This window comes from Muscardinus avellanarius (assembly GCF_963383645.1).
Source record: "Muscardinus avellanarius genome assembly, chromosome: 1".
In the NCBI taxonomy this organism is placed as follows: Eukaryota; Metazoa; Chordata; class Mammalia; order Rodentia; family Gliridae; genus Muscardinus; species Muscardinus avellanarius.
In genome coordinates, this window is record NC_137786.1 from 5,024,445 (window position 1) to 5,155,685 (window position 131,241).

The following is a 131,241-nucleotide window of genomic DNA, read 5'->3' on the forward strand; positions in this document are numbered from 1 at the left end:
GCACACAAGTAATCCCCGCGCTTGGGAGAAAGAGACAGGAGGATCGCGCAGGTTCGAAGTCAACCTCTCTGGCTTAAGAGACCCTGTTTCCAAATTTAAAAAGTATAAAATAGGTCTGGGAGTGTAGCCCGGAGGTGGAAGGGCTTCTAGGAACCCCAGTACCACCAAAAAAATAAAAAATAAAAAAAATTGCATGTTCTCACAAGAGTGAGCACATTTTCACATGTAAATTGGCTGACTATATATATATATGCATTGTTTATTTCTCTGTTTATTTGGTGACCTATTTTCTGTTTAATTTGGAGGTGCTCTTTATTTATTAAAGAAATTCACCCTTTGATTTAGAATGTTTTCAACTTATCTTTTGCCTTGATAATGTTATGGTCCTTTCCCAATCAGGAAAGTTTGATGGAGTTACAGAATTGTGTGTGTGTGTGAGTTTGGGGGGTATATACATATATAATTTGGTGGTACTGAGGTTCCTGGAAACCCTTCTACCTCCGGGCTAGACTCCCAGACCTTTTTTTAAAAATATTTTTATTTGGAAACAGGGTCTCTTAAGCCAGCACTGCTGACTTCGAACCTGCGCGATCCTCCTGTCTCCACCTCCCAAGCACAGGGAATTACAAGCGTGCACCACCACGCCTGGCTGGGGGTCATATTTTTATTAACCTTTCCGGCTCCAAGATTACAGACATTGATAGACTTAAAATCACAGCCCCTCCCTCCCACATGCAGTTTGCAGTTCAGTTGCATAGGCCCCGCCCACAGGATTCCTGATCCTCTAGGCTGGGAGGGAAATGAAAGATCAGTGGGTGCCACCCCCTGATTAGCAGAGAATGAGACCCCTGGAGGTAGCCATTATTTTCGGAGGTCACCCAGCCACCTGATCCAGGCAGCACAGGCTCCAGGGGGACGACCCTTTGTTTCCCCTCAATTCTACCCGGCCCCCCATCCCTTCCATGCCTCTCTGGGGAGTTCAGGATAACTGAGCAGCTGCTTTGATTATATAATATCCACACCCCCATTTCCGTTGAAATTTAACTGATTTTAAAATGAAACACTGAGAGCTCGAACTTCCGGGAAGATGGCGACCGAGAAAAGCGGGGCTTAAGAGCCCCGCTAACAACCAATCTCCATTACCACAAAATCAGCGCCTTTCATAGCCAGAAAACACCATCACCAGAGAAACAAAAAAATCACCAGGCTCCAGAGAGAAAGTGGACTGAGAACAGAGCTCAGAGCCACAGAGGAGATCCAAGGACGTGGCAGCAGCGCCATACTGCCGGCGGCAGCGGCAAATTCACTGGACGGCTACAGCAAGCCGAGGTGAGCCGCTGCGGAACAGCCAGGCGGGATTTCTCGCCGTTGGTAAAATCTAAAGCTCCCAGTGGCTGAGCTCAGGACACGCTGCAGGTATTCAGAGTGGAAATCAAAACCAAGAAGTAATACGCCAGCCTCACGGCCGAGGGCGTAGCAGCGGCGCCATATTGCCACCGGCGGCAGCAGCATTCACCGAATCCAGTACAGCTACATCTGTGTACTCAAGAACAGTGAGTCAAATTGCGGGGACAAGAGGAGAAATCCCAGTACTGTACTCCCTGGGACTCGACCCAGTGGGGGAGGGGCGGTGGCAGAGATATCACACCATAGGAGAACGTGCAACCTGGCACCCCCCCTCAGTCTAAAGCAGCCTCTATCGACTCTCTGGGTCGGAGACTCTGTGATACAACCCAGTAAAGGAGTAGTGGGGTCTGAGATACTACTGACTCGAGATCCAGGACACCTTAAGTGAAGTCATAGTGACCCAAGGGAAGAACCCAGAGAAGGCACAAACTTCTGAAATCATGGGAAAGAGGAATAATACTGGAGCAATGAATGCCCACAACCCCACAACATCAGAACCCGATAAAACAGAAAATCAGAGATTTCTAGAAGATCAAATCAGGAAAATAACTGTAGAAATAATAGAGGTGCTTCGAAAAGAACTCAGAGAGAGCCAAAAAGAGATAAAGGATGCAATTAATGAAGTAAAGGCCTCAATTCAAAGCACAAACAACCGATTAGACCACATGGAGAACAGAATCTCGCTCTTAGAAGATCATCATTCCAAAAATGAACGCATAGTTTCTAATCTAGGAAAAAATATCCGACAACAGGAATCTGATATTGAAGAAATATGGGCCCATTTTAAGAGAGCTAACCTAAGAATAATTGGAATAGAGGAGGGAAAAGAAAGTGAAACTAAAGGGATCAACAATCTCTTCAAGGAAGTAATAGCAGAAAATTTTCCAAACATAGAGCAAGAGGTTGATACACAGGTCCAGGAAACTTATAGAACTCCCTTCAGACAGGATCGGAGAAGAGGATCCCCACGCCACATAATTGTCAAAATGACCAATGTGGAAGCCAAGGAGACAATCTTAAAGGCAACAAAAACAAAGGGCCAAGTGACATTCAGAGGCAAACCAATTAAAATCACTCCAGACTTCCCAAATCAAGTCATGAGAGCCAGAAGGGCTTGGAGTAACATATTCCAAACTCTGAAAGAAAACAACTTCCAGCCAAAAATTTCCTACCCAGCAAAACTTTCTATCAAATTAGATGGAGAAAGAAGAAGCTTCCATGACAAACAGAAACTGAAGGAATTTATGTCTTCAAAACCAGCACTAGAGAAAATACTCAAAGAGATTAACTACAAAGAAGAAATAGGTAACACACACCAGAACCAGAGAAACAAGAGTTTCCATCCAACAGTCAACTAAGATTGGTTATCTGTGGAGATTCATTACTTATGTTAGTCTTTTACCTATCTCTAAATGGTATTGTTTGCCTTTATTGTTGTTAATTTTTAGGATTTCTAGTTGGAATATTAATATACCCTCAGATATAGCATTTGGAAATATTTTATCCCATTCTATTAGTAACTGTTAACTCTGTTTACATTGTCTTTGGATATACAATATTTTTGTATTTTTTAGGGAGTTTGTATACTCTTCTGTTGCCTGTGCCATTGAAATCATATCCAAGAAATCACTGCCAATTTCAATGTTGTGAGGTTTTATGACCCAGATTTTCTCCTAAAAGTTTATAGTCTTAAGATTTATATTTAGGTCTTTTATCTATTTTGAGTTAATATTTGTATATGGGATTAGGTAAGGGTCCAACTTTATTCTTTTCCATGTAATTATTATGTTTCAACAATATTTAGTTAAAAGATTATTATTCCACCACCAAATGTTCATGGAAACCTTGTCAAAAATAACTTGACAATATAGGGAAGAATTTAGCTCTAGGCTTTTATTTAACTCCAATGGTTTATATATCTGCCTTTAGAATAGTACTACACTGTTTCAATTATTGTAGCTTTATATGGTTTGAAATCAGAAAATATATATATTCTAGCTTTGTTCTTTTTCAATATCATTTTGGGTATCTAGAGTCCATATTCCATATTAGATTTTTTTTCCTGAAAAATAAATATATAAATATATGATAGTTTCACCTAAAAAAAATAGAAAAAAAATATTCTCTGGTAAGAAAGAAATTAAAAAGAAATATTGAAATGTTATCTTTAAGTCATCAAAAGCTTGGTATCAGACAAATGAGACTGTTATGTGAGATTAACATTTTTAATTTTGGATAAATTGCTAAAATACTAAATGTCAACCACTAAGCCAAGCATGGAAGGGAGGGATGGGGAGAGAATGGGGTGGGGATCGGGTGGGGGCTGACTGGGCGATGTGTGCATGTATGTCTACAAAAGTTTGTATCCCACTATGATGTATGAATACAGTACACCAATAAAATAAAATAAAATAAAATAAAATAAAATAAAATAAAATGAAACACTGCTGGAGCCGGTGAACTTTGGAAGGAATGTACAGATGCGGACAAAGTCCCTGCCAACCCCTTTGCAGAGGCTGAGGGTCAGAGTTCTGGACAAGGCCCCGGCTTGGCTTTCCTGGCACCACATCAGGTTGAGCATTCAGACGGAGCTGCCACAGGATGCAAGGCCAAGGCTCCTGAGGCCTGAGCACCCATGAGAGGCAGCAGGCAGGGTGGCCGTGGGCATGTACCAGTATTGGGAATGAACCTAAAAAGATTCAAAAAAGAAGTTTTGGTTATTAAAATATATCACTCTGTAGAAAATGGAGTGCAGAACTGTAAAAGGGAAGTGCTGGTAGGGCATGAGTACTGCCGGGGAGTCAGGTAGCTGTTATAATGCCAAAGTAACATGGCTAAAAGTAATCAGCAAGTAGATAGTGGAGTGGGACTTCGGACTTTCACATTCTAAAGACAGGTTTGCATAATAAAGGACATCTAGCTAAGGATTCCCCAGGAGGAGGGGAAGAGGGGATTGACCTTCCTGAAAGGGGGGCAGATACCACATGGCCCTTGACCTTGTGAATCATTCTGGTTTAAACAAAGAACCCTGGCCATAGACCGACAGTTAGGTGGGGAAATTAAGGGGCGGACTTAGACCTATGTCATAGAATTATGTAGGAGAGCAAGAGGAGGACTTCATGTCCATAAAAGCTGTTGTGTGTCTTGTATTCTGGTGACTTCGTTTCAGGTCACTCCCTATATTATCCTGTAATAATACAGGGCTGTACCTGTATTCTGTATTTCTATCTTTGTACTAATAAACTCATTTAAGTCTTCAACAGGAGTCTGGACTATTGCATATTTATCATTAGTCTGGACAAGGACCTGTGGTTATGGGAAAATCTCCGGGAGTCTAACTAACCAAGGTCCCCGGGGACAGTTCCCCCAAACCATAACAGGCCTGTGGCTCTTTTGGGATGCTGAGGGTAATCGCGTTTGCCGCTCAGAGGCGTCTAGCGTACTGGTCAACCTACCTGGTCTAAGAGAAGCCCCCGGGAGTTGGAAGCTTCCTGATTTTGCTGGCATGGTTTTCTTTCCTCCTCTGTAAGCATTCATGATCCAACCCCTTGGGGGGCATTTGTGTCTTGAGGCCTTAAAGGGCCAGTGGATGGCTCACAGCATCCTGACTCCACTGAGAGGGGGCAGGCCACCATACTGGGGAAGCCGTGCTGAGTACCCAGGTGAGGGGCAGTACTGGGCAGCGGCCATGCGTTCAGATGGCACTGCAGACTTTGTGTTGGTCTGATCTTTAATACTTTATGGTAGGTTACGGTGCCTGCAGCCTGCAGCTCGGCAGGGAGAAAGTCAGCACACCTGTGTGGCCTCCCAGACTAGAGCTGAGCATCTCAGGGCCGAGCTGGGTGCTCATGGCTCCTGCCGAGGCCACAGCGCCAGGCTTCCCCACCGGGCACCTGTAAGAAGCACCCTGCCTTCCCAGGGGCCAGCCTCTCCTCCCAGTCGCTCTGTGCATGCCCAGCCTGAGGCAGCAGCCGGGCTTCAGAGAGGCTGCCTGGACATACTCATCTCTGCCCAGGGGATGGAGACCCGGGCCCTCGAGTGCTGCCTGGAGCGCGCCGGGAGACACTGTGGGGGCGCAGGGCAGCAGGTCCACACGCAGCACCGCGGCCACCGACCTCACATGAGCCTTGGGATCCCTGAGCCTTGGGATCCAGCATCCTTCCAGGATGCTCCCAGACGCCACGGCGGCAGCAGTGACCAAGGCGCCACGGTGGCGGTGGCCAAGGCGGAGTGGTGAAGAACTGTCTCTTAACAACAGCCAATTCTTGCTGATTTGAAAGACAAAGCCATGGGAGACATCGTGGGGCCACTGTTGGCAGAAACCCCAGCAGCTTGCAGAGACCCTCCACATGGGGGGACCCACCCTTCCAGGTGGCCAAGGAGGACGGCTCAGGCACCAGGTGCATGGGAGGGAGCGCAGACAGCCCTGGCCTTTGCCCCGCAGCCCGGGGGCTTTTGAAAACCCCTTGATTGAAACAGCACCCCTACCAGGAGGAAGTGGGGAAAATCTAATGAGTTAACTTTCCTACTTTTTTTCTGGGGGGTGGGTGGTACTGGGGTTCCTGGAAGCCCTTCTACCTCTGGGCTACACTCCCAGACCTATTTTTACATTTTTATTTGGAAACAGGGTCTCCTAAGCCAGCACGCACGGCTGGCTTCGAACCTGCGTGATCCTCCTGTCTCTGCCTCCCAAGCGCGGGGATTACAAGCGTGCATCACCACGCCCGGCTAATGAGTTAACTTTCTGAATTATACGTGTGTGTGTGTGTGTGTGTGTGTGTGTGTGTGTATTTCATTTATTTATATTTGTGTTTAGTTTCATGTTCCAAATGTAGAATTTACATTACTAGTGGTGAACATACATGCTTTAAAACCCCATCTCGCCGGGCGTGGGGGTGCACGCTTATAATCTCAGTACTTGGAAGGCCGAGACAGGTTCCAAAGTCAGAGTCTGCAATTTAGCGAGGCCATCGGCAACTTAGTGAGACCCTGTTTCCAAATAAGAAATAAAATTGGGCTGGGGGTATAACTTGGAGACAGAATAAAAAAATCAAACAAACAAACAACTCTCCCTGAGGCAGAAGACCCTCCCCACCGCACGCCCCACCACTCCTGAGGCCGAGCAACCAGACTTTAGTGGGGAACTTAGGGAATTGCCTGTCTCATTACTTGTCTATACATACATGATATATCATAATGATTTATTAATTTTGGAATTGATGTGATTGTCCAGGGAGCCACTCCAGGGAAGGGCTGTGCTGAGTGAGGCTGTGGCCGACAGGAGATAGAAGGAAACAGGACGGAAGTTAGCGCAGGGCCCCCAGTTGCCCTTGATCCACGGCCAGGAGCTACCTGGCAAAGCCTTTCCAGTCCGGACGGCAATGGAGTTCTCCCTGGAAGATGAGAAAAGAGAGGATTCTCTCCTCGTGGGGCGTGGGGCATGGGGTGCAGGCCGTGGTGACTGAAGGCCAAAGGTGTGGAGGGACAGGGCCTCCTCCAGGCTGCAGGAAGGACTCACTGAGGCCTGTGCTCCAAAAGGTGGTGGGAGATGCCCTTATGTTTGTTACCAAGATCAGGGACTTCTGCCTTAGGCTTATACTTAAAGGAAAGAAAGGGAATTAGGGAATGATCAGGAATCCAGCAAAGGGATTTGGAGGTGTAAGGTGGGAGGGGAAGGCGCCCTCCAGGCACCCAAGACCATATGAGCTAAGTCTTTGGCTCAGAGGCAGAAGGCCCCCAGGGTGGCTGGGTCTGGACAGGAGATGCCAGGGGAGTGGGTGGAGCCACCCAGACAAGTGGGCGGGGCCAGAAGGCCAGGGGCCACTTGGGAGCTGCAGGAAGGTTGGGGTGGGGTGGGAGTCTTTGTGGCCATAGCAAGTTCTTGATTGCTTGGAGTGTCACTACCTCTTTCTCAGCTTTCCTCTAATGGGTTGTTCATTTTGGTAGAAATATTGGGTTCAAGAATGAGTGACTTTGATTTCTCTGAGCCACCCTGTAAATCAGTCCTGCGAAGGCCGATTCCTCCTGATGGGGATGAAATCGCCTTGCTAGGGGTCTCACAAAACTGACAAAGTCAGCCGCTGCATCTGAACCCCCCTGGAAAGTCACACCGTGTCCCAGGAGCAAGCCCAGCCCCTGCGCGCGCGGTCCTTGTGAAGCAGGAGAGGCCCTGTCCCCAGCGCTCAGCAAAGCCCTGGGCTTCTCTTCATCCTTTCCAGGGCTGGGTAACGCTGCTGCTAAGGCCTGAATGTCTGCGTCCAGCCCTCACGAACAGGATTAGTCACCAATGGCGGACGCCCAGAGTTGCCGTGGTCTTCCCACCCACATGCAGGACCAGCAAGAGGTCACCACCTGTGAACCGAAAGCAGCCCTCAGCAGATACAGGACCTGCAGGCACCTTGACCCGACTCCCAGCCTCCCAGAACTGAGAAATGAGTGTGTGTTGACTATAAGCCAGTGTTGATAGTGTCTCAAGTGGACTGAGAGTCCCACCTCGAAGCAAATCTCCACGCTGAAATGAGATGCTAAGACAGGGGGGCCACCTACACGGGTGAGATATTTGAAATGAAAGGCCCAACATTATTCGCTACAGGCTTTTGGAGCAGTTAACACTGGATTGGGAACAACCCAAATGTCTCCTCTGAGGGCTCTGGTTGAGTGAGAGACGGGCTGCTGCTCTAAAGAAGAATGAAGTCCTCCCATGCTGACAGGAAGCAATCCTAACTTAAGTAAAAACAAGGACTGGGACAGACTATCTGCAAGATTGTCAATAGCTGTAGAAAAGCTGAGATTCTTCTCTACCCTTTTCTGTATCTGCACAGATCTGTAAGGACAGGCAGGAAACTGCTGAGGCTGGTGCCTCCTTAGAGGTGCGGGGGGCTGGGGCCTAGGGACACCAGCAAAGCGTTTATTGATTTGAACTTCAAATACTGAACTGTGAATATTTAGCTATTGAGAACACAACTGAAACACAGTGCTACATCTACACTTTACACGAGCGTTTGCTTGTCAGGCTGGTTTTAGTTTTCTGGGCTGTTTTGCACTGTTTGTGGTTTTCTTGCTGTTTTTCTTTTACTCCTTCCTTAGAACAAGGCATTTTTGTGGTTTTTTTCTTCGTGGCTGGAAATCATGCTTCCAATTTCTGCTTCTAGTCATCATTCTGCCCCGTGAAGGGACACGTGAATGGTGTAGGGATGCAGGGGTGGGGTCCAAGGCTGCCCCCCCTAGAGTTCTAGAACCCAAGCTCGCAGCGGGGTCATTCAGGGAGTCACCCCAAGCAGAAGCCACCCTGCCCCAGGGCAGCTCACGCCTCAGGCCTAGTTGCTGGCGAGGTAGGAAGGCCAACCCTCACCCTCTGCAAAGCCATCCAGCTCCAGAAGCCCCTGAGCACCCACTGAGGCTTTGCCTACGGGGACACAGCCCTCCATCCCTGTGTCCGGTCGTCCGCTCTGCTTCTTTCTGTCCTGACGTGGATCTCCCAGAGTCTGTTTCCCAAGGAGCCCAACTTCTCCAAAGCCTGGCAGGTCCAACAAGTCCTAATACAGGCCAGCACAAGGCTGAGCACGGCAGGTCTAGCTGTGACGGGGCTTCTGCATCTCGGTGCTGGTTCTGCTGTGTCCACTGACGGACGCTGTACATTACAGTTGTCATTGTTTACATCTGGTGAGAATACTCGAGAGGGAATTCGAGTATTCCCTCTCTAATGGGAAAGGCTATTTGCTGTAACTAAAATCCACCCTGAAAAACAAACCAGACATTTGGTGTATTCTTATTTTAAAAACTGGTCATTCTCCCGGCATCAACAACAGCCTCATAAAGGACCTTAGAAAACAAAGTCCCTGGAGACTTCCAATGCAGGGTCAATGGCTTCTAGTTTTGTTGTGTTTGGTGATACTGGGGTTTGAACCCAGGGGCATTCGACTGGAGCTATACCTCCAGCCCTTTTTTATTATTTTGAGACAGAGACTAAGTCACTGAGGCTGGTCGCAAAGCTGCCATCCTCCTGTCTCAGCCTTCCAAGGACTGGGATTACAAACACGCACCACCACGCCTAACTTAGCTTCTAGTTTTTATTAGGTGTTCACTTACTAGTGTAAAATACCCTTCACTGTGAAAGTTTTTCTTTAAGGATGGGTGAGTAAGTGGTGGAAATTAGTGTTTGATACTTAAATGGGGCTGTAACGTGACCCCTACAACCTGCTGTTACAGCCTGCTGCATCCAGCTCTTGACCTGCTCTGCCACGAACAGCTCAGAAACGTGAGGGAATGTCTCCTCCCAGGAAGATAAAAAGAAATTAGACTGCCGGGCGTGGTGGTGCATACTTGTAATCCCAGCATTTGAGAGGCTGAGACAGGAGGATCTTAGTTCCTGGTCAGCCTCAGCTACTTAGTGAGGCCTTCTGCAACTTAGTGAGACCTTGTTTCAAAATAAAGAATAAAAAAATAGGGATGGGGGTGTAACTCAGAAGTAGAATGCCCCTGGATTTCATCCACAAAATTAACCTTCACTGTGAAAATTTTGTGAAATAGAAAAAAAAAAAAATTAGACCAAATATATGTGAACCTGGGACACTATTTCCCTTGCAGGACTCTGACTCAGTGACTGACACTAGTCACTTTGAGAACTAAAGACTGGTGGCAGGATGTGAGCCAAGACGACAGTTAAAGCCCCATACACTTCACCCACTTCATCTTTGGTGCCCCAATCAAAAGGTTTTGTTCATTCGGGAAGAGAAAACCCAATGATCACCAGCAATGGAAGGTCTCAGCAAATCCTCTCCCTGCCGATCAGCCCTATCTTGAAACGCTTTATGTCAAGCACTGTCTCAGGGTACCACAAATCCAGGCCTCATCACGTGGGACTGGTACTACACCCATCCTACAGATGAGGATGTGGAGGCCCAGAGTGAACCAGGAAGTAAGCAGCCATGTCAGCAATGGCTTCGTAACAATCACCCCGGAACGTAGTGGCTTGAAACAGTCCTCTCAGTTTCTGTGATCAGGACAGCCCATGTGGCTTAGCTGGTCTTCCAAGTCCTCAAGAGGGTGCTTCTTGAAGGTCACCTCCCTGCTCAGCAAGGGACAAGCCCCGCTGCCAGCCATTTCCTTCACAGGGTTGTTGGTTGGGTTCGATTCCAAGGGAGCCGCAGGACTGGGGGCCTTAGTCCCTAGCCTCACCGCAGGAAGGCAGGCACGCAGGGTGCGCAGAGGCCCAAGATGGCTCTCCTGGGAAAGGCCCGAGGCTGCCATCTGGGAACCTGGACTCCAGGTGAGCCTCCCTCTTCCTGTCAAGTGCTCTGCAGCTTTGCAGCGCCTCCACCGTCTGCACACAAGGCGCTCAGCACCTTCCCTCTCGTGGAGCCTGGAAGTTTAGATGTGCCTGAGAAGGTGCCTACGTGTTGTTTAAACCCTGGAATTCAACTGAGCCTCCCCAGGAGAACTCACTGCATGGAGCCCTCTGTGACTGCCCTGGGAGGATGCTGGGTCGCTCACACCTGGCTGCTTCTGGGCACTAGCAAGCACCTTTTCCCTCTGCTACGCTGGCGAGTCTCACTGTAGTAAGTCACTGTTGTGAGGGTGAATAGATGCTGTGTCCTGGAGAATTACTAATGCTAAGGGTGGTTTTAGGGACCCCTGCCACAGCAAGGAAGAGTCTATCAGCAAGATGGAAACCAGTTTCCCTCAACTGGGAAGTCACACCCATCAGTTGTCACCCATGCATTAGAACAAAGGCACTGGGTATAACCCACTGACAGAACACAGAGGCCACGGCAGGGAGCACCAGGAGTCAGCGCCTGCACCTCCACGGCAGGCGACTCAGCATCCCGGTAGCAAGAGCAGACACAGCCCAGGGCTCCAGGAGGGGACCCCCTCACCAAGGGCGGACAGCCATACCCCAGAGGTCACGAAGCCACGTGGACTCATGCACACAGCTATCCCTTGCACATCAGTTATTCACCATCCACTTACTGATTTACTGAATAGGCCCAAGATCCCCAGCTCAATATTTAAAACCTTTATCCTCACCTTGGCCTCAAACCCACATGTATTCCATCCCAGAGGCAGACCCGTATTGTCATTCTATATCCTAGTTATTTTATGCAAACTCCAAGGGCGTGTGATTTCTTCTTTACACAACAGCAGTGGAGTGAACACACTTCTCTGCATCTGCCCTTTCTTGGGGCCCTGATTTTAGAAGAGCAAGCTGCTTCTCCACCCCATGGCCGCAGTGCTGCACTTGGTCACCCTGTACTGCCCCATCGTTAGTGCCCGGTGGCAGGCACTACAGGTCTTTCTGGTCTTCTGCTGTTATACACATCCAGTGACTTTGCAGACATCTGCTTATCTGCAAAATGGTTAAAGTTAGGCAAATCTGTCATTCTTCAGCTAGGGAATACCTTTATCTCCCCAATACAGATTCAAAGGGGAGAGATGGTAGGTGAAGTCTGCCCCCCTCCTACTGCACCCTCAACACAGGGACCGCCATTCCCAACCCAGGAGGCTACTTTAATGATGCCCTCAGCAAATCCAAGCTTGGCTATGTAGGGACTTCATACTTGTCTATGTAGAAAGCCTACATCAGCCAATGTTTTTCCTCTGCGATTTACTCTTTGGGATTAAGATCCTCACCAAAATGTTGACTGAAACATAAGAGCTGGATGTGGTGGCGCACATCCTGGTACTTGGGAGGCTGAGGGCACACCTGTGATCCCAGTACTTGGGAGGCCGAGACAAGAAGACTGGAGGTTTGCAGACAGCCTCAGCAATTCAGTGAGGCCCTGTCAACTTAGTGAGACCCTGTTTCTAAATAAAAGAATAGGACTGGCCTGTAGCTTGGAGGTAGAATGCCCTGGGTTCAATCTGAAGAACTACACCAGAAAGTAAAAAAAGACATCAGGAGAAAAAGCTCACTGCAAGCATTCATGGTAAAAATACCCCTTTCTTGCTTTTTAAACTGCCCCAATGTCCTGGAAGCCAAGAGAAGTACAACTTGAGGATGGTCACCAAATTGCTGCAGCCCCTGACACCCCTTCCGAGGACCAGGCCAGCAAGGGCAACTAGGCAAGATGTCTGCCAACAGGACCTCTAAAAAATGACGGCTGCCACTGAACACACCGATGGCCAGAACTCGGTTTCTAGCTGCCAAGACCCACTGAAAGAGGCCAGAGTCCTCAGGGCTACCTGGGGTCTTTGTAAGAAAGCAGAAAGATGGGCGAGACAGGACACTGGAACCAACGGGAAGCAGCTCCCACTGGCCAATGCTGGGGCAACGCAAGCATCAAAATAAACAACAGCCACAGCTGACATCAGCTCCTTAAACCTGTAGAGCTATAAAGAAATAAATAGGGGAGAGGGGAGAGTCTTAATTCATGCACAATACAAAAACTAGTTAAGGCCAAATGTACTGAGATACTAGAGCTGGTGAGTTTGATGAGGTTGAAATACCTCCCTGCAAAATACTAGTATCTCAGAGGACCATCCTGATCAGTGAAACTTCCATCACTAAGGAGACAAAACAACAGGGCAAGCCTCCTGCCGCAGCGAACAGAGCACCTCCGGGTGCCCCTGCCATAAAGGCACTGAGAGAAACCCAAAGAGTGCTCTCCGGCACCTGACCTGCCGCCCTCGGCCCTCACAGACACCCGGGGCACCTGCGTGACCTCATCGGAGCGTGCCGCAGGCAGGGCCAGCGGGAGGGAGGATGTGCTGGCTGATGTAAGGACTCCGGGACGCCTGCGACTTCCTCTCAAGGGTTCAGAAAAGGTGGGTTACACTGTACCAGGAAGCCTGTCTGCCTCGCAGCCATGTGGCAGGCAGGGAGCCGCAACCCTTGCGAGAAGCCTGGCCCGGAGGCTCAGGAGACACGGCCTCTGCAGCAGCCGCCGCACACTGACATTCCCCGTACCGGCTAACAGAGCTTTGATTCCAACACATTTAGCCAAGACTGAGTAAGTTTGACTCTCCTGCCTCCTGAGAGCAAAAGCAAGAGCCAAACACACATACACATTATTATTAATATTTTTATTTCAACATTCCAAGGGTCCCCCAACCCCACTTAAAAATAAAACACGGAGCACCCCAATGAATAAAAGCACAGAAAAGCCCCCCATTAGTATCAAATTCATGGCAGAGCACTTCCTCTGAGAGTTTATTCACCCTTTATTACAGAAGGCACAGAGGTCATCTGAGGCCTGAGAGAGGACTCCACTGCAGGCCAGTGTGTGCCGGACATGCGCCCTCACCACACCCAAGCTTAGAGGAGTCGCCCAAGATCTTCCAAGGAGCTGTAGACTCTCCCTATGAATAGTAATTTTAAAAGACCAGACCTAAGACTGACGTAGGCATAATGACAGAAACTAAGGGCAGCCTACTTTCCTGACAGAGGAAGACTTTAAGGTTCAACACACTCAACCCGGCTCCGCCAGAGAACACAGAAGACCCAGCGACCCTTGATGCTAAGACCGGCTCTCAGAAGCTCCTGTAAAAGCAGTGCTGACTCCCCAGACCGCTCCCACCGCCACAACTGTTTCCAGATTCCACGAATACACACTTTCTAGCTCCAGAGTTCTACATTTGGTTCCTGATACCGCGGGCGGGGCTGGCAGAATCCAGTTGCATTCACTGCACCAGCCTGGGCCCTCACCGGGGCGGCTCAGGCGCGGCCGGGTTGCAGTCTGGGCTGGCGTCCAGGCTGCCGGCCTCCTCTTCTCTCAGCTCCTCACTGGCCTCCTCGTCTGGCTGCCCAGAGCTGTCTGCAGTTTCATTGGTTAGAATGACCCCCTCTTTCTTCTTTTCTCCCAACACCTCCAGTCCCATCATCCTGAGATAATGAAGCCGTTCATTTTTGGGCACAAAAGTTCGAATTGAGGCCTTTCCCCGCCATCCGCACAGCACAATAGGACACTGCAGAGTATCTGGATTCCTGCAAACAAAGACGGCTTCGGGTAAATAATGGTTCTTGTAATTGCATCCTCTCCCCTAAAACAAAGAACACGCTCAAACAAGGCAGCAGGGGTGGGTCTTGGGGACGTTTGGCTTGTGGTGCTTTGGCACATCTCCAAGAAGACCTGCCTCCTCGGATTTCACCCGAGTGGTCCATGCAGTGATTGTAGGTCTGTAGACATCACAGGCACCAGTGGGGCTGGAACTGCACATCCTCCTCCCTGCTCCCCTCTCCCCCTGCTCTCTGCTCCTCGCTGTGGTGTTGGGAAACCAAGTGCAGCCTCGTGGAGGCGTGTGGCAGGGCCAGGCCAGGGACCAGGACAACTGCTCCTTCCCACCAGTCCCTCAGATGTGGTGCCTCGTGAACACGCGTCACGCCCCCAGACCTGCTCATCCCTCTGAACCCGGAGGCAGCCTCTGATCCAGAACCGCGAGCACGGCTACTAACTTCTTTTTCACGTGACAGGCCGGGTTAATTAACACAAGCCAGGCATCAGCACAGGCTGAGGATGTCCTTAGAGGGTATCGATTAGATTGGGGGATGGAGGGGGTCAGAAAAGAAGAAGAATGGCCTGAATAACCACCACTGAGAAAGAAACAGCATCAATACTTTTCCATTTTCCTGGTGTAAAGCATGGGTAATAAGCTGAAGAAAAAAACATGAGGAAATTACAAAAACACCTCCCTAACTCCCTGAGCTGTGGCCTGTCTCTCTGGCCTTGCTGTTAGCCTGCGTGTGCCCAGCAGCTCTCCTTTTTACTTTCTCCTGCCCTACCCCTCTCCTACACAGCCCTCTCTCCAGAGGCCGCCCTTATGCCCTTTGAAGCACCTCAGACTGTTACTTATCCCAAGTTCCCATTCTTGAAGATGACACTCTAAGGCCCTGAAAGCTGTGATCGCCAAGTGCTCCTGACCCTTCACGGAGGTGAAGGGACCCAAACCCCATCCACCTCAAGGGGGACCACCAGCTTCCACCCTGTCACCTGGTCCACTTTCCCGCAATCTGGGGCCACCCCTCCTCACACTCAACTCTACACACACATATCTGAGCCCCCATCCGTGCCCCGCACAGCAGCCAGACAGTCTAACGCCCAGGACACATGGGGCCTTGGGCTGCAGAGAAAGAATCCGCCCTCCTTCCTGGCAGCCTGGTCTGCTCCAGTGGCTTCTCCTATGTTCCCCAAGCCCACTAGGTGCCCCTCCTGGAATGGAGTTTTATCATATTAAGAGGTAGCTGCCATGGGCGAGGTGGATTCTGCCACTCTTCAGCTGAGTCTCCAGGCAAGCCACCTCACTCCCCAGGCCCCTGACCTGGCACATGCTGCTGACACTTGCTGGAGGCAGGAGCACGAACACAGTCACAACAGTGGCCCAGGAGCCTCAGGGGCTCCGTCTCTGTCCCCATAGGTGCTGAAATAAGCCTGCAGCAGAACAAGGGTCTCTCACCCCTGCTGAACCATGTAACCAGGCAGTGCTAGTGTGCTAGAAATCAGAATGCAGAGTAAGCACTCGGCATTTTGTTCTCCATAAATACAAACACACCTGGGCCGTGCTAACTATTCCATAAAGAAGCACCATCAGAACAACCTATGAGAAGAACGCTTCAGTTCTGAGGTTTCCACAAACTTCCCTTCAGAGGAACATTCTCAAAGGTGCTACCGTCACAAGAGCTCCCGCCCCCCTGCCCCCGCCACACACACCCCCACAGCACGCAACACATCCAGTGGCACGGCGTGTGCTAACTTACGCAGGGTCTGGTTCATACTTCAGCACGACACTCCCCTTCACTGGAAGAGAAAGAGGCACACATGTGTCATGCTCCCCAGTTAGTAGACAATTGTGGAACACGTCTATGCACTGTGTTGTTTTGCTTAGAAGGACTCAGATGGAACAAAGGCCCCTGAACACATGCAGCTGAGCTGAGCTGAGCCCAGGGCCTCTCAGCAAGCCCCTCTCAGGAGCAGGACCAGCACTGGCTCATCCTCAGAACTCAAGATGAGACGAACTATAGCTTCAATTCCCACAAGCAGCATGAAATACCATACAAACAGTAGAAACGATAACTGCAGCCATGTCTCTGTAGGATTAAAAAGAAAAAGGACCAGTACGAACAGCTCCCTCCTTTCAGGCGGGCTCTCGGCCAAGGCGAGTAGGCGGCAGACCAGGAGGCGGCGCAGTCCGCAGCCGTGGTCAGCAAGGGTGGATCATCAACACAAGGTCTGAGCGTCTCAATAAATAGAGCCAGGCACACTGAACGGCCAGTTACAAAGGGAAACACAACCCAAGCGCTTGGCAAAGTTACTTGGACTTCAGGAAATGCCACCAGGGTGCTCTGAAGTGGAAATTTATGAAACACAAAGGCAACAATGCAACCAATAATCATCTCTATTCAAGGCTAGCTGGTCTTGTGCCTCAGAACACAGGTGAGCCCAAGGACCGGGGCCTGGCCCCAGCCCCCCGCTGACCACAGAAGGGCAGGGACATGGCTGCTGACCCGGCCAGGGACTCTCCAGCTCGCCAAGCTGCCTCCCAGGGTGGCTCAAGACCAACCCTGAATACCTCAGACTCAGCGTGGGTTGTGGGCGCTCCACCAGGCCAGGGGAGCAGAGCAACCTCCAGAAGGCGCCTTTGACACCCGACACGGTGAGAGTCTACAAGGCTTTCTGGAAGTCAACAAAGTCCGTGTGAGGCCCCTTGTGCACATGGTGATGGATTTCAGGGTCCCAGCAGACCCCCGGGCTGCTCAAGTCCTTTACATACAGTGGCACAGCCTCCCCCAGAAACCATCCACATCCTCTCGTACCCTTTGTCATCTCTATAGAAACACAATTTTTTTTGTTGAATATTTTCAATCCACGATTGGGTAAATTGAGGACGTGGAACCCAGATAGAGACTGTGTTAATATGTAACTGAGAAATTTGTCAAAAAATCAGAAACTCCTATATTTTTGCTGTGCTTACAAAGATGAGTCAGCACCTTTACTAAAATCAATCTGCTTACCCAAGTCCTTGGCTTGACTGTAGGTCTCACTGCTTAGTTTTCTAAAAAATGGATTTTCCTGGGTCAACAATATCTTAACGTCTTCCAATGATACTGTAATAATTCTTGAATTGATAAATGGATACAATGTATATATTCCCTGTGGGAATAAAAAGAGCAGTCACCACTATGCCACCCTGAATAGCAGCATCGCCCTCACCACAGCCCCAGCCCCTGGGGAGGGGCCACAGGAGGAAACCCACACCCACCCAGGAGGAGCGCAGCACCCGCCACGGCTAGGTCCCCAGCCATGCAGACCCCGCGCGGCCCAGCAGGCAGCCCCGCATGCCCAACTGTGTGGCATGAATTGTGGCAAGGGCTTTCAGAATTACCTCCTGTGCCAACCGGAAAGCACAATCAAACTCTTCGCCACTATTATTTCGACACCAGACTTTTATCCCCGTGTTAATAACCTGTAAATTAAAAAAAATAAAACAGACAAAAATCAGGAGAATAAAAAAAGTAAATCCCCTGTACTACAAAACGGCAAGGCTGTGTGTGAGCAGCTGCTGAAGTAGAGGGTTCAAGAACTGACCAACAGCTGTGAGTGACTTCTGCATACTCAACTCAATTACCAGAGCAGAAACTAAAAGTGGTGGGCACGGTGCCGCAGGACTACCCCCAGTACTCAGGAGGCTGAGCCTGGAGGACTGCAGGGTCTCAGCCAGCCCCGGCAACACAGTGAGGCCCTGTTTCAAACTAAAAAGTTAAGTAAGGCTGGGGGTGTAGCTCAGAGGTAGAATGCCTCTGGGTCCAATCCCTAGTATGGAGGGAAGGGAGGGAGGGAGGAGGAGACCCAAGGAGGGCACACACACTGCACGGGCCATCAAGGCAAGGCGCGGTCAGGGGTCGCACGGCCTGACAACCCGGCAGACCCGAGAGGAGCGAGCATGGCAGACCCCATGGAGCGTGCTCCCAGAACACTCCTGGCCACCTGCTGCACTAGGCCGGGAGGCAGAGGGGAAACAAATGAAGAAAGCACCTTGGTGTCTGAAACACCAAGGAAGGTGTGACGGGCAAAGTCCAGGCCACAGCGGCGTGGGCAGCACAGGCCCGCCCGGGACGACCAGCGGAGGCTGCGGGCCTGAGGCGCCCGCGGCTCTACCTTCATCCTCTCGCTGTTGTGAAGCAGCACGTTCCTCAGCTCCTTGGAAACCATGTAGAGCTGCCGCTTCTTTCCTTCCGTAGTTCGAGTCAGCAAATTCATCCGTGGGAACGAAGGATCCAAAGCATAAAATTTCCTGTGAACAAAATAATTGTTTACAGGAGCTGAGTTCAAACTTCAGCACTGTCTCAACACCATCGCGTGCCCTGCAGAACTCAGCGTCTACAACTGCAACGCGGGTCCTGCTCTGGGCTCCCATCTGCTGAGCTCCACCCACCCGCACGTGGGGCCTCCGGCCAGCCCCAGCCAGGTCACGGCTTAGAGACACGGGCGGCCTTGTCTCCACCGTGAATCCCGTGACAAGGGCGTGAGATACCGACACTGAGTGCTCACGAGACTCTACAGATGCACAAGGGCCGCTCGCCCAACACGGCGCCAGCGGCCACGCTCGTGGGCACTCACCACAGCAATGGCCAAGCACGCCCCGCTGCACATTTGTCATTCTGCACTAAGTGTCTCCAAAGGAAAAGAAGAATTAAACAGGCCGAATGGATCCTTACTCAATCGGTGGGAACAACGGGTCATCTTCAGGGATGAATACAAACGGATCTTCTTTAAATCCAAACAACTTCATTTTCTTTGATGGAGGAGGGCTAAGAAAGGAATTAGGATGGGCTAAGTGAATGTGTTCAATACCCCAAAGCATGCTGTTCCTTCCTACCCGAGGGCTGCTCTACTCAACAGGCTTCTGCACCGGCACCCCACGCTGCAGGCAGATGTGGAGGCCTCGTACTCACCCCCACCCCGAGCAAAACCCTGCGGCCAGGCTCCGGCCCCAGCTTATCTAAAGACCTATGCAGACCCCAGATGGTCAGGACCCAGCAACAGCTCTCTTCCGTACCCACACACGCCGTCCTTCTTGTTTTCGTTATTTTCTAAATTCTCAGTTGTCTGAGTTATTTCTGCGTCACCAGTCCCAGTGACCAACTGACTTTCCTGCTCTGCACTGTCTGCGGGTTTCCCCTCGGTGGGAGCCACAGGGCTGGACTGCATGGTTTCTCTGGTCTCCACAGATCTACCCTGTACCTGTTGTAGGAAACAATTTACACAAAAAAGAATGGCATACTTTTTACTGATATAATATTAAAACTTAGTTCACAAAATCAGTTATTGTTTTCTACAGCACTAAGAGAAAGACAACCACATTTCTTTAAACACATATCACTTTTAGCTGGGCATGTGTATTTGGGTAGTATGGGGGAATGAGCCCAGGGCTGTTCTACCTCTGAGCTACAACACTAGCCCTGCTTTATATTTTGTTCTGAAACATGTGCCTCGCTCAGTCCCTGTGTGCCGGCCTTAAAGCTGACTCCTCCTGTCGGCCTCCTCAGTGCTGGGACAACATGCATGCTCCCTCACTCACGGCAGTACTTCCTCAGGGAAGGACACCAGCCTGCTCTCATCTAAGACACTCAGCGCGTGCCTGCTGTCTGGCACGATAAATGCAAGACACAGGAGGAGTGAAACACAATCCCTAAAACACCAGGCAGGGGCAAGAGGACAAGCACATGAACGGTGCAGCAAAAAGGAAGGTGAGGATTGTTTTGGGGCGTCTTCTAGTTCCAAGCAGATACCCAAGGAGAGGCACACTGCTAAATTAAGGAATCGTATAATTTAAATTTGGTTTGCGCATCAAGAAAATGTTTTACTTATTTTTTAGGGCTAGGAGGGGTGTAGCCCAGTGGGAATGCACTTGTTTAGTAGGTATGAGGCAACAGATTCTTTTTTTTTTTTTTTGGTGGTACTGGGGTTCCTGGAAGCCCTTCTTCCTCCGGGCTACACTCCCAGACCTATTTTATACTTTTTAAATTTAGAAACAGGGTCTCTTAAGCCAGCACAGCTGGCTTCGAACCTGCGTGATGCTCCTGTCTCCACCTCCCAAGTGCGGGGATTACAAGCGTGCGCCACTACGCCCAGCTGGATTCAATTCTTAACATTGAAAAAAGCTATTTAAAAAGTATATGTCCTTTCTAATAGATCACAGGATTGGTAGAAATAGCAACTCTCAATCCCCATTAAATAAGTTCACAAGTTATGGTACTTCCAAGTAGGTGATTTCTACTGTCTCTAAAATTGCAAAGCTATTAAGTAAGTGGCCAAGATTCAACACCCTAAGCCCAAACTCTCAACACCCCAATACACTGTTTCCCAGAAAGCACATTCCACTTGTGTTAAAAGCAAACATAAGCCAGGTGTGGTGGCACATGCTTGTACTCCCAGCATTTGGGAGGCTGAGACAGAAAGAAGGATCATAGTTCGCAGCCAGTCTCTGCTACGACTAAGTGATGCCCTTTGCAACTCAGTGACTCTGTCTCAAAATAAAGAATAAGAATTAGGAGGTCTAATGGCCCTGGGTTCTGAAAACAAAAACAAACAAACAAAAAAACACAAGAACAACAACAACAAAAAACCCACAACGCAAACCAACTCCAGGCTCTGGACAAGGCAAGTGGTATGTGTCCCTTCTACTCCAATCTCTTAAGTTGTGAAAAGAACTTCCCCTGGAAGCAGCCACCACAATGACTTCCCGAAAAGCTGACTCCTGTGTGGTATCCCCAGCTGGGGGCCTTTGAGCGTGCCACATAAGCAACAGGAAAGACAACCAAGTTACTGCTGAGCGTAGAGACAGGAGAGAAGTGTTAACCTTTAGCTTTTTAATTACACATCATCGCGAGGTTCTGAATAGAAACACATCCGCACACGGCATCTGGGGCGTTTCCTGGGGGCCCCACCCTGGCCCCCATTCCCATCCATATTACTGAGATGGGTACTGATAATTCCATATGCATATACACATAACATTACTGGAACTGTTTCCATCACCAAGTCTCCCTTCCCAGCACTTTTTCCTCACTATTCTACTGGTCTTTCTCCATACAGCCACGATGGAAATGTTCCTTTACCTTTGGTTGACGTTTATTCCACGGCATTGAAGATTTTTTCACTAACACCGCCACAAAGAACCCTCCAGTATTCTGATGATGAGGTAATATTCTAAGACTTAAAAAGACACATGTAAAATTCACACTTTATGAAGGATTCAAAGTGCAGTTTTTAAAGTATTAAGCAAAGACCAAAAAACAAAGTCAATCTGCAGCAAGGTCACGTCTTGTCACATACATAGCCTGCAACCTTAGCATGACTAAACTGTCGTCTTCCAAAGAACCAATTCCACTATTCAGAACGGCTCCATGCTATGGCCACGCGGTGCCAATACTCTCATTGTATGCAGGCACCAAGAACGTCCCTTGCTGGGAGGCTCCAAGACGTGGGGTTGGGCACAGTGCTACCCAGGCACTACAGCAACGCCAACGCCACCGGATAGAGCCCGTCGGCTCTCCAGAGGGCAGCGCCACCCAGGGCGCCCAGACTCCCAGAGGGCAGCGCCACCCAGCGCGCCCAGACTCCCAGAGGGCAGCGCCACCCAGCGCGCCCAGACTCCCAGAGGGCAGAGCCACCCAGGGCGCCCAGACTCCCAGAGGGCAGAGCCACCCAGGGCGCCCAGACTCCCAGAGGGCAGCGCCACCCAGGGCGCCCAGACTCCCAGAGGGCAGCGCCACCCAGCGCGCCCAGACTCCCAGAGGGCAGAGCCACCCAGGGCGCCCAGACTCCCAGAGGGCAGAGCCACCCAGGGCGCCCAGACTCCCAGAGGGCAGCGCCACCCAGCGCGCCCAGACTCCCAGAGGGCAGAGCCACCCAGGGCGCCCAGACTCCCAGAGGGCAGAGCCACCCAGGGCGCCCAGACTCCCAGAGGGCAGAGCCACCCAGCGCGCCCAGACTCCCAGAGGGCAGAGCCACCCAGCGCGCCCAGACTCCCAGAGGGCAGAGCCACCCAGGGTGCCCAGACTCCCAGAGGGCAGAGCCACCCAGCGCGCCCAGACTCACCACCGCTCCAGGTGCATGGCCTGCAGCTTCTCCGGGTCCTTTGGTGGGAACATGGTGGGTCGAACTTGGGTGTGTCTGCTGTGGGGAACGTCGGCCCAATCCGCAAACCACTGCCCGTCCTTGGTCATGACCTGATGCAAGAGGGCACTTTCTAGACTACAGATTCATCCAGACCATCAGTGCTAAGAAAAGCGAAGGGCTGGTGAACAAGCTCCCAAACACGACCAAGGGCAACTCTCTGTCCAAAGACAGACCATTTGCAAAGATAAAGATGGAACATTTACAAAACATCCTCAAATTACATACTCTCTGGTAGTAACAAGGAGAAAATATTTTCATTCCAAAACCAAGACAATCATTACAAAAGAACATTTTCCATGTAGGTCTCTGCTTTGTAAAACAAGTTTGTTTCTGGACCAAAAATGTGAAGTGAATTGTTTCATATAGGAAACAAAGTTTGAAGGCCAGATCATAAAAAATAAATAAAAACAAAGCTTTAAGTTGGGTATGGCTGTGCATGTCTATAATCCTAGTACTTGAGAGGCTGACACAGGAGAATTGCAGGTTCAAGGTCAGCCTTGGCAACTGAGTGAGCACCTGTTTCAAAATAAAAAATAAAAATAGGGCTGGGATGTAGCTCAGAGGTAAAACGCCCTTGGGGTTCAATCCTCAGTACCACAAAGACAAAAGAACAACAAAAACGTTACAAAGCTCTATTTATCTGGATGAGAACAAAACTGGTTTCCATACTGGGAATAAAGGCAAAGAAACTTCCACTGGCAGAAAGAAGCCCATGTGTAATGGTGCCCACGGTCATTCCACGTGAGCTGGAACAAATTCTGAACCGTGACCCACACGCAGCAGCACGTGGCTCCCGCTGACCAAGCGTGGACACTACTGCAACTGCCCAGTCTAGGCCTGCCAAGCGCCCTGGTGGAGGGCTACCTTCCACTGCGCGAGCCCAGGCATCCACTTCAGTCCTGGCAATTCAGCAGACACATCGGCGAGCTCCAGGGCACCTACAGGATAGATTAAAAAAAGAGCTTTTCAAAAAGGCCCAGCCCACTGCACCAGGGAAAGCAGGCACAAAGATGGCACAGCTATGATTCCACTCAGAGGAATGCCCTGAGAGCAACACACCGTCAGAGATCCGCGGCCACAGGGCCGTGGGGGCGGCAGTGAGTGCCAACAGGCACGGGGAGTCTTGGTGCTGAAATGGTCTAACACCAGACAGTGGTGAGAGTGCTCAACTAGGCAAAGTTACTAATAATCTCCAATATAACCCAGCACAGGTGAACGTTATGACATGTAAATTACAGCTCCATAAAGCTGCTAAAATAGAAAGGCGCCCCCATGCTGCCCGCTGAACAGGCTGGCTTGTCACAGACACACACTGGCCATAGGACCTGGCCTTTCGCGCCTGTGTCTCACACACGAGAAGCAAAGAGCAACATTTAAGGGCCATGGGAATGGTCCTAGGTTTTCTACAATCGCCCAGCAGCCCAATTCTAAAGACAAAGGAACAGCAGCTGTGAACCATGGCTGTGAACACACTCTGCCACTGCAGGAAGCTGTAAAATGGAGCCATTTCAGGAAGCCCCTTAAACCAGCTGCTATCCACATGATCAATACAGATGCGACAGCTTCAGAGAGGAAAACCGAAAAGCTCTGTGGAGAAGCAATGAAAAGCCTGAACAATTATAAAAGCAAAGCAGGAATCCCCAAGGTGGACACTGGTCAATGAGAAACTTCTCCGGCAAGCACCTTGCTGACTTCTGTTATTTATTTCTGAATATCTTCACTTAAACCTAACAGCAGTAATTGCACAAGTACTCAGCAACTGGTTTTCTCAAACACTGTCCAGGGGCCTCATGACTGAGCAAGGCTGGCCTCACGGTGACCTCCCACCAGCATCTGACCCAGAGCTGCCAACTCCAACCCCACGCTGGTAATCTGCACAGGTATCAGCTGTCCTTCCTCCAGCTTCGGGCAAGTGCTTTCAAGTGGGATCACACACTCTCCAATAAAAAAAAAACCAGTGACTCGAAGAACAAGGCTCTGCTCATTCTTGGGGGGAGCCCCAACTGTGCACAACGTCCCCGACAGATCTAGCCGCGGTCTAAAAACAACCACATGCAAAGATGGCTGTGGTATCATGCCACACACAAGTACACACGGGAAACCCACTTGTCCAGCAAGAAAACAATCGCAGAATAAGAGAACCACTCAAAGGCTGGAAGGCAGAAACCCATGAGGGCAGAAAGCACCTGGAGCCAAGGTGGACACTGGCCCCACAGAGCAGGCAGGTGGGTGTTTCCCATGAGGGCAACCTCGTCAGGACTGAGCACCAAGCACCTCTAATGTTGGCAAGGTGGAAGTGGGGACAGGAGGGAGCGGAAGCACCACGCAGAGCCTCCAGCCAGGACAGGGCTGACTCTGCGATGGGAGTGTTTCCTCCTGTAATTAGGGGGCCTGGCTCTGGACTTAGCCAGGAGCTTTAGACAGAAAAAGGAGCCACAGTTACATGGAGTGCCAAGTTAGGCAACCTGAGACTCAGTAGAGAATATTAAACACGTAAGAGAATCTATAATAATTTTAGGCTAAGCACAGGATGTGGTGGCAGCTCTACCCACTCCAAGTCAAAGGAACACTCAAGAAACCAGGGAGTCATTTATTTAGATCCCAGGAACATTAACCTCCAAGTCACAACCCCCAGCCTTCTTTATTTTGAAACAGAGTGTCTCTAAATTGCTGAGGCTCCCCTTGAAACTGCGGTCCTCCTGTCTCAGCCTCCCAAGTACTGGGATTACAGGCACGTGCCACCACACCCCACAAGGAAAGTAATGTTTTAAACAAAGGCACTAGCAAAGAAAGCAGCCTGAGACCCTCATATACTGTTACTAGCCCTGAGGCTAGTACTGAATAGCTGCTAGGCATGCAACGGTAAAGGCTCAGTCCATTTTCTTTCACAGAGATTTGGCATCAACCCAGCAAAGGATATACGAGGAGACTGTGTTGCTCAAGCAACGTAGAATATTGCTCTAAGTCCTAGCTAATGCAGACATATCCAGACGGGTTCGGGAGTTCTAATGCCTGGCCCAAAATGCCTGCATGCGATGATGTGCCACGATAAACGATTCAATTGTATCCCCACAGTCATCCTCATTTCTACCAAGGGCTACCAAAAATACGGGGTAGTGACCGTGCAAGAACCACCGTTCAGAAATCGTGTCTTTTCCTAGGTGTATGTATAGGCAAACAAAATTAGCACAGCATTGTGAATCCCAGCCGAAGGACGCAGTGCACAGCCCAGATCAGGCAGCTAAGAGAAACCTAACCAAGAGGATGCAGGTTCGTACCCTTGAGGAACTGACACCAGGATCTCCGAGAGACTTGTGCACCACACTCACAGCACTCTTCACAATAGGCAAGCGCAAGAAACCCAGGTGTCCACCTACACGAAGGGGCGGGCGAAATGCGGTCTGTACACGCAGCTGAGTATTACTCGGCTCTAAAAAGGAATGATTCTGATACCAGCACACGGATAACCCTTGAGGCCGTCGTGCTGAGCGAGGTCAACAAGCCAGTCGCGAGCAGACATGATGCCTCCATTGACGAGCAGCCTAGAAGAGATCCTGGAGGAAACCCACACAGCAGAGACCGGAATGAGGTCACTGGGTGAAGGAAGAAGGGGCCTGGGGACCTCTTGTTTAACACCTCCAGTTTCAGTTGTCCAAGATGAAGAGTTCTGGAGGTAAACGATGGTGACAGTTGCAAAAAAAGGTTAATCTACCTGACACTACTGCACAACGACCCAGCGGTGAAGGTGAGTGGGCCTGGTGGCACATGCCTGCAACCCAGGACCTGGGGGCTGGGACAGGGACAAGTCTGAGGCCAGCCTCAGTAATTTCACAAGACCTTGTCTCAAAATAAAAAACAAAGCCCAGGCACGGTAGTACACACCCGTAATCCCAGTACTTAATGAGACTGAGACAGGTTTTTGAGGCAAACGTCAGCAACTTATTAAGACCCTCAGCAACTGAGAGAGACCTCATTTCAAAGTAAAAAACAGAAAGAGCTGTAGCTTGGAGGTAGGGTACCTCTGGGTTCACCCCCCAAAAAAAGGGGGGGAGGGATAGAGCCCAGTGGTAAAGAGCTCCTGGATTCATTCCCCATTAACTCCACCACCAAAAGTAAGTGGTTAAGATGATAAACTTTATATAAAATTTGCCACAATTAAAAATTTAAAAAGTAATAACGTGATAAAAATCTAACAATCTTTCAAGCTTATGGCATATTGCAGTAATTCACAAAACTGGATAAATCTACTAGGAAAGTGTTTTTAATTATGATATCTTATTGTAGGAGATATGGCCTTAGGTTACACATATAAACAAACGTCCAGAAAAAGGTCTCTACAGAAATACATACATTAGAAAAATCTTTTTTAAAAGCATATACTTTTACTAAGATTCATCAAGCAAGCTCACCTTCACTTTTCTCCAGCAGAGATGCTATGACTGCTTCGTCCTCAATGGGATTCAGAGAACATGTAGAATACACCATCCTCCCCCCTTCTGCCAGCTGCTCGGCACCTCGAGTCGCAATCCGCAGCTGCAAGCTAAAGATGGACACCAGGTTACCCTAGGACTAAGTGCACCCACAAGGCAGACGTTACAAGCACATATCTATTATGTGCTTGGTCTTTATGACACCATTATAATTTCAAAAAGGGCAGGGGGTACAGAACCTAACGAGTCAGCCCTCAGTTCCATCCCACACCACATAAAACAAAACACAAAACCAAAGTCTTCTAAGGGAGTAAGTGAAGTCATTTCTCAGACAAGGTGTTTTTTGTGTTAGTAAAAGCAGCACCTATTTACATAAATGTTTTTCTGTTCTATGTACATTTCCTGACATGTCAATAAGCAAAACATAAAGCTGAGTGACAACTGCATTCAGCACATTAGATGAATTTCAATATCAGAACTTCTGTACTAAGCTGGGCGTGATGACACACACTTGTCATCCCAGCACTGAGGAGGCTGAGACAGGAGGATCACGGTTCGCAGACAGCCTCAGCTGCTTAGTGAGGCCCTTTGCAACTCAGTGAGACCCTGTTTCAAAATAAATAATAAAAAACAGGGCTGGGGGTGTGGCCCAGAGGTAGAATGCCCCTGGGTTCCATCCCCTGTCCTGCAAAGAGAAAAAAAGAAAAAGAAAAAAGAAGAAAAACACCCTCCGTACTTGAGCCAATCTGTGGTTTTCCATGGAGGATCTGTATCCCTCACACATCTAACCCTAACCCTTGTCTCTGCTTCCCACACTTAACACAGGAACACTTCCTGCTAACGCTATTTGTGCTGAATTTGCAGGAGGATCCTTTAGATCAGCCACAGCTCTACTTCTAAGAACATGTAGTTCTAGAGACAATACAATTTAAGCTACTCTGGACAGGTATACTAAAAACTCCAGTGCAGGGATAAACACTGTATCAATATTGAAAGAAATTAATTCCCTATGGGATTTTCTTTTGACTACTTTTAAGTATTTTTCAAAATTATTTTTTCTGGTACTGCAGATGGAACCCAGGGACATTCTATGTCTGGGCTACACCACCAGCCCTCTTTTTTATTCTTTATTTTGAAACAGGGTCTCACTGAGTTGCAAAGGGCCTCAATAAGTAACCGAGGTTGGCTGCAAATTGGGATCCTGTCTCAGCCTCCCGAATGCTGGGATTAAAAGTGTGTACCACCACACCCAGCTTTTTTCAAACTTTTTTAATGAGCATTTTTCTTGTCATAAAAGTTTTATCCAAAAAATTCCTAAAAATCCAAAATAAAAGCAAATTAACATTTCAACATGAAAGGACAAAAAGTGAAGAGAAAAAGATTGGTAACACTTGAAGAGGTAAATGGTCATTTCGTGGAATAATGCATGTTTGAAATGTTCTAGAAATGCACATGACTTGCAGTTACTCCTAAAGTTTTATAAACAACTCCTAATATGTAAGCAAACTCTCCTGAAGTGGCCATGAACTCTCACAGGCTTAACTCTTGACTAAAGACCTGGATTCATCCTCACTATCTGTCACAGAGCATCTCCGGTGAGTGTCACTGACCCATGTAGCTGTAAGCTGTTTAAGGTGGTCCACTTCTTCCAAACATCAATGTTTTTTCTCATAGTGCCATCTCCGCTGGAAAGAAAAAATTTAAAACTTGGAACTCTGTATAGGTAAATGATTAAAAGTTTAACAGGCATGGTATGCTCAAGCTCAATTACAAAACAGGTTATAAATACCAACTAGAAAGCAATCTGTGTTCTTACAGATGACAAACAACTTTCTATTTGTTTTAGCGACACTCTAAAACATATTTTAGTTAAACATCAACTTATTTGAATATGATGGCTCACTCCTTTAATCCCAGTACTTTGGAGATTGAGACATTACCTCAGGTTTGAAGCCAGCCTCAGCAACTTAGCCCCTGTTTCCAAATAAAAAACAAAGGGGGTACAGCTCAGAGATAGAATGTCTGTGGGTTCAATCCCTAGCACCAAAAACAGCCCCCAAAAACAACAAAAAAGGGAACTTATTTAAATAGGAAGCCCCAGTTCATCTCCTGGACATATTGTCTTCATTTGGAAAAAATTCAAAGTTTTCCATATGAAAACTTTGAATTTTTCCATATGAAAAGTACTTGGGCCCAGAAGTAATTGGGATTTCCTAGCTGTTTAAAATATGTACAGATGCCTAACGAGGTATCCTGGGGAGGAGATATAAGTCTAAGTGTGAAATTCACTTCTCCATACACACCTTACACACAGCCTAGAGTAATCTGTCTTTCTGGTATGAAGTGGCCTGTCCCTGAGTTCGGGTGTAGGACTTTCTACTTTCAGCATCGAAACAGCACTGAACATTTCAGATTTTTAAGTTTGAATGATCAGACTGGGGACACCCAACCTACCCAACAAGACTGATCTGGAGAACCAGGGTGCGAAACTTGAACACTGCCACTTAAACTCCCGATTAATCAAGAGGGATATTTTAACCAGTTACATGAATGTTGGTAAATTTATACTTACAAAGATTTTCCACGACAGATTCAACTTAGCCAATTTAATCTCATTATCAATTTTTTCTATAATTAGCTAAACATTTCTGACTTTGTACACTTATTAAGTAGAAACTTTTAACATATTCATTAGTAGAAATTCTTTCTATGCATTTTGCAATATGGAACTCGTCAGCCTGCATTTGTCCAGTTCCATCCATCAGTTTCTCCAGGACTTATCCCTGCCGTGGATGACTCTGTGACATTTAACTTCCCCTGGCCACAGGATGGAAATGTCCCATGGGCTGTCATTTCCAATGATGTCACTGCCTGGATGCTGGTGCCTTGCATGGTGGAAAGTTTGCCATAATTTTTGAAATTTGTTCACCTTAAAACCAACTGCTTAGAGCTCAGTGTGGTGGTACGTGCTTGTAATCTCATTACTTGAGAGGCTGAAACAGAAGGGTCACAGGTTTGTAGCCACCCTCAGCTACTTAGTGAGAACCTTTGCAACTTAGTAAGACTCTGTTTCAAAATAAAGAATATAATATAAGGCTGAGAGTATAGCATGGAAGTAGAATGCCCTGGGTTCCGTCCCCAGAACTGGAAAAACAAACAAAAACACAAACAAACAAACAAAAAAAAAACCCCCAAAACCCAAGTATATATAAAATAATTTTTTCAAAAAATACAAGAAATGAGTTATATTACTGCTCAAAAGAATAGAGATGATAACTTGGGACCCCAGGGTCAATTAGAAAAACGAGAACCTAGGAAAAAAAAAGAAAGTTCATGACTAATCTGCTTAGTTTACTAATCTAGTAACCTACCTGACACAGTAAGAGTACAGAGTTTTGCTGGGCGTGGTGGCGCACGCTTGTAATCCCAGCATTTGGGAAGGTGAGACCAGAGGATTGCGGTTCGCAGACAGCCTCGGCTACTCAGTGAGGCCCTTCATAACTTAGTGAGACCCTGTTTTAAAATAAAGAATAAAAATAGGGCAGGGGGTGTAGCTTGGAAGTCAAATGTCCCTGGGTTCCATCCCCAGAGCTATGGGGGGAGGGGAGAGTACAGAGTTTGTTTTACTTACCAAGTTGCAACTATTTAAGGTGGTCCATAAAAAAAAAAAAATCCTATTCTATTTATTTTTTTCTTGCAACACTAAGGACTTAACCTAGGGACGCTCACCACTTAGCTACATTCCCGCCTCTTTTTACTCTTTGAGGCAGGGTCTTGGCTAAGTTGCCTAGGCTGGCCTTGAACTTGTTATTCTCCTCCCTCAACCGTCCCCAGTAGCTGGGATGACAGGCATGCCCCACCCCGCCTAGCTCTAAATTTTAACTAGTTTCAGTATTTTAATTGAGCCAAATTCAATGATACCAGCTGAATTTTCAAACCAATTCTGCCAGGAACAATAAATTTGCCACAGATTTAAAACATTATGTAATTCTTTTATAGCCAAGTACCTTACACTTAACCCCTTTAAGTTCCAGCGTCCTATACATAGGACACCTATAAAAATTTATATCAAGCAACAAAGTTTCCATAAGCAGTATATCAGTCTATCTGTGGCTCAATTTCAGTTTCTACAGGTGTCCTACATATAAGACACCAGCACATAACAGGTTTAAATACTGTGCTTAGTGCTAAAAGGTTCAGGCTCGCCACAAATCCACGCTGCTCAGAAAGCCCTGGGCCCAGCCAGTCTCTGAACAGACATCTTCCATGGTACATATTCTTTCCTTTTTTAGAAACACTCAGTTTTTCAATTTTGCCATGGGTTGTTTTTTTTAAAGAAACTCTAAATATCTAACATTAGGTAAAATGTGAAGAGGAGTAGAAACATTCAGGTAAAACCAGGTTCTCAAGCTTCAAATCCTAATTTTTTTCCATTGTACTAAATAACAAAGTTTAGCAGAAAAACCAATGTGATTATGCGTGATCCTATGACAAACTTTTTTACATACGTACTAGAAGGACAGAAATACATGTGATGCGAAACCATTCCAAGTAATATCCCGACCACGCCAAGAGCATGTGATTCTGTACTGCTCTCAGGCACCGTCTCTAAGGCTACTCACCAAGGCATCTGCTCTGCATCCCCCGTCAGGCTAACACCATTCCCCTGAAACCCTGAGTGGCCATCTTTCAGCTCAGGCCCATACCCTCCCATAGCTATAAGAGAATGTACAATCATGTGTGTTTGTGTACAGCTGCATTTTAGTCCATATTTGATTTGATTTCTTTGTGGATTTTGGGCTTCCTGGCCTCTTTGGTATAAATACCTGCAAGGCACATCACATAAAATTCGATCGTAGAAGAGAACCTCCTTCCTTCCTTCCACATCGATCGTGAGCCTGGGGATGCTGGATGCATCGTGGTTGACCACCATGATGCAGGGGCTGCTTAACCGTTTGGCTTGATGAACGAGCAGATAGCAGCGCTTGTTGTCCACATCGTTGGCGATAACAAACCCCTCTGGAAACACAGAATTGTACTGTCAGGTAACATGTAGCAGAAGTGAAATCATTTCCTAAAACAAATCCCCCTATGTCAACAAGCGAGAAACAACGGCCCACCAAACCTAAGCCCTGAGGCTGCAGTTCTAGCAGCAACATACACAGCGTGTATACGGCCCCCAGAGAGCAGCCGGGCGGCTCTGCAGGGATTTTAAGGATACCTGAAATTCTGAAGCCGTGAGAGTCATCTGTTCAACAATTCCTTCTGTACCAATTGTTGTGCCAACAATGTCTTTTCTGTGACTAATAACTAACTGCAAAGGAGGGCAAGGAGAGGAGGGTGTAGAAAACAAGAACTGCCTGACAAGTGTTGTATTTCCAAGTGCCAGGGCTTCACTTGAATCTGAGCACAAGCATCCACACTCATGCTATTCCTGGGACACGCTGCTTGGTCAGCCAGAATAAGGCAGGGTGCTGCCTCTGCTCCAGCCTGAGCAGAAGGCAAACAAGTCTACTAACATTTAAATCAGGATCATTCCTCAACATAAAATGCAAAACATCTATAAATACACAGAAATGCTCCTCCTGGCATAGTCAAGGCTCTTCATAACCACTTGGAAAAAAAAACAATTAAAACTGGGGAAGTAAAGGAGACCTTTTACCAAAAACATTATCATCAAACAATATAAGAGGACAATATAAAAAAGAGGGCTAGGGAAAAAGACCACACAGACACAGCTACAAGTATGCCCTTTACACAGAACCGGGGCGGCTGGCTTCAAGACAGAAAGCAGGAGACAAACGCTGCCTATCACGTGCACGGGGACAGTGTCTCTCCGTTCCTAAAAGAACCCTGCTCAGGGCCCTGGTGGCACTACAACCTTGGCTGCTGTTTCTGGAGTGCTCTGCAGCCTACATCCCTGCAGGGAAGCGCAACATACCACTTCCAATGTGGCGGCCAACTGTCACACACGCGACAGTTAGTGGCTGACGGATCGCAACCCAAAAAAGCCTGCAGCAGCTCCTAACAGCTACATACTGACTTCACTCAAGGCAGTGTGGGTAACTAAATGAGGGAGGGGTCACTACTGAAAACCCAAACTATAAAACTTACCTACTATCATTAGGCCTGACTAAAAAGACACCATGTGCTTTTACAGAAAGTACACAGAGCTGGGTGTGGTGGCTCATGCTTGTAATCCCAATACTTGGGAGGCGGAGATAGAAGATCGCAGGTTCAAAGCCAGCCTCAACAACTTAGTGAGACCCAGTTTCCAAACAGGTTTGGAGTGTTCTTCAGAGGTAGAATGCCCCTGGGTTCCACCCTCAGTACCCTCCACAAAAACCACAAATCTAAAACAGAAGACCCTCCAAGTACAAAATGGGATGTCTTCACCATATTGAGAAAAAACGTTTGGCTCTACTTGGGGTAAAAAGACCCCAGGGCCCAATGAGTAGGCAGCATTAGGATCGTCTCATCTACAGTCCACCGGAGTAGCTTCCCACCTCCCTTTCAAGAACAAGCCCAACGAACCAGTACCTGGGAACGGAGCACTCATGTCAGCATGCAGCATTTCAATTAACTGTGTGGTCTTTGATCCAGGTGCGGCACACATATCTAAGATCTAATGACAAGCAAGAAAAGGTTTCATGGCCATGAAAAACTTAATATTCTATATTTAAGATTTAAGTTTTGAGTAATTCTAGTATTTTGATTCCAATTTCAAAAACTAAATATGCTTCTTCATGAAATGAGTCTGTAACATGTCATACGTTACTTACAAGGATCCCCTAATATCTAACACCACCCCCAAAACACCACAGAATGATAAAGGTGTGGTCTCTGCGGGGGACGCACAGAAAGGCTCTACAAATCAGCGAAAGCAGCAACCGCAGAGATGGAGAGCAGACCTGCGAGAGCAGCACAGAGCGACGGGCTCACTGCTGAGCTCAGCCTCGGCTGCCCGAGTCTGTCCACCCACTCCCCTCCGCTCCCCTTACGTCCTTCCCTCATCTGGAAGAGTACAGATGAGGCATCCACCCTCAGAGGACTGTGGATGAGAAAAGGACTTTACTAACTTATGTACGGAGCACTAAACAGAAGTCAGCATATAATGAGCTCTCCCTAGGATTTTCAAAATGATTTAGCCAATCAAGATCACTGAAGAAAATAGGTTTAGTAAATTAATATGCTTTAAAAAGGAAAAACATAGCTATATAAGCCGTATAAAAGAGTACGAAAAAGAAGTGAAGAAAATACTAAGTTTTCCATAAAACAAGACACAACAGCCCCCCACCCCATGCTTCCATTCCTGTGCGCTACCTTGTGATGTGGCTGGACATTTAGCAGCAGTGGTGGGATCATGCTAACAGCCTCTTGACGACTGATATTTCCCTGGGGAAGAAAAATCGGCAAGGAAAATAAAAATGGCAGAGAATTTCAACATTGAGCATTATATCAAATGCAATAGAAAAAGATCAAGTAACTTTATATAGTTACAAAAGAATTCATACTATCACCTAGAAGATCAGAAAAAAAAAGTTTTAGAGTAGTAGAGAAATGGTTGTTATATAAATGGACAATTGAGGATGTCCACTAATATCAAAACTCACCAGCAGAATATTTAAAATTTAGGCATTACTACTGATCTCTAGTATTACAGTCCCAACTCCACCTAAGACAAGACAGCTCAGGAGTCAGGTCAGCACCTCTCAAAGGTAGGCCTGCTCTCTAAGTACCTTTGGCAGAGGGAGCACCAGCTTAGCCCAGGATGGAGTTACCAGCAAGCAGTTCATCCTCTCTCTCTCTCTCTCTCTCTCTCTCTCTCTCGCTCGCTCGCTCGCTCGCTCTCGGACGGGTCTGGGGATGGAACCCTGGGGCATTTAACCTCCGAGCTACAACCCCTTCCCTATTTTTTATTCTTTATTTTGAGACTTTTGAGACAAGGTCTCACTAAGTTACAAAGGGCCTCACTAAGTAGCTGAGGCTGTCCGTGAACCACAATCCTCCGGTCTCAGCCTCCCAAATGCTGGGATTACAAGCGTGTGCCACCACGCCCGGCTAAGTTTTCTCTCTTGACTAAAGTCTCACTTCTATTTCTTGGTCTTGCTCTGGGTTCAGAATCACCTATGTCCACTTTCTATTCCTCACACCCGCCTTTTCAAAGAGGCCCTCACAACTTCTCAGAGGGCCTGGGCGTGTGCCACAGTGGACAGGGTTCAGATGAGGACACAATCCTGCTGCTGCAGCTGAAACTGCCGCCACCACTGCCCGACCAACAGCCTGGCAGCCTTCCCACGCCTCAGCTCCTGTTCCACACAGCCCGGCCTTCTCTGCTTCTGCCGCAGCCAGCCACCTCTCACCCTAAACGTAGGCATCTGATGGCCAAAACCCACATCCGGTGGTTCCCGTTTCTATGCGCTAATTTTGCCTCACGGGATTCTGGGCAGTGATGAATCTGCGGGGACCAGCGGCATCTTGGTTCACGTGACAGGAATGCTGATGTCAGGTCTGGGGGCCACAGCCGAGACTCATAAGCTTGTTTTCTGCTTTCATCCAAGTTCCAATGAAAGGATTAAACAATGGGGACGTCAGGCCTTGACCACAGACATCCAGCAACTAGATGCTTAGCTCAAACTCTGACCAGGTTCTGCAGCAGCTCCGAGTAACTCAGAGGGTGTCACTGTTCACCTCAAGAGCTCAGCACCTGGCTCCTGGTCAGAAGCCTAGACTAAGTCCCTACACAGCCACCACACCCAGCTCGCCTCTCCTGCACCTTCCCAGGCTGCCAGCACTTGGCTCTTCAAAATCTGCCAACCCACGTGTCACACTGTCCCCAGCACTTTGCTGTGTTCAGAATCTCTGTTCAGAATGCGAACCTCGGCGGTTCCCTAACAACTGACTTACTCTTACTTGACCTTCCCCCTCGACTAAAAGGCTGAGCAAGAGAACATGCAGATGGGCAACACGGCAGCACCTAGTGCTTACTATTCAGGAAGGAAAACCCAGGCAAACACGGCCTAGCAAAGGTCACCGAGAGGAGCAAAACACGTTAACGCCCAACAGCTGTGAGCTGAGTGACATTAGAAATGAATGGGGTGAGTGGCCTCCAAATGGCCGAAGCCTCCGGGCATGCAGGTTTATTTGGCTCAGAGGTAGATGGAAACCAGGAAGTAGAAACCTGACTTTAAATGCAAGATTACGAATCTGAAAAGAACGAAAATAGTAAAGCGCACAATACCAAACTGCGTGGGCATTCACTTAACTATTTACTGCCTGAGTGAACAGCTACTTGGCTGTCGGTGGCTCGATGGCAAAGGGGTGTGGGGCAGCAAGAAAACTGAGGGTGGCCCGTCAGGAGAGACAAGGCTCTTCGTAGGAGTTTATACGCTTTGGCACAGGGAGAACACAGCAGTAATGGAGGAAGAAAAACAGGCGATAAAAGGGGAAACAGAAAGTCTCATTTTAAAGCCCCCATAGGCCACTAGTGTGCCCTCAAACCTTTCACTATTACGTCAACACACATGTGGAATGTGCACCTTGGAAATAATGGGAGGGGCCAGGCCATGGTCTGCACGGCACCTGCCCACGTTCTACAAGTAAGAGGGGAGGAAATCAAACGAACACCATGAGTGACAGCCTTACTACATCTCACGACCAAACAATACACACAAAGAAACAGTAATAAACAACCAGAAAAAGAGCCAGTGCATCAACTTACAGTTGTCTACCGTGTGCCTCTCTGCCTGTCATGCCAGTGACTAACACAGGGCCAATATGACTCAGATTCATCTCTGCATTTAATACTGTAAGGAAACTAACAAAACCAAAGTTATCTACTTACAGATTCTGTTTCGCTAACCAGAAACTGATGGAACTTTTCCAGCTGTGGAGATTTCCTCAGGATTTTTCGACTCAAATTTGTATGCCAGGCAAGTTCTTCAGGATACCTTACATGAAAAAAAGCAAAACATTTGGATTTTATGTACCGAGTGTTCTCTTGACCATGAAGTGTATCTAGCATCTACAGATCACATGCCAAAAGACACAACTACGTTCTCCTTGCTCATGTCCACAGCGCTCTCAAGTGCAGTTGACAATACTCAGGCATGTCCTGGGGAATGAGAAACAGCAGCACCATGGTGGTCAAGAAATATGTGCACGTGACACTACCATAAAATGATGATGGTGGAGACAGAAAAAGCAGAGACTATTCTGCTTCTGCTCCTTACAATGATAAGTTAACAATAGTAGAGAGGTTAGCAGAAAAAAGACTTAGTGAAGATGAGTTAAAGTACCTATCACACAAAATCAAACACAGCAAGCCGTGTTAGACAGCGATCTGAGTATCTGACAAACATCCGATTAGGATTTCTTAAAGATACATTTTTTGTTATTCAGAAAACAAAATGGTTCACCTATGTACTGAAATGTGTTACATAAATAAAAGTCCCAAAGTCCTCAACAATGCATTAATTCAAACTCCTCAGTTCACTGCTATCTATACAAACCTAAGAACAAAGCATCTCCTGCCACTTCTATGAATATATCTGGACGTAAATGTTGACGTCACGACAATGTTGAGCTTCTTAAACCTGGCCTGCACCTACCTACTAACCTCTCCCGCATACTGAGAGCGACACAGCACCACTCACTCAATCCAACATCAAGCCAAGCACAATGCGGTCTGTAGTGATAAATCTTACTGTGGCGTTAGCACTTATTTTTAAGTCTGAGGTATACTAATGAGCTCAACTTAGAAATGCAGGGTCACAATGGTTCCACACATCCAACTGCAGCCGGAGTGGCAGCCACAAAAATATAACTGAGTGATCCAGAAAACAAACACATGTGACTCATTTAAAATTCTGAATAATTATTGAAGAGACACAACTCATGCCATACGAGTTTAAGACACTGCTCAGGAGTCACAATTCTGTAAGATATGGATGAAAAGTATTACCTACCAAATAGTAAGGAACAAGCTGGCTGCGTCAATTCTCAGCCACCCTCCTGAGATATGTTCCACAGAACATATCACTAATGCTTTGAATCTGTTTCCTCTCCAATGTTTAACTAATTCCAGAAGTCTGAAGCCAAAATAAAGTCATATTTATCAGGCAATTAAATTAAAAAATTAAATATTTTTCTGGCCGTGTGCACTGTGATACCTGCAACGCAGAGTACTAAATGCTCACTTTTATATAATTTCTGAAAATCTTGAAACCATTGATTAACTTGCCTGTGATCAATGACAATATAATCATGAAATTTATCGCCTTACTCAATTACTAAAATATCAAGATACACACTACCTGCCACTTATATTCATTGTAAATAGCCACATTTTCACCTTCAAATAATAAACCCAAATAAAACTTGAGCAAACATCTTCTATATGTCTCACAGGTTGAATTTCTAATAGTTAAAATGACAAATTTATTAAAACAAGCTTAAAGTTCTCCTGGAATCCTAAGCGTGAAAGCCATTAACCATTATTAATCAATAAAAATGTTTAAGTATGTTCAAATACATAAGTTAAAACGAGTAACAAGCATGTCTGTTACTTGTTCATTACATATTTAGAACATCTTTTTTGAGTTAATGTATTTTTCTTAAGTCTTTGTAGATTTTAACATCAAATAGACAACCTTAAAGAACCACATTTAATTCTTTATCAAGTCTTTTAAGAAGTCCCACCTGGATGATTTTTTTTTTTTTTGAGGATAACTGAAAGCACCACTGTTGCCTTTGCACATTAAAAACTTTGAAGAAAAGGTCTCTGAATGTATATAACATCTATGATTAAGCATCTTCAACCCAGACATTAAAAAGCATATACAGCCAGGTGTGACGGTGCACTCTTATAATCCAAGCATTTGGAAGGCTGAAACAGGAGTATCTACTTAGTGAGGCCCTTTGCAACTCAGTAAGACCCTGTTTCAAAATAAAGAATAAAAAAAAAGAGCAGGGGTATAGCTTGGAGGTCGAATGCCCCTGGGTTCCATCCCCAGACCCGCAAAAAAAACATAACCCTCTACTTTCCTAAATTATATTCCACTGTGTACCAAAGGGTTAGAAAGAATGGTTAACAGTCTATATTACACATTCTGAGTAGAGAAAGCCACCAAAGTCCTGAAGTATCTGCTTTATTTGCTTAGAGATTTACAAGTATCCTACAAGGAGCCAATTTAACTAAACAAGTGTCTACAGAACAAAGCTGTCAAACTGTCACTGATGAGCCAGGCGTGGTGGTGCAGGCTTGTAATCCCCACGCTTAGGAGGCAGAGACAGGAGGATCGCGCAGGTTCAAAGCCAGCCGCGCTGGCTTAAGAGACCCTGTTTCCACATAAAAAAGTAAAAAATAGGTCTGGGAGTGTAGCCCGTGAGAGTGTATCCCGGAGGTAGAAGGCTTCCAAGAACCCCAGTACCACCAAAAACAAAAAAAAAAAACAAAAAACAAAAAAAAACCTGTCACTGATGTTAGAAAAAGCTGAGTATTAAGAGTCCAAAACCATTCAAACTTCTGATAAAACCCTTTAGCTGTGTTCTTAGAAAATTAAAGCAAGAAAAACAATGTGAGAGTTAATGGCAGTGACTCATGTTCCCTTCTGAACTGCAGACAAGGTGCAGGACCTTGGAATTAATCTACTAGAAACATACACACGATGCTAAAAGGTGAGCACAGAGCTATTAAATGTTAAAAGTGCTGGTCAAAAGAAGTTTGACTGTCGCTTGCAAAGAATAACAAATAGCAAGACTTACCAACCACCCAGTTTCTTGGTTGACCAGAAACAGCAGAAGAATATGACGGGCCTGAGTGTACGCTGGCCCTATACACCCCTGCCAAAACATCCTCCTGACCAAGGCTGGAGGACAAAGACTTTCTCATCCTCAAAGCCTTCCTTACCTCAGCTCCACACTCATAAACACAAGGCTTAAGGAGCCAATGTTCTCAGATGATACTGTAAAGCAGCAATCCATGCAGAACTGCAGACTAAGCAGCAGCCTCCACTGCAAGTACGTGAGCATCGCTGCCCTCAGTCAACTCTTCACACCCAGGCACTCAAGGGAGAGAAGTCTATGAGCAGTTACTAGGGGAAAGGACACCTGGGTCCCAAAGGCCACCCATCTCAGCAAAGCCATAACCACAGCTGCTGAAAAAATTTGCCCTTACCACTGACCTCACCACAATGGACATGCGTCTAGTGACCACCAAGAGCAACCCAGTACTCAGCTCATTTTCCCTTCAAACTCTTAAAAGCTGACCAAAATTTGTCATTAAAAAGACCACTATCATTTTTTGGGTATAAAATTTTAAGACTTATTTTTGCATCCCAGAAATGCACTCTATAAAGACGATGTGTGTTTTTTTTTGTTTTGTTTTGTTTTTAGTGTGGTACTGGGGATGGAACCCAGGGGCATTCTACCTCCAAGCTACACCCCCAGCCCTATTTTTTAATTCTTTATTTTGAAACAAGGTCTCATTGAGTTGCAAAGGGTCTAAGTAGTAGCTGAAGACTGTCCGCAAACAGCGATCCTCCTGTCTCAGCCTCCCAAATGCTGGGATTACAAGCGTGCGCCATCACGCACGGCTAAAGATGATGGTTTTGATCTTGGCTGCACGATGATTTTAGTGTGTGACCATTCAGCAGTCATTCGAAATTTGTATGCTGTGCACATCTGTGACAGGAATGCTGAAAATCCAAATGACCAATTAAAGAAAAGCAAACAAAGCTATGCTCCATTATTAATGAAAACCTGGCTTTGTTTTGTAATCACTAAAGGTTATCTAAAAGGGAATGATAACATCACCCACTGAAAGTCAAAACTTCAGAATCTGCCAAAAAAAAAACCCAACAAAACCTTTTTAGATTCACTCATAAGAGGCAATACTTAAAATTGTTCCTTCTGGAAGAATTGTCAGTCTCTCAAAATTAACCTGACTAGTACAATTTGCTTTAACAACTTTTATAAATTCACCCAGGACTTAACATCTCCATTATAAATTAACATCTCCATTATAAATTCACCCAGGACGTAACATCTTCAGTTTGTTCTCCAGGTATTCCATCCGACAGCCTGTGCTGTGAGCCTCAGGGATTACCTTCACACAGCTGAGACCAGCAACAGGTAACCTAGAGAACACCCCAGGACAAGCACAAGAAGCAAGAGTGCTGCAGGCAGGGGGAAGACAAGTCTCTGCTGGGAAACACTGGGCAACAGCAGACTGTGAGACCCTTTGTCAGACTGAGCCTATCCTTTTTCCAAAGGGAAAGAAACCACTCTGCAACGATTCTGTGAAAAGACAAGGGCTGTACACAGAAATGGTAGAATAAAGTCAAGGAAAGAAGTTGGACTCACTATACCAAAAGAACTGCATTCCATACCAAAATACAGTCACAAGCCATTTGAGAAAACTTTCAGACAGGTGTGGTGGCGCATGCTTGTAATCCCAGTATTCGGGAGGTAGAGACTGGAGGACTGCGATTCCCACACAGTCCCAGCTACTTAGTGAGGCCCTTTGCAACTCAGTGAGACCCTGTTTCAAAAATAAACTAAAAAATATGGCTGGGGGTATAGCTCAGAGGTACAATACCCCTGGGTCCCATCCCCAGTACTGCAAAAACAAACAAACAAAAAAACTTTCATACCAATATAATGTCAACAAGAGAGAGAGTGTTAAGAAAAAAGAATACTAGGTGTCTGGAAAGTATATCCAGGCTCTGTGCTGCTAGTAACAAAAGCACTGCCAAGAAAATACATTCCAGGGACAAAACTAAAATATCAAAGAAATACCCAAAACGGGGTAACGCTTTAGAACCTACCAACTCAGTGGCTGTGGAACTTCAACTTTCTGTCCATCCACCTCCAGGTCCTCCAATTCCTTGAAATATTTGTTCTTCAAGCAATGAAGAATCTCTTTTGCGTGACTATTGAAAAATAAGCAAGTTTCAACCCGATCTAAAAAGTTAATTTGATTAATACATTGCATTTTTTAAAGACTCAAGTGTTTTACAACTAAAGCCAACTCTGCATGCAGAGAAGCCATTCTTTGGCCTTTTACTGTATTCCTTTAAAAATACAATAATCCCTGATCGCTAAACGTATTCCGTCTTTCCTAAATATACCAGCGGGTCCGTTTTCATTTACAACTCATCAGAGAGGGGCCAGAGGTTTTAGGTAAATCTCATGTCAGAAAGTCCCTTGAGTTCCAAACGTCGGCCCCTCGGTTCTCCAATCCCCATATACCCAAGTTTCTCAGACTTCCTTTTAACTTTCCACTCCAACCAACACCTGTAGATGCCTCCTTGACCTGGCCTATTTCACTGAATGAGGCAGTTCCTCAGTACTCTGTCACCTGCCGAAAGAAATAAACCCTCATTCTTAGGGCTGGCTGCCAGACCCCTACCTCTTGTAACCAGTAATTCTCAAAGTGGCTGGGAGGGGCTCCCTGAGCGCGGTCATGAACTGCTCCCACTCGCCCTCGGGCACGATCTTCAGCTCCTGGTAATAGTGCTCGAACAGCTTGTTTTCCTTGACGATCTCCGGGTATCCTCCTTCCCATCCCTGCGGAGGAAAGGGACGTCAAAGCCCGGCGCCAGGAGCCGGCCCTCGCCGGTGCCTGGGGGCCTGGGAGGCCCACGCGGCGCCCACGGCCTCCGCGCCGGCACCTACCGCGTCGCTGCGCTTCCCGCCGCCCTCGGCGCCGTCCTCCGCGCCCTCCGCCCGCTGCTGCTGCTGCAGCCGCCGGCCGCGTGCCCGCCGCCCCATGGCCCACGCGGTCGCGCACAGCGCGCGCAGACACCGGCCCGCCACGGCCGCCACACTCCGAGACTTCCGGCCGGCGCCAAGGCCCCCGCGAGGGCGGGACTGGTCCTTTCAGAGGTCGTCTAGAAATATGCCCAAAGCCCCATCACCGGGCCCCTCGGGAAACGAGGGCAAAAAAGCCGCGGCCGTCCTAGAATAAAGCGTCCCCCAAGACCGGCCCCAAATCATATCTCCTCCCACGACGCCCCGCTTTCCGCGCGGGCTCAGGCATCTCCGTGGACCGCCGGACGCTGGCGCGTGCGCAGAGCAGAGAGGAGTCCCGAACGGGGCTCCGGCTGGCAGGGAGTGGGCGTGGCTCCGGCCGGGCGGAGCTACGACGGCTTAGAGAGAAGGGGCGTGGCTCCAGGCGTGAAGGGCGGAGTTGCGGGAGCTGCGGGCGGACTGGAGGTGGCTTTGGCCTGCAGGCCTCGAGGGAGGGCCTAAGGGCGGTGAAGGGAGGGGTAAAGGGCGGTTTGGACAGAAGGGTGCACCGGGACTGGGCTAAGGGCTGGGCGGGGAGTGGTGTGACTTGGTTTTGCTTGGGCGAGGTGTAGCTCGGGGTGTAGCTCAAGGTGTGACTCGGTGGGCGGAGCAGATCTTTGGTGGGAGTCGACCCAGAGCAGGTGGCTCGTCCCATGCACCATTCGCGCCCGTACCGGGCTGCAGGGAGCTGGGAGGTCGGCGGCTTGCCTCTGGAGCGCGCGGTCCTCGGCAGGAATGGAGCCAGCAGAGCAGCATCTGCTGGATGTGCTGGCCTACCTGGAGGTCTTCCTGAGCGTCCTGGGCTTCTTTGGTCACTGGCGGCTGGGCTCGCCCTATGGGCGCTACGCGCCGCAGTGGCCGGGCCCCCGCTTGCCCTCGCGGGTCGCCTGGTTCTTTCAGGAGCTGCCGTCGCTGCTCTGGCCGCTCTGGGAGTGCGTCCGCGCCTCCGCCCCGCGCCTGCACAGCTGGCCCAACCGCCTCCTCCTGGCCATGTTCCTGGTCCACTACGCGCACCGGTAACGACCCGCCCTGCCCACCTGCTCTCTGGTCCCGCACCTGCCCTGGGCAGCCAGCTTGGGCGGTGCCCGAGTTTCCCTGCGTCCCAAGGCTCAGGAGTGAACTTACAAACACATAGGGATTTGTCTGGAAAAGGGGAGGAGACCTCTAGAAAGGACTGGAAGGGAGTGATGGAGAAGGAAGCGAGGTGGCCCTGTGATCTGCAAAGTGCCCACAGGCGGAGACGCCACGGACTGCGAGGTGTAGGGCAGATGGCTTCCAGTCAGCTCGCAGTTGTGTGCCACTCTTCTCCTCTGCGAGGTGTGTCTGCTCTTGCTGGAGCTTTGCTCCTAACCCGATGTCCTTGCCACAGCTCTGGGACCTGGTGTGAAATGGCTCTGGATCTTGCAGTACCCCCTGGCTAAATCAATTTCAGAAACTTTCACCTCGATCGTATGCAAGGGGCTAAGGGTCTGGTTTCCCAGGCAAAGACCTTAATACATAAATGACTAAGACCTTAAACATATATACGTCTTAAAGGTGACTTCTAAGCTTCTGCGTCTTTTCGTTTTCCGCGCGCGCGCGCGCGTGTGTGTGTGTGTGTGTGTGTGTGTGTGTGTGTAGATGTAAATGTGTCTGAAATCCTCAGGGTTAAGTTGAGGTTCTTTCAGGGTCTTATCTTGGGCTTTTTACACAGCTAAAGCAAATGACTGACCCAACATTTTACATCAAAATTTAAATATTTTCATTCGGGCTCAGAAAAACTGCACGGTTAAAAACTCGATGTGTCATTTGGGCGTGGTGGCGCACGCTTATAATCCCAGCATTCAGGAAACTGAGACAGGAGGATAGCAGTTCACCCCGACCCTCAGCTACTTAGTGAGGCCCTTTACAACTCAGTGAGAACCTGTTTCAAAATAAAGAATATAAAAAAAAAATAGTTTCAGTGGTGTAGCTCAGAGGTAGAACGCCCCTGTTTCATCCCACGTACTGGAAAAAAAAAAAAAAAAAGGAAAAATAAAAACCCATGATGTGTCTGAGCCAGGCATGGTGGTGCACTCCTGGAATCCCAGTACTTGGAAATATGACACAGGAAGATCACAGGTTTGAGGACAGCCTCAGCAAGTAGTGAGACTTTTCACAATCCAGAGAAACTGTGTTTCCAAAGAGAAAATAAAAAACTGGGCTGGAAGTGTAGCTCAGAGATAGAATGCCCTTAGGAGTTAAGTTCCAGTACCAAAAGTGACTTGTCTGCACCTGGGGAAGTTTAGTTGAGTGATTGTTAGAATATGAACAGGTTGGAATATGAACTCACCTCTCCGTGGTGGGAAGCCACCGTAAGGTACACAGCTCATAGACAGGTTGAAAGAATCCAGTGTGTGTGTGTTTATAAGCCTGTCTCTCTGCTGGCATCTTACATTACAGTGGACAGGCTTTGCAGCCCAATGCCAGAACAAGTGACCGGGACCCAGAAGACTTCTCAGAACAGGAGTTACCAGGGCTCCAGAGCCTCTTTTCATACCTGGTATGGTGTGTCTCAAGCCTGCTCACTGTTGACATTGTAAATGAGGCACAAGGCTCAACAAAGGCTGAGAGCTGTGTAATTCAGACTCTTTCAAGAGTATCATATTAAGTAACGTTATCAGACCACTGGATCTGTTTTTGTAACCTAAGGTAGTATTACTGCAGTTTGAGTAACAGTTGGACTCTCCCATTCATTTGTAGTTCTCCATAAATACTCCAGAACATGTGTGCGTTTCTCTAATGGATAAGAGCAAACAGGAGTCAGGCTGCTAGACAAGTCAACTTAAGTAAACGCATAGAAAATCTTCGAAGATTAATAAATCTGGGAGCTGGGCTTGGTGGCGCACACTTGTAATCCCAGCACTGGGGAGGCTGAGACAGAAGGATCTCGGTTTGCGGCCAGCTTCAGCCACTTAGGCCCTTTGCAACTCAGTGAGGCCCTGTTTCAAAATAAAGAATAAAAAATAGGGCTGGGGATGTAGCTTGGAGGTAGAATGTCCCTGGGTTCCATCCCCAGTATTGCAATAAATAATCAATAAATAGACAAATCTGGGAATAGCAGAACCGTGCAATGAAAATACATGTGCCAGAATATACTGTATGTACAAGAAAAAAGTTGGCTTAGAGGAAGATTTAAAGGTAAAATGATGGTATATAAGACATTTTGAAACAATAGTAACAGGCTATCTGTGTCTCTAACATGAGTGGCATTAGTCCAGAATTAAACAGTGGTTGTTCACATGCACTTAAAGTGTGTGTGTGTGTGTGTGTGTGTGTGTGTGTGTGTGTGTGTGTAAGGGTGTGGTGGCAGTTTTCTAGGCTGGAGTTCAGTCTTGTGTTTGTTTTTGTTCCTAGGCAAATGCATGAGATCTCATCTCTCATAACCTCTTGGCTTTATTTATTGTTAGTTGTTGTTATTAGGACTTGGTAGAAATGGCTCTATTGATTCAAAAATTCAGATTTCTCCCTTTCAATGAACTTCTTCCTCTGAAAGCATTGCCGCTCCATTATCCTGGAGTTTGGCTTTGATTGTTCCTCAGCGCTAAGAGAGACCTGTTCTGGTTATTGGTCTCATCTGGGAAAAGTGATTGGGGATAAGGAATCTGTGTCTAAAAGTCACCACGACTTAGCCACATTTGAGGCAGAATGAGGTTTACCAAGAGTGGGTTTCTGTCTACATTGACCTCAGGTATTGTATGTAATTGGGTCTCAATATTCCTGGCAGGATTTACCCAGGTACAACTTGTAGTAGAAATCCTGGCGCAGACATTTTTCCACTTAAATGTAGTAGAGCAATTGTATCTTTGTATGGGGCGGGTCCTGGGGGGTGAATCCAGGGGCATTCTCCATCTGAACTACACTCCCAGCTCATTTTTATTTTTTATTATGAAACTATATTGCTAAGGCTGGCCATGAACCTGTGGCCCTCCTATCTCAGCCTCCCAAATACTGAGATTACAGATGTGTGCCACCATGCCAAACTAATTGTATTATTTCATATTCTTTAACTAGTTTGAATTAAGAAAATGTTATCACCAAAATACTTTAAACAAAAAGTTGTGCTGGGGATGTTACCCAATTTACCCACTAGGTGGAATAAAGGATTTTAGGTTCTATCGAGTTACTCGAAGTAGCCACCCATATAAAATTTTAACTAATCCTAATTATCTGGTCAAGTGATAGCAACAAGAAAAAATTAAAATGGGGAAATAATCCATTTACGATAGGGACTATTATTTCACCATCCTACGAAAAGCTGTTAATAGGATGAAGATCTCTGAACTCTCATCCTGAGTGTTGGCTAAGGCATCCTGTGATTTGATAAACTTTCTTTGTAGCCCATATGTCAAACATAAGGCTTAGCAGAGTGTGGTGGCACATGCCTGAAGTCCCAGTACATGGAAAGTTGAGACAGGAGGATCACAGTTCTGAGGCCAGCATCAGCAACTTAGTGGGACTCTCAGCAACTTAGTGAGACCTTGTTTCAAAAAAAAAAAAAAAAAGAAAGAAAGAAAGAAAGAAAGAAAGAAAGAACGAACCACGGGTGGTGGTGCACACTTGTAGTTCAGTACTTGAGAGACTGAGACAGGAGGATTGCAGGTTATCAGCCAGCCTCAACAACTTAGGCCATGTGCAACAAAATAAAAGAGTAAAATAGGGCTGGAGGTGTCTCTCAGAGATAGAATGCCCCTGGATTTCATCCCCAGCAACACACACACACACACACACACACACACACACACACACACACACACGGGCTATGGATGTAGCTCAGAGGTTGGCTGCCTTGGGCACAATCCTTACTACCAACACAAAGAAACAAAAAACCCACAGGACTTTCACTTTGAAATTTGTATCAAGCTCTTCAGTTTGTCCTTTTAGTGCTCCAGAGAAGAACAGCTTTCATTTTTAGTTGGAGAGTTGTAACTAGATATTAGAGGGGGTAAAAAACCCTGGAAGAATACAGGATCCGTCTCATCTACAGGTAAATAAGAGGAAGCCGGGAGCAGTAAGCAGAGCTGCCATTCAATAGCAGGTGTGCAGAAATTCGCTTCTGAAATTTCTCCTTATGGTCATACCAATTTTTACCAAAAGGAATACAGACACAATTCTTTTACAAGGTTTAGTCTTTACAGGTTTGGACTGATTACTCATGTACACCTAGCAGGAGACACAGGTTGCCATGTAGTCTTCTCTAGATCTAGAATCCTCTGGGCTTGAAAGCCATAGCAGGGCTGACTTCAGATTTCTCCTGTAGTATAAATATCTTGAGATCTCTGGGACTGTATGGGAGGTAACACTTTTTATTTGTTCCTTGTAAGAAGGGGACCCTTTGAAGCCAATAATTCTATGCAGATTTTCAAATACAGCATCCTGGTTGAAGCGAGTGTTTACAGTTTGTATCTTGTTGATTGGGGTGGGTGCAGGAGGGTCTCAGGCAAGACACCCCAGCAAGATTTGCAGCACCTGAAGGCTGTTGCTCCCGGGCCCCTCCCTAGCCCAGCTGTCCATCCCTAGCCCAGCTGTCCATGCTGCAGCCAGGGAGGCCAATGTAGGCTGCAGTCCTCCCTCACTTCTACCCATAACTGATTAGGGATTTGAATGAGGGATTTAGAATAGACCAATGAGGCCCAAAGTCCAAAACTGGGCTCCCCAAACAGACCAATCGGATGAGTAGCCCAAAACTGGGCTTCCCAAACAGACCAATCGGATGAGTAGCCCATCTATAAACGCTAGCCTGTCGGGAACCCTGGTGGGTTATAACAGCATGGAAAGCGCCAGAGAGCAGCAGCTGCGGCAACTGGGTGGTGGTGGCCGAGGCTCCTGGGTGGCAACAGCAAGGCCTTGCTGGAGGTGGCAGCAAGGACTGGCTTGAGAAGCTCAGCATGGCAGCCTTGGGGACCCTCCCTTCTCAGGAGCCTTCCTGCCCTTTTCTTTCTCCATATACCAAATGCTGCACTCTGATCTCTATATTTTTAAATTTTTTTATTGGTGCATTATATTCATACATCATAATGGGGTAAAAAACTTGTTTAGACATAAATGCACACATCAACCAGCCAGTCCCCACCTCACTCCCTCCCCGTCCCTCCCATGTTTGTCTAGTGGTTGGCTACGATATGAATAAGTGTGTTTTAAAGTTTCCCTCTCCCCTCCCATCCCCACAGTTAGGTTGCCTTATTTGCTCCTCTGTAGAATCTCCTTTTTCACCTGGAGTTCCTCCTATGACCCCTTTCACCTTAGCTTTCACATATTAGGGAAAGCATCTGATTCCTTACTTTTTGTGGCTGACTAATATCGCTTAACATAATGTCCTCCAGTTCCATTCATTTCCCTGTAACTGCCTCAATTGTATTTTTTTTTTTTTTTTGGCTATGTAGAATCCCATTGTGTACATATCCCACGGTTTTGTAATCCATTCATCTGTTGATGGACATCTTAGCTGATTCCATACTTTGGCTATGATGAATTGTGTAGCTATGAACATAGATACACATGCATTAGTTTTGTAGTTTAGATTCCATTCTTTTGGGTAGATACTCAGAAGTGGTATTGCTGGATCAGATGGTAAATTTGTTCCCATTGTTCTGAGGATTCTCCATACTGTTTTCCAAAGTGGTTGCAGTAATATGCAATCTCACCAACAATGTTTTAGAATTCCCACTTCTCCACATCCTCACCAGCATTTGTTGTTGTTTGTGTTTTTGATTGTATTATTTGATTTATTTTAGTGTTGAGTTTTTTTCTTTTTCTTTTTCTGTTTTTTTGTGAGTCTGGGGATGGAACCCTGGGGCATTCGACCTCCAGCCTACATCCCCTGCCCTATTTTTTATTCTTTTTTTTTTTTAAATCGGGTCTCACTGAGTTGTAGAGGGCCTCACTAAGTAGCTGAGGCTGTCCACAAACTGTGATCCTCCAGTCTCCGGCTCCCAAATGCTGGGATTACAAGCGTGCGCCACCATGCCCAGCCCTTGAGTTTCTTGAGTTCTCTGTATATTCTAGATATTAGTCCTCTATCGGAGTAGTAGTGGCAAAAATCTTCTCCCTTCTGTTGGATCTCGATTGAGGAGGTTCTTGACAGTTTCCTTTGCTGAACAGAAGCTCTTCAGTTTCATGCAATCCCATGTATTGATTCGCCTTTTAATTTGTTGTGCCTTTGGGGTCTTGTTAAGAAATGTTTGTCTGTGCCTATGTGTTGCAGTGTTGGACCTATGCCCTCTTCAAGGAGCTTCAAGGTCTCTGGTTTGATTTCCAAGTCTTTGATCGATCTTGAGTTGAGTCTTGTGCAGGGTAAGAAAGTGGAATTAATTTAAAATTTTCTGCATATGGTTAACCAGTTTTGCCAACACCATTTGTTGAACAGGCTATCTTTTTTCCAGTGTATGTTTTGGCTGATAGTGTGCAGACTTGTTACTGGGTCTTCTACTCTGCTCCACTGGTCTATGTATCTGTTTTTGTGGTAGTACCATAATGTTTTTATTACAATGGCTTTTGAGTATAGTTTAAAGTCAGGTATTGTGATTCCTCCTGCATGGTTTTTGTTGCTGAGAACTACTTTTGCTATCATGAGCTTGTTTCAAATAAATTTAAGGACTGATATTTGTATGTCTGTGAGTAATGATCTTGGTAGTTTAATGGGCATTGCATTGAATCTTTAGATCACTTTTGGAAAACTGGCCATTTTAATGATACTTATTCTTCCAATCTCCTAAGATCTTCTTCAATTTCTTTTTTCAATGTTTTATAATTTTCTTTGTAGAGGTCTTTTACTTCCTTGGTTAAGTTTATTCCTAAGTATTTTATTTTTTTTTTTTTTTTGTGGGAGATCCTGAGTGGAAGAGTTTTCTGAGTTTCTTTCCTTTTTTTTTTTTTTTTTTTTTTTTTTTGCCGGTCTGGGATGGAACCCAGGGGCATTCGACCTCCAAGCTATACCCACTGCCCCTATTTTTTATTCTTTATTTTGAAACCAGGTCTCACTGAGATGCAGAGGGCCTCACTAAGTAGCTGAGGCTATCCTCAAACCATGATCCTCTGGTCTCAGCCTCCCAAATGCTGGGATTACAAGCATGTGCTACCACATCCAGCTCTGAATTTCTTTTTCAGTGGATTGATGGTTGGTGTACAGAGAAGCTTTTGATTTTTTAAGATTGATTTTGTATCTAGACACTTTGCTGAATTTGTTGATCAGTTCTATAAACATGTTGGTTGAATTTTGGGGGTTTTCTAAATTTTCCAGCTCTGAATTTCTTTTTCAGTGGATTTATGGTTGGTGTACAGAGAAGCTTCTGATTTTTTAAGATTGATTTTGTATCCAGATTCTTTGCTGAATTTGTTGATCAGTTCTATAAACCTTTTGGTTGAGTTTGTTGGGTTTTCTAAATATAGTATCATGTCATCTGCAAATAGTGAAAGTTTGAGTTCTTCTTTTCCTATTTGTGCTCCTTTGATTTCCTTTTCTTGCCTTATTGCTCTGGCTAGAATCTCTAGTACTATATTAAAGAGAAGTGGTGATAATGGACATCCTTGTCTCATTCCTGTTTTTAGGGGGAATTCTTGAAGTTTTTCTCCATTTAATATTATGTTGGTGGTGGGCTTATTGTAGATTGCCTTAATGATGTTGAGATATGTTCCTTCTATTCCAATTCTCTGCAGTGTTTTTATTATAAATGGATGTTGGATTTTATCAAATGCTTTTTCACCATCTATTGAAATGATCATGTGATTTTTGTCTTTGATTCTGTTTATTACATTTGATTCTGTGAATTACATGGATTGATTTTCGTTGTTAAACCAGCCTTGCATCCCTGGGATGAACCCTACCTGGTCATGGTGTATGATTTTCTTGATGTTGTTTTGAATGCGTGTTGCTAGTATTTTGTTTAGCAGTTTTGCATCCAAATTCATCAAAGATATAGGCCTGTAGTTCTCTTTCCTTGAACTGTCTTTCTTTGGTTTTGGTATTAATGTGATGTTGGCTTCATAGAATGTTTGGGAGAGTTCCACTTTTTTTCTATTCCATGAAATAGATCGAGGAGTATTGGTATTAGCTCTACTATAAAGGTTTTATAGAATTTACTTGGGAAACTATCTGGTCCTGGGCTTTTCTTTAATGGTAGGATTTTTATTGCTTTTTCAATCTCTTTGATTGTTATTGGTTGATTTAAATTTTCTATATTTTCTTGACTCAGTTTAGGAAGGTTGTATTTATCTAGAAAGTTTTCAATTTCCTCCAGACTTTCCATTTTGTTGGAGTATAGTTTTTCAAAGTAGTTTCTGATAATCCTCTGGATTTCTACACTGTCAGTAGTAATATCTCCTTTTTCATCTTTATCTTCATAATTTGGGTTAATTTTCTCTTCTTTTTAGTTAGGTTGGCTAGTGGTTAGTCTATCTTGTTATCTTGTTAATTTTTTTGAGAAACTAGCTTTTTGGTTTTGTTGATTTTCTGTATTGTTTTTTATTCTCTTTCTTTCTTTCTTTCTTTTTGGGGGGGGTGGTACTAGGGTTCCTGGAAACTCTTCTACCTCCGGGCTACACTCCCAGACCCATTTTATATTTTTATTTTGGAAACAGCGTCTCTTAAGCCAGCAAGGTTGGCTTCAAACTAGAGTAATCCTCCTGTCTCTGCCTCCCAAGTGCGGGGATTACAAGCGTGTGCCACCATGCCCAACTACTTCGTTAATTTCTGCTCTGATTTTAATAACCTCCTGTCTTCTATTGGCTTTGGTGTTAGATTGTTCCTGTCTTTCAAGGGCTTTGAGGTGTGTCATTAGGTGATTTATTTGATGACTTTCTGTTTTTCTTATGTGAGCACTCAGTGCTATAAATTTTCCTCTTAATACTGCCTTCAAAGTATCCCAGAGATTTTGATATGTTGTATCTTTATTTTTGTTTCTTTCCAGAAATTTCATTGATTTCACATTTTATGTCTTATATGACCCATTCTTCATTCAGAAGTGTGGTGTTCAGCCTCTACATGTTCATGTGCTTTCTCTGACTCTTTTTTATAGTTTATTTCTAATTTCCTTCCATTATGGTCTGAAAAGACCCAGGGAAGTATGTCACATATTTTGAATTTGCTAGTGCTAACTTTGTGGCCCAGGATGTGATGTATTTTGGAGAAGGTTCTGTGAGTAGCTGAGAAAAATGTAAACTCCGCTGTAGTTGGGTGAAATATTCTATATGTGTCCAACAGGTCCATTTGATTAATGCTATTCTTTAGTTCTGAGGCATCTTTACTGACCTTTTATCTAGAAGATCGGTCTAAAGGTGAGAGAGGGGTGTTGAAGTCTCCCATTTTTATTGTATTGGGATTTATGTGTGACTTAATGTCATTGAGAGTTTGTTTTATGAAAGTAGCTGCACCTATGTGTGGGACGTAAATGCTGATTATTGTTATTTCCTCTTGCTGGATTGTTCCTTTCCAGTAAAAAAAAAAAAAAAAAAATGATCATCTTTGTCTCTTCTAATAAGCTTGGGCTTGAAGTCTAACTTGTCTGATATCATAGTTGCTGCCCCTGCTTGTCTTCGAGTTCCTTTGGCGTGGATTACCTTGCTCCAGTCCTTTACCTTAAGTTTGTTACTATCTTTACTTGTAAGGTGTGTTTCTTGCAAGCAACAGATAGATGGGTTCTGTTTTTTAATTCATTTTGCCACTTTATATCTTTTTATTGGGAAATTGAGGTCATTTACATTCAGTGTGATTATTGAGAGATGATTTTAATTCCTAACATGTTAAGATTTTATTTCAGTTTGAAATATTCTTTGTTCTTTTTTGCTTAGTTGTCTGCTGGATGGAAATTCTTGTTTCTCTGGTCCTGCTGTGTATTACTTATTTCTTCTTTGTAGTTAATCTCTTTGATTATTTTCTCTAGTGCTGGTTTTGAAGACATAAATTCCTTCAGCCTCTGTTTGTCATGAATGCTTCTTTTTTTTTTATGGTACTGGGGATGGAACCTAGAGGCCTTCTACCTCCAGGCTATATTCCCAGACCTATTTTATATTTTATTTGGAAACAGGGTCTCACTAAGTTGCTGAGAGCCTCACTAAGTAGCTGAGGCTGGCTTCAAACCTGTGCAATCCTCCTGTCTAATTCTCTCATGCGTGGGGATTATAAGCATGTGCCACTACGCCCAGCTGTCATGGATGCTTCTTATTTCCCCATCTAATTTGAAAGATAGTTTTGCTGGGTAGGAAAATTTTCGCTGGAAGTTGTTTTCTTTCAGAGTTTCGAATATGTTACTCCAGGCCCTTCTGGCTTTCATGACTTGGTTTGGGAAGTCTGGAATGATTCTAATTGGTTTGCCTCTGAATGTCACTTGACCTTTTGTTTTTGTTGCTTTTAAGACTCTCTCCTTGGCTTCTACATTGGTCACTTTGACTATTATGTGGCATGGGGAACATTTCCTCTGATCCTGTCTAAAGAGAGTTCTATACATTTCCTGCACCTGTGTATCGACCTCTTGCTCTATGTTTGGAAAGTTTTCTGCTATTACTTCTTTGAAGAGATTGTTGATCCCTTTGGTTTCACCTTCTTTTCCCTCCTCTATGCCTATTATTCTTAGGTTAGCTCTCTTAAGATAGGCCCATATTTCTTCAGTGTCCAATTCCTGTTGCCCAATTGTTTATTCTAAGTTATAACCTATACGTTCATTTTTGGAGTGATCATCCTCTAGGAGCAAGATTCTATTCTCCATGTGGTCTAATTGTTTATAGTTTGAATTGATGCCTTTATTTCAATGATTACATCCTTTATTTCTTTCAGACCCTAAATTATTTTCTAAAATCCTGAATTATTTCTCCAGTTACATTCCTGATTTGATCTTCTGGCGATATCTGAATTTCTGTGTTGTCAAGTTCTGTTATTATGGGGTTGTGAGAGCTTATTCGTCTGTTTTTGTTCCTCCTTCTCATGATTTCAGAAGTTTGTACCTGTTGCCTTTGGTAGATTTATCTCAGTCTTTAGGTGTCAGCTGGTATATTCAAGGCCAAATTGTATTGTATTCAACAGTGAGGGTTGAGTAAGGAGGGAAGTGAAGGAGTAAGTGGAAGAATAGGGTGAGGTCTCAGATAGGTTCGAATAGTATGAGTATATGAGTTTGGCAAAGTAGTATACACTAGAGATTAGAGATAGTACAGATTTAGTAGTATTCTAGTAACCAATGTAGAGTTTCTGGTATAGTGATATGAATTGGATTTAGTGATATGAATTGGATTTAATATAAGACAAGAGAGCAATAAAAAGAAGAGAAAAGATAGAAGAGGGATAGAGGGGAGAGAGTAGGTAATTACAAGGGAAGAAGGATTGTAGTGTGTGCTGGGCTGGAGCTCTCGCAGGTGTGGTGAACTCTCCACTGCTCCTGGCAATATGGCACTACCGCCACACCCTCATCTGTGAGGCTGGCATATTTCTTTTCTGGCTTTGAGCTCCACTCTGAATCCCTGGAGGACATGATGGGCTTGGCTGCTGGCAATTTTAGCCATTCTTTGTGCTGAAAGAACTACTAAATTACAACTGACTGGTCTGTAACTGGTCCCGGGAGTCTGGGGCTGTGAGGCAAGATGGCTTTGGCATGGCGGCCACAGCCGCAAGGAGGGCCGGTTTCTTTTCTTATAATCTTCTTTTTCTTTGTCCCTTATATTTATAGCTTTTATTTCTCTATTGATAGTACTTTCTGGCTATGTAAGGCATTATTTTTTTGAAGCTATGGAGATCGAGTGTAAGCAGTACTTGTAGAAGCTGCTTTACTTGGTTGCCTTCTTCCCCTAACCCTTCAATCTCTGTGTTTTCTGAGCTGAATTCTCACTCTCAAAGATAAGAACTCTAAGAAGCTGTAGGTCAGGGACTGAGACCTCCTTTTCTAAATCTTTCATAATGCATCGGCACAAATAAAACCTTAAGAGTATTAAGCACTGTGTCTTGGCTAGCATTCTCGCTGTTATATTCTAACACAACTACACAACTGACCGTACACCTCAGAGGAAAGAAGGAAGGTTTATTTGCTCACAGTTTCATGGAGATTCTGGGCTCAGTCCAAGTGAGGCCTGGGTCTTAGATCTCAGGACATGGCAGTGGGAATGAGAGAGAGGGGGGGGGGGGAGGCAGGCAGGCACTGACTTTTTTTTTTTTTTTGGTGGTACTCGGGGTGGAACCCAGGGGCTTTTCTACCTCCAGGCTGTACTCCCAGACCTATTTTATATTTTTTATTTAGAAACAGGGTCTCACTAAGTTGCTGAGAGCCTCACTCAGTAGCTGAGGCTGGCTTCGAACCTGTGAGATCCTCCTGTCTCAGCCCCCCAAGCACAGGAATTACAAATGTGTGCCACCACGCCCGGCACAAAATTTCTTTAATTTAAAGATTTATGCTTTACAAACTTCCTACCATTTATTCAGACCCTTGTGACCTAATTGATCTTTAGTTTTGCTCTATATATTTTTATTCCCATTCTAGTACAACTCAGTCATTCTACGTAGACAAACAAACAAACATTCTACCACACATAATTTTTGTCATACAAAATAAAATGTTTCTCATTTTAACTTTTCAAACAAAAAATACATCCTTATGCCTAAATCTCTTTGCACATGCCTCTCCTTTCTGCTTATACATTTCTATCTTGTTTCTAATTCTTTCCTTAAATTTACATTTTGAAAACAAATATTTTTAAACAACTTTTGGATACAGACAAAATTCATTTTTTCCCATAAAAGAATATATTTATCTTATAGTTTTTCTCATTGAAAAGGGATCTTAAGCTGTGTGTGTGGGCATATCTGCATATGTCCTCTGTGCATCCTTCCTGCCCACTGATGCCAGCCTTGGGTGCCAGCAAAGGCCTCCTCAAGATAAGGTGTTGGGAACCATGGGACCACTGCACAAAGACGTGTGTGAAAACCTGAGATGAGGTTTTTAACCAGAGACATCATGTTTAATTGTACAGAGGCTCACTCACAGGGAAAAATGAATGCAGGCCCCCAAAACCCAAAGTCATCTTATCTCAAGTGACAGACTGGAGCAGGTCCTTTCATGCGGGTAAGATCATGCAGGCATTTGACCACACTGTTCAGTGACAGCCTGCTGTCCTCATAGCCCTTGATTCCCAGACCAGTGGCTTAAAAACCTGTCTCAGCACAATGTGTAGTTTTCCAAACTGTTGAGCTCTACATTTTTGAAGTCATGTCTGTTACTCTACACAGAGCCCATGTTGTTTGGGGACATTGAAGCTTTCCAAACAGAAAAGAATACTTTCCATCCTACCCCAGCAACTAATTTATTAATCAGTCATTTGACCTGACTGCTAATACTTAGAAGAGAACAGGGATGGAAACAGCATGTAGTCCTGGTGATTAACCATTCCAGCAGACCAGACAAATGTCACGGAGCCCGTCTGTTGTGCAGGGCGCTGCGGACAATGTGATACGGAACCCGCGAGCGGGAGAAAGCTGAGCCCCGGAGGCACGGGGTACCCAGGGGTAGAGCTTCCTGGAGCTCTGCAGGCTTCTAGGATGGGAGGACTGCAGCCATCCTGGGGGCTGCCCACAGTCAGAGGGACAGGATGATGGTTACAGAGCAGCAGCTCTTCCAGAGCAAGTGACAGTCCTCAGCTCAAAGACACATGGAACCATTTACTCAAAGAGGGATGGGGAGAGGGTATGTTTCCTTCTAGTAAGAAGGACTCCTGTGCCTTTGAATGCAGTTGCTAAGTTAGCATGCACTGAGGATCTGGAGCTGTGCAGGGGATATAGAGACCAGATCATCTGTAAATATGGGAGTAAAAAACAGAGTGTATGGAATCTCCTTCCTTCCTTCCTTCCTTCCTTCCTTCCTTCCTTCCTTCCTCCCTCCCTCCCTCCCTTCTTTCCTTCCTTCCTCCCTCTCTCCCTCCCTCCCTCCCTCCCTCCCTCCCTTCCTTCCTTCCTTCCTTTTGTGGTACTGGGAATTAAACCTAGGAGCATTCTACCTCCGATCTACACCCTCAGCCCTATTGTACATTTCTATTTGGAAACAGGGCCTAAGTTGCTGAGGCTGGCCATTGTCCTACAATCCTCCTGTCTCACCCCCCCCCCCAAATACTGGAATTACAGGGAGGTGCCACCATGCCTGGCTACAGGGTCTTTTTGAAAGGAGTGCCAGGGAAGGAAGGATAGCCCTTCCTGGCAGAGGAAGAGGGACAGCTGAGTGCTGATGAGCTGTGGGGATCATGTCCAGGCACCCAAGGAGAAAAAAGGACTTTTCAGCAATATCTTTTCTCCAGGACATGACAAGGGAGTGTCCTCACCCTGGGAAGTTATACACCGGCTGCCTGCATTCTACCTGTACTGAGGCCTCCTCCTTTCTTTTAATTGTTTGGAGAGGGGTACTAGGGATTGAACCAAGGGCATTTTACTGCTGAACTACACCTCTAATTCTTTTTACTATTTATTTTGAAACAGGGTCTTGCTATGTTGCTGAGGCTGGCCTCGAACCTGAGATCCTCCTGTCTCAGCCTCCCAAGTATTGAGATTACAAGCATGCGCCACCATATCTTGGTGTGGCCTTCTCCTTCCGATCCCAGGGTATCTCACGTCTCTAAGGACAGATGTAGTGTCCTTTCTGAAACTCTGTCCTTTGTCTTTCTGTGTGAAGAGCAGTGTTCAGTGTACTCCCAGCCACCTGAGACAGGGATACTCTCACAACCTCTTTTTGGGTCTCCTGTATTTTCATACAAGTTAATAAGGATTATGCAAGATATTTTGAAACAGTAAACATTGACTCTAGGCATCGGTCTTCCAAGGTAAAGCAGCTGTGGCTGAGCACATTTCCTTGCAGAAGGATTTTTGCATGTTTGTAATGTTTTTTGTGCAAACTTGTGCCTCTGGTGAAGTTAGCACAGAATAAGAGCCAACCCAGCCTTCAAGGCCATACGTGGGGTCTGTGCAGCTTGCTCATCACTTGAAAAGAGATTTCAGATGCATTGAGATTTTAGGTCTCATATTGTTGAGAGAAAATGTAGTAACATTAAAATTAACCCACACTCAGTTTTTTGTTTTTGCGGTACTGGGATGGAACCCAGGGGCATTCTACCTCCAATTTACACCCCCAGCCATATTTTCTTTTTGTTCTTTATATTGAAACAAGGTCTCACTGAGTTGCAGAGGGCCTCACTAAGTAGCTGAGGCTGTCTTTGAACCGTGATCCTCCTGTCTCGCCCTCCCAAATGCTGGGATTACAAATGCGTGTCACCATGCCCAGCTAACTACACTCAGTTTTAAACTTTAAAATTACTAAATTGTCCCTGGTGTAACATAAACCTAAATCATTATATATTTTATAGTTCCCAAACCTGATGGTGCAAGGTGCAAGTAGGCCTGGGGGATGGGGTCAATATGCTCTTATACTGAGAGCCCGTTATTTACAAAGTGAATGCCCTGTTTGTCATTGCAAGAAAACTGGGGCATTATTATCCCAGTTTGTGGCTAAACATTTCAAGACACAGTTTCTTAGTTTACTATGGGAATTAAACAGACATGGAACTGTTTTTTTTTTTTTTTTAAGATGACAAAACCAAAAAACAATTTAAGGAAGCTGGGCATGGTGGCACACACCTGTAATCTCAGTACGTAGGCTGAGATAGGAAAATTGCAGGTTCAAGGACAGCCTCAGGAACTTGTCAAGAGTCTCAGTAACCTAGCAAGGACCTGTTTCAAAAAACAAAACTAAAGAAAGGCTGGGGGTATAGCTTGGAGGTAGAATGCCTCGGGGTTCAATCCCCATTATTAACATACATACACACAAAACGTTATGCATAGACATTCCATGTGCTTGCTTGCATTTTGACCTGCAGGAATAAAAACTTTCCCAGCCAGACGTGATGGCCCACACTTGTAATCGCAGTACTTGGAAAGCTGAGACAGGCAAGCTCATGGCAAGCCTCAGCTACTTAGGGAGGCCCTCCACAACTTAGCAAAACCCAGTTTCAGAGTAAAAAATAGGGCTGGGGGGCAGCTTGGAGGTAGGATGTCCTTGGGTTCAATCCCCAGCACTACAAAAACAAACCCAAACTTTCCCCCAAGTCTTTCCCTTCTTGAGTAAGACGGATGGAGCAGAGGAGTGTGACTTGCACTGGCCAGTTCTTTGGCTGAAGAGGTGTTCATCCCGCTGGTTTGAGCAGTCCAAGAAACTACTCAAGTGCAGTGTAGAAGCTCAAAGATCCCTGTCCTCCTTCGGGGACACCCACTGCCCTGGTGAAGGGTGACGCAGACATGTAGGGAGTCCTGATGATTTTGTTCTTTGCATTATCCCTCTTCTCTTCCTGAGTATTTATAGGCTGTGGGAAATGTGAACCCACAATACAAACAAATGCTCAAGAGCTGCTCAGCAAGACAAAACTTGACTTTTTGTAAAAGGGGTGTGCAGCCAATAAAAAAATATGGTAAGCAAGCAGAATTTTTGCCTGGGCTCTACCCCTGAACCCGATGCCATCTTGCCCCAGTTCCTGATAGGTGAGGGTTTGGGTTCACAACTCTGCACGATGCGCTAGTTAAAACTGACATGTTAGTAACTTTCTAACCTCATCTGGACACAGTGTTATGGGTTGAGGGTTTTCATCATTCTGAGAGGCAGAAGTTAATTCAAAATGGGGACAAAGAGGGTGTCATAAAACGGGAGTTAGTACAGAATGGAGATGTCTTTGTTTTTTGGTTGAATAAAAGATCTTATATTTCTTACAGTAGCCTCCCTTTTCACTATGATACATTTGGCTTTTTTTTTTTTCTTCCAAATTCAGTTAACACAAATTGACTTTCATGGTCTCCAGCAACTGGTAAAGGAAGATTGTTTTGGCATGATTCCAGAGTTTGTTTAGTGAGGGAAAATTCTATAAGTCTTTGAACCAATCCCTTATATTAGGGGTAATACAACCATGGCTATGACTCCTAATATAATCAATGATGTTATTATTGAGTTTGTCATCTCTTTTCATTTAACAAATTGTTGTTCCCTTAGATTGGTAAAAGGACCGTCAACTCCAGCATTCCCAACTAATTCATTGACCAAACTAGTTAGCCCCTGTAATGCCTTAGTATTAGTATCATTGGGAACAGCGTTGTTTGGGATGAAAGTACAACAATGAATACCAATCATGACACAAACTGTCCCTTCTCAGTCAAGATCATAATGACTTAGAGCTAAGTGACTTTCCCAAGTCCTTCTGCTAGTAGCACCCATTTGTTCAAGTACATCTCTTATTGCATCTCTGTGTAGTTTAGACAACTCTATTGATTATTACATATAATTAATCCAGTCTACATTTCTATTAATGATGGACCACCAGAAGAGCCTTGATGGAACTCTGTCTCTTGTTTTAAACACTCTCCTAGGTACCCCAGCAGCATCTATGTATATGTGTGTGGGTTGAATGATCCTTCTGATGCATTTTTCTTAGTTCATCCCTTATGACTAAAGAGTGCACTAAAATTTTGAAATGCTAGAATAGAAGGGCTAGCCAATTAAACAAGACTATAAGTGCCACCCCAATTGTTAGACAAGGTGGTCAGATTCCCCCCACCCCAATACCACCAAACATCAGCTCAGGGGATGTTAAGAGCAGAAAAATTGGCCTGCTTAGATAAGATCAATGTGTGGATATGCCTGGACCAACTGCCCAGAAAACTTGTATATCATTCCCCTTAACCACCCACCCACCTCAAGAGGCAGGAAGTGTACTTTATGCTCCTGGGGGCTTGGATCTGCATAGGGTCCCCAGGAGGTGACCAAATCTTACGAAAGAGTTGTGAGGGTTGAGTGCATCTCCTCTCGTTTTCCCAAGCAGTGTTGTCTTGGAACAAAGCCAACATGCGAGGCGTCCCAGCAGAGCCTGTATCCCATCCAAGTGAAAGGGAGACACCTGGACCTCAGGCCTTCCTGCCATGCAGGCAGAATGCTTGTTTTTACTTAAGGCACTGACAGAATATATGATCCATTCTACCAAGCAATAGCCTCCTGAGACCCTGTCTTTATTTCTACAGTTTGTCTTCTATAGTCACTTTAGGCTGGCAAGGGGTTTTTGTCCATGCCTGGCCAGGGATCAAAAGCTTCATCCTAACAAACCTAAAAGAGACAGAGCTGGCCTCAGTTGTTGATTTAGGTTTTGTTGTTGTTGTTTGTTTTTACAGTGAGGTCAGAAACTAAGGACACAGTCTGAGAGACAGGATCAGTAGGTGTTCTCAAGTTTTGGTTGGGTCTTTTGTACCAAGCCTGTCATCAGAGTTGCTGAGTTGACATTTGTAAGCCTGGTTATTTTGATTTTCATCTGATTTTCACTAGTAATGAAGTTGCAGTGGATGTAAAAAACTGACATGCTAGTACATTGTACAATAACCCAGATATATCACTGCAATTCTTTTCCAGTTCTTAATCCTGGACCATCTACTGGTTAGCATTTCAAACTGGAAGCCAGGTAGCCAGTCCATTTGTAATTGACCATAAGTCTATACGATAATGATGATGATGACGATGATGTATGTATTTGTGTATCAATTATTGAGAAAAGGCCTAAATCATAGCATACAATTTAGCATATTGACTACTATCACCTCATTCGTTAGTATTAATAATTTTCTTATTATAAGGATTACAGACTACTCTTTATCCTCTGTTTTTACATATTTGGCAGAGCTATCTGTCAACCAAGCATCTTGTGTAAGACTGTGATATCCTTTTTCTCACTTTATGGGGCCCACATTCATTCTTGAAATATTTTAGAAATTCTCATAACCAAAAGGATAAAGTTTCACAAATGTGGAAAACATTTGGAAAAAGTTGTTTCTGTACTCAGTGTGTACAGAGATTTTCTTGTCATTGTTTTCTACATGATGCAATAAAACAACAAATGACTTTAAGGATATGGGAGGATGAGTGTAGATTATATGAAATACTATGCCACTTTATACAAGGGACTTGAACATCTGTGGGTTTTGGAATCTAGGGGAGTAGGTGGCTAGAACCAGTCCCCCCTGGATATGAGAGACAGCTGGACTCTGTGACTCAGCCAACATTTTTCTCAGCCAAGGCCAGGCCTGTGTCTCCACAATTCTATTATTATTATTATTATTATTATTATTATTATTATTATTATTATTATTATTTGCAGTACTGGGAAAGGAACCCAGGGACATTCTACCTCTGAGCTACACACACAGCCCTATTTTTTATTTTTTATTTTGAAACAGGGTCTCACTGAGTTGTGGAGGGCCTCACTAAGTAGCTGAGGCTGTGCTACAACCACGATCTTTCTGTCTCAGCCTCACAAATGCTGGGATTACAAGAGTGTGTCATCACACTTGGCTTCCACGATTCTTATTTTCTGCTTTTTTATTTCTGCAGACAGAATTCTAACACTTCATCAGTACTATCTTGCAGTTTCCTCCTGGGTCATTTCTTGAGACCATAACTCGTAGGGAAGCGTTCTCTCAACTTTCTCGTGCTGATGTCCCTTTTCTTCCTGGCCACACGGGGACTCCCCTAAGCTGAGCTTGGAAGCATGGCTGCTGGCTTTCAGGGTAGAGTGAAAGCCACTTTGTCTTGTACTGCGCACTCTCTGTCTTCTGGGTCTAACAAGAGGCCTCTGCCTTCGCTGGGATATGTCACCATGAGGGCAGCGCCTGGCTGTAAGTTAGGATCTCTGCCTGCTTTCAGAATGTGTGCTGGTCCATGGGCAAGTCCTCCTCGGTCCCCGGAGCACTAGCAGTGTGAGCACTTGCACAAGACTGCTTGCTGAGGGCAGCCACTGTGTCACCTGGGTCCCCTCTGATGCCACCCCACTCCGAGAAGCCAGAGGAGCTCACAACAGGGACTCCCTGGCTCTTGTCAGGCCAAAGCAAACACTACGGCTTCCAAGTAGGAACTCCCTCAGAGATGCTATCCTCTCCAGATAGCCCCGATTTAGCCTGGCAGGGGCAGGGGTGAACATTCTGTGAGGACATCGTTTTGTTATGACCAAGCTGTGACTCTTACTCCAAGAACTTAAGGACTGATTCTTCCTCACCCTGGAGAACCAGCCAGAATGGCAACAATAAGATTCTGCAATCTTCCTCCTCTATTAAGGTGCCATTTACAAAAATGAAAACTCACTTATTTCAAGTCTACAGTTTGATGAATTTTTGGTGTTCAGGTCCCTAAAGTCAAGAAAGACAACAGTTGCATTCCTCTAAGACATGCCCTTGTGTGTCTCTTCAGCCAGCCCCTCCCATGTTGAAATTCTGCAGTTTCTAAATTTTTTTTTTTTTAATTTCAAACTGCTTCACAGTCAAGAAATAGAGTAGTTATGGTCTCCTAAAAGGTTCCTCCATGCCTCTTTACAATTAATGTGCTTCCACTGAGTCTAGTTTTGCCTTTTCTAGGGGTTTATGAATTTAAATTCAGTTTCTTTAATTGTTATAGTGCTATTCTTTTTTTCTGTATTTTTTAAATTTTTTAAAAAATTAAAAAAATTTTTAAATTTTTTATGGGTGCATTGTAGTCACACATCTTAATGTGGTACAAGATGTTGGAGATATACATGCACACATCACCCAGTCAGCCCTTACCCAATTCCCTCCCCATTCCTCCTTCTCATGTTTAGCTTAGTGATTGACATTGATATGTCTGTTAAAGTACCTCATGTGCATTAGAGAATTTCCCTCTATTCCCCTCCCATCCCCTTAGTTAGGTCGCCTTATTTGCTCATCTGTAGCATCTCCTTCATCTAGAGTTCCTCCTATGACCCATTTTCTCCCTCGCTTTCACATATTAGGGAGAACATCCAATTTCTTATTTTTTTGACTGACTAATCTCACTTATCATAATGTCCTTCATCTAATGTCCTTTATCTATTTCCCTGAAAATAATGTAATTATGTTTTTCTTTATGGCTGAGTAAATTTCCATTGTGTAATTAGCACATAGTTTTGTAATCCATTCATCTGTTGATGGACATCTTGGCTGGTTCCATAGTTTGGCAATGGTGAATTGTGCAGCTATTAACATACATGGATTAGTTTGATAGTTTGGTTTGCTTTTTTTTTTTTTTTTTGGATAGATACCCAGAAGTGGTATTGTTGGGTCAAATGGTAGATTTCTTCCCATTCTTCTGAGGATCCTCCATACTGTTTTCCAAAGTGGTTGCACTAATTTGCAATCCCTCCAACAATGTTTTAGACTTCCCACTTCTCCACATCCTCACCAGCATTTGTTGTTGTTTGTATTTTGAATGATTGCCGTTCTAGGTGGAGTTAGGTAGAATCTCAGGGTAGTTTTGATTTGCATCTCTCTGATTGCCAGTGTTGTTGAACATTTTTTCATCAATGTATTGGCCATTTGAATTTCTTCTTTTGTGAAGTATCTATTAAGTTCACTTGCCCATTTTTTAATTGGAGTATTTGTAATTGGTGTTGAGTTTCTAGAGCTCTCTGTATATTCTAGATATTAGTCCTCTGTCTGAGGAACAGGTGGCAAAAATCTTTTCCCATTCTTTTGGTTCTTGCTTGAGGATCATGGCAGTTTCCTTTGCTGTACAGAAGCTCTTCAGTTTCATGCAATCCCACATATTGATTTGCCTTTTAGTTTCTTGTGCCTTTGGGATCTTGTTGAGAACGTTATTATCTATGCCAATATGTTGCAGTGTTGGACCTATTCCCTCTTCAAGGAGCCTCAAGGTCTCTGGTCTATTCTACAAGTCTTTGATCCATCTTCACTTGACTCTTGTGCAGGGTGAGAAGGTGGTATTTAATTCCATTTTTCCGCATATGGTTAATCAGTTTTGCCAACATCATTTGTTGAACAGACTGTCTTTCTTCCGTTGTATGTTTTTGGCCCCTTTGTCAAATATCAGTTGGCTGTGAGTGTGTGGTTTCGTTTCTGAGTCTTCTAATCTGCTCCATTGGTCTATGTATCTGTTTTTGTGCCAGTATCATGCTGTTTTTATTACAGTGGCTTTGTAATATAAAGTCAGGTATTGTGATTCCTCCTGCGTGGTTTTTGTTGCTGAGAACTACTTTGGCTATTCTGGTTGTTTTGTTGTTCCAAATGAATGTAAGGACTGATTTTCTATGTCTGTGAAGAATGATCTTGGTAGTTTAATGGGAATTGCATTGAATCTGATGTTTATTCTGCCTATCCATGAACATGAAAGATCTTTCCATTTTCTAAGATCTTCAATTTCTTTTTTCAGTGTTTTATAATTTTCTTTGTAGAGGTCTTTCTTTTGTGTGTGTGGTACTGGGGATGGAATCCTTCTACCGCCGGGCTACACTACCAGACCTATTTTATATATTTTTTTCATTTGGAAAGACGGTCTCTTGGGCCAGCGAGAGGCTTCGAACCTGCACGATCCTCCTGTCTCTGCCTTGCAAGTGCAGGGATTACAAGCTTGCACCACCACGCCCCACTTGTAGAGGTCTTTTACTTCCTTGGTTAAGTTTATTTCTAAGTTTTTGTGTGTGTGTGTGTAGGAAAACCGAGTGGAAGTGTTTTCTGAATTTCTTTTTCAGTGGATTTATGGTTTTTATACAGAAAAGCTTCTGATCTTTTAAGATTGATTTTGTATCCAGATACTTTGCTGAATTTGTTAATCAGTTCTCTAAGTCTTTTTTTCTTTTTTTTTGCTGAAGATTTAAAGAAGTTTATTAAAAAATAGAAATACAGAGGATAGGTACAGCTCCATACCAGACTGGCATGGAGGGGTGACTTGAATGAATACACCTCTCTAAGTCTTTTGCTTGAGTTTGTTGAGTCTTCTAGGTATAGTATCATGTAACCTGCAAATAGTGAGAGTTTGAGTTCTTCTTTTCCTATTTTTATTCCTCCGATTTCTTTTCTTGCCTTATTGCTCTAGCTAGGGTCTTGAGTACTATATTGAAGAGAAGTGGTGATAATAGACATCCTTGTCTTGTTCCTGTTTTTAGGAGGAATTCTCAAAGTTTTTCCCCATTTAATATGATGTTGGGTGTGGTTTTATTTTAGATTGCCTTTAATATGTTGAGGTATGTTCCTTCTATTCTGATTCTCTGCAGTGCTTTTATCATGAATGGATGTTGGATTTTATCAAAGGCTTTTTCAGCATCTATTGAAATGATCATGTGATTTTTTTATCTTTGGTTCTATTTATATGATGAATTACATAGATTGATTTTCATATGTTGAACCAGCCTTGCATCCCTGGGTAAGCCTACCTGGTCATGGTGTATGATTTTCTTGATATGGTTATGAATGCGTGTTGCTAGTGTTTTGTTTAGCAGTTTTGCATTCAAGTTCATCAGAGATATAGGCCTATAGTTTTCTTTCCTTGAACTATCTTTATTTGGTTTTGGTATTAATGTGATGTTGGCTTCGTAGACTGCATTTGGGAGAGTTTTGTTTCTATTTCACAAAATAGATTGAGGAGTTTAAGGAGTAGGTCTTCTATAAAGGTTTTATAAAATTCACTTGGGAAGCCATCTGGTCCTGGGCTTTTCCTAGATGGTAAGGTCTTTATTGCTGTTCCAATCTGATTGCTATTGGTTGGTTTAAATTTTCTATGTCTTCTTGACTTAGTTTAAGTAGGTTGTATTTATCTAGGAAGTTGTCAATTTCCTCCAGATTTTCCATTTTGTTGGAGTATAGTTTTTCAAAGTAATTTCGGACAATCCTCTGGATTTCTGCACTGTCTGTTGTGATATCTCCTTTTTTATCTCTTATCTTCAAAAATTGGGTTGATTCTCTCTTTTTTAGTTAGATTAGCTAGTAGTTTATCTTGTTAACTTTTTTTGAGAAACCAGCTTTTGGTTTTGTTGATTTTCTATATCTGTATCTTTTTTTCCCCCTCTATTTTGTTTATTTCTCTGGTTTTAACAATTTCCTGTCTTCTCCTGGCTTTGGGGTTAGATTGTTCCTAATTTTCAAGGGCTTTGAGGTATGTCATTAAGTTATTTGTTTGGCGATTTTCTGTCTTTCTATGTGAGCACTCAGTGCTATAAATTTCCCTCTTAATACTGCCTTCAATATGTCCCAGAGGTTTTGATATGTTGTATCTCTATTTTTGTTTGTTTTTAGAAATTTCTTGATTTCACCCCCTACTTTTTCTATGACCCATTCTTCATTAAGAAGTGTGGTGTTCGATCTCTTCACATGTTTATGTGGTTTCTCTGAGTCTTATAGTTGATTTTTAGTTTCATTCCATTGTGGTCTGAAAAGACACAGGGAAGTATGTCACATTTTTTTAATTTGCCAGTGCTTACTTTGTGGCCCAGGATGTGATCTATTTCAGAGAAGGTTCTGTGAGCTGCTGAGAAAATGTGAACTATGCTGTAGTTGGGTGAAATATTCTATATGTGTCCAATAGAACCATTTGATTATGGTGTTCTTTAGGTCTGAGGTGTCTTTACTGACTTTTTTCTAAAAGATCGATCTAATGGTCTGAGACCAAACTCACTGTTGGAAAATCTGTTCTCTGCAGCTAGTGCTGGTCTGGTCTTACTTCCTGCTTGCCCCAAATGAGAGGTCTGTGATGATCCTGGAGCTTCTATTAAATGGGTCTAGCTAGATTTTCCTCCCCCCATTTTCTGCTAATCAAAGCCTGAGTCTGTCAGAGCTTCAGTTATATCCAACAGCAGCCTCCTCTCTCACTTTCTCCAGGCTGTATCTGGAAGTCACAGACCTGAGCTGTGGGAGTCCCTAGGGGCAAGGTACTGAGCAATACCTTTTGAGATGCAAATCACTTATGCTATAGGAGCTCCCTGGGCTAGGACTGGGGAAGGGGGGTGTCAGGGAAGGCTAGGCTTGGATAATGGCTTTTGTGGGGTGGGGGGTCTGAGGATGGAACCCAGGGGCATTTGACCTCCAAGCTACATCCCCTGCCCTATTTTTTTATTCTTTATTTTGAAACAGGGTCTCACTAAGTTGTAGAGGGCCTCACTAAGTAGCTGAGGCTGTCTGTGAACTGCTATCCTCCGGTCTCAGCCTCCCAAATGCTGGGATTACAAGCGTGCACCACCACTCCCAGTTTATGGTTAATGGCTTTGGTGGCACCATGTCTGTGCCACAAGAGTCCCTTGGTGCAATGTTTAGCTCCTTGGAAGTCGTAGAAGGGCTACGTGCAAGCTTGCTAGGAGCCCGAGGGTCTGCTGTCTCTCTCTTTAAATCCTTGTCTCTGACATGCAGAGCTGTGCAGGAAAGCTGTGCCCTGGGCCTGTGTGGTGGAAGGGGCTGTTTTTCATTGTTCTTTTTTCCCCTCTGAGATAGGCCTTCTTTTTTTTTTTTTTTTTTTTTTGTCTCTGTGTTTATTATTGCTTTTCCTCTGCTAAATGTATTATCTTGTTTTGTAGTGCTCTGTTTTGGGGACAATGGTGACCAAGTGTTAGCAGGATTCCTAAGAGCTGCTGCAAGATCATCCTGTCTCCACCTCCCAAGCACAGGGATCACAAGCCTGCCCCACCACGCCTGGCCTAACTTTAGCTTTTTTTTTAACTTATTTATTTTTTTATTTTTTATTGGTGCACTGTATTCATACATCATAATGGGCTAAAACCTTGTGTAGACATACATGCACACATTGCCCAGTTAGCCCCTACCCAATCCCCACCCCGTTCCCTCCCCATCCCTCCTTCCCATGCTTGGCTTAGTGGTTGACATCTAATATTATAGCAATTTATCCAAATTAACAATGATAATCTCACATAACATGTTTATCTGTCTGATATCAATCTTTTGATCACTTAGAGATAACATTTCAGTATTTCTTTTTGCTTTCTTTCTTAACAGAGGATTTTTTTCTTTTTTTAAGGTAAAACTATCATACTTTTTTTTTTCAGAAAAAGTCGATCTTAACAAGAAATATGAACTGTAAATACCCAAAACACTCTTTTAAAGAATAAAGCTAGTAGATGTACATTTTCTGATTTCAAACTTTATAGAGTTACAATAATTGAAATAGTGTAGTATTGCTATAAAGGCAGTGGAGTAAAATAAAAAGCCTAGAAATAAATTCTTCCATATATGGTCAAGTTATTTTGACAAAGTTTCCAAGAATATTTGGTGAAGGAAATAGTAATCTGAACTAAATAGTTAAAACATAATAATTACATGAAAAATAATAAGATTGGACCCTTACCTAACACCATATACAAATATGAACTCAAACTAGATAAAAGATCTACATTTAAATCTTAAGACTATAAACTTTTAGAAGAAAACCTGGGTCATAACACTTCACAACATTGAAATTGGCAGTGATTTCTTGGATATGATTTCAAAGGCACAGGCAACAAAAGAATAAACAAACTTCCTAAAAAATAAAAAAATTATAGGCTTCCAGGAAGATGGTGACTGAGAAAGCGGGGCTTAAGAGCCCAGCTAACAACCAATCTCCATTACCACAAAATCGGTGCCTTTCATAGCCAGAAAACACCCTCACCAGAGAAACAAAAAAATCACCAGGCTCCAGAGAGGAAGGTGACTCAGAACGGAGCTCAGAGCCACAGAGGAGATATGCTGGCCTCACGCCCGAGGACGCAGCAGTAGCACCTTACTGCCAGAGGCAGCGGCGAATTCACTGGATGGCTACAGTGAGCCGAGGTGAGCCACTGTGGAACAGCCAGGCGGGATTTTTCAGCACAGGGAGCATCTAAAGCTCCCAGTGGCTGAGCTCAGCACACGCTGCAGGGACTCAGAGCGGAGCTCAAAACCAGAGAAGAAATATGCCAGCCTCACGGCCGAGGGCATGACAGCGGCACCATATTGCCACCAGTGGCGGCAGCAGCGAATTCACCGAGTCCACTACAGCAAGAAAGAAAGAAAAAAGAAAGAAAGCAAAAAGAAATATTGAAAAAGAAAAGAAAATATTGAGAAAGAAATATTGAAATATTGAGAAAGAAATATTGAAAAAGAAAAGAAAATATTGAGAAAGAAATATTGAAATATTGAGAAAGAAATATTGAAAAAGAAAAGAAAATATTGAGAAAGAAAAGAAAGAAAAAAGAAAGAAAGCAAAAAGAAATATTGAAATGTTATCTTTAAGTTATCAAAAGCGTGGTATCAGACAAATGAAACTGTTATGTGAGATTATCATTTTTAATTTTGGATAAATTGCTATAATACTAGATGTCAACCACTAAGCCAAGCATGGGAAGGAGGGATGGGGAGGGAATGGGGTAATGATGTATGAATACAGTGCACCAATAAAAAATTAAAAAATAAAATAAAAAAATAAAGAAAGAGGGAGACAGAGAAACAGTAAAGGGCAAGCACCTCTAAACACTTTCCAAGAAAAAGTTCCAAAGACAGTCTTTAGGCCTAGAGGTAGATTCCCTGGAAACGGTTACCTAGGCCTAAGGAACCAACGATTAAATTGTCCAGAGATTCTGTTACTTGACAAAAAGGAGAAATGGAAAGACAGAAAGTTCAAAGGAGTTAATGACAGCATTCCATTAGAGGAAGCCAGCCCAAGTCACACTAAAAATTTTCCAAATATGTAAAACAAAGGCATCTGTTTGCCTGCCCTATTCCTTTGCACAACCAGAAGCCCTGTGGCATATTCCTGTGAAGATTAAGTACCATTTCTTAGAAACAAATTTTGAAACAATTTTGCAGAATTCAGCAGCAGTATGGATATTGGCTTCTCCCTGCCTTATCTAGCCTCGCATCCTACTAGGCCTCACTCCATATTTTTTTTAAACATAAATAGAAAGGTTTTTTAAATGTCATAGAACAGTGTATGAAGACAAATTCTAGAGGATTTCAAATAGAGAAAACTGGTTGGAGAATTGTATTAAAGATTTTTATCGGTGCATTATAATTATTCATGAATGTGGGGTTGTGTTATATTCATACATGCATGTAACATAAATTGGTCAGTTTCAAAAAAATTTATACAATGTAAACAGAGTTAAAAGTTACTCATAGAATGGGATAAAATATTTCCAAATGCTATATCTGAAGGCATATTAATATTCCAAATAGAAATACTAAAAATTAGCAACAATAAAAGCAACCAATACAATTTAGAAATACAATTTAGAAATAGATAAAAGACTGAAATAAATAATGAATCTCCAAAGATTTTAACCTATAAACACATGAATATATTCTTCTTTGCTTAGTTGTCTGCTGGATGGAAAATCTTGTTTCTCTGGTTCTGGTGTGTGTTACCTATTTCTTCTTTGTAGTTAATCTCTTTGAGTATTTTCTCTAGCGCTGGTTTTGAAGACATAAATTCCTTCAGTTTCTGTTTGTCGTGGAAGCTTCTTATTTTTCCATCTAATTTGATAGAAAGTTTTGCTGAGTAGGAAATTTTTGGCTGGAAGTTGTTTTCTTTCAGAGTTTGGAATATGTTACTCCAAGCCCTTCTGGCTCTCATGACTTGGTTTGGGAAGTCTGGAGTGATTCTAATGGGTTTGCCTCTGAATGTCACTTGGCCCTTTGTTTTTGTTGCCTTTAAGATTCTCTGCTTGGCTTCCACATTGGTCATTTTGACAATTATGTGGCGTGGGGATCCTCTTCTCCGATCCTGTCTAAAGGGAGTTCTATAAGTTTCCTGGACCTGTGTATCAACCTCTTGCTCTATGTTTGGAAAATTTTCTGCTATTACTTCCTTTTTTTTTTTTTTTTTTTTTTTGGTGGTACTGGGGTTCCTGGAAGCCCTCCTTCCTCCGGGCTATACTCCCAGACCTATTTTATATTTTTGAAACAGGGTCTCTTACGCCAGCACGGCTGGCTTTGAACCTGCGCAATCCTCCTGTCTCCGCCTCCCAAGCGCGGGGATTACAAGCGTGTGCCACCACGCCCGGCTATTACTTCCTTGAAGAGATTGTTGATCCCTTTGGTTTCACTTTCTTTTCCCTCCTCTATTCCAATTATTCTTAGGTTAGCTCTCTTAAAATGGGCCCATATTTCTTCAATATCAGATTCCTGCTGTCAGATATTTTTTCCTAGATTAGAAACTATGCGTTCATTTTTGGAATGATCATCTTCTAAGAGCGAGATTCTGTTCTCCATGTGGTCTAATCGGTTGTTTGTGCTTTAAATTGAGGCCTTTACTTCATTAATTGCATCCTTTATCTCTTTTTGGGTCTCTCTGAGTTCTTTTCGAAGCACCTCTATTATTTATACAGTTATTTGATCTTCTAGAAATCTCTGATTTTCTGTTTTATCGGGTTCTGATGTTGTGGGGTTGTGGGCATTCATTGCTCCAGTGTTATTCCTCTTTCCCATGATTTCGGAAGTTTGTGCCTTCCCTGGATCACTATGACTTCACTTAGGGTGCTCTGTATCTCGAGTCTGTTGGAATATCAGCCACCACTACTCCTTTACTGGGTTGTATCTCAAAGTCTCATACCCAGGAAGTTAATTAAGGCTGCGTGAGACTGTGGGGGTGCCGGGCTGGGTGTTTTCCCACAGGGAGCTGCAGCTAGGGTGTGGTATCTCTGCCACTGCTACTCCTTCACTGGGCTGGACTGCACAATATCCAACCCAGGAGATTATCAAAGCTAAGCAAGTCCCTGGGAGTGCAGTACAGGGATTTCTCCTTTAGGGGCCGTAATTACACTCAGGGTTATTGTGCGCGCAGATCTGGAGCTGTGGCAGGGCACAGTGAACTCGCTATAGCTGCTAGCAATATGGCCTAACTTTAGCTTTTGATTCATTCCTTTGGTCATCTCCTGAGTTTCCTGTTTGATATAGTCTGACAGTTTTACCTGAATTCAAACACAAGCATCATTATTTTTTTTACACAAGTATATCCTCTTTCAAGAGTCATTAATGGAGTGGGACCTTTCTATTTTTAATCCAAGAAATCTTTACCAGTATTGGGAATGACTTAGGAAGATTTGAGAAAGCTCTGATTATTAATATATTTCAAAAATAATTGTGTCAAAATGGCGGCAGAACTAGAGAGAGAAAGGCTTGGCTTTGGTCAGGAAGCAAACAGCTATTGAAACTTAGAATGACTTAGCTAAAAGTAATTAGCAAGTCAATAGGACAGGGAGCTAGTTACATGTAGATCATGTAGACAGATCTACATGATAGTCTAGGGAGGATGGATCAGGTGGTTGACCTTCATCCTTCATGAAAGGAGAAACCTTGCCACACCTTGCTGGGGGAGGTACCTTACAGGGACATTTACTATGTCAGAATGAAGTAAACAAGATGGAAGTCATGGGTATAAAAAGTCCAGTCCACGTGCTGTATCTTGGGGTGGTGAATTGGCTCATACCACCTCACCCCCATGCCATTGTGGCATGGGGCTGTAACTATCTTCTGTATTTCTATCTTTTTAATAAACTTCTTTAAATCTTCAGCAAGTGTCCGAGCTATGTATACTTATTCTTAGCTCAGGACAAGAACCCGCTGTTTTTCTGTTTTTTTGATTATGTTGTGGTTTGAGGGAAATTGTGTCCAGGACATTAACAGGGGTCCCCGGGAACAGTTTTCCCAAAAACATATTCTCCCAATCCACAACATATTTATCCATAACAAAATCCTTTTTAGAAGACCTGAGGAATAAATTGAGTCAGTGAATGAGTTTCTATTGCATGTCTCAGAAATACTTTAGGAGAATTATCACCAATTTGAAATAAAATTAAGAGTAATAAGAGAAGTCTTAGGGGAAGCATAACTTTATATTATCCCTCTTTTGTTTTAAAATCAATTTTTGAATTGGGGTTAGTAATACAGTTTGTTTTTAGGTAATGGCTGATAAAGCATTTTTTATATTATTTTGTTAGAAATTTTATATATGTAATGTTAATAGAGAACAATTATAAGGATATATAAGGAGAATAAAAATAAAATTATTAGGAAGAAAACATCTAATTTTTGCAATAGCCTTGGAAATAGCTGAATATATAAATACCTTTTTATTTAAATTTGAACTTTTATACACAATTTTATGAATACTCAATTTTAATTAGAGTGGATGATTTGGACTTCCAGATATTTAAGCACTTTTAGTTCTCTTTATTTTAAAATGGTCATAATAAGCCAGACAAAGTGGCACATGCTTGTAATCCCAGTACTTGAGAGATTGTGGGTTTGTAGCCAGCTTCAGCTACTTAGTGAGGCCCTCCACACCTTAGTGAGACCCTGTTTCAAAATAAATAATTAAAAAATAGGGCTGGGGTATAGCTTAAAGGTAGAATGCTCCTGAGTTCAATCCCCAGTACTGTAAAAAAAGGTGGTCACAAAAAGCTGGGCATGGTGGCACACGCTTGTAATCCCAGCATTTGGGAGGTTGAGACCAGAGGATCAAGGTTCGCCGACAGCCTCAGCTACTTAGGTAGAACGGTTTCCAGGAAGTAATTGTTCATTTATTTTTAGTAGGCATGGGGTCAGTTGGTACAGACTGGAATTTTACCTGCAGAATTTTGCTTATTTAGATCCATTCTCTGTGTAAGAAAAAGAGCAGAGAAACAACACAGAATCACTAGGCTGAAACAAGAAAGGACAGTTAATGAATCTCTTGTATCTTTAATTATGATTTTTGTTTGAATGTTTGTCAAGCAAATAGGCAAGGAAATGACTTTGGAATTTTTTTTAACATGTAATAAAATCTTTCAATCTGTAACATTTTAACAGGTTATAAAACACAGACCTTTGAACTCTGATTTGGATAAAATGCAATGATCAGACATCTGACTAAGAGATTCTCTTGATAAATATTCAATATTTTTTTTAAGCCAGGACTTAGTAAATAGATACCTAAAGCATGAAGAAACCTTATTGTTTTAAGAAAACACAGATAACTACCCTAATAAAATGTGAAAAAATATTTATTTTTAGGTTAATATTTTGTAAACATCTTACTAAGAAAAAATTGATAGCTTAAGGAAACCTAAAAGTTTTAAACATAGAATAAAAAAAAATTAAATGTGATTTTTAGAAAACCTTTTAAGTAATTCCTTTTACTTTCAACCAATCTAATTACACATACCTGTTACAGTGAAACTGTTATGGTGCCCCTGTTGAGTTCTGAAACTGGAACAGTAAGATGTAGCGCGGGTTCTTGTTCTTAGCTATTTGTAGAAAACAGTAGCTAGAACTCCTTTTTGCTGTAAGCTTAAGCAATTTTATTATTACAAAGATGGAAAGAAAGGCTAGGTTAGTAAAGCCCTATACTAGAGGTAGTATAGGGAAGTAACTTGAAAATAAGTTACTGAAATTTTTGGATACACAACAATTTTATACCAACTAGATCCACCACTTCTGGGACAGGACTTTTGATGCGGAGATTCCTTCCTCTAGGCCTGCCCTATCTCGGGTACAGACCCGAAGCCTTTTGTTACACCCTAATATGTGTTAAATGATTATCAGAGTCAGAAATCTCTTGAAGGCTTGTGGCATCCCCCCACATCCTTGGGGAATTTTTGCTTGTCTTTAAAATGTAAAAGACCCTGGGCTCCCTCTGTTTTTGTGCTAATCATCCTTGGTGTTGGAAACTCTGTAGAGTCACTTCCCTGTCTGAGTGCCTGCCTGCACCCAAACTCTGGCTTTCTAATATCAAAGTTATTTTTAAATACATTTTGAAGCCATTTACCAATACTGGCACATTAATACCAAAGCTATTTTCAAATATATTTTAAAGCCATTTCCCAATACCAGCACATTCCCCCCTCTTTCTAGTAACTTCCTGACACTGGTCAGGCCACAGGTAAACATAGTTTATTTTATTTTATTTTTCCAGTTCTTATTAACAATTAATATAAGCTCAATCTCCATCAACCCTCCCCCCCATTTTTACTACTTGTATGCACCCATAGCAAAGAAATAAGGATGCCGAAATCTCTGTAATTAACTTCTTTAATGCTGAGAAGGGATGAAGTGGGTCCCCAGCTTTAGGGTGCATGTAAGCAGCTTGGCTTTGAGGAAGTCAGATGGGTGAGTGTCTTGATGTCATCTGGGATATTATCTGGAGCATCATCTGGAACTTGATGGCTTTAACTCTGTCGAAGACAAACTTAACCACATAATTTATAAATCATGGGCCAAATATAAATATAAATAGAATGGCCTACAGAGGTCTTAAAAGAGGTAGGATTAATGGAAATTTACTGTAAGTCTTTTAACTAATTTTATATAAAACCATCTTTATCACATATGCAAACATCCCATAAATGCTTTTCTATATACAAGCTAACCCCCAAACAATACCATTTTACAATGTTTTTATAACAAAAATTTAGAAACTCACTTATAAGACTTAAGTGTTACTTTACACCTTATAAATTTAAGAGCATTTTAAAGCATTACATTTTACATTTACCCAACTTAATAATTGAATTATAGATTACCATAGAAAGTTAAGACATCAGGTAAGCATTACTAGCTACTTAAAACATTAATCCTGCAAAAGGAATACAATTAAAGGCAATGCATAATGTATTTGATCACATAACTTAATAACTGTATTAGAGATTACCACTGAAAATTAAGACATCAGCTAAGCATCACTAGTGTCTTAAAACATTAATCCTGCCAAAGAAAAAGAACTTAAAAGGCAATGCATATTGTATTTAATCACATCTCACAGAGGTCTGAGTTTTATGGCAGTTTGGACAGCTTTTTAGAAGTTTATATTTTAAGCCAGGTGTGGTGGCGTGCGCTTGTAATCCCAGCATTCGGGAGGCTGAGACCAGAGGATCACATTTTGCAGACAGTTTCAGCTACTTAGTGAGGCCCTCTGCAACTCACTGAGACTCTGTTTCAAAATAAAGAATAAAGAATAGGGCAGGGGGTGTAGCTCAAAGGTTGAATGTCCCTGGGCTCCATCCCCTGACCCATATTAAAAAAAAAAAAAAAAAAGTTTACATTTTAGTTAGGATTGGTTGAAACAACAACAACAACAAAAAACCTCAAGCAGTACCTTGACCTAGTACAGCTAGCAAAAGAGAGAATGGATGGGAAAAAACAGAATAAGGTTTATTTTTTCTCTTTTCTTTCCGTTTTGGGGCTTTTTTTCTTTTTTCTTTTTTTCTTTTTTTTTGGTGGTGGTGGTATTATGGGTGGAAACCAGAGGCTTTCTAGCTCCAGGCTATACTCCCAGACCTATTTTATATTTTATTTGGAAACAGGGTCTCACTGAGTTGCTGAGGCTGGCTTTGAACCTGTGCGATCCTCCTGTCTCAGCCTCCAGAGCATGGGGATTACAAGCATGCACCACCAGGCCCGGCCTTTTGAGGGCTTTTATGGAAGGATGAGACAAAGCATGGTATAATTTTAAATCAGACCAAGGGAGAGGATTGTACCCAAGTTAGTTTGGTTTCCTGACATTATATCTTCTTTTTAACAGAGGAGTTGTAGCGTCTAGTATAACTAAGAAAGAATGAGAGAATTGGAGGTCACCCCAGGAGCAGGCTAAATATTGAGTAAAGAAATGCTTTAGGGGCTGGCCTGATATGCCCAACTATAGCTACATTTTCACCTTGGGCAATAGATACTGGCCCCAGTATCTATGAGGAACTGGAAGTCTGAAATCCCACCATAAGGATTGACCAAGGCTCTTTAGTATTAATTCAGGTGGTGGGAACCTAGAGGAATGGCCCTGGAACTTATCACTGGAACCTGGATCTGGGTACCCCAGGTCCCTTTGGACCTGGGGGTGCTCAGACTTTTAATGGTCCCCCTTGCACCATAGGCAGGGCCTTGGAGGGCCTTTCCAGCCTCGAGGGCATTCATGCCAGAAATGGCCTTGCTCTCCACACTTAAAACAAACTTCAGCCTAGGCTTTTGTGGGATTAGTGCTCAGCCAGAATTCTTTTATGGAATTTATCCTTCTATTTCTCCCTTTCCAAGTCCCTATTATTATAAACTTAATTAGCAGCCTGCAGCAGTGATTTTAAGTTAAATTTGTTTGACTTTTATGGCCTCCCCTTCTACCAGGTAAAGAATTGAGCAACCTGAATGCCTGAACCTATTTTGGGGGTCAGTGGTATAACTATCAAGGTCCCTTTTAATTTATTTAAACTCAGCCAGTAAAAAAACAGCTTATGGACAGATTGAACTCTAAACTCCCCCTCCCCCACACTACAGTCAGGGTAAACATTCCTCTTGGCTGCTTCTCTGGGGCTACCCACCCCCTCCCCAGTGAGTACTGTGGTCATACTTGAGTGCAGGAAAAAAAATGAGAGCTTTCATAGTTTTGGGGTCAAATTTTTCCTAATTTTGGAAAATGCATATGAGGACATCCAGTTTCCTCTTTGGATTGCTGGGATCCCTCTAAGAGAGAGAGGGTGTGATTGGAGAGTGTGCAGAAGATCACCCTCCTTCCTTCCACACTGTGAAACTGAGTGACCCAGCCAGGGGCATCCAGCTGGGAACCTGTGTGCTTGGACATAGTGAGATTGGTCTCACTGTCCACTGGGAGGTCTCTACAGGCGTGAGACTTTCCACTCTTGTCTCTGCCCCACCTCACCTCTCCCTGCCTGTTGCTTGTCCTCTATCTGAATGATGTTCTTTATAAATAATAAAACACTGCAGTCCTCAAAAATACTCTCATTAATTTACCTCCCTGAAAATGTACCACAACTTTGGTGGAAATAAAAATCCAAGGATAACAAGAAGTCTGAAGTGACCACCCACAGACATTCTTTCTTTCCAGTTTCTACCCTTAGGGCTTTCCAATGAATACCTGAGCAGTGTCTGCCTATGAATGCAGTTGTTTGTGGCAACGTTTGCAAGGTGCTGCTTGTCTCCTAGCAGGCATGCCTGGCTTATCGCCCTGTACTGCCCCTGCTGTTTTAGCAAGGGGTGATGGCTGACATCTCCTGTTTTGGGGTTTTCTGGAGGTAGACGATGGGTATTTTTCAGATTTAACTTTTTATAGAGCTTTTTAAAAGAGTGTACCATCTTTGATGGGGGCAGAATGTATGGGCACTCATTTGGACCTTACAAGACAATAGAGGGTTTCCTTGAAGCCTCAACAATGACCAAACACTGGCCCTGCTCCCCTTACATGGGCAGTAGGCCCTGAGGATCTTACCTCTGGAGGGTACAGATCCCAGATCATAACTGGCAGCCACTAAGCCTCTTTAGTAAGCTGGGAGGAGGTTCAAAGTCCCTTCTTGTCCCCCTACACTATTTAAAGGGGTTACTTCCTGGAGGGGATTCAACCACGGGCTAGTTCCAGAGGTCCCCATGAACCAGAATTGACTCCCAGACACTGGACAATCACGGTCATTCTGGGGGAACTCCTTATCGCTCCAGGAAGGTACATACCTTTTGGAGTGCAGTGGTATTAGGACCACCATTAGCTGGAACTGCCGTTGTCTCCAAAGATAGAGACCCCCATGTTGAGTGCCAAAACTGTTATGGTGAAACTGTTATGGTGTTCCTGTTGGGCTCCAAAACTGTAACAGTGTGAGATGTAGCCACAGGTTCAAATAAGTTACTGAAGTTTTTAGATAAAGAACAGTTTTATACCAATAATCTTCTGACCAGACTAGATCTGCCCCTTCTGGAGCAGGTCTTTTGATGTGGGGATTCCTTCCTGTAGCCCTGCCATATCTCTGGTACAGACCCCAAGCCTTTTGTTACACCCAAAAATGTGTTAAGTGATTATCAGAGTCAGAGATCTCTTGAAGGCTTGTGGCATCCTCCCACATCCTTGGGGGAATTTTTGCTTTAAAATGTAAAAGACCCTGGGTTCCCTTTTGTTTTCTTGCTAATCACCCTTGGTGCTAGGAACTCTGGAGGGTCCCTTCCCTGTCTGAGTGCCTACCTACACCCAAGCTCTAGATTTCTAATACCAGTTATGTTCAAATAAATTTTGAAGCCATTTCCCAATACTGGCACAATACCCACTTTTTTTTTTTCTGCGGTACTGGGGATAAAACCCAGGGGCATTATACCTCTGAGCTACACTCCCAGACCCATTTTTTAAAAGTCTTTTTATATTTATGTATTTATGTATTTATTTATGTATTTATTTATTTATTTATTTACAGTACTGGGGATGGAACCCAGGGGCATTATACCTCTGACCTACACTTCCAGACCCTTTTAAAATTTTTATTTATTTATTTATTTATTTATTTATTTATTTATTTATTTATTTACGGTACTGGGGATGGAACCCAGGGGCATCCTACCTCCAAGCTACACCCTTAGTCCTATTTTATTTTATTTTTAAAAGTCTTTTTATTTTTTGAAACAGAGTCTCACTGATTTGCAAAGGGCCTCGCTAAGTAGCTGAAGCTGTCCATGAACCATGATCCTCCATCTCAGCCTCCTGAAAGCTGGGATTACAAACACACTTTTTAAGTCTTATCTTTTACAATTCATTTCTAGCTTCCTCAAGCCCTCTGTAACTTGCTTAACCTTCTGAGTTTTGTTCTCATCTTTCTCTTTCCTTATGGAATAACTCAATCACTTAGACATAATACTGCCATGTAAAATCTTTTCCCATCTAAAAACATTTTCTTCTTTCTTTTAACCCTCTTATTAAAATACCTCTTTATATCAATAAATATCTCTTTTTACTTATTGGATTTTCTTGTAGTAAAAACAATCCCCATAAATATCTTTTAATTTTGATAAATTATCCTTTTAGGAAAGATAAAGTACTTTATGTGCCAGTATTGAAATATTTGCTTTGGTATTAATTTCAAAACTGTAAAACGTAGTCAGGGCCTGGATGTTGCGCAGGCACTGAGGCAGAGAGGGGAGGCAGTTATTACAAAGTTCCCCTCACCAAAAGTGATTACTAAGTACACAAAGACTTGTAGCCCAGGGACTTCATATTTTAAAGACAAGTTTCCATAATAAATAACTTCTAGCAGATAGGCTAAAACTTCCCAAGGACGCGGGAGGATGGTACAGCCCATGTGACCCCTGACTTAGTTAACCAAGTAACACATCTTGGTCGTAGCAAAGGCTTGCACCGAAGATAATGGTCAGACTCACACATGCATTGGATCAGGAGCAGATGGAAAGACTATCCATTGGTCAAGCAAGATGGGAGATGGTAAATCCTTATAATCATACCAAAAGGCCTTCACCAGAGATAATGGGCGGGCCAACACCTACATTAGGTCAGGATCAGATTGAAAGACTATTGGTTAAGCAGGATGGGAGATAATAAATCCTTATAAAAATGTTCTATGTTCAAAAACTTCGTGTCTTATTTTCAAGGCACTCCACTGTGTCCCTCTGATGTAGTGCTTTAATATTTGGTCCCTTCTTTCTACCTTTGTAATAGTAAAATTTTCTTAAGCTTGTAGCAGTATAGTTCTGGCTATTTTTTTCTAAACCAGCTAATAACAAGAACCCATGTTGACATCTCAAAGTGTTACACTTTATTTTTTTAGTAGTTGTTAATCAAAACATAGCCTTAAAAAATTTAGCCTTTTTTTTTTTCTGCAGTGGTAGGGATTGAACCTAGAGGCATTCTACCTCCAAGCTACACTCCCAGCCCTATTTTTTATTCTTTATTTTGAAACAGGGTCTCACTAAGTTGCTGAGAGCCTCACCAAGTAACTGAGGCTGGCTGTGAACCTACGATCCTCCTATCTCAGCCTCCCAATATTTAGCTTTTTATATAATCACACATTAATTGAAAGTTTTAACTCAGTAATTTATATTTAGTTAATGTCCAAAAGAAGGCAATCTTAATCTGACTTTACCAATGTGAAGAATATATTTGATAGACTTGGATATATTGTCTTTTGCTAATGTTAAAAGCCAAGAATACTTTATATTTAGCAGTTGACATTTATCAATTTAACTCATATAATTAACAGATTTTTAAGGATAAACATTTATAAAAGCTTATACCATTTATATTTACCTAATTTACCAATTTAGTAGCTGATTTATTTATTTAATGAACTATGGATGGAATCCAGGGGCATTCTACCTTCAACCTGCACCCCCAGCCCTATATTTTATTCTTTATTTTTAATCAGGCTCTCACTAAGTACCTGAGGCTGGCCAGGAACCTGTGATCCTCCTGCCTCAGCCTTCCAAATACTAGGATTACAAGTGTGTACCACCACACCCAGCTTAATAGCTGTTTTAGATTATTTATGAAAACCAAGGTGTTAAACAAGCATAGTTAGTATTTCAAGCCTTTTTCCCTGTAAAACAAAATACCTAAATGAGAATGTTCTTTATACTTTAAAACAAAAATAGACAGATACAATCCCAATTGGCAAGCATCCTAAAAAAGAATCATGTAAATAATTTTTAATAATATCTTTTATTCTTGTTTTTTATCGGCAAATTTGAGTTAACTTTTTATTAGAAATGAAAATGAGAAATGAAAGGTATTTGGACCCATTTAGTTGTTTTTATTATTTTGTTTAATTTATTAGTACTTATTTATTTGCTAACCAATTTTTGGTACCATAGAGAGACAATATGCTCCTGGCTCTCAGTCAATAACGGCTTCTTAAACATTTAAAATCAAAGAGAACATATTTTCTTAATATTTGCTGCAAGTTATTTCAATCAGGACCTTGTATAACAGGATAGACAGATGTGATGTGTTGAAAATAGGATCTCTGTCACCTTGTCCCAGATTTAATCCCTTTTATATAGCCACATACAGTGTAGTACAAAGAGTCACATCATCTTTTAAAAGGATTATTGGAAGACCACTGAGCTGGCAGAGGAAACAAAGCTCTGCCATCTTTACTCTCTATTTTCCCCACAGCCAGCTCAGGAGGCACCATGATGCTGTTGGGGTGCCAAAGATGTTGGGGTGAGTTCTCGGCTCAGGAACTCGGGGTCTGCAGGGTCCTTGGCTAACGTGACGGAAAAGAATTTGAGCACGCGCCAGTTAGAGACATAGACAGAGGTTTATTGGGGGAAAGGGGAGGAAATACACATTCAAGAGAGAATGCAGGCCCCTCAAGATGAGGAAGGCATTTTGGGGAGTTCAGGGTTCTCTCCTTATAGGGGACTTTTGTGAGGGGTGGGCTAGAGAAGGTGTGTGAGGATGAGCTCAGTCTGGTAGTCCCAAGGCGGTTTATGGTGGGCAGGTGGTCTGGTCAGCCTTAGGGTGGATGATCTTGGGTTGATTGGGGTCCTCATTAGTTGATCGACGAAAAAGCTAGGATATCCTAAATTATAGGTTTCTCGGAAATATTGTTAACTCTAGGATCTACAGGTTTCCCAGGAATTTATGATAGTCAGGCCTGGGAAAGAGAACTGGTTTGTAGACTAGAGGCAGAAGCACTTCAGCTCCAGGTTCTTATATCAAAGTTATATTTTTACTTTTCCTTCCTGTCTGTCTCCTTTCTACCTATTTATTCCTTCTATCCTACATCAATGCTAATATTGTTTCAAAGTTTGACCTACCCATTCCCACACCTTAATATCTAATATTCCCTCCTGGGAGGACCAAGGGCATGCTTTTGTAACCCAATTTAATAATTTCCTTATAGTCTGCTGCTTGACAGAAGCTCCCCCCTTGCTTAAGTAAATAGCCAAAGTACATTGATGGGCTCTATGAGAAAAATTATTTTCTATATTACCCAACCTTGAAAATTTTAACCCTTTCAATCTGTTCACAACCTTGCCAGCTACAGGTGTGCGATTGACTCACTGAAACTCTGTGGTGGTCTTGGAAACTCCGAGGTTCCTGTCCTACCCTGGAACGCCACTTTTGGCAGACCCTAGTGGGCACTGCTTGCTTCGTGGTCTCGCCTTGGAAGGTTGCTGCTCCAGGCTACCACCGAAAAGTTTGCTCCCTAATTCTGCCACAGATGGAGCTGCTTTAAGCAACTACCAAAAAATTGTCTTCTCACACAAAAATGATGTGGAGTCAGATACGATATATTGGAGACAATTATATTTAATACTCGGGGTTGCTGGGGAGGGGTTAGCTGACAAGTATTGCTTTTATAGAATTAATTAATTAATTTATTTATTTATTTTTACAGTACTGGGATGAACCCAGAGGCATTCTACCTCTGAGTGACATCCCCAGCCCTATATTTTTATTCTTTATTTTGAAACAAGGTCTCACTGAGTTGCAAAGGACCTCACCAAGTAGTAGCTGATGTTTCCCTTATTCCCAAATTTGTCTCCAGCTTTTCACATATAAGAGAACGCATACATCTGTTCATTTTTGTTTTTGTTTTGAGACTGGCTAATCTCACTCAGCATAATATTTTTCTGTTCCTTCCATTTTCTTGAAAATGACATGATTTTGTTCTTATGGCTGAGTAAAATTTCATTGTATGTATATACCACATTTTTGTAATCATTCATCTGCTGATGGACACCTAGGCTGGTTCTGACATGTGGCTATTGTAAACCGTGCCACTGTGAACATGGATATGCAAGTATCACTATAATATTCTGACTTCAGTTCCTTTGTAAAGATGCCCAGGTGTACTACTACTGAGTCAAATGGTAGTTCCATTCCAAACTTTTTGAGAAACCTCCACACTGATTTTCATAGTGACTGTCCTAGTTTGCAGTTCCACAACAGTATATTCGAGTTCTTGTTTCTTTTTTGGTCTTTTTTTGATGTATTTATTGGTGCACTATAGTCTAATATAATGCAAATCATGTTGACAATGACATACATGCACACACTCTTGGTGCCCCCCTTCCCATTTCTCTCCCTCCCAATACAGAGTACCCAGATTGATGTTGGTATATATTCACATGTATATACATAGTCTATGGTAGTATTTCTTTTTTCTTTTTTTTTATCATATTGAAAATGTCCCCCCCCCAACAACGAGTGTCCAGGTTTTAAGCATGCTACATTCATATTTACACATTTGGATGTAGCTCCTCCATTAATCAACCTCAGCCTTCTTCATCTCTTACCCTTCCCTTTCAGCTTTGCTGAGGTTTCCCCTCCATTATCTGGAGTCCCTCTGGTATTCCTAATAGTCCCTAGTTTGGGCGTATTAGAGAAAACATATGTCCCTTCTCCTTCTGTGCTTGGGTGATCTCACTTAACATAATGTTCTCCAGGTCTTTCCATCTTCTTGTGAATGGCATGTTTTGTTCTTCTTTATAGCTGAGTAGAATTCCATTGTGTGTATCTTCCATAATTTTGCAATCCAGTCATCTGTTGATGGGGACCCGAAGTCTTCTTCCACCCCTGCCCTTAAATCTCCTCCCTGGCTCCCCTGAGGTTTCTCCTCATCATCTGGAGTCTCTCTTGTATCCCAATTACTCCCTATCCTGCACATATTAAAGAAAGCATGTGATCCTTCAATTTCTGTGATTGGCTAATCTCACCTAATGTTCTCCAGGTTCTTCCATTTTCTCAAAAATTATGTAATTTTATTGTTCTTTATTGCTGAGTAGAATTCTATTGTGTGTATTTCCAATAATTTTGTAATCCATACATCTGTTGATAGACACCTAGGTTTATTCCATAGTTTGGCTATTGTGAATTGTGCTGCTATGAACATATGTATGCATATATTACTGTAGTTCTCTGGTTTCAACTCCTTTGGAAAGATACCTAGTAGTGGTATAGCCAGATAATATGGTGGGTCCATTCCTAGTTTTCTAAAGACACTCCACACTGATCTCCATAGTGGATGAACTAGTTTGCAATCCCACCAGCAATGCAGAAGAGTGCCTATTTTCCCACATCCTCACCAACATTTGTTGTTATTTGACTTCTTTATGCTTGCCATTCTGATTGGAGTTAGAGGGAATCTCAGTATAGTTTTTATTTGCATCCTCCTGATTGCTAATGATATTGAACATTTTCTCATGTATTTTTTGACCATTTGTATCTCCTCTTTTGTGAAATATCTCTTTAGTTAAGCTTCCTATTTCTTGATTGAATTATTTGTTTTTCTAGTATAAAGTTTTTTAATTTCTTTGTATAGTCTAGATAGTAGACCTCTGTCAGAGGGATATCTGGTAAAGATCTCCTATTCCATAAACTTTCTTTTTAGATTCTTGATGATTTCCTTTGATGAGCAGAAACATTTTAATTTTATGCTACCTCACTATTCTTGTTTTAATTTTCTAAGCTTTGGGCATCTTGTTGAGAAACTTTCTAACTGTGCTTACATGTTGGCATGTTGAACCTTTGCCCTCCTCTAACAGCTTCATAGACTCTGGTCTAACTTCCAGGTCTTTGATCCATCTTTAGTTAATTTCTGTGTAGAGTGAGAAGTAAGGATTTAGTTCCAGTTTCTACAAGGGAATCTTATTGAGAAAGTTTCTCCCAGTACTTATATGTTGGAGTGTTGGTCTTATGCCCTCTTCTAACAGTTTCAAGGATTCTGATATAATTTCTAGGTCTTTGGTCCATCTTGAGTTGATTCTTGTGTAGGGTGAAAAGTTGGGGTTTAATTACATACTTCTACATATGGATAACTAGTTTCCCAATACCATTTATTGAAAAGGTGTCTTTTTTCCAGTGTACTTTCAGCACCTTTATCAAAAATCTTTCATTAGCTGGGTGTGGTGGTGTACACTCATAATCTCAGCATTTGGGGGCCTCCAAGGCCGGGATCAGAGCCTGCCGAGGGGTGGGCCGGTGCTAGGGCCAGCAAGGCCGGGATCAGAGCCTACCATGAGGCAAGGCTGGTGTTGGGGCCTTCAAGGCTGGGATTGGAGCCTGCTGAGGGGTGAGGCCGGTGTCAGGGCCAGTGAGGCCGGGATCCGAGCCTTCCATGAGGCAAGGCCAGTGCTAGGGCCTCTGAGGCCAGGATCAATCGGACCCTGCTGAGGGGTGAGGTTGGTGTTAGGGCCTGCGAGGCCGGGATCTGAGCCCCCTGTGAGGCAAGACCGGTGCTGGGGCCTCCGAGGCCGGGATTGGAGCCTGCCGATGGGTGAGGCTAGTCCCAGGGTCAGCAAGGCCAGGATCAGAGTCTGTTGTGAGGCAAGGCTGGTGCCAGGGCCAAGGAGGCTGGGATCAGAGCCTGCCATGAGGTGAGGCTGGTGCTGGGGTCAGTGAGGCCAGGATCGGTGTCTGCCATTTGGTGAGGCCATAGCTGGAGCCAGCGAGGCTGAGATAGGGGCTAGCCTAAAGGCAAAGCCAGTGCTGTGGCCTATGAGGCTGGGATCGGAGCCTGCCATGAGGCAAAGCCAGTACTGGAGCCAGTGAAGCTGGGATCAGAGTCTACTGGGTGGCCAGGCCAGTGCCGGGTCCTTCAAAAGTGGGACCAGAACTTGCAAAGAGGCATACACAGAGAAATATCACAGAAAATAAAAAAATCAGATGCTCTCCCTAATATGCAAAACTAGGAAGAAATGGGTAATAGGAGGGAATCTAGTGGAAGAAGGGGCCCTACGGAGGAGCAATTGAGGTGACCAATCAGAGGGGATGGGATGGGGGAAGATGGAATGTCTTTAAAGCACATGATGTACATAAATAAATATATCAATGATAAACACTAAAGCAAGCATGGGATGGAGGGAGGGGAGGGAGTGGGATGGGATTGGGTAAAGGTTGATTAGATGATGTGTATTTGGATATCCTAACAAATCTTGTAATCCATTGTGATGTTTGACTACAATGCACCAATAAAAATATATTAAAAAAATAATCCCAGCATTTGGAAACAGGGTCTCTTAAATCAACGAGGCTGGCTTCAAACCTGCATGATCCTCCTGTTTCCGCCTCCCTAGTGCAGGGATTACAAGCATGCGCCACCATGCCCCCAGCATTTGGGAGGCTGAGACAGCAGGATCATGGTTTGAGGACAGCCTCAGCTACTTACTGAGGCCCTTGGCAATGCAGTGAGACCCTGTTTCAAAATAAAGAATAAAAATTAGGGCAGGGGGTATAGTTCAGAGGTAGACTGACCCTGGGTTTAATCCCCAGTACAGCAAAAAAAAAAAAAAAAAAAAAAAGTCTTTCATTGATGTAGCCCTGGTTCCTCAGGGGTTGGTTTTGTTCACCAGCACTTTTTAAGGACTTTGATGATTTCACTGGGTTGTGAAACAATTGGTACAAAAGTTATTCAGAGCTGTTCTCTTAAGGACTGTGAGATTCATAGGGGTAGCCACCTTTCAGTGTATCACACATGGACATTAAAGAGAAAACTCAAGCACAAAATACATCCTCTTAGCGAGTTTCTCATTTCTTTTCCCTCTTTGCCGGGTATACACAGCCAGTATGGTGTGCCAGAAGAGACGATCTTAGAGTCAGGCAGATTTACACTCAGCCACTTTTTATTCCTGGAACAGATTTTAACCCACTCTAAGTCTTCATTTCATCCCTGAGGAATGTGGGTGATGAAGCCCCAGGCCCCAGATCCTTTATTCAGACTAGAACAGGCTAGTGGTTTTAAAGCACTGGCGATGTTGAGAGCCTCCTGAAGCCTTCAGTGTTCTTTAATTCAGTGTATCTGTTTCACATTTCATATAGCCTTGGGTTGGTGTTCTGGCTTTGGTCTGAGAGTGAATCCGTACAAGCGAGGCATGGTGGAATATGCCTACAATCCCAGTATTTTTGAGGCTCAGACAGGAGGATTGAAGGTTCAATTCAGCCTTAGCAACTTAAGCCCTCAGCAACTTAGCAAATCCCTGTTGTAAAATTTAAAAAATAAATAAAAAGGGCAGGGGGTATAGCTCAGAGGTAGAATGCCCCTGGGTTTAATCCCCAGAAGCATGCACACACACACACACACACACACACACACACACACACACACACACACACCAAGACATTTAAAACAGATTTGATTACAGAAACGCACCTTTTACTTCTTTATAAATGTGTTTCCATTTCTTGTTTCCTAAGGAGCTTGGTTTTCCCATTCCTGATTCGAGGAGGAAAGGCAACACCACTGTATGTCACTATGCTGGCGGGCATGTTCTGCGTCTACAATGGCTACCTGCAAAGCAGATACTTGAGCACGTACGCAGTGTATTCCGACGACTGGATAACTCAGCCCTGTTTTCTAGCAGGTGAATGAAAATCCACAGGGTGAGCTCCGGCTCCACCTCTGCCCTTCAAATCTTCACCTTCCTGTCCATGCCCCACTAGTTTCTGGTTAGAAAGCCCCAATACTTGAGAGAACAAAGACCCATGGCATTCATCCCCAAAGGAGAGTCCGGCTGTCCAGGCACAGCTGGGGCCGGGCCCACCACCCAGGCAGGCAGCATGGCTACATCAGAATGAGAGCCTATAAGGAGCACCAGGCGCCTGAGTCCCAGCAGAAGGAGTCTGAGGAGCTAGCTGCTGACCTAAAACCTGCCTTGGCCCTTCTGCGGCTTCCTCCCTAATAGGATATAAAGCCAGGATGGTTGGGGAGCCGGCAATGCAGGTACCTTTCTATGGCGACACTAACCGTAATCAACTTCTTGGTTTGTGAAGTGTTTAAATTTTTTTTTTTTGGGGGGGGAGTGTGCCAATTAGTGTGAAGTCATTGGTTCTAGTTATGTTTAAGTTCTATTTATAAACTTACAAGTTCTCAGCCAAAGTGAAAAGAAAGCATTAGCAATCAGAAATATTTGTAAGAGCATGAACAAGACTTCATCCCAGGGGTCTTATCTATAAGGGTAGCTTGTCTGTGTTTATTTGCATGTCCTTGTAGCGTTTAGAATGGCAAGAGACTGCAGGTGTAGCTTACCCTCCATGGTAGTTTACCAAATCTGCACCTGGTCTGTCTATGTCCAAACCATCCTCCAGAGCTTCAGTTACAGCAGCAAGTAAGGCCGGGCGTGGTGGGCACGCTTGTAATCCCAGGACTTGGGGAGGCTGAGACAGGAGGATTGCGCAGGTTCGAAGCCAGCCTCAGCTACGTAGGCTCTCAGAAACTTAGTGAGACCCTGTTTTCAAATAAAATATAAAATAGGTCTGGGAGTATAGCCCGGAGGTAGAAGAGCCCCTGGGTTCCATCCCCAGTACCACCAAAAAAAAAAAAAAAAAAAAAAAAAGCAGCAAATAGTGACCCTGTGCGCACTCTGATTTATTTCTCTGCATCTGTATGTGTAGCAACAGAAAATCTAATCTTTGCATAGTACTCATGCCAACATACCACTTTCACATTTCTTAGTTATGACTTTTCACAGAATTAAAAATTTATTGAAAGCCAGTGTCCTTGTACCCGAGAACTGCCGCGGTGTAGACTCTTCATCTCTGTTGGGTGAATGTCGGGCGGGAGGGCTTTTGCAGATGCCCGCCTCCCTGGAAATCTGCACCTCCGTGAGACGCTTGGCTCCGTGGTGCCAGGTATGTGGTGGCCCAGGTAATTCCTGGTTACCTACTCTCAACCAGCGAGTTGTCTTCTGCCCCAACGACCAGAAGACGAGGAAGAGCAGGCTGCCGTGGTTTGTGGGGAACATGCTTCCTGGCTCCCCTCGGCCCGGGAGCAGATGCCTTCGGCAGCCAGCACTGGCCCAGACCTCCATCTGGCAAACGGCCAGGCAGAGACTTCAGCCACCTCACCATGCCAAGGGCCCTGCAGTGGGCGAGGAAGAATGAGAGGAAGGGGATTGTCTGTCCGTAACCAAGAGACATGGATTTTAAATGCTTCTTTGAGATTATCACAGAAATTATTTCTACCACGAATTGTTTGGATACTTTTGATAAGCAACAACAAAAGAATTCTGGTCTGTAAAGTGAGAGTCATTGAAAGCAGCTTCTCAGAGAGACAACATCACCTGGAGGTACCTTCAGGCTGAACACAAGGCACTGATAAACTGTATACCAGCCTCTTGACTTCTCTGCCACTGAACGGAAGGATTTGAAAGGAAAAATATATATATATGCCAAAAAGAAGCAACTGACATTTTATATGTATTTTTCATTGAATTTATTATTTTGTGAGGAGACTAGACATGAAATTACATGGATACTTAGTTACACTTAAGATACTTACTATTCCTAGCTAGGTGTGGTGGTGCATGCCTGTAATCCAAGTATTTGGGAGGCTGAGACAGAAGGTTTGAAGGTTCAAGGCCAGCCTCACCAGTTTAGCTAGACCTTCAGCAACTTAGTGAGGGCCGTTTCCAAGTAAAACAGAGGGGTGTAGCTGGAGGTAGAATGCCCCTGAATTCAATCCCAGCACCACCCCACACATGCACATACACAAAACATAGTTACTATCAAGAAGTAAACAAATGCATCTAACAAAAACATTTCTCTTTTGTGTGTGTGGTACTAGGGATGGAACCCAGCAGCTTTTCTACTTCCAGGCTATACTCCCAGACCTTTTTTTATAGTTTATTTGGAAACAGGGTCTCACTAAGTTGCTGAGAGCCTCACTAAGTAGCTGAGGCTGGTTTCGAACCTGTATGATCCTCCTGTCTCAGCTTCCCAAGTGCGGGGATTACAAGCATGCGCCACCACGCCTGGATTTAACAAAAATCTTTCTATAGCAGTCAAAGTGGTTATGCAAAAAGATTTGTCAACCTAAGTAATAGAGAGGGATTCCCCAAAGAACAAGTGTGTGTGTGTGTATGTGTGTGTATGTGTGTGTGTGGTGTGTGTTTGGAGATGGATTATCATTGCCATGGGACTAGAGTACCATCATGAACTAACAGACATATTCAAGGCAGTTGAAGTTAAGAGAAATTTTTAAGGGCATAATGAGAATGAGTAAGTCAATGATCATTGGCCTTGAGAATTAATACAAATGTGACAGCAGTCCAAGGCCAAATAGTCCTTTGAGATATATGTCATTGTAGAAGTATTTTCTGGATCAGGCATGGTGACTGTTCACCATGGCTCAAGGCTGTGGGTCCAGCCGTCTTTTGTGTTAGCTCTTGTTAGCGGGCACTAAGGTGCTATGGTCCCCTCCCCCGTGACATCCTGGATTTGTTATTTGTTTCTGTTAGAGCTTCACAAAAGTGACTCCATTTTGACCCTGAGCACTTTCACAGGTATTTTACAAAGCTTTTAAGATCCTTACAAATGCAATTAAATGTTTGGTTTCTGCCGTGTGTGCTGGTGCACACCTGTGATACCAGTACTACTGAGGCTGAGACAGGAGGATGTCAGGGAAGAGGACAGCCTCGGCAACATAGCAAGACTCTTCACAACCTATCAAGGTCCTCGTTTAAAGCAAAAAAGTAAAGAAAAGGCTGGGGATGGGGGTACTTTGAAAGTAGAATTCCCCTTGGTTCAATCCCCACGCACACACACAAGCTTAGCTGCCCACACATCATGGTTCTCTTCAATCTAAGCCACACAGGAAGATTAGCTGCCAGAAGAGAAGTTAAGTAAGCCAGCGTGGCATGTGGCCAATGCGATTCTTCCTAGAGCCTTGTCTTGGGAGCCAGATCACTCGGGGTGACATTCTGAAATCCCCAAACTGTAGTGAGTTCCCTGTGAACTGTGGGTCTAAACAGTGACGTATAAAACCCACTACAACACCAAGAAGGGGCTGCTTAGATACAAGAGCTGCTATGTGGCAAAATCAGAAGGAAGAAGTCTTGAAACCCTTGCTGTAGAACGGAGGCTTTTCATGTTCCTGTGACTGAGAAAGCATCTCATTCCGCTGCAGTAAGTGCTGGACAGTTGGCAACGAGGCCACCATGAGTGCAAATTCCTTTAGTGTCGAGTTGGAGCACTGTAGGGCTTCCCCTCTCAGAAAAGTCAATTCTTTTAAAATCAGAGTTACTCCTTTTCCAAAGCATGTTGATAGGTTGCCCTTTATTATTGAAATTAATCGAGTGATGTTAAGTCTCCTCTAAGTGACCCTAGAATAGTTGAAAACCCTAGAATAGTTGAAAAACGGGGAAAAACCCTCAGCTGCTGAGGATTCTGGGAAGAGCCATGCAGCTGCCGGCCGGATGAGAGCCAAGGAGGAAGAAGGGGCTGAGGGTGCGGACCAAGGAGTGAGCAGTGGTGAAGCCAGGGGCTTGCGCTGAACTGCTCAGATGCTGTCGAAGGTTAGAAGGGCTTCAGAGCTCTGCTCAGGGAGCCCCGTCCTCTAGGGGCCCACGTGTGTCTAGTCATGACCCCAGATATGGGTCCTCCCCTTCCCCTGATCTGGAAGATGTAGATGGAGGTCTACCTGTTGGCCAGCGCCACAGTGCTGGTAATGCCTGTGCCCGCGTCATAAGTCTAATTTGGTTTCTTCCCTTTTTTTTCTTTTCTTTTCTTTTTTTTTTTTTTTTGTCCTGTTCAGGTCTGGCCCCAAGAGCATTCAACCTCCCAGGCACACAGGCAACCCTATTTTATTTTTTATTTGGAAACAAAATTTCCCTAAGTTATTAAGAGCCTCGGTAAGTTGCTGAGGCTGGCTTTTAACCTGCGATCTTCCTGTCTCAGCCTCCAAAGTACTAGGATTGCAGAACCGTAAGTCCATTTCTGATCCAACTTGTCATCCCAAAATCTTTTGTGTGTGTGTGTGTGTGTTACCAAAGACTGAACCCACAGGCATTCTATCTGAGCTATACCCAGCCTATATTATTTATTTATTTATTTATTTATTTATTTATTTATTTAGCAGTACTAGGGATTGAACCTAGTGGCATTCTACCTCCAAGCTACACTCCCATCCCTCTTTTATTTTATTACAAAACAGGGTCTCACTAAGTTGTGGGGGGGGGCTCTCTAAGTAGCTGAGGCTGGCTTCGAACCTTTGATCCTCCTGTCCCAGCCTCCCAAGTACTGGTATTACAAGTGTGCTCCACCATTCCTGGCTATTTTTTATTTTTAAACAGGGTCTTACTAAGTTGTGGAGGGCCTCACAAGGTTTCTGAGACTGGCTGTGAACCTGTGATCCTCCTGTCCCAGCCTCCCAAGTACTGGGATTACAGGCATGCTCCACTTTGACTGACACATTCTAAACACTTTTGAGGCCACCAATCAGAGCATTTCGAATGGACTGGATCACTTGTCAGCACTGGGGAGTTAACCTTGACTTAGCATGCTACACATGGTTCTCACTGCCCACAGGCTTGCGACTGCTGTCTTGTGCTAATGATGATGGTTTCAAGGACAACATTCGTATGTTTCTTAAATCCTGCAGTGCATTAACCACAATGACCTTGTGGGGTTTCTGTTCCTTAGGTTTCGTCTTGTGGTTAACTGGCATGCTAATCAACATCCATTCGGATCATATCCTGAGGAATCTCAGAAAACCAGAGGGAACTGGATACCAAATACCCAGGGGTGAGTACTGAGGGTGGAAACTTTCTGTGAAAGTTGCACTGCACGGTGCATGCTATGTTAGTCTTGTGAACACGAGTGGCTCACAGCGTGGTAGTTACTCGCTACGAGTTACCAGAGTGCAGCACTATTATGACTGTTTCATTAGAATAATGAGGGAGCCTCTAGAACACCTGGAGCAGCCCTTCTGGCCACCGCCAGCCACCAGCCACCAAGCCCCCGCCCCGAGAGTGGCCTGCAAGGGCCTGCCTCCAGTCCTCCCTCTCCATCCCTCAAGTCCTCGTCCTTGGGGTGTGCCACAGTTGCTGTCCAGCGTCAGGGCTTTTTCTGGGGCCCCTCTCCTTCCCCAGAGTGCGCCTGCTCTCTTCCCAGGAAATATGGGCTCGAGCCTCACCTGCAGGCTGGGTCAGGCCTCTCCTTCCCAGTGACCTCCCCAGCGCATCCCAGCAGGACTTGGCCCTGCTCAGGCCTCTGCGAGGATCTACTCGCGAAGGAGTGGGTCTGCGCTTGCCACTGAGCATTTGGTCCCTCCCTGAATGTGGAGGGTCCTCCTTGCTAAGCCCAGTCCTTGTCTCCCGTTCCCTTCCTCGCACTCCATGCTTGCACAGCCTTCCTCAGCAGGAGCCCCCGTCCGTGAGGTGGTGAGTTGAAGTCTTTTGGCCATGATTGTGGATTTGCTCCTTGGGGTAAGGAGCGAGGCATCAGTACAGGCGGACCGTTCACCATGGAAGTTGCGATACAAACGGGAGAATGTAGCGTGGAGTGAGCTTCAGCAGCTAGTATTCCTGGGCTGGTTTTCCACAGTGGAATCAATGTTCTGCACCTAAGCACACGGGGCCAGCTCTGGGGTCGGTATTTCATTGGCAGCGAATGTGCGTTTGCTGTGTTTCCATCTAGGAGGCTTGTTTGAATACGTGACGGCAGCCAACTACTTCGGGGAAATCACGGAGTGGTGCGGCTTTGCGCTCGCCAGCGGCTCTCTTCAAAGCGGGGCCTTTGCGTTCTTCAGCTTTTGCGTGTTATTTTCCAGAGCAGTCCTTCATCACCAGTAAGTTTTCAGCACCATTTATAATTTGTTCTTTGACTTTCATATAACAATTTCAGGTTGGCTTTTGGAATGCTAAGGCTGATTTGCAGGGGGCCAGATCCCAGCCTTGCCTCAGCTGAACAAGTGCAGAAGCAAGCAGAGGCTCTGGAGCACATCTGTTCAAGACTCGGAGCCACATCTGCACAGCTGTTTTCTCTACCACATTCTTAGCCTCTCTGAATTTATGGTGCTGGAATCCCTGGCCAGGTTCAGTCCCAGGCAGGGGATTCAGGGATTTGAAGTGGACACACATTAAAACTAACAATTTTGACAGAGCAGCAGCAAGGGTACAGACGTGCGGTTTCTGGAAGCCCTGAGATGGGGTGACTCTCAAGAGTTGGGGTTCTGCATCGTGTCTGTGATACACATCAGCAAAAATGCCAGGGCTGCTGATGCTGTGGGTCCGGCAGAGATGGCGAGGTTGACCTACTTCAGAATTTATCATCTCTTTGGAGGAAAAAAGACAAAAGTGGGAGCCAAAAGGAGGATAGATTGATGTCACGGTGCAACAGAGAGAGTGCCCTGTTTAGAAGCCAATGCCTAGGTGCCTTCCCCAGTTCCCTCCTGTAATAATAATAATTATTATTATTGTTATTATTTTGCAGTGCTGGGGATGGAACCCAGGGGCATTCTACCTCTGAGCTACATTTCCAGCCCTATTTTTTATTCTTTATTTCGAAAAAGGTCTCACTGAGTTGCAAAGGGCCTCACTAAGAAGCTGAGACTATCCACAAACCGTGATCCTCCTGTTTCAGCCTCCAAAATGCTGGGATTACAAGCGTGCGCCACCGCACCCGGCTTTCCTCCTGTACTTAAAGATGCAAATGACTCTCCAGATGTGGCAGTGCACACCTGCAATCTCAGTGCTTGGGAAGCCGAGTCAGGAGGATAGCAAGCTCTGGCACTGGGAGAGTTTGAGTCTGCACCTCAACACTGCGGGGGTTTACACAGCATCCTCCTGCCATCCCGGGTCTCACATCTCTGATATGCCTGCTTCTTTGCTGATTTTTGCTCTCCTCTGCTCCGCTGCTCTTTAGAGCCACTGCTGCACCATGCCCTTCCTCCTAAGGAAGAAGTGGCCATGCCTCTCTCTGTGGGGCGCCTAGCACAGCATCTCACAAGCAGCTCTTAGGAACCAGCTGTGATGAGGGGCTGGATCCCCAGCACACCTGTGGGCACTTTTAGTAAACAATGCATGCCTCGTCACTTCTGCTGTCTCCTGTGGCCACTTTGTGAAACCTCCATGGGTTATCACTGACTGACCTTGCTGGAAAGGCTCCTGTCACTCTGTCACTCGGCCTTGTCCCGCATGCACTTCGTCCTGGGGCCTGGCCAGCTGATGGGGCACTTTCTCTCTCTCTCTCTCTCTCTCTCTCTCTCTCTCTCTCTCTCTCTCTCTCTCTCTCTCCCTCCCTCCCCCCCTCTCTCTTTTGGTGGTACTAGGGTTCCTAGAAACCCTTCTACCTCCAGGCTACACTCCCATACCTATTTTATTTGGAAACAGGGTCTCTTAAGCCAGCGCGGCTGGCTTTAAACCTGCGCGATCCTCCTGTCTCCACCTCCCAAGCGTGGGGATTACAAGCGTGCGCCACCACGCCCGGCGTTATACATCATTTCTAAGTCTTGTTTTAGATACATGCAGATTCATGTAGATACATAAATATACATTTATGTGGATGCATTTAGATTCATGATATAGATAAAACTGAGCTCTATATTTGAAATACCAAGGTCTTTATTACTATTTTTAAAATCTCAGTATTCCTTTATAATGAAAAACATCATTACTTTTTTTAGCTTCTGTGAAATGTTTCAATAACAAACTGATCTCTCTCTCTCTCTCTCTCTCTCTCTCTCTCTCTCTCTCTCTCTCTAGGTGGTATCTGGAGAAGTTTGAAGATTATCCGAAGCTCAGAAAAATTTTAATTCCATTTTTGCTTTAAGTACGTTGCCAATGAACTTATCTTCAATTGGAAACGTTTCAGTGGCCTTTTTCTAGAGACCATAAAAATGAATTAAACATCTGTCATTTTCCTGCCTTTTCATTGTTCTCAGGGTATGCTATAGGGTTTCTCCCCCTAGTAACCTTGTAAGCTACCTAATTATAAACTGTTCAAACTGAAGAATGCAGGTCGAGGGATCACGCTGCACACCAGGCCATGAATCTTGAACTCGAGGTAATTACAGCTGATGGTTTCTCTAGTTTGGAATCTGCTTCTTTTGGTGGTATGTGGCGAACTGTGTCCCAGACCAGAATTCACAGCTGTCTTTATAACCTGTAGGGAACAAGGCATTTCACAGTTCCTTTTATGGCCACCTGCAGTGATTCTTTCAGGGCCTAGGGGAGCATTGCCCCTCTTCCCAGGATGGGCGTCCTCCAGCTGGGCCAGCGCTGCTCTGTGGCTGCGCGTGGGCTCTGCCTCTTCATAAGCAGGGGCCAGGAGCAGAAGTAGAAATGACGAGGCCCGGGGTTTACTTTGCCACCACTAGTGGTGAGGGAGGAGGACCCAGGCCCACCACATTTCTTCCCTGCTTTCCGTCCCTTCCCTGTGCCCCTTACCAGCTGCACTTCCCAGCCAGGGCCTTCCTCCATGTTCCAGTTTTTACCTTCAAACTGTATTCTGTGTGCTGGTACTTTGTAGCATCTATTGTTGTTTTAATTTGTGTGTGTATGTGGCACTGGGGATGGAACTCAGAAACATTATACCTCTGAGCTACATCCCCAGCCCTATTTTTTTTTTCTTTATTCTAATTGGTTTGCCTCTGAATGTCACTTGGTCTTTTGTTTTTGTTGCCTTTAAGATTCTCTCCTTGGCTTCTACATTGGTCAGTTTGACTATTTTATGGCATGATGGGCCTCTTTTATGATCTTGCCTAAAGGGGGTTCTATAAGTTTCCTGTACCTGTGTATTGACCTCTTCTTCTATGTTTGGAAATTTTTCTGCTATTACTTCTTTGAAAAGATTGTTTATCCCTTTGGTTTCACCTTCTATTCCCTCTTCTATGCCAATTATTCTTAGGTTAGCTCTTTTAAAATGGGCACATAGTTCTTCAATGTCCAATTCATGCTGCTGAATTGTTTTTTCTAAGTTATGTACTGTGCATTTGTTTTTGGAGTGATCATCTTCTAGGAGTGAGGTTCTATTCTCCATGTGGTCTAATCGATTGTTTATCGTTTGAATTGATGCCTTCACTTCAGTGATTGCACCCTTTATTTCTTTCAGGCTCTCTCTAAATTCTTTTCAGAAGTCCTGTATTATTTCTACAATTACATTTTTTATTTGACTTCCTGGAGATCCCTGCAATTCTGTGTCGTCAGGTTCTGCTATTGTGGGGTTGAGGGAGCTCATTGCTTCCTTTTGATTTCTTTCATGATTTCAGAAGTTTGTATCTGTTGCTTTTGATAGATTTCTCTCAGTCTTTAGGTGTCAGCTGGTATATCCAAGGGCAAGCTGTGTTGTATTCAACAGTGAAGGTTGAGTGAGGAGGGAAGTAAAGGAGTAAGTGGAAGAATAGGGTAAAGCCACAGATAGAATCAAATAGAGTGAGAATATGAGATTGTTAAGATAGTATAGAGTAGAGATTAGAGACAGTGGATATTTAGTAGTATTTTAGTAACCAAAGTAGAGTTTTTAGTGTAGTGGTATGAAGTGGATTTAACACAAGACAAAGAAGAGAAAAAAAAGAGAGAAAAAGAAAAGAAAAGGGATGGAGAGAAGAGAGTAGGTAAGCATAAGGGAAGAGGCTTGGGAGAGGGATTGAAAATAGAGCAATCAAACAAGCATACACACACACACACACACAACAAACAAAACAAAAACAAAATAATGCAACCCTACAAATATATGAATATTCAGCAGATGGGCCTCTTCAGGCTCTCTGTGCAGATGCGGAGTGCCACAGGCACCTTTCCTGCTCAAGCCTGGTTCTCTGAGTCATTCTCAGTGTGTGCAGATGTCCGCTATCAACGGGGCTAGATCTAGTGTCAAGCACAGGTCACGCTCCACGCTCTCCACAGATGTGGAGTCTCAGTCTCCCTGCCTCAGTAGGTGGCAGATGCCTCTGAGACCAAACACAATCTAAGGGTCTCTGTTCTCTACAGCTAGGGCTCTGCTGGTCCAAATCCTCCTCATTCACCACAATTGTGATCTGTGGATGATTACCAGGGGAAGAAATCCTGCCCTGTCTCACATCTCACTGCCCTCCATTTCCTCAGAAGCATAGCTAATTAAGTAGTGTGAATCCTGATATTTAAAGAGATTAGTAAAATTACAGCCAAAAGCCCAGTTGTGTTTGCTAGTGTGAACAGCTGCAGTAACCTCAGCCCTGGGATCTGCTTCCCCCTGCTTCGTAACGCTGGGTCCTTTAGATCTCCCAGTGAGAACTGCACAGCATTCTTCATACAGTCCTTGTGTGTTTCTGTTAAGGATTTTCTTAAGGTTTTATTTTTAGATACTTGATATTCTGTTTATTGTGAATGAGAATTTGTCCACATTACCTTTTTCAGGAGTTTATGTATTTATCATATCCAGCTTCTGCTAAAATGCATTTATGAAGTCTAACTTTTCCCTTTTCCTATTCTTGGGATATTCACTTTTGCCCTCATAATCATTTACAGACATATTTTTGTGTGCGTGCATACGTGTGGTACTGAGAATTGAACCTGGGAGCATTTTACCTCTGAGCTACACCACCAGCCCTATTTTATTTTTATTTTAAAACAGGGTTTCACTAGGTTGATGAGAGTCTCACTAATTGCTGAGGATGTCCTGGAACCCATGATCCTCCCTCCTGCCTCAGCCTCCCAAGTACTGGAATTACAGGTATGCACCACCACACCTGGCATTGACAGATGTCTAGTCATCTTTTGAAACATCGAAATCTGCTGGTTTTGTGGCCTTTTCCTTCTTTTACTGGTGAGAACTTGGGGAACGATACTGAATAATAGACATGACTGTTAGGATTCCTGTGAGATTTCTGCAGAAATGACATTTTTGTATTACTGTTTTGAGCACTCTTATTTTCTTATGTGATTATTGGTTACATCAACTTCAAACATTAATAAATGCGCTCTTTAGAGGACATTTCATATCTAACCGTAACATTCTGCCTCTGTTCCCTGAAGAGCACATGCACAGCTCAGAATGCAAAATGCAGTTGGTCCTCTCCAAGAGTTCCCACAGTCTTAATAGTTCCAGCATTGCAGAAAAGTTCCAAAGTCTTAAGCCCCAAATCTATGGGATTCAAGGTGAACTCTTGTGTGCACCTGTAAAGACAATGAAAAATAATATAAAAATCAAGTTGCGAAGCCATATACCTTCCCAAAGGGAGGAATAGAGTCATAGAAAGAAGAAATGGGGCCAAAACAGCTACAAGATCTGGCAGGGCCAGCATTTGCCTTTGCAGCTCCACTCCTGGCATCCAGGCACATGGTGGTGAGCCATGACCTCCAGGGACCTTGGCAGCCCCACTTCTGCGGCCTGGCTGATTGCAAGGGGCAGTTTAGTGCCTCCTCCAGCCCGGCTCCATGGCTCCCAGCTAGCAGCCTTTCCTCATGCTGTGCCATATTTTTGGCATTTTTAAATCTCAGGGTGTTTTATTGAAAACTTGGCTCTGACCCTTCCACATGTTGGCTGGCTTCCTGGGCCTTCCTTTGATTTTCGGGGGGAACCTCCATGGCTCCCTTTTTCTAGCAAAGCCAGCATTACTTGGGCTTCCAGCAAGTAGTCATGCCCCCTTTAGTCATTGCTTCTGGGGCCTTTTTAATCACCGTTGCTGGGCCTGCTGCCACTGGCCCTAAGTCCATCTGGGCCTTCTTGGCCCCAGCTTCATCTGCCGCCTCCAACATGACCATTCCTGGCCCTGACTCCATCATGGCCCCCGCTTCTCCTTCCTTTCAGCCATGTTACTTCCTTCCATGACGTCATCTCTCTGGGCTTCAGCTTTATGCATACCTCTCTGACCAAACTGCAAATCTTTAAAATCTCTCTGCTTTCATTTCCGCTCCCAAGATTTCTTGTTTGCTGAATGTGGACATCCATATCCATAAGGCAGTTTGGATATTTTACTATTTTGAGATTTTCTCCACCCATTTAATCATCTTTAAATTTGGCCTCACCCAAACTTTCAGGACACGGGAAAATGCAGATAAGTCATTTGCCGAAGTGTAGCACTCACGGCCCCTACTCCATTTCCCTACGGAGTCTTCTTTGCCACGCCAAATCTCCTGAGCACAGCTTTTCTAGCCACACGCTGGCCCTTCCAATTTCCTCTCACAAACCAGTTTCAAAGAGTCACAATTCACATGGTCAGACTTAGATATAGCAGCAACCCCACTCGCAGTTTCATTTTCTGTATCTACTAGCATTTCTGCACCCATAACAAACATCTGATCATGTAATTTAGAAGAAAGAAGATTTATTTTCTTATGGTTTTGGGCTCAGTCTGTGTGAGCCTGGGGGCTGCAGATCTCAGGACATGGCAGCAGGGGGAGGAGGGAGGGAGAGCGTATGGTCTGTGCTCCTCACACCATGGAGGCCAGAAGTGGGGGAGAGAGAGCAGGGGGAGGAGGAACCTTCCATATAATCCCCAAGACTGCACCCAGGTACCCACCTCCTTAGCCTTATCTTCCCGGCCGTCTGGGTACCACTCAGGTAAATCCATTACAGTGGTTGTATCCACTTCTGAGAATACAGCCCTCATGACTCAGTTAGCTCCAAACACTAATAAATGAGCTCTTTAGGGGACATTTTATATCTAATCACAACACCCTTTGGGACATGAGTCACCCCTCAACTGAATACCCTGCCAGCCCGTTAGCCACTCAGTGGCTCGCTGTCTGCTATCAGGCTGACTGGCATGTAGAGCAGTGCTTGGTCATGTTCAAGAAACTCTTACGCTTAGCAGTGGCCCTCAGGTGCAAGAGTTGTGATGTCAGCAGCTCTATGATGCGTATTGTAATTATTGTATTACATGACTATTATTGTTAATCTCTCACAGTGCCTAATTTATGAATTAAGCTTTGTCACAGATATGTATGTGTTTGAAGAAAAACAGCATCTATAGGGTTTTGAGCAATCCACTATTTCAGACACCACTCCCTAGTGGTGTCTTGTAAGGCACCCATGTAAGTAAGGGGGGACTACCATATATTTTTTCTATTAATAAAATAGAGAGCCAGGCATGATGGCACACACCTGTAACCCTAGGATTTGGGAGGCTGAGACAGGAGGATCATGAGTTAGAGGATAACCTCAGCAACTTATTGAGACCATCAGCAGCTCAGTGAGATTCTGTTTCAAAGAAAAAAATAAAAAGGGCTGGGGGTGTAGCTCAGAAGTAGAATGCCCCTGGCTTCAATCCCCAGTACCACAGAGAGAGAAAGAGAAAGGGAAAGAGAGAGAGAGAGAGAGAGAGAGAGAGAGAGAGAGAGAGAGAGGCAGAGGCAGAGACAGAACGCAGAAAAAGGCAAAGCTAAAATTAATGTAAAATGGTCTCCTTTCACAAAGATGCTTCATACCCAAATCACACCAGCAATCTCAGGTAGTTTAATTCAGTTTAATTTTCTACCACACGACGTTGCTTCCTCTCATCATGCTGCTCTCTGACACACATGCCAAAGCAGTGTTTGGAGTGTCAGATAACACCAGTGTTCAAGGCCTGTCATCAGGTGCATTGTCAACAAAAGCAGCAGCGGGTGTCAACATACTGAATCGCTACACACCGAGCATATACACAGGACACTGTTTCATTGACAAAAACCAGCAGCAGTCTGGACACCACCCACCCGGCAGTTCAGGGTTGGCCTTTCTACCCATTTCCCACAAGCAAATGCCTTCATAGCTACAAATCCTACATGGATTCCTAAATAGAATCAACCCCCACTCAGTCATGGCACGTTGGCATTTTCCCAAGATACTGCCTGGGCGGCATGCTAACGGAAACTGCAGCTCACCAGGCTGATTTCAGAGGCCACGCCACAGACGACACAAGGCCAGGCGTGCTCCTCAGCACAGCAGGGCTCTGCCGGCCCTCGCGGCTCACACGGCAGTTCTCCTGGACCTTGCTGCCCTGCACCACAGCCGGCCAGGGGCAGAGCACACAGAAGCCATCCGTCCACCACGGTACCCCTCGGACCCAGTAGGGTTCCCGGGACATAGCCAGGGTTCAAAACACATTTGCTCAACAACCACAACATCGCCATGCTGCTTCTTCCCTGGATGAGAAAACAAGGTGAAAAAGGAAAGTCCTGGCAGGGACATGCAGCCTGGGGTGTGGATCAGGCCGCACCAGCGCTCGGCTGTCAGTGTCTGTGGCCACGGGTCATCCACATCTGTTTCCCCAAACACCACCACGTGTTGTCAGATCCGTAACAAGCTTGTAACCTCTGACTTAAAATTCACTTCAGCAGCCGGCTGGGGGTCAGGTCTAAGCCCCCGCTGCCTGACGACTTACTCGGTCACAGCTGGCCCTCTTCCTGACAAGGACTTCCCAGATGCCTTCCACTCTGCACGAGCTTCTCTCTCAAACCATCTCCTTTCCTGACTGCATCCTCAGAGAGGAGCCGTGCCCAGCCGTAGTCACTGGACACTTGGCAGAACTCTGAGCCAGCAGCCGGCTTCTCCGCTTCCCTCCAGACCTGCGTCTGCTGTCCTCTGCAGGAAGACCACAGCCAGCGGGCACCTTGAACAAAATTCAAATCCAACCCAAGAACTAAACTGCTGAAGCGGTTTCCTTCCGGGGAGATTCTCCAGGGTGGGCAGTGGTGCATCTGCTCCGTCCATGGTGCTGTGAGCTGTCTCCGCCAAGCACAGCGCTGGCTCACAAGTAGTCCCTGCCCAGGTGGGGTGACAGCAAAAGACCAGTGGCTAAGATAATGACAGGTAGGGGAAAGTGGCACAAATTAGAACAGGGCAAGGAGCAGGGATTGAAGTCCTCACTAACAGCCATCGCACTGCACCGCTAGCAGCTCCCAGCAGGGCAGCTGCTTCTTCAAAGCCAGCCACGGAGCAGCATCCTTGTAACAACCGTGAAGCCTTGTTCGCAGAAAAGGCCATCTGGGAGGATCTGAGGGTGGACTCCTGGACCACAGCCCAGCTCCTTGACTAAACCCTGGCGGTGAGATCTGAGCAGAGAGCCCAGCTGAGCCCTGCTGGACTCTAGACCTGCAGGGCTGGGAGATGACAAGTGTGTGTGTGTGTGTGTGTGTGTGTGTGTGTGTGTGTGTGTGTGTGTTTTACATCTCTAAGCTTGGGTGCTACTTTTTGCAGCCATAGACAATAATGACATAACAGTGTAATGGTAATGAGGGTGATACCTTGCTTTGTTTGAAAACTCCAGTTGATGGGGTAACACAAGACTTTTCAAAACAAAAAAGATGGTTATTATAATCTTATGAGGCGCAGTCCTGTAATCCTGTTACCTTTACCATGAGGTGAGTTGCACAAAATTGTGAACACCAAGAGGTAAGAGCTCTGAGAGACACTGGAGGTTCAGTCTGCTATTAATAATACATCTTAAAAAGTTGTTAGGGCTTTCACTGAAATAAAAATGCTAACAGTCTGTTCCATAACTGATATCAGAATCACTAGATCGCCACATATACAACAAAGTGAGCCCTTCTACGAAAATCACCTCTGGATAAAAGACCTAAATGTAAGATCTGAAACTAAAAATAATAGAAGAAAACATAGGGGGAAGACCCACATTGTTGCCAGCCATTGAGCTGACTCTGCTGGCTGCTGCCTGGGACGCTCAGCTGCTGGTCCCCCTGCAGGTGTGCGCACGTTGGTTCTTCCTCACCAGCGTGACTGCGCGTTCCTTGGGTGAGACCTGCGACTGCTCTTTGCATCCCTTATTGCAGTTGGTACCTCAAGACATGTGTTCATTCCACATCTCAATACATTTTGTGTTCAATTTATCCTCTTTGGTTTCATATAAGTGAAAACGAGCTGTTTCTCTCAATGAAGTATTAGTTTCTTTTCTTAAAACCTAGCTGATGTGGTCTAAAGTACACATGTGGGAGGCAAGACTGAAAAAATATCTCATATAATTCGTGTCTAGATCATTGTAAAATATTTGACAGTCTGGGCTGATTGCTCCACCCATTGCTAAACTGTTAAATGTATTCTTGAAGGCTCTGAGTGGCAGGGAAACTCCATCCCAACTCGGCTCCTCTGGGAGAGCATTGATTATTCCCTATTGTTTCCAGCACTGAAGGTCCTGCCTAATTTGAAGGCATCTAAAAAAGGAAGTGCTACTTGGCATCAGGCTCCTTTCCTATCACTTTTGGAAATGTGTTGAGGGAATGTTTGGCCTGATCTGTCTAGAAACAGATTTCTCCCTTAACCAGAAACCAATCCTTTTTGACTTGAAAAAAGAAACATCTCCATTAAGCCCATGGGGGAAACAAACAGAACTGACTGACAAGCAGATGAAAAGATGCTTGATACCACATGTCACCAGGGAGCTGCAAATCTGCAGACTGAAGCAACAATGAAATATCATGACACACCCGTTTAGAGAGGCCAGAATCCAAAACGCCGGCGGTACCAAGTGCTGGTGAGGATACGGAGCAACAGAAACTGTCATTTACCGCTGCTGGGAATGCAAGATGGTGCGGCCACTCGGGAAGGGATTTATGTCCACACAGAAATCTGCATGTAGATGTTGATACAGCTTAACTCAAAATCGGCATCAATGGGAAGCAACTGAGATGCCCTTCAGTATGCAAATGGTAAAAACTGCGACATATCCACCAATGGATTCTCCTCCTGCTCTTACTCCTCCTTCTCCTCTTCCCTCTCCTCATCTCCATCTTTCTCCTCTTCCTTCTCTTCCTTTTCCTCATCTCCATGCTTCTCCTCTTTCTCCTCTTCTTCCTCCTTCTCTTCCTCTTTCTCTTTCTTGCCACCATGCCAAGAAAAGGCAAGAAAGAACTTTAAATACATACTGTTAAGTGGAATAAAACACCCTGAAAAAGCAAAATATAATACGAACTGTATGATGTTCTAGAAAAAAGTACAGACATGGATACAGGGGGAAAGTGGTTTCCAGAGGACTGGGTGGAAAGAGGATGAAGAGGTGGCACAGAGTAACTTTAGGGCAGTGAAATTCTTCTCAATGATACTGTGATGGTGGATGTGTCATAATGCATTTCTCAAAACGTATAGAATGTACAACACCAAGAAGGGACCCTAAGGCAAACTGGAGATGTTAGTCAATAATACGTTTATATTATTGAAATTAGTTTACTATATTTTAATTGTTATTGAAAATATAAGCTAATTGATGATTCATTTTAAGTGCCATTTTGCTTTTATCTTACTTGTTATATTATTATTATCAATTGTCACAAATGCACCATACTAAGTTAATCATAGGGAAAATTAGGCCAGTAACTATATGAGAACTTTGTACTTCCTGTTTCATTTTTCTGTAACCTAAAACTAAAATATAAAATCCATTAATTAAAGAAGTAATACCTGAGTGGAAAGAGAGAGCTTTTGCCCTTCAGCAGACTTGCCATCCGCCATCCCTGTGATGAGGCAGCCAGGCTGGCGTGACCTGCGGCAGGAGGATGAGGTCTGCCAGCCGGGAAAGTGGGTAGGCTGGCGTGACCTGCGGCAGGAGGATGAGGTCTGCCAGCCGGGAAAGTGGGTAGGAGGGGCTTCTTCTTCTTCCTCGATACTCTGACTCCTTGGGGGATTTGCTCTGTTGCCTTTGGGCCAGGCTGGCCAGTAACTCACCGAGCATCTCTGCAGAACCACGGCTTTATGGATTTCTCTAAGGCAGGAAATATCAGCCACAACCAGAGGCCAGTTTCCAAGAGTCAGCTTTCAGGTACAAGGCCCTTCTTCTGCACAGTTTAATCCCTTCCCCATGCTGGACCTGGAGAGGGAAGGACTCACTCCCTGGCTGCAGCAGCTCGGCTGGGTCCTTGGAGCAGGTTATACAAAGGTGCCCTTCGTCAAGATGCCCAACATCTACCAGTCAGAATATTGTATATTCTGAGTTCTTTAGATAGGGCACTTTCACCTAGATAAATACAAACACATAGGTCTGTACCCCATGGTGTCCCTAGATGTGGTGTGTATCTGCACAGAGCCTAGCATGCCAGGTCACTGGGAAACCTCATGGTCCATGCGTACATACCCCATCCTAGGAGCAAGGAGACACCTCAGAGGACACTCAGACCCCCCAGGCAGCCTCTTTGTCAGCTATTTGTTTTGGAGGAAAATAGCAAACAAAAGGGCTGTTGTTCCTCCTTTCTCTATATATTCATCAGTTAATCGCATATGTTCTGCCTGAACGGGAAGGCTTTCTATCTTGGGCTGCTTGAACAGAGAAGCTTGGAGCACAATCCTAAATCTTCAGGGGACAGACAGGGCCACGTCACCCTCCCAGTACTGAAAGGCAACTGGGGTCCTGAGAATTTCCAAAGCTCATACTTTAGAGTGTTTCTCCCCCTCCTATTTAAAGGAACAATTCCATCCAAGACAAGAGATGTTCTTCAAAGACAATATAAAAAAATATATAGTCTCTGCTGAGGACTTTCATTGTGTGGAGAATAATGCCCTGGGAAATGTTTAGCTGTCGAGTGAATGCCGAGCACAGAAGCTGGGCAAGGAACAATCTCCCCACTTGAATAACCCAGAAAGAGCTCAAGGGTACTTTCATTTCTATTGGAAAGTATGTTGCACACAAACCACCAAATTTCCTCTTACTAATAATAGAGAATCCCCGTCCTATTCTTCAGAAAGGACAGGCTCTGGAGGTCCACTTAGCATGGCCTCCTTCCCACCTCCATCGCAAGACAGGCATGCATTTAACAGGTGCCTGGCACCGGAGCTCTGGAGACAAACAGAGGACAGTTCCTAACCTTGAGCACTCGGTGCACAGTGAGTCCATAGACAACAAAATAATGTATGACACATCCAGTCTACCCCATAAATCCCTCTCATATCTGGTCCTTTTTCCAACAGTAAATCTGGGGATACATGCTAGGAATAGGCTATCCCAAGAAGGAAGAAGGCCGGTTGGTTAGGTAACTGCCTGGGGAAGGGTGACCCAACTGGAACATCCTTATCTGACGTCAGATGGGAAAGAAAGAAACTTAAAATTACTTGAGTCAATCTGGGGTTGCTTGCAACAACTGGAGTGATTTTTTTAATTCTATGGAAATTGGTGTTCCAGGATGGGTTGCTGCTCTCTCTCTCTCCTCTCTCACGCACACACACATACACACACACAATGTGGCCATATTCTTAGTTGACCAAGGAGTAGGGAGGACACGTTGCATGCTGGGTAGTCAGACAGCTAGCGTGATGTGGAGAGACTTGAAAGGCAGACTGATTTTTATAGGCTTGGCATGGGAGAAGGGTCGATTCTCCAGAGCCAATTGGAGACATAGACAAAGGTTTATTTAGGAAGTTAAGAGATACAGATTCAAGAGAGAGTGTGGGCCACCTCTCTCTTGAGGTGAGAGAGGCACACCTTGCGAGTGCAGAGCTCTTCTTTTAGGGGGGCTTTTTTGAGGGTGGACAAATGGTGAACATCTGAAGAATGATCTTGTTTCCCTTGATTTACTGGACCTGTTAAGAATTTAAGTCTAAGATGCCAGGACACATGACGGTAAAGATCTGGATGAAGCTATACACATGAGATTCGACTGTTAAGCCAGCGGGTCTTTAAACCTGCCACTGGTGGGGAAATAGCTACGGTCTGACGGCAGCTAGGGGTCTGTTGTGTAACTTGTCGGAGCTCCTTTATATCCGTCACTTGTATCAGGTGTTTTCACTGCTAAGTTTCATGTGTTAGTGTCGGGAAAATAGTTTGCAGATAATGGAGGAGTAACCACAACTATATGTCCTTAGTTCTTACAGAGCCTCATAGTTTGAGAACAAATGCTGCTGCAACTGATTTATACAAAATGAACTTTGGCAAGGAAAGTAACAACCTCATTGCGTATGGTCATGCTTTGTGATAATCGAAGTTGATTAACTGTAAAGAAGTGGTATCTAGTCAGTTCATAAAGATTGTGCTAATTTTTGTGGACAAGTAGCCATTAGTTGATTCAGGAGACCCAGTGCTGCCTTTGGACGCCATACTGATGTTTCTCCTGTTGAAAGCCGGCGTGTCCAGCCCAACCTTTGTGCTGACATCACGCCACTTCTGATCATGAAAATTGGCTACCGGCGTATGTGGCAGTTCTTAAAATCAGCAGTATTATGAAAGAAAATTTACCCCTCATTAGGACGTTTAAGGAATCTTTTTTAAAAAAGTTAAATTCTGGTAGACTGCAATGTTTAGTGGTTTATGCTACAAAACATTTTATGCGTTGAGCCCCCTTAAGTCTGACTCATTTCTAGGAAAAGAAAAATCTAACTCCTTCCTTCACTTTGAGTGATGTTCTAATTGGATAAACGAAGTCAGCAGTTTTGTTCTGAAGGTAATTGAGTTTAGACTCTAGAGTATGTGACAATGTTTTTATATTATAAAAAATTTATGTAGAAATTGGGATTTATTTTAAATAACTTTGGAATAATGCTCCCAGACCTATCCAGACTTGTGCATTACACTTATTACCACTGGCCGCTGCTTTGATTTCTGTTTCTTCTATTTGCCACAGATTATTTTGAATATTCTCCTATTTTTAGGGTGCTATTTATTATGAAAGCTTCATTTTGAGGCCCCATAAAAGTGCCTTTTTATGAAGCTGTGCATACGGCAGGTTTGATGCTAGGAGGCTTTCCTTAGGATGCTCTTTTGCAGGTAAAGCACAAACTGTTTCAGTTTAAATGTACTTCTTCCCTCTGATTTTTGTGGGAAGACAAACATTCTGTTGAAGGGAAACCTAGTCAGTTGCTTGAAAGAGCACAGCCCAAGTGAAACAAGGACTAAGTGTAAAGGAATAATCAATCTGATGACTTAAAAAGAAGAGCTGCTGGTTTGACGGTGCTTATTTAAAAGAAAAATACTGCTGGAAAAGTTCCAGTTTCTACTACGCTCACCATCTCTAGTGAGCTCCGACATCCGCCGCAGTTAGGTTTTGTTTTGGCACACACATGTTCAATGACGGTTATTCCTAGAACAAGACACGGAGAAGAACCCTTTGGGCACAGAGCGGATGACACCTCCTCCTGATTGGTGTATCCTGGTGTCATTTTGTGAGTGTGGGCAGGTAGAGTTGGTTTTGTTGTTGTTGGTTTTTTTCTTTTTTTGGTCTCTTTTGGTGGGGTGTGGGTGGGCTAAAGCCATAGGAAGAAAAATGTGACGTATGTGTCCAGTATGTACTATTTTGAGGGTTTTTTTTGCAAGAAAAATTGAACTATTTTTGATAACCACTTCTTAAATGTTGAAAACCGCTTCTAAAAAAAAAGGATTTAAGCCTATATGTCTCTTGCCAGTCTAGAATACATTCTGTAGGCTAACGAAATATGTGCTCCAGGTAACTGGACATACAGTTCTTTAAGACTTACTGGATCTTTTAATCATCAGACCTTTAAGGAATTTAGGTCTGAAGGAAAAGCAGACCTTCAGGATGAAGGTTAAGTCATCATGGATTTTGTAGATTTAAAGCTAAGTCCTCTTTTGCTTCCCTGTTTGTCTCCCTTCTACCTGTTTATTTCTTTTATTTCTCCTCTTCTACCTTGAGAGGTAGAGTAGGCGATCCAGTCTCCTCCTTCCTTTTTGGAGGACATGAGGGAGTCATTGGAAAATGGAATGTCATTTTACTGGAATCAATTCTATCTGGAAAGGCAAGAAATACATGAAAGAAATGTGCTCAGGAAATAATTGGCCCTGGGCTCAAGCTGCATACTCTGACTGGATACGGACCTGTGTTCTCCTCCTTGAGAAGGAAGTGAGAGGTTCCATAATGGGGTGGGGGGTAACCAGAAAAGCGGCCCATGGAAGGAACAATGCAATATCTCCCGGGACTCAGGAAATGATGTTTCCTGATCCTTTGCAAATAAGCGGGACCATGAGGTTAGTTTTGACCAAACACTAAGGGTGAGCTTGTAAGCTAAAAAAATACCCCCACATGCATCCTGCTCACCCTTCCTTCTGCCGCAATCTTAGAAGATATGATTGAGCATGGTACTGTCCCAAGATGGAGTCTAGATCCCTGAATCACCACGTGGAGGAATCCACAATCAGGAGCATCCACAGGAGACCTGGACTGAATGGGAAGTTGTCACTGGATTAAGCCACTCTAACCTGGGTGATTAGGAGTTGACAAGGTCAACATGGGGAAGGAAGCGAACTCTCTCGGGAGTGGTAAGGACACCAAAGCTTGGGCATGTTTTTTAGGGGGGTTCCTGATGGCTGTAGAGCTGGGTGGTTCCAAGAGCCGAGTCGAAAGGACAGCAAGGATCAACAATAAGAAGTCCTATGTTTCAGCAAGAAGCCGAAGACATCATTATTCTGCAAGTGATTTGTGTAGGCACCGTGTACTCAAGCCACAGGCCACCCAGAACCCAAACTGAAGAAAAGGTGTGACCACAAAACACCCCTGACCATCACCCTGCCACCTTACCAGATATGGCCTGACCTCAAACTCACCAATCAACAGCTTACGTAACCGTTCCTTCGCCCTTGCCCTACTCCTAACCTCATAAAATGCCCCAAGTTTGTAAGAGAGCAACTTCTGACTCAGGTATCGCTCTCCTTAGTCATTGCCCTCTCCCAGGCTTTTATCCCAAATAAAGCCTGTTCCTTGGTGTGGAGCCGTGTCTCTTTTCTAACAACATGGAAACCCAGATTGTAAACCAGAATGAATACAACAGAATATGCCTCTTAAAATACCTCACAGGACTCAGTCAAATCAGAATATATTCTGAAATACCTAACTGGTAGTCTTCAAACGTATCAAGGCTGTACAAGACAAGAACAAACAAAAACCATCAGATTAGAGGAGGCCAGAGAGATAAGCCCACTGAGCTTAACACGGGAACCTCCGTCCATGAAGCGCTGGAGGAATGTGGCCAAGCTTTGAAGTAAAGTGTCTGGTGCCCAGATCCCTGTCCTGGTTTGATGATTGCATGATTGTACTGAGGAAATATAGGAACTCTCTGGGCTATAACTTTTTTCTTTTTTTCTTTCTTTCTTTCTTTTTTTTTTTTTTGTCGTACTAGGAATGGAACCCAGGGGCATCCTAACTCCGAGCTACACCCCCAGAGCAATTTTTTATTTTTATTTTGAAACAGGATCTCACTGAGTTGTGAAGGAACTCACTGAGTAGCTGAGGCTGGCCACGAAACTGCAATCCTCCTGTCTCAGCCTCCCAATTGCTGGGATTACAAGTGTAGGCCACCACACCCAGCTCTGTACCTTTTCTATGATCATTTAAAACTATTACAGAATAAAAGTAAAGTATAGAATCAGATTGAACATCTAAGTAGCTATCAGGAAATTATGTCAAGAGGACTCAGGCAAAAGTGAGGGAGAGGGGCCCACTAAGATGAACAGGTGGCTGGAGGTGGCTAGTGGGATCCCAGGCATCACAGTGGCACCCAGGTTACGAAGACAAGGCCTCAGGTTCTGAGACACCCCGACGCCCGTGTACGTGCAAAGGGAAAAGTTTAGGCTCCAGCCAAGGTCAAGTGTGAGGATGCTCAGTCTCAGAGCCCCAGCTGATGCTTCGTATGCCTTCTTCTGCTCAATCCAGTTTCATCTTTGGAGGTGAGGCATAGCTAAACAAAAGGTTGAGAGGTGGCCTGGATCTAGTATTCTCAATGCTTGGCCTCTGGTCTGGCCATACTGTTTTCCCCTGGGGAGCTTGAAGAGGAAAGCACAAATAGGGTACAGAGCATTCTCTATTGCCAACTAATTTTGTGTCCCAGCTAGGTGGAGCACTGGGCACATTCCTTTCCCTCAGCCTGCCCTGACTGATTTGCCCAGAAGGAGCTCATGTACTCCTCTGTGCCAAGCCCTCTGCTGGGATCTAGGGCACTGGGAATGAGTGAAGCAGATGCACCCTGTGTCTGTGGAGATTAGGGTCAGAGGAAGACAGTCGCCAGACAAACAGCCACCCAACTGAGCACCCTGCAGGGTTACTACATGTCTGTCCTGTGACTCCTTCTCTAAGCACCCTCTAAAGGACAAGCCCCCATTTAGTGAAACAGATGTGCAGTGGAGAAAGGGAAATGCTTGGACTTTTAAGACTTGCTAGACAATGGCTTTGAAGCAAGGCTCACTTGCGGAAAGAATAAGGCCAGTGTTCCGCTGGCCAGAGGGAGGCTTATCTCATGTTGGGGAAATGATAAATGGGCGTGGCCCCAGTCCTGTAGTGGCTGACGTTGCCCGTGATCTTTGTTGTCATCTGTCTGCTGCCTCTCGATATTAATCAAAATACACACGGTCAGCAACTGAAAGTCCATGCATGTTGGTTCCTGATACTTGGAAAGAAGAGGTAGGTTGAGGAAGCTTAAAACGGGGATGAGGGGCAGGCATAGTGACACACGCCTGTAACCTCAGTGCTTCGGGAGCTGAGATAGGAGGATCCCATGTTTGAGGTCAGCTCATGGTAATTTAGCCAGATCCTTTTCAAAATAAAAAATAAAAAGAAGCTGGACATGGTGGTGCATGCCTGTAATCCCAGTACTTGGGAGGCTAAGACAGGAGAATCACAGGTTGGCAGCCAGCCTCAGCTACTTAGTGAGGCCCTCTTTCAAAATAAACAATAAATAATAGGGCTGGAGGTGTAGCTCGGAGGTAGAATGTCCCCGGGTTCAATCCCCACTGCTGCAAAAAATAATTAATAAATAAAAGTAAAGAGAATTTCGGGTGTAACTCTGAGGTAGAATATGCTTGGGTTCAATCTTCAGTTACCTACACACACACACACACACACACACACACACACACACACACCAAGTGGAAGTCCTTGAACTTGTCCTTCCTTGTACGACAATAAAGCAAAAGCAGTCCCTGGGCAGATCGCAAAGATCAATATAATAATCAAATGCTTGAAAGATATAAGAGGGGCCAAGCTGGTAGTATTTTTACAGTAAACTATGACCAGCTTCCTCTATTTGGGTAGTCTGAAAGAGCTTTATACACCCCATTTAACTGACCTGCGAGGCTTTTTCAGAAGGTAGCTGGGCTGTGGATCAGCAAAAACTTAACTAGGTTGTAATTCTGGGTATGTTAAACTTGGGGACGTTTACCAGAGAATATCAGCTCAGCTCCTGGTATTTGACATGCAGCTGTGGGTTTGACAAATGCTTTCATGTTTTAGTTTAAGTCTCAGAAGTTTCCCCTTACTGGTCAGGGCCAACAGTACGCCTTCACAGCCAGCCTCAGTTACATTCACTTCTCTTCTTTCTGCCGTAATCTAGCCTGTAGATAACTTGGTTATTTTATAAACTGCAATATATCACACGAACCCCGAACTGCTGAAGGCAGGTTGGACACAATGACCAGGAAACACCAAGCACTTTGTTTTGTTTTGCAGTGCTGGGGATGGAACCGAGAAGCATTCTACCTCCAAGCTGCACCCTCAGCCCGATTTTTTATTCTCTAGTTTGAAACAGGGTCTCACTGAGTTGCACAGGGCCTCACTAAGTAGCTGAGGCTGTCGGCGAACCATGATCCTCCTGTCTCAGCCTCCTGAATGCTGGGATTACAAGCGTGCGCCACCACGCCAGGCTCAAGTGTTTTACACACCACATTTCGTCGGCTCTGGCTGCTGTAACAAAATACTGCACACGGGTGCTCAAACAATGGGAATCTCCTCACAAGTTCTGGAGGCAGGAATTCACTTTCTTTTTAAAAAATTAATTAGTTTTCCTCTTATTGGTGTATTGTAATCACACATCTCGCTGGCGTTCGGGCAATAGAAGTGTACCTACACAGAACACTCATTGAGCCCTCGCCGGCCCCACACCTCCCATGCTCGGCACAGCGGTTGTCCTGATGAGTCTGTGTGTGCGTGTAATGTCCACGGAGGTATTTCACTCTTCAAGTGTTCCTCCCCCCATCTCCCTCGGCTAGGCCCCTCCTTTCCTCCACTAGGATTTCTCCTCTTTTATCTAGAGTCCCTCCTGTGTCCCAATTTCTCCCTAGCTTTCACAGGAAAACACATCTGGCTTTTCATTTTTTGTGACTGGATAATGTCACTTACCGTCATATTTTTCAGTTCCATTTATTTCCCTGAAAAATCACATAATCGTGTTCTTCTTCACGGCTGAGTAGAATTCCATTGTGAGTATATCTCATAATTTGGTCATCCACTCATCTCGGCTGGTTGTATAATTGGTAATTATGAACTGTGCAGCTATAAACACAGATATGCACGTGCTTCTATGGCAGTCTGGCTTCAGTTCTTTCGGTAGACACCCAGGAGTGCTCCAGGGGCTCGTATGGCAGGTTCATTCCCATCCTTCTCAGGACTCTCCACATGGAAACAGAAATTCATGTCCTCACCGCATCCTCTCTGTGTCTTCTTGTGGCTTGTGTGTGCCCACAGAGAAAGAGTGCGTCTGGAATCTCTTGCCCTTTGCACAAGGACAACAGCGCCGTCAAGTCAGGGCTCCATCCCTGGGACTTCACTTGACCTTACTCCTACCCCTTACAGTTGCATCTCCAAATGCGGTCATGTGGAGGCTTCCACCCTCAGCAGATGAATTCTGGAGGGATACGATTCCATTCGTTCCAGATGCCTTGGTAAGATTCATGGCAGCCAGGTGTTGAGAGCCAGGAAACCACATGTGCTCGCTACCTGGGTGCCATGTAGTCTGAAGCACATCAGGACAGTCTTTCGTGTGTGTGTGCATGTGTGTGACACTGAGGACTGAATGCAGGAGCATCCTACCACTAAGCATTTCTATTTTATTTATTTATTCATTATTTTTGTGGTACTGGGGATGAAACCTAGGGACTTCTACCTCCAAGCTACACCTCCAGATCTAATTATACACACACACACACACACACACACACACACACACACACACACAGTGTGTGTGTGTGTGTGTGTGTGGTCCTGGGGATAGAACCCAGGGGCCATTACCTCCAGGCTACACCCCTGACCTATTTTATATTTTATTTTGAAACAGGGTCTCACTAAGTGCTGAGAGCCTCACTAAGTAGCTGAGGCTGGTTTCGAACCTGCGTGATTCTCCTTTCTCAGCCTCCCAAGTACTGGTAATACAGCATGTGCCACCATGCCAGGCTTTCTATTATATATTTTATTTGAAAACAGGGTCTCACTAAGTTGCTGACAGCCTCACTAAGTTTCTGAGGTTTGTTTCGAACCTGTAATCCTCCTGTCTCAGCCTCCCAAGTACTGGAATTACACACATGCACCACCACACCCAGCTGTTTGTTTGTTTGTTTGTTTTTGCAGTACTGGAGATGGAACCCAGGGGCATCCTATCTCTGAGCCACACAGTCATATCATCTATCTATCTATCTATCTATCTATCTATCTATCTGTCTATATATTCTTCATTTTGAAACAGGGTTTAACTAAGTTTTGGAGAGTCTTACTAAGTAGCTGAGGCTGCCCACAAACCACCATCCTCCCGTCTCAGCCTGTGGAATACTGGATTACAAGCCTGCATCACTGCCCCCTGCTATCATTTCTGTTCTTTAGATGTTTTTCCTACAGAGTCATTAACGAAGGACGCAGAGTTCGTGTCTCTGCCCTGAGTTGGCTCACATTCTATTCATTGCACACACTGGGGACAGCATTGAAACATACCACACAGAATACTTAACACCTGGCATTACAAGCATGTACCACTTGCCTTAAACCTGTGATTCTCCTGTCTCAGCCTCCCAAGTCCTAGAATTACAGATGTGCACCACTGCACCTGGCTCGTATAAGGACAGTCTTTTCAAGGATAAAGAAAAGGTGTTGCATGTAGTTCTACCTACAACTAAAAAAGGCGATTGATTATTAAGGGCCCTTGGGACTCTGGAGGTTGCTGCCCTGTCTCCTTGAGATGTGAACTTCCCGCAGTGAGCCAGGCACGCTCTGCCCGCCACACCCTGACACTGGGTGTGTGTCGCTGCTTTCATCACCAAGTGGATGCTGTGTAGGCTCGACCAGTCTCGGCAGGCAGCACGGCAGGTGCCTTGCCCACAGGTGAATTGAGTGGTTCTGAGTGCAGCTGGTCCCAGCTCTGTGCTCCTCCTTGTGGCCACGGGGAGATTCTTTCTTCTAGTTCTCCGGGGAGGAAAAGCCGGATGCTGCTCTGCAGGTGGTTCTGTATCACAGGCTGCACACACCAACCCAATCGGGAAGGTCCCAGAAAGACCACTTGCAGGGGAATCCTCTGCAGGGCAAAATGTCAATCAGCTTACTTGCTTGTCTGCTTCATCTAGACTGAGAAGCACCCCACAGCACAGATCCACCCTCACTGAGGGACCTAGCTAGTGACTTGGGGGGCCCTCGGACTCTGCGAGGCACAGGGCTAGGAGACTGAGAAAGTGGCGCTCTCAGAACTTTCCACGAAATCTCTATTTTAGTTGTGTGTTACTAATTCAAAAATTTCAAAAGCATAACACAGGCCAAACAATACATGTTCTTGAAATTGATGGCTTTGGGACATTTGTAAGTAATAAAAATAAGATGCAGCAGAGGAAAAACAAGTCAGTAAGAAACCTGAACGAAGCCAAAAGTGGTGGTGCACGCTTGTTATCCTAGCATTTGGGAGGCTGAGACAGGAGGATCTCAGTCGCGGACAGCCTCAGCTACTTAGTGAGGCCTTCTGCAACTCAGTGAGACCCTGTTTCAAAAATAAAAAGACTAAAAGAAATAGGGCTGGGGGTATAGCTTGGAGGTACAATGTCCCTGGATTTCATCCCCAGTACTGCAAAAAAAAAAAAAATATATATATATATATACTAAAAAATATATATTTTTATATATATTTATATATAGACTAAAAAATGGGGCTTTATACATATACAAATAAATATGTATAAAGTATAAATTTTATACACATAAATATGCCTATATATTTATATATAAAATATGTTTTATATACATAAATATATTTATATATAAAATATATACTTTATATATTTATATATAAATATATTTATATATATATACAGAGAGAGAGAGAGAGAGAGAGAGAGGCTAAAAAATAGGGCTGAGGTTGTAGCTTGGAGGTACAATGCCCCTGGGTTCCATCTCCAGTACTGCAAAAAATATATATTTTTATATATATTTATATATAGACTAAAAAATGGGGCTTTATACATATACAAATAAATATATATAAAGTATAAATTTTAAGCCGGGCGTGGTGGCGCACGCTTGTAATCCCCGCGCTTGGGAGGCGGAGACAGGAGGATCGCGCAGGTTCGAAGCCAGCCGCGCTGGCATAAGAGACCCTGTTTCAAAAATATAAAATAGGTCTGGGAGCGTAGCCCGGAGGTAGAAGGGCTTCCAGGAACCCCAGTACCACCAAAAAAAAAAATAAATAAATAAATAAAGTATAAATTTTATATACATAAATATGCCTATATATTTATATATAAAATATATGTTTTATATACACAAATATATCTATATATTTATATTTTATATACATAAATATATTTATATATAAAATATATACTTTATATATTTATATATAAAAATATATATATATACACAGAGAGAGAGAGAGAGGGAGAGAGGCTAAAAAATAGGGCTGAGGGTGTAGCTTGGAGGTACAATGCCCCTGGGTTCCATTCCCAATACCGAAAAAAAAAAAAAGGAAAGAAACCTTATCTTCACCCAAACTTCTATAGCTGATATTAAACAAATAGAGGAGCTAAAAAGATAAATTTGTACCTCTGTCCCGGGCTCCAGGAGGCTGAGCTGGGAGCACGGGGAGTTGGGAGATACTGCAGCTACTCCTTAATTATCCCCAGGGATGGGCTACACAGGAGACCGAGCTGCGTGGATGACACTGTAGGATCACTGTTTGCAGCAGTGCTTGTAGACCTTTCTGAATGTTACTCTGTAAAAAGCAGCAAAGAGCTGCGTGCTTCACCCTTGGCCTTGGCAGCGAGTGGTTACTTTTATTTCTGCAGTGAGCAGAGCACTGAATTGCTGAAGCGTCGCTCTTAGGGACATACAGGGCTCCTATGAGTGTCGGGTCACGTTTTTACCCGCTAATCAAGGCATAACCGTGTTTTATTGTTAGCCGATGCCTTGTTTATTAAAGATAACATATGGCTTATCAATCAACTCATACCAAGAGGCCTGCGCTCCTGCCTGAACGTGGCTGATCTGCTGTTCTATTTCTCCACAAGGCCCTTCCCGGGCCAGCAGGCCGTCCCAAAAGCACTTCAGCACCGCACTCGGCACGGTTTGCAACAGTGAAGTGGCCAGCCACAGGCACAAAATGTGAAGAGCTTGGCATTCAGGGGACAGTAGCAAGGCCATGGAGATGTCTTGTACATTGATTGGGGGTTACCAACAAAGTTTCTAGTGAGCCAGAGAATTTGTGAACATGGAGTCTGTGAATACTGAGGATCAAGTGGCCGGCCAGATGTGGTGGTACATGCCTGTAATCCCACTACTGGGGAGGTGAGAGAGGAGGCTCCCGTTTCTGCTTATACATATAGGAAAGAATAAGAGTCGATAAGTCCCATGGGAATGAAATGCAGACTCTTTCTTTTTTTAAAATTTTTTTATTGGTGCACTGTATTCATACATCATAATGGGATAAAAAACTTTTGTAGACATAGATGCACACATTGCCCAGTTAGCCCCTACCCGATCCCCACCCCATTCCCTCCCCATGCCTCCTTCCCATGCTTGGCTTAGACATCTAGTATTATAGCAATTTATCCAAAATCAACAATGATAATCTCACATAACAGTTTCATTTGTCTGATACCAAGCTTTTGATGACTTAAAGATAACATTTCAATATTTCTTTTTGCTTTCTTTCTTACCAGAGAATATTTTTTTCTTTTTTTTAGGTGAAACTACCATACATTTATTTATTTATTTTTCAGAAAAAATCTATCCTAATACGGAATATGGACTCTAGATACCCAAAACGATCTCGAAAAAGAACAAAGCTAAAAGATGTATATTTTCTGATTTCAAACCTTATAAAGCTACAATAATTGAAACAGTGTAGTACTGTTATAAAGGCAGATATACAAACAATGGGAGTTAAATAAAAGCCTAGAGATAAATTCTTCCATATATTGTCAAGTTATTTTTGACAAGGTTTCCACGAACATTTGGTGGAGGAAATAATAATCTTTTAACTAAATACTGTTGAAAAATAATAATTACATGAAAAAGAATAAATTTGGACCCTTACCTAACACCAAATACAAATATTAACTCAAAATAGATAAAAGACCTAAATATAAATCTTAAGACTATAAACTTTTAGAAGAAAATCTGGGTCATAAAACCTCACAACACTGAAATTGGCAGTGATTTCTTGGATATGATTTCAATGGCACAGGCAACAGAAGGGTAAACAAACTCCCCTAAAATTAAAAAAAATTGTATATACAAAGAAAATGTAAACAGAGTTAATAGTTACTGATAGAATGGGATAAAATATTTCCAAATGCTATATCTGAAGGTATATTAATATTCCAAATAGAAATCCTAAAAATTAGCAACAATAAAAGTAAACAATACAACTTAGAAATAGGTAAAAGACTACCATAAATAATGAATCTCCAAAGACAATCAATCTTAGTTGTCTGTTGGGTGGAAAATCTTGTTTCTCTGGTTCTGGTGTGTGTTACCTATTTCTTCTTTGTAGTTAATCTCTTTGAGTATTTTCTCTAGCGCTGGTTTTGAAGACATAAATTCCTTCAGTTTCTGTTTGTCGTGGACGTTTCTTATTTCCCCATCTAATTTGATAGAAAGTTTTGCTGGGTAGGAAATTTTTGGCTGGCAGTTGTTTTCTTTCAGAGTTTGTAATATGTTACTCCAAGCCCTTCTGGCTTTCATGACTTGGTTTGGGAAGTCTGGAGTGATTCTAATGGGTTTGCCTCTGAATGTCACTTGGCCCTTTGTTTTTGTTGCCTTTAAGATTCCCTGCTTGGCTTCCACATTGGTCATTTTGACAATTATGTGGCATGGAGCTCCTCTTCTCTGATCCTGTCTAAAGGTAGTTCTATAAGTGTCCTGGACCTGTGTATTGACCTCTTCTTCTATGTTTGGAAAATTTTCTGCCATTATTTCCTTGAAGAGATTGTTGATCCCTTTGGTTTCACCTTCTTTTCCCTCCTCTATTCCAATTATTCTTAGGTTAGCTCTCTTAAAATGGGCCCATATTTCTTCAATGTCAGATTCCTGCTGTCGGATTTTTTTTTTCTAAATTAGAAACTATGTGTCCATTTTTGGAGTGTTCATCTTCTAGGAGAGAGATTCTATTCTCCATGTGGTCTAATCGATTGTTTATACTTTGAATTGAGGCCTTTACTTCAATGATTGCATCCTTTATCTCTTTTTGACTCTCTCTGAATTCTTTTAGAAAGTCCTCTATTATTTCTACAGTTATTTTCCTGATTTGATCTTCTAGAAATCTCTGAATTTCTGTTTTATCAGGTTCTGATGTTGTGGGGTTGTGGGCATTCATTGCTCCATTGTTATTCTTCTTTCCCATGATTTCGGAAGTTTGTGCCTTCTCTGGGTTCTTCCCTGGGTCACTATGACTTCACTTAAGGTGCTCTGGATCTTGAGTCCATGGTATCTCAGTCACCACTACTCCTTTACTGGGTTGTATCGCAAAGTCTCAGACCCAGGGAGTCAATCGAGGCTGCTTTAGACCATGGGGGGTGCCAGGTTGAGTATTCTCCTTTGGTGTGATATCTCTGCCACCACCACTCCCCCACTGGGTCAAGTCCCTGGGAGTGCAGTACTGGGATTTCTCCTCTAGGGGCAGCTTTTTGACTCACTGTTGTTGAGTGCGCCGATGGAGCTATAGTGGACTCAGTGAATTCGCTGCTGCTTTCGCCGGTGGAAATATGGCACCACTGCCACGCCCTCGGTTGTGAGGCTGACATATTTCTTCTCTGTTTTTGAGCTCCTCTCTGAGTCCCTTCAGGGTGCACTGAGCCCAGCCCCTGGGAGCTTTAGACGCTCCCTGCGCCGAAAAATCTGCCAAATTACACCTGGCTGCTCTGCAGCTGCTCACCTCGACTTGCTGTCTCCCGCTCCTCTCTGGAACCTGATGGGCTGTTGAGTGCGTTGGTCTGGTGCCATCTGGTGAGCTCGCTGCTGCCTTCAGCAGTATGGTGCTGCTGCTCTGTCCTCAGCCGTGAGGCTGGCGTATCTCCTCTCTGGTTCTGAGCTCCATTCTGAGTTCCCCTCCTCTCTGAGGCCTGGTACTGCAAGGGAAGATGGTATCCACACTACTCCGCACCGCGGCTCTGGCCGCAGCACTTTGGTCTGGTTTCTTTCTGGTGTCTCGTTTTTCCAGCCCTCTTTTTCTCTGTCCCTTGTGTTTACATTTTTTGTTTCTCTGCTGATGGTGTTTTCTGGCTATGAAAGGCGCTGATTTTGTGGTAATAGAGATTGGTTGTTAGCGGGACTCATAAGCCCCGCTTTTCTCCGCTGCCATCTTCCCAGAAGTCTCAGACTCTTTCAAGTTAGATGATCCACTCAACAAATACAAGAACATGATCAACAAAATAAGTAGAGGTGGTACACACTTGCACTCCCAGTGCTTGGGAGGCTGAACCAGAAGAATCGCATAGGTTCGAAACCAGCCTCAGCTACTTAGTGAGATCCTGTTTCCAAATAAAATACAAAATAGGTCTGAGAGTTTAGCCTGGAGGTAGAAAGCCCCTGGGTTCCACCCCTACCACAACAAAACAAAACAAAAAGTAGAGCGGTGTTTCTTGTCTAAGCACAATAAGCAAGTTAGTGGGAAAAGGCAGACCTCTGGTTTTCGCCCTTCATGTCTGCACAGCACTTGGGACACTACCGGTGTAGATGTTTGTGTCATCTATATCCAGCCCTTTCTTGAATGTCATTCTGTAAAAAGCACCAAAGAACTGCATGCGTCACCCTGGGCCTTGGCAGTGAGTGATTACTTTTATTTCAGGGAGGTTAGCCTGCTATCTTTCTTTGTTTCTACCCCTTGGACTTGGGGGCACACGTCACTGGCATCTGGCTTGGGCTGTGACACCTCTGGCTGCAGACCTTAGGAATGAGCACACGTTGAAGGCCTCAGCGCAGCCCACTGGGCAGTCAGTGCCTGGGCCTCTCACCAGGCACGAGTGGCCGGAGGACAGATGGGCACTCTCAGCTTTTGGGAAGATGCTGAATGGCTGTGCTGTGTTTGGGCATGCTGTCCAGTGTGGATGCTGGTCCTGGTCTGCTTGTTGCTTTCCTTAAATGGCCAGGATGTATCTTCTTGGCCAAGGGAGAGGACTTGGGGGCAGGTGTTGTTTTTGGCAACTGCTCTCACAGTGCATGCACACCTGGTATACTGGTGTCTGTACAGAAGCCTGCAGGCTGCCAGCGGGGCTGGGCTCGTGGGTCCTCATGAACAGGGTGGGTGTGAGGCATCATGGCCACAGGTCTGTTTAGAGAATGCAGCAGCCACAACCTTCAGAGGGCAGCATTCACTAGCGTCTGCTTAGAGTCCATCTGTCTCAAGGCCAACACGGTTAAGCTGCTGGCCATGGCGCCCCCTGCTGGTATCTGGGTGCTGTACAGAGGTCACATGGTTGAAAGGGAAAGAGAAACAAGTATTCTGGCAGAAGACATCTCTCAAACCCACCAGCTTCCTTTTTGTCCCAAAAAGAGCAATTTTGTCTCCTTGGACTCTGTTTCTAACCCATTCTTCCATCTAATCTTTCCTGACCCTGCCAGAGCTTTTCTGATCATGGTCCCCAAACTCCACGTTTGAGAATAGTGTAGAGTCACCTGACTGGTCTTGCAAGACCCCAAGTCCCCCCAGTCCCACCCCAATGGCAAGGAACTCTACTCATCCTTTATTTATTTATTTTTTGCTCAATATATATCTGATGTGGACCTATGATGTACGGGTGCCAGGGATTGTGCAGAGACTGAGAAACATCTGTGAGCAGAGATTATATACTAGAGGTAGAAAACAGAAAACAATGAATTCCATAAACGCGTGAATTCAGTAGAAGGTAATTCACACTGCAAGGAGTGGCAGGCTTAGGGGCAGGAGAGCAGGCGAGGAGAGCATGGTGGCAACTGGGTCATGGAGGTAGCTTGGCTGGGGGTGAGACTTGGGCAGACTGGTGTAGATGAGCCGTGGGTATTGGGAGAGGCATGACCAAAGAGAGGGCAGAGCCACCGTAGAGACTGGGAGGAGAGGTTTGCTGCCACATTCAAGGAACGGCAGAGCAGCCGGCATGCCTGGAACTGCGTGACCTGCGCAGAGGAGGAGGCAGGAAGGCCGGCTCCTGCTGAGCCTTGAAGGGCAGGGGACTTCGGATTCTGAGCCAAGACGGGTGCATCTGGTGTAGGCTTAAAGGGATCACTCTGGCACCTGCATGGAGAGTAGTCAGGGGAGGAGGGAGGTCAGAGCAGGGACACACCCCCTCCCCAGAGGTCGTTGTGGGGACTGGAGCACGGGGAAGGGGGAGACAGCAAGAGAGTAAAAAGGATGAATCCAAGGTGTCTGGTCTGAGGACCTGGAAGGGTGGAAGTGCTACTGTGAACAGAGGTGAGGAGATGCGGGAACAGGTCTGCTCCTGGAAGGACACAGCCTGGGCTAAGATGGATTTGAGGTGCCTGCGGTTTATCCTGATGGCATTGGACTCACTCTCATGGGTCAGCTTCACCCCCAAGTCTGCACACCCCTCTTTAATAACAAGAGCAGGGTACTCGTTTTCCCCACACAATCACACTATTTGGAAATAAAAGCAGCAGTCAGATCCTTCATAGGCGTAAACAAATAGAAGTTAAAATAATCTACTGGCATATAAATGGCTTTTTGTCAATAGGTAAATTATACTATTAACACACAGCCAAGGAATATTAATTACACATTAGTGATTTGATTTATTTCAGCCAACTTTCCCAGATATAAGAAAATGAGAAAGTAAAGAAGTTTCCCAATGGATTGTATTCAATTGGTACTGAATGTCAACTAGGTGACCTTGTCAAGACTCGATTCTTCATACAGGTATATCAGCCTATTCCTGATTCAGGTGTTTTGATACCTACATTATAGTTTAAATATGTACATGTGTCAATCAGACTTTCCAGAGAAATGGATGGATGGATGAATGGATAAGTAGGTGGATGGATAGATGGATGGATAGGCAGAGTGACAGATGAGATTTATTTTAGCTCACTTGATTATAGGGGCTGTAAAGTCTAAAATCAAGGCTGACCCACAGGCTAGAAGCTCAGAGAGGATTTCTGTGTTCCTTTTCAAGGCAGAATGACCTCTTTGGGAAACTTCAGTTTTTATTGTTAAAACTTTTAACTATTTGAATGAGGCCCACCCCATTATCAAAAGTACCCTCTTTATTTAAATGTCAGTTGACCATGAATATTAATGACATTACAAATCACCTCCCCAGCCACACCTATATTAGTGTTTGCCCAAACAACTGGGTACTTTAGACCTAGCCAAATTGGCACATAAAATTATCTCAGTAACCCTTACAAGGTGTTACTACCCTTTTCAGGAATCAGAACTTGAAAATATGATGTATACCCCCCCAAATATTATTAGATTTCAAAGGAGACTAACTCATACTGAGTTTGTGGCACTCCAGGCAGGCAGTGGCTTTGGGGTGTACGGGGGCTTGGCCAGGGCTGTTGGTGGCCAGCGAGGCAGGGTGGCTCGCATGGCAGAAAGGACAGCCCAGGATGCACAACTTCACTGTCCCGTGCTCAGAGCACCAAGTGGGGCCCCCTTGGGTTTCTGCCTGGTGCCATGTGTCCAGGGACCCTGGGAGGGGGGCTAACAGGAGGGAGCCTCTCTGCCCTTGGACCCTGCACCTGCGCTACCCTTCATTTTGAGAGGAATTTACTCCATCCTTCGTATTTAGTGAGTGCCTACTAGATGCCAGCTTCGCCGTGGGAGCTGGAGATGAGGAAGCTGCAGATTCCACCAACAGAAACCGTGGTCAGAGAGAGGCTGCCAGGCAAACCAGGGCCAGCGCTGATGTATAAATGGGGCTCAAGGATAGGGGCGTAGAGAGATCCCCGAGGTTGGGGAAGGACCACAACGACCACCCTGGGAAGTTGAGGACAGGCTAGCTGAGGAGGGGAGTGTACAATGAGGTCCTGAGGTTGGGGCAGGGGAAGGAGGGACCTTCTCACACCCTGGGAAAGTCAAGGGAGGCTTCGGGAGGGGGACACTTGCAGAACTTCTTGAGACTCCTTTGGCAACTCCACAAAGATCAGAGATCACAGATATCCTGAGGCTGTTTGTTACAGCTCAGAATGATCCTAGGAAAAGCAGACTATCACTGATTTCTTTTCTTCCTTTCTTTTTTTTTTTTTTTTTTTGTACTGGGAATTGAACCCTGGGGCATTATACCTCCAAGCTAAACCCTTTTTCCCTTTTTACTTTTTAATTTGCAACAGGCTCTTGTTAAGTTCCTAAGGGTCTCTTTAAGCTGTTGAGGCTGACCTTGGATCTGTGATTCTCCTGTCTCAGCCTCCCAAGTACTGTGAGTGATGTGAGCCCTGTGGGGGAAGTATGAGGCAGTCCAACCTAGGTGCCACCAAGCTCTAACACTCTACCCTTTCCTATGTTTCTCATTTGAAGCCATCTAGAATTATCTCCAGGAGGGTTACAGAAACCTGGCCCAAACAATTAATCACCTTGGATACATAGTATGATAAGGCAGCTTAAAGTTAAGCGAGAAAATAATTAAGAATCAAGCAAGCAACCCTGCCATTTAACATTTCTAAAAAGGATGGAAATCTCCCTACTTTGGGAAGCAGGTTGGACGCCTTGTGAGTTAGCCAAGCGCCTTTGAAATTCAACAAGACACGATGAGGGACCAGGAACATGCAAAGTCAAGAAAAATTTTTTCAGTACTGGGGCTTGAATCTAGGGGCAGTTTACCTCCAAGCTATACCCTATATCCCTACTTTTTATTCTTTATTTGGAAACAGAGTCTCACTAAGTTGTGGGGGATCTCACTAAGTAGCTGAAGCTGGCCGCGAACCTGTGATCCTCCTGTCTTAGCCTCCCAAGAACTGGGATTACAAGTGTGCAACACCATTTTTTCTTTTTGGTGGTACTGGGGTTCCTGGAAGCCCTTCAACCTCTGGACTACACTTCCAGACCGTTTTTATTATTTTTTTTTAATTATTTTTATTATTATTTATTTGGAAACATGGTCTCTTAAGCCAGCGAGGCTGACTATGAACCTGCGCGATCCTCCTGTCTCTGCCACCTAAACGCGGGGATTACAAGCGTGCGTCACCACACCCGGCTTCTTTTGTTTTTTGAGAGCCTCAAATTATAAGCTAACAGTTGTCTGCGCTGTTGTGCACGGCCCTTCTGAAAAGCCATGCTTTCTTAGGTAGGCAGGTGTTTTAACACCATGGACAGCGCCCCTGCATCCTTGACCAGGACAGGCTGACCAATCAGACAGCACCACAGACTCTTGAAAGCATTTCAGCAGGACAGGTTCAGAAAGCCCAGTTCAAGAGAATTGCTATTGTACGTGAATATATTTAAAAGTAGATCACACAGCCTAAGAATGGGATATAGAGATGGACAAAGGTGTGTCTGCCGACGTTCAGACCAGCATCTCTATGGCTAGCCTCACCTGCACATTCCTGTGGCCGGGCAGCTGGCCCTGAGCATGGGGCCTGGGGCGGGGCCCAGCTGGGGCCCAGAGCTGAGGAGCAAACAGCCAATGGGGCCTGGGCTGCAGAGGGGCAGGAGGCCGGCTTTGGCTCTGGCTGCCCACAGCTGAAGTCTAAGGAGGAGTCCCGAGTCTAAGCCTCACTCTTTCTGTCTATGCGATGGGGACGCTTCCTTCAGGAGTCAGGGAGGATCTGAGGCTGCACATGAGACCCTCCCAGAAAGTCTCTCACTGAAGCAGACCACTTGACCTGTGTAGGCACGTTACTTTCAGTGCATTTGTGTTAGCTTTTAAAAACAAATAAGATGCTTGTTTGTGGGTGTTTTTTTTTCATATTGAGGATTGAACCCAGGAGATTTTACCTACAAGGTACAAATCCTCCAACCCTTTTTATTTTTTGTTTTGAAACAGGGTCTTGCAAGTTGTTGAGGGTTTTGCTAAGTTGTTGAGACTGGCCTTGAACCTGAGAGGCAAATTAATGTCGCCAGGAAATGAATGAGGCTTCCTGTTTAAATAAGTTCTCTCTCTCTCTCTCTCTCTCTCTCTCTCTCTCTCTCTCTCTGTGTGTGTGTGTGTGTGTGTGTGTGTGTGTGTGTGTGTTTGTATTACTAGGGATTGAACCCAGGGCGTTCTACCTCTGAGCCACAACTGCAGCCCTATATTATTTCTTAATTTTGAAACAGGGTCTCATTAAGTTGTGGGAGTCCTCACGAGGGTGCTGACGCTGGCTTCCAATCTATGATCCTGTCTCAGCCTCCCAAGTACTAGGATTACAGATGTGTGCCACCATGCCCGGCTAGGATGTACATTCTATTCCTATTTTCCAAGAGTTTTTTTAAACAATAAATACATGTTAAATCTGATAAACTAGCCGGGTGTGGTGGCACACACTTGTAATCCCAGCGCTTGGGAGGCTGAGACAGGAAGATTGGTGTGATATGATTATAGATTACTTTGAGAGTATAGTGGTGTATGCTTCAGGTAAACCATGTTCATGAACATGTTTTTCTTTGATTATGCTAATTATCTTGTTTGCATTTAATCAGAACTATTTTATTATTTTTTTTTAGAAATAAACCTTTTTAAGCTGGGTGTGGTGATACATGCTTGTAATCCCAGAGCTTAGGAAGCTGAGACAGGAGAATAGCACAGGTTCAAAGCCAACCTCAGCTACTTAGTGAGGTTCTCAGCAACTTAGCGAGACCCTGTTTCCAAATAAAGTATAAAATAGGTCTGGGAGTATAGCCCAGAGGTAGAAAGCCCCTGGGTTCCACCCCCCAGTACCACAAAAAAAAAATCTGATAAACTTTTTTCTACAACTATCAAGATGATTGTATGATTTTTCTCTTTTTTATGTGGTGTGGAAATTGCATAAATTGACTTCCACATGTCAAACCAATGTCATATTGTAATAAATCCAAATGGTATCATTTTTATATATTGCTAGATTTAGCTCATTTTATGTAGGATTTTTGAATCTGTATTCACAAGAGATGTCATACCATAATTTCTCTTTTTATAACATCTGTGGCAGGCTGTCCGGCTGCAAACGTGACTTTAGACCTGATCCCCTCTCCTCCGTTCCCAGAAAGAATTTATCCAAGATTGACGGCAACATGGAGTGTAGTAATTCTCCCCTTTCCATAGCTGATATTGATTATATATTCCTTCTTTTCCTTGATTAATGTTATTAAGATTTTTAAAGAATGAGCATTTTTCTTTGCTGATTATTCTCCACTGAATATTTTCTTTTTCCTTGATTCTTGTCCTTGTTTATGCTGCATTCTCTCTCTCTCTTTTTAAAATTTTCTGGCCTTCTCTCAGTGCTGTGAGGTTCTGAGGAGAATGTGGAACCCTGGCCTTCACCTCTCTTCCTTTGTGACACAGGGATTGGAGGCTGCGAGTTCTTCTTTTGATCATGGCTTGAAATCTTCCCCGGGATTTGGATATGTCACTTTGTCATTACCCCAGATCTCAATATTCACTCACGTACTCACAGGTTTTTCTTACCCACGAGTTATTTATGACTACACAGCCATTTTCAAACAGCTGGGCATTCCCGGTTTCTCACCCACCCCCCCTTGCTTCCTTCCACTATGGTCAGAGAACATTTTATTTTTTAGAACATTCTTTTTATTATATTAATTTTTTGAAAATTTTAGGGGCATGCGCGCACACGCACGTATGTGTGTGTGTGTGTGTGTGTGTGTGTGTGTGTGTGTGTGTTTTACTGGGAATTGAACCCAGAGGCATGCTAGCTTTAATTTCTACCCCATCTCTTCTTTCTCTTTCTTTCTTTCTTTCTTTCTTTCTTTCTTTCTTTCTTTCTTTCTTTCTTTCTTTTCTTTCTTCCTTTCTTTCGTGGAACTGGGGCTCCTAGAAAGCCTCTATGTCCAGGCTACACTCCCAGACCTATTTTATATTTTTATTTGAAAGCAGGGTCTCTTAAGCTAGCGAGGCTGGCTTCGAAACTGCATGATCCTCCTGTCTCTGTCTCCCAAGTGCGGGGATTACAAATGAGAGCCACCACGCCCGGCCCTTTTTTTTTTATTTTGAAATTGTCTTGCCAAGTTACTGTGTACTGGGATTACAAGTGTGCACTATCACACCGAGCTAAGACTATGGGACATTTTGATAAATATAAAAATGTATTTCAT

At 44.4% G+C, this 131,241-nt stretch overlaps 2 protein-coding genes across 2 annotated transcripts; one reads left to right on the plus strand and one right to left on the minus strand.

The window, feature by feature from the left end:
- Positions 1–14,046: 14,046 nt before the first annotated feature.
- Positions 14,047–42,724, minus strand: NSUN2 (NOP2/Sun RNA methyltransferase 2; the record flags this gene model as incomplete). Its single annotated transcript, XM_080698022.1, has 19 exons — positions 14,047–14,329; positions 16,097–16,136; positions 17,351–17,489; positions 17,722–17,802; positions 18,495–18,630; positions 19,055–19,147; positions 19,396–19,580; positions 21,458–21,554; positions 22,440–22,570; positions 23,385–23,458; positions 26,930–27,060; positions 28,561–28,635; positions 31,777–31,969; positions 33,491–33,575; positions 34,274–34,345; positions 36,795–36,900; positions 41,779–41,883; positions 42,363–42,520; positions 42,629–42,724. The coding sequence occupies 19 exons, from the start codon at positions 42,722–42,724 to the stop codon at positions 14,047–14,049; spliced, it is 2,280 nt and encodes a 759-aa protein (XP_080554148.1).
- A 753-nt stretch (positions 42,725–43,477) lies between these two features.
- SRD5A1 (steroid 5 alpha-reductase 1) lies at positions 43,478–97,773 on the plus strand (the record flags this gene model as incomplete). The annotated part of the gene is made up of 5 exons (XM_080695758.1): positions 43,478–43,758; positions 89,422–89,588; positions 94,645–94,746; positions 95,641–95,791; positions 97,707–97,773. 5 exons carry the CDS (start codon positions 43,478–43,480, stop codon positions 97,771–97,773), a joined length of 768 nt encoding a protein of 255 aa, XP_080551884.1.
- Between the last annotated feature and the right edge of the window lie 33,468 nt (positions 97,774–131,241).